We start from the raw sequence: 144,179 nt of genomic DNA on the forward strand, positions 1-144,179 counted from the left end.
TTTGATTGGGCTGATGCCGATGGCAGTTGCCAACCTCTCGGACTTCCCCTGCATCCCGCTCAGGCGGACCTCAGCCTGACTTGGGCTCTGGAGCTGTTTGCACTGGTTGGGGTCAGCCTCGCCACCCTGCAAGTTCCCCCACACCCACATCTTCCAGGCTCGGAGGAAGGGCCAGTCGATCCAGAGAGGATGGTGGCGCAGGGACAGAGGAGGTCAAAATTGGAGCTGATGGGCTCCCCTAGGGACTGTGGGGAGTGGGAGAGGTGGATCTTCCCGTGACTGAAGGCTGGGAGCACGAGGCCATGGGTTTGAATGGGGGCCAAGGTGCCAGCACCTCCTAAGGCCCCCAGGGGAAGGAGCAGAGCAGGGCGAGGTCCAGGGAGGTGGTGCCTACGCCAGGATGTGTCACTCTGCCTACCTACTTACCCACACGGTGACACCTGCGAATCCTGGCCCTGTGCCGCCGGCCCCAGGGTGCTGACGAGACCCCAGGAGAGGTCAGACAAGGACAAGTTTAGGCAGGCGTGGGGCCTAAGATGGCTGTCAGCAGCTGCCAGCGTCAGCCTCCTCTCCAGGTAGCCCTTGGGAGGCTTGCTCCTCCTGGGGCCTCTGATTCCACCCCTGGGTGAAGAGAGCTAAGTGGAGGTGACATCCAGCTGGCTGGGGTCAGCAGTGCAGTTTCCTCCGCAATCTAGCCAGTGTAGAGATGCACGCAGGGACTGGAGCCCTGGACTTGGAGTCCACCAAGGGCAATCTCCTGCCCTCCTTACTGCTCCTTGTCAGCTTTGAGCTGGTCTTGGGGGTAGAAGGGCGAGTCAGCCCGGCTCCACTGCCCTCGGGTGCTGACAGGAGGGAAGGACACACCAGTGTCTGCAGTGAGAACAGAGAGGGCAGTAGATGGAGCAGGGGAACCATAGGAGGGGAAGTGACAGATGGCACATGAGGCATGGGAATCACAGGACAGCCGGCAGAGGACTGATGCACACGTGCTCCTGAGGGCTGGTCACCACTACTGAGATGTGTCCTAAGTTCCCTGTGTGTCCATCCCTAAGGGACCTGAGAGGTTCCTTGTTCTGTGCAGCCTGCAAAGACCTAAGGAGCACGGGCAGGGCAGATGGAGTAAAGCACAGGAGCAAAGGCTTCTGGGGACCAAAGTGTGAGCACACCAAGACCCAAAGTAAGTACAGTTCTGATCAGTTCGGGTCACTTGTAGCTGAGAGGAGAGAGAAGTTTGAGAGGTGATGAAAACAAACCATGGGAGTCCTTGAATGCCATGGGGAGATGCTCAGACTCCAGAGGGGATGGGCAGCCATGGCCAATTGCAAGGTTGGGCAAGGCAGATTCAGAACTAGGTTGCAGACTGATGTATCTGGAAGCTGGGGAAATGATTTACCTAAGGGTGAGCCTAGAGACTGGTTTGGCACCAGCACAAGAGCCCTAGTGGGACATGAGAAGGACCTGAATGAGGTGGTGGAGATGGAAAAGCAGGGGGTCAGTGTGACAGATGCTGTGGAGGCCAGCATCACAAAGACTGATATGGAAGAGATATGGGTTAGGCTTATTTATTTAATCATGTGGACAAGCCCATTCAGGCTGCAAATAGTGGGGAAAGGGATGTCTTCTATAAGGGCAGAAATGAAGCAGAATCAGGCCTCATGGGAACAAGGCTCGGATCTGGGAAGCATTAAGATCAGAGGAGGCTCCTCTTTTTATGTGTGGTCCTTGTCTCTCCTTTCTGAGACTCTACCCTGTTCTCCACGGTTCCAGGTTTCTGTTCCCTGTGACTTCATTCTGCAGTGGTCCAGGGTTACCATGGCACCAATTCTGACCTCTTATCTCTGTGACCTGAAAGTTCCAGTGCTGCACAGTTATGAACAGTTTGGGATCTTGACATGGGAATACTTGTCCAGCATTGAACTACGTGTGTGTTGGGTCATGTATCTACTCTTGGGTGGGGTCACCCAGGGCTGCCCCTTCTTGAGCTTTGGCAAAGCAGATTAGATCAGAAGTTGAATGACATGTCTGGTAGAAATGCTGAAGAGAAGCAATCAAAAGCAATAGCAGGGACAGTCTATTCTTATTGAAATACGTTGCTGCGTCTCACTGAAAGGAAAATATGAGAGGGAGCATTTGATGAAGTTCAACACCAGGTCGTAACTTTAAAAAAGTCTACATCAGAGATTGTTGTTAATGGGAAAATGTTAAAGTTCCTTTAAAACTAGAAATATATAAAGGATGACCACAATCACCACCTCTATTCAATATTCCATTGGTGATCCTAGCCAATGTAGTAAGAGAAGAAAAAGAAAATGTATAAAAAAATGGAAAGGTAGGGCTTCCCTAGTGGCTCAGTGGTTGAGTCCGCCTGCCAATGCAGGGGACGCGGGTTCGTGCCCCGGTCCGGGAAGATCCCACATGCCGCGGAGCAGCTGGGCCCGTGAGCCATGGCCGCTGAGCCTGCGCATCCAGAGCCTGTGCTCCGCAATGGGAGAGGCCACAACAGTGAGAGGCCCGCGTACCGCAAAAAAAAAAAAAAAAAAGGAAAGGTAGAAACAAAATTGTCATTACACAAGTGATATCATTGTCTAATAGAAACCAAAGAAATCTATAGACAAACTATTATGTTAATAAAAACGTATCTAAAAATCAATCACACTTCTATACCTCAACAGTAGTTAGAATAAAATCTTAATAATAACGTATTTTCATTAGGAACAAAAAACCCACAAGATATCCATGGAAAAATCTTACACAAGATGTACAACACCAGTATGAAAAAAATTTGAAGCTTCTTGTAACACATCAAAGACCTAAGTAAATACAGGAGTATACTATGTTCTTAGGAAAACTCAAGATTGAAAGTGGTTAATTTTTCCCAAAATGACTATTCATAGAGTCAATATATTTCTAAACAAAGCCACAATAGGGTCTTACGAGGAGCTTGACAAGCAGATTCTGAAATTTATCTGGAAAAGCAAAGGCCTAAGAAGAGTCAGTTAGCCAAGACATAGGGAGGAGGAGGATGAAGGACCTGCTTTACCAGGATCAATAATTATTATAAAGCAGAATAGAGAGCCTAGAAAGCCTCAGGAGAATATGAAACCTTGATATATGACAAAGGTGATGATGAAGACTATATTAGTTTCCGGTGGCTGCTGCAACAAATTACCAAAGACTGCGTGGCTTAAAGCAGCACAGATTGAATATCACATCATTCTGGAGGTCAGAATTCTAAAATGTGTCCACGGGGCTTTGTTCCTTTTAGAAAGAAGCTCTAGAGAAGAATGTATTGTTATTCCTTTTCCAATTTCTAAAGACGCCTGCATTCCTTGGCTTGTGACCCCTTCCTCTGTCTTCAGAGTACATAACTCCATCTCTGACCTCTGCTTCTGTCCTTGTATTTCTCTAAGTCTACTCCTCCCTCTTATGAAGATCCTTCTGATTACATTGGGTTCGCCCCGCCCACGTAATCCAAGTTAATCTCCCATTCTCAAGATCCTTAACTTAATGAATACCTGCAAATTCCCTTTTGCTATAAAAGGTAACACATTCTCAGGTTCCAAGGATTAGGAAGGTAGACATCTTTGGGGAACCATTATTCACCCTACCACAAAGACCAATAGAGAATGAAGACATATCAAGCTAGGACAATTTGTTATTTATATGGAAAAAATGAAATTGATATTTGTAACACAAAAGTCAATTCCAAATCAAACACTTAAATGTGAAAGCAAAGTTTAATACTTTTAGAAGTTAATACAGGTGAATGTCTTTATCAACTTGGGTAGAGAATAGTTTACTAAATAATATTTAAAAATTCTAGGAGTCCCCTGGTGGTCCAGTGGTTAGGACTGGGCACTTTCACTGCCATAGCCCCAGGTTCAATCCCTGGTCAGGGAACTAAGATCCTGCAAGCCACACGGTGCAGCCAAAAAAAATATTTTTCTAATCATGAAAGAAAAGATTAATAATGCAACTACATTAAAATCAAAAACTTCTCTTTGTTAAAAGACACTATAAAGAAAGTGAAGAGTCAAGCCACAAACTGGGAGAACATATTCACAACATATATAACCAACAAAGGAATAGTATTGAGAATAAATAATTATAACAATCAATAAGGAAATGATAACCTAATAGAAAAATGGATTAAAGACCAGTGGTCCATAAATATGCTCCAGCTTATTAGTAATGAAGAAAGCGGAAGATGACAATGAGATATCATTTTATATCCACCAAATTAGAAAAATTTTTAAATCTGATAGTTCAAAGTGTTGGAGGAAATGTGGAGCAATGGGGACACCTTTAACTGCAGGTGGAAGTATAAATTGGTACAACCACTTTGGAAAACAATTCGACAGTATTTTGCAAAACAGAATATGACCACATTCTATGAGCTGTATATTCCACTCCTTTGTATATACCCTAGAGAAACTCTTGCACAGGTAGGTGCACAAGAAGATATTTGCAAGATGGATCCTAACAGCATTCTTTGAAATAAAAAAAAAAAATACTGAGAACAACATGGATGGGCTAATGCATAAATAAATTGTGGGGGAAAAAATCACGTAGAATGTTATCCAACTGTGAAAATGGATGATCTACAACTACATGCAGAAATAAAGATGAATCTTGGAAACATAAAGTGAGTAGGAGGAAAAAAGAAAGCCTAAGAAGACAACACAGTATAAGAGACTATTTTTATAAATCTCAGAAACAGACAAGTGGAGCAACATGTTGTTTAGGGATACATCCATATTAGGTAACACTATTTTTAAAAGTATGTGAATGATAAATACAAAATTCAAGGCAGGAGTTATCTCTGAGGGAGTAGCAGGGAGGGAGTAGTTGACTTGAAGGGCAAGCTGCTCCAAAGTAGGGGTCATGTTCTAGATCAGAAATTTGGGGTGAGTTTGCAGGTATTCATTTTATTATTATTATAATTTACATATTCATCATATTTTTAAAAAGATAAGTCCTGGTTCATTAAAAGTAAATACTTAGGTTAAGCAAAAGATATCACTAATAGGCAAGCCAGCAACTGGGAGAATAGATTCGCAACACATCTATCTGACAAAAGAACACCTACATATCAATAAGAAAAGGAAAAACAACTCAATTAAAAAATGGGCAAAAGATTTGAACAGACACTTCATAAAGAGGCATCCAAATGGTCAATAAGCATTTGAAAAAGTGCTCAACCTCATCATTCATGTGGAAAATGCAAATTAAAACCTCAGTGAGATACCACTACATACCAGACAGGGTAGCTAAAATATAAAAGTCTGACAGTATTAAGTGCTAACAAGGACATGGAGCACGCTTCATTTTCAGAGGGAGAGTAAATCATTTTATCCACTTCAGAAAACTGTTGGACATTATCTACTAAAGCTAAACATATGCTCAACCCTATGAATCAGCAATTTCACTCCTAGGTATTTACCCAAGAGAAATGAGGGCATATGTCTACAAATATGTAGGAAAATGTTCATCACAGCCTTATTCATAATAGCCCCAGACTGGAAATGACCGTCATGTTCATCAACAAGGTATATAAATGTTGGTATATTTGTACAATAAAAACAAATTACTGATACAACATGGATGAATTTTCGACGTTATGTGGAGCAAAAGGAGTCAAAGACACACATGCTGTGTATTTCCATATGTATGAAGTTCAAGAACAGGTTAATTAATCTGTGATGATAGAAGTCAGAGTAGTGGTTACCTCATGGTACCTAGGAAATGCATGAGGGAACCTCTGGGATGATGGATGTTCTAGATCTGAGTGGTGGTTACATGGTGTATACATATGCACATTTTATAGCATTGTACAATTAAGATTTGTGTAGTGTACTTTATATAGGTCATACCATTAAAAAATTTTTTTTTCTAGTGTCCTCTTTCAACCAGGTTTCTCCTCCCCAGCATGCCCTGTATAAGAATTTTGGAATCTTTGACATTTTGCCTGAGGAAAGCCACTTGAATCACAGTGAGCAAAGACAGCAAAGAAACTGAGTATTATTAGGGGCACAATATGGCTCACAAGATAAACAAGAAACCAGCTGACACAGTTGAGAGGAATGTATTTTGTTGATGGAATGGAGATAAGTAGGACAGGAAAGCTGACTGCCCCATGAATTCATTTGTTTATTCAACAAATACTTTTTGAACTTCTGCCATGTGCAGACATAGTGCGAAGTTCTCCTCTAAGGATCAGGCCATCTTGTTTATCCCTTAGCAATAGAACTAGCTTCATCTTCCCCTTCATAGTTTGTTTCCCTCTGTACCTGCCTCATTCTGTCACCTTTTCACCCTCTTCTCTGTGTACTTTTTATGCTCCCGAGTTTAACTTGCTTGGATTCACCCTTGGGCTATGAATCTTTCCAACTTAGGCTGTTCCTAATAAGGGTCTGTCTCAGTCAGCTATAGCTGTGTCACAAAGTACACTCAAACTTAGTAGCTTAAAACAACAGTCCTTTTGTCAGTTATGATTCTGTGGGTCAGAAATTTGAGCTGGGCTCAGTGGGCATGGCTTCTTCTCCACATGGTGTCATCGGGAACGTCTCAACTAGGGCTTCCCTCTTCTTAAAAATGCCTGCTCATTAGGCATTACTTTAATACATCATCTCCTTTCCCATTGAGGTCTTGTGAAACTTTCACATAATGGCTGCCACAATCCCTAAAACAAACATAAAATCACGCTAAACCAGGGCCTTAGGCTTTGCATCAGCATCAGATGTCCACTGTGTGTCTAAGAAACCTTGGTTAAGGAAACACACAGAGGTATTATCCTTTCTGTAATTAGGAGACTAAGATTCTTTATTTTACTTCTTTCACGAAAGAAAAAAGAAAACGTTACTTTGGGTGAACCCATGAGTGGACAATTAACTCAGTCTCCTCTCTTGACACTGTTCCCCAATACACCCAGCTTCTTCCTGGATATGTCATTCAGGCTACATCTTCAAAAAACCAAAGTATTAGTAAAAAATGTAGATGGAGCAAAACAGAAATAAATGTCAAATACTGCACAGATAAAATACATCAGTCAGTCTTCTAACCCAGCAGATTATTTCAGGAAACATCCATGGAGCTCAGCAGGACATAACTGCCCTTCAGAGCTTGCAGACACAGGGAGCATTGCTGGTACAGGACAGGCTTAGAGAATTGGGTTACAGCACTGAGTTAGCCCTTATCTGCTAACTGTGATCCTGGCCTTCTCCAGGCTGCAGTTCCTGCCAGTGTGACAATTACTGAGGGAGTGCACAGGAAGCCCCTAGCACCATACATAGCACCTTGTAGATATGCAGTAGATGTTGGCTTTTACTGGGACTACTGGAGCAGCCCAGCCCTGCAAACAGCTGGCCATGTCCAACCACTTTATCGAGTGTCATGGAACCAGGCCCTGGTAGGCTCTCCCCACTCGGCACTGCCTCTTCCAAAGGAGTTGTTCATTTTCCTACCACATGAGGCTATATACAGCTGTGGCTCACCCCTAGTGGGTCCAGCACTGGCAGGTCATTTTACCATGTAGAAGATTTGATTCAAACGTCATTGTATTAATTTGGTGTAGCATGTAAGGGAGCTACACACTGCATGATAAATAACTCATTAACTTCCAAGCAAGCCCTAAAGTTAATTTTCATTGCTTTTTACCGTCATACTGCCTTGAAAATTAAGAGTTAGCTTGTTCACACTTTATAAAGTCTTCAAGCATAGACTTAGAACCCCATAACTGAAACATCAGCTCTTCTGGAAGTATCTAAATATTGAAGGCTATGCCAGGCATATCCTAGGTGCTCAGTAAAGGTTAGCAGTTTATATTAAAACGTCCCTCAAAATGTCATCCTAGGTTGGAGAGGCAAGGTGAGGTAGTCATTGGAAAATTAACAGGTGCTTTAAAAAGATGGTTTACTTTATTCCATTTTAGTTTCTCTTGAATGTGGTTTTGCTCTGTCACTCCTAAAACCCTAAAAATAAATGCTGTATTTAATATTAGCCCACTTAAGCTATTTCTGGCTGGCCACGGTAGATCGTGCAGTAATTCATGCTTACCATCTCAGAAACTCTTCAGTGATGCAGAGGTTAAAGGCAGGAAGTGGTTTATTCAGCGTCTGGCATAGATACAGCGAATGTTCAGTGTAGGTGAATTATTTTTATGAAAACTGTGCTTACATTTTCACCTTGAATGACAGCAACAGAAAACAGAAAAAGCTGGAGTAGCAGTATGTGCTTAAGTAATGTTTGATTTGTACTGTTTTATTTTCCATGATGTGCTGTATGGCTAGAGTACTGACAGCTACAGTACTAAAACCCTGAACGTTTATTTTTGTTTCAGTTTAGTCACCAAAAATTATTTGATGCTCCACATGGCTAATCATGCAAGAATTCACACTCAGGTACTTCAGAAACAGTTCCATGGTCTAAAGGTTCAACTCAGGATGTGGGTTCCACCCTGAAGACAGTCCCAGCTACCACTCACTTTACTTTATAATTTAAGTTTTATCTCTGTCAAAGTAATAGATGTATGTACCTTAAAAAGTCAGAAGTTTTACAGTGAAGATGCTTACAATGAAATATAACAGTTCCCTTGGCTTTCCTCCAACGCACCCTCATCCCCGTTCCCCAGAAGTACCCACATCCTGCTCTTTCAGCTGTTTCTTATGCCTGTTACTTCCTTATTTCTTTAAGGTTTTTTTTAAATATTTATTTATTTATTTGGCTGTGCCAGGTCTTAGTTGCAGCATGCGAACTCTTAGTTGTGGCATGCATGCGGGTTCTATTTTCCCGACCAGGGATCGAACCCGGGCCCCCTGTATTGGGAGAGCAGAGTCTTAGCCACTGGACCACCAGGGAAGTCACACCTCCTTATTTCTAAACAATATGCTTGTACTGCTATTTCTTGGTATTTTCATCAACTAGCCACCCTGGAAGACTCAGATTCCCTCTCCTATGGCCCCCGCCCCATATTTACCCTTCCAACATATCTATATCACAAGTTTTGGTGAAATCAATATTCAATATTCATAATAACAATTGTGTAAATATTACTCCCAGATGAGCTATATATAATATACCTCGATTACATTTCTTTTCTTGTGTAACTTTGGTTACCTCTAAGTTAATAATTTGCTTAGTTTTCTAAGTACCTGTCTTTAATTCATCCCAAATTGCCAACTGACATATAAATTGCTTCTCAGCACATTCAAACTAATGAGGTATCCAGCAGCCTAATTTTTTTTTCTTAACTATGTCCCTCCTGGAGTCCTACTGCTTCTAATTACTCTCTTCCTTAGAACTTTAAATGGTTTCTTCTTTGCTGTAAGAAATCAGAATTTATTTTAGAAATTGGATGAGAGAAAAATAAAAAGTTATTTTAAGCTAGTTTCATCAGGACCCTGAGCATTCAAACATGAATAAGCCATGCTTCCTGCCCTCAATAAACTCAGTGTGGATGGGGAAACCCATGAAACAGAAAGATGCAGAGACCCTTGCAGGGGATACAATGAGAGGTCACCCCAGGTGGGACAGCGTGGGTGCTTACCTTTGGAATCAGGCAGTTGTGGGTTTGAATCCTGATTCTGCCCCCTGTGGGACCTCAGGTAACCAACCTGACCTCCCAGAGCCTCAATTTATTTCTCAGTGAAATACAGATACCACTCACCCTTCCAGGATGTCGGAGAGATTATATCAGAGAGGAGACATGTGAAAGCACCGAGTACCACGTTGGACCCGTAGCAGTCACAAAAAAACTCTCTAAATAAAATCCAAGCTTCACATACCTTAGGATTTGTGCCAACGTTGATTTCATATTGCAGTCATCCTCCCCAAAACCACCATACAAACTCCGGGCTTTTACAGTTTTGTAACTAGGGGAGTAAAAAGCTCAACTTTACTGGAAGGTAAAACCTTTGTTTCAGTTCATCCCCATTTCAGAGCTCGACTCAAGTTTTGTGTGTCAGACATTCTGGCGGTGGTTGTGAGAAAAATCGCCCCAGTAAAAATTCTGATGTTTCATATTCTAAGAGAATTATAAGGTTTCAAATCAGCCATCAGGGAGTATTACTTGAAAGCTGAAAAGTGCGACTGCCCTATGGTGTCATCCTCAACTTGGCCCTTCGTCGGAGGGTCAGGTTTCTGCTGCTCACAGGCCTGCTTTCCCTCCCAAAGTCTTGATCGTTTATCAGCAAATAGTGGTCCCGTTCTCATCACATCCTTGAACAGAGTTGTTTTGAGTTGCTTCTGCTCTTGATGTTTTAAAACACTTTAAATGCCTTAAACAGACTGTTATTTGGAAATCGACTCTGTTTTCAATAGTATTTGCTTTTTTCCAGGGATCAAGACATTCATTAAAAAGATCTAAAAATCATTCCCAGTTTTGCATTAAGCTATTCATATGATGCTGGTTGAAATATACAGTACCTGTTAACCTCTCAAGGACTCTTAGTTGCACGTAACATGTTTATTATATTTACTGCCTACGTCTGGCACTAAATAATGATAACTTGCCCCCACAAAGCTCAAGTTTCCACTGAGCTATTAGGACTATTTGAACTAAGTTGAGGGTGGTTTGCTGGGATGCTCTTGAATGTAACCAGATCACCATTTAGGCTCAATATTTAGAATCCTCTGTAGATAGCTACTAGGTAGCAGTGGCAAAAATACCAGCTTTATGTCTGTTCATTTGATTTTCTGGCCTTTCAAATTTATTTTTAATACATATGAAATGAATAAATATGTTCTTATTTAAAAGAAATCCAAATCGATTCCGATTAAACAAAGTTCACCCTGACATCTCCCCTCACCTCATCTTCCAACATAAAAATCATTGTTATCAGTTTGATAAGTAGCCTTCCAGAATTTTTCTGTCTATGCACTCATAAGCATATCTAGATATCATATAAATATGTACTTTAACTGATTATGATGCACTGTACATATTACTGTGCAACTTAAATATCCCCCTAACAATACGACTTTGAGATCGTGTCAGTAGAAGAATGATCTCTTTCTTTGCACAGATGTATGGTATTTCAGAGATTTGCCTATGTAATGTTTATGACGCATAATCCTTTTTAAAGTTTCACTGTTGGGGCTTCCCTAGTGGTGCAGTGGTTAAGAATCCACCAGCCAATGCAGGGGACACAGGTCGGAGCCCTGGTCCGGGAAGATCCCACATGCTGTGGAGCAGCTAAGCCCGTGTGCCGCAACTACTGAGCCTGCGTGCTAGAGCCAGTGAGCCACAGCTACTGAAGCCCACGAGCCTAGAGCCTGTGCTCCGCAACAAGAAAAGCCACCCTGGGCTTCCCTGGTGGCGCAGTGGTTGAGAGTCCGCCTGCCAATGCAGGGGACACGGGTTCATGCCGCGGTCCGGGAAGATCCCACATGCCGCGGAGCGGCTGGGCCCGTGAGTCATGGCCCCTGAGCCTGCGCGTCCGGAGCTTGTGCTCGGCAACGGGAGAGGCCACAGCAGTGAGAGGCCTGCGTACCGCAAAAAAAAAAAAGGAAAAGCCACCCTGATGAGAAGACCGTGCACCACAATGAAGAGTAGCCCCCGCTTGCCGCAACTAGAGAAACCCCACGTGCAGCAATGAAGACCCAATGCAGCCAAGAATAAAATAAATTTTTAAAAAAAGTTTCACTATTATTACCTGGGGACAAGGAAATCCCTCAGGGCAAAAGTGATTGTGAGTGCTGGGTTCTTCCTTCTCACCTCTTTGTTAAGCCAAGTAATGATTCACTAGCCTGTTAGTTCTTCAGTGCTTTTCTTAAAAGGTTTAAAAGAATTTTTTTTGCCAGCATTTTAATTTGTCTTCAGCAGGATGGTTTGAACTCTTCTGTTGGCTGTTCAGTTTTTTTAAATTCTTATCTACTATATTGCTAAACTATCTTTTTATTTCTAACAAATTCTCTATGGATTTATTTGGATTTTGTATTAGACAATCATATCTGCAAGTGGTTTCAGGTTTTCTTTATTTTCAACTTCTATGTCTGTAATTACTTGTCATCACACTGGCTAGAACCTCTAAATAATGTTAAATAGAAGTACTGACATTGGAAATCCTTATTTTGTTACAGACTTTAAAGAAAATGCTTCTAGGATTTTACTATTAAGATACATTTCTGGGGCTTCCCTGGTGGCGCAGTGGTTGAGAGTCTGCCTGCCGACGCAGGGGACACGGATTCGTGCCCCGGTCCGCGGAGATCCCACATGCCGCGGAGCGGCTGGGCCCGTGAGTCATGGCCACTGAGCCTGCGCGTCTGGAGCCTGTGCTCCGCAACAGGAGAGGCCACAACAGTGAGAGGCTCGCGAACCACAAAAAAAAAAAGAGATACATTTCTGTAGATTTATACTAGATACCTTTGATTGTTTCAAGGAAATTCCCTTCTATTCCTACCTTGCTAAAAGATCTTTTTTTCTTTGAATATTTTTGAATTTGTTTTGTTAATACTGAATCTTCAAATAAAATAATTCTTTCAGCTAGGCTTTCGATTTATTTTGAATATTATTTGAATTTAATTAAATGCTTTTTGTGCATCCACTGAGAAGATCCCACGGTTTTTGTCATTTATTAATGTGAAGAGTTACAGATACTGATTTCCCTAATGTTAATTTACCATTGCTTTCCTGTGATAGATCCAACTTGGACATGTTCTGTATTTTTTTAATAAATTGCTGGACTGAATTTGCTAACATGTTTTAAAGGAATTTAGTGTCTATGGTTTTCAGTGGGAGAAGCCTGCAATTTCCTTTTCCTTGTTGTCCTTGTCTTATTTTGTTATTAGTGTTATATGGACTTCATCGAGTATTTAGGCAAGTTTCCTCTTTTTCAATGCTCTAGAAGAATTTGTGTAAAATTGGAACTGTTTATTGCTTGGAAATTTAGTGGAAATAACTTTCTTTCTTTCTTTTTTTTTTTTTTTTTTTGTGGTACGCGGGCCTCTCACTGTTGTGGCCTCTCCCGTTGCGGAGCACAGGCTCCGGACGCACAGGCTCAGTGGCCATGGCTCACGAGCCCAGCCACTCCGCGGCATGTGGGATCCTCCCGGACTGGGGTACGAACCCATGTCCCCTGCATCGGCAGGCGGACTCTCAACCACTGCACCACCAGGGAAGCCCAAAAATAACTTTCAAAACCATGAACTTTCTGTTATATATGTTATGGAATTTTTTTCTTAATGTTGATTTCTTTAGAAGTTATAAAACTCTTCTGCTTTTCATTTCTTTTTGTGTGTTTTGTTCACTTAATTTTTCTGATTTGATAATGTCTCTTATCTATTTCATTAGCATATATCTATTCAGAGTATTCAGTTAATGTCTTTTAAATCACTATCTCTGTACTTTTGTATTTTTATAGTTAATTTTTAAATGTGTACTTTATGTCTTCCTTCTTGGTCAGTATCCCCAAAGTTAGGTTACCCTCTTCAAAGAATCTATTTTTGGCCAATTAAAAAATTTTTTTCTATTAACTTCTTTTTTTTTTTTAACTTCTTTTTTTTTTCACTTTAAAATGGTTAAACTGATACTTTTATTTTATGCATGTTTTCCTAAAATTAAAAAAGAAGCTATCAAGAAAGTAAAAAGACAGCCCACAAAACGGAAAAAAAAATTTGCAAATCATATATCCGATTAGGGTCTAGTATCCAGAATATAGAGAGAACTGTTACAACACAACAAAAAAAAAGAACAAATAACCCAGTTTCAAAAATAGGCAAAGCAATTCAATAGACAGTTCTCCAATGAAGATATGTAAATGGCCAACAATCACATGAAAAGATTCATGTAAAAGATTCTTGTATATGAATGCAAGAGATTTTGTGCATTAATTTTGTATCCTGCTACTTTACCAAATTCATGGACTAGCGCTAGTAGTTTTCTGGTAGCATCTTTAGGATTCTCTATGTATAGTATCATGTCATCTGCAAACAGTGACAGCTTTACTTCTTTTCCGATTTGGATTCCTTTTATTTCTTTTTCTACTCTGATTGGTGTGGCTAAAACTTCTAAAACTATGTTGAATAATAGTGGTGAGAGTGGACAACCTTGTCTTGGTCCTGATCTTAGTGGAAATGGTTTCAGATTTTCACCATTGAGAACGATGTTGGCTGTGGGTTTCTCATATATGGCCTTTATTATGTTGAGGAAAGTTCCCTCAATGCCCACTTTCTGGAGGGTTTTTATCATAAATGGGTGTTGAATTATGTCAAAAGCTTTCTCTGCATCTATTGAGATGATCATATGGTTTATCTCCTTCAATTTGTTAATATGGTTTATCACATTGATTGATTTGCATATATTGAGGAATCCTTGCATTCCTGAGATAAACCCCACTTGATCATGGTGTATGATCCTTTTAATGTGCTGTTGGATTCTGTTTGCTAGTATTTTATTGAGGATTTTTGCATCTATGTTCATCAGTGATATTGCCCTGTAGTTTTCTTTTTTTGTGACATCTTTGGTTTTGGTATCAGGGTGATGGTGGCCTCATAGAATGAGTTTGGGAGTGTTCCTCCCTCTGCTATATTTTGGAAGAGTTTGAGAGGGATAGGTGTTAGCTCTTCTCTAAATGTTTGATAGAATTTGCCTGTGAAGCCATCTGGTCCTGGGCTTTTGTTTGTTGGAAGATTTTTAATCAGTCTCAATTTCAGTGCTTGTAATTGGTCTGTTTATATTTTCTATTTTTTCCTGGTTCAATCTTGGAAGGTTGTGCTTTTCTAAGAATTTGTCCATTACTTCCAGGTTGTCCATCTTATTGGCATATAGTTGCTTGTAGTAATCTCTCATGATCCTTTGTATTTCTGCAGTGTCAGTTGTTACTTCTCCTTTTCATTTCTAATTCTATTGATTTGCATCCTCTGCCTTTTTTTCCTGATGAGTCTGGCTAATGGTTTATCAATTTTGTTTATCTTCTCAAAGAAGCAGCTTTTAGTTTTATTGATCTTTGCTATTGTTCCCTTCATTTCTTTTTCATTTATTTCTGATCTGATCTCTATGATATCTTTCCTTCTGCTAAATTTGAGGGTTTTTTGTTCTTTCTCTAATTGCTTTAGGTGTAAGGTTAGGTTGTTTATTTGAGTTGTTTCTCGTTCCTTGAGTTAGGATTCTATTGCTATAAACTTCCCTCTTAGAACTGCTTTTGCTACATCCCATAGGATTTGGGTTGTTGTGTTTTCATTGTCATTTGTTTCTAGGTATTTTTTTATTTACTCTTTGATTTCTTCAGTGATCTCTTGGTTATTTAGTAGTGTATTGTTTAGCCTCCATGTGTTTGTATTTTTTACAGATTTTGTCCTGTAATTGATATCTAGTCTCACAGTATTGTGGTCAGAAAAGATACTTGATATGATTTCAGTTTTCTTAAATTTACCAAGGCTTGATTTGTGACACAAGATATGATGTATCCTGGAGAATGTTCCATGAACACTTGAGAAGAAAGTGTAATCTGCTGTTTTTGGATGGAATGTCCTATAAATATCAATTAAGTCCATCTTATTTAATGTATCATTTAAAGCTTGTGTTTCCTTATTTATTTTCATTTTGGATGATCTGTCCATTGGTGAAAGTGGGGTGTTAAAGTCCCCTACTATGATTGTGTTACTGTCAATTTCCCTTTCTATAGCTGTTAGCATTTGCCTTATGTATTGAGGTGCTGCTATGTTGGGTGCATAAATAGTTACAATTGTTATATCTTCTTCTTGGATTGATCCCTTGATCATTATGTAGTGTCCTTCTTTGTCTCTTGTAATAGTCTTTATTTTAAAGTCTATGTTGTGTGATATGAGAATTGCTACTCTAGCTTTCTTTTGATTTCCATTTGCACGGAATATATTTTTCTATCCCCTCACTTTCAGTCTGTATGTGTCCCTAGGTCTGAAGTGGGTCTCTTGCAGACAGCATATATACAGGTCTTGTTTTTATATCCATTCAGCCAGTCTATGTCTTTTGGTTGGAGCATTTAATCCATTTACACTTAAGGTAGTTATAGGAACATACCTATAGGAACATAATAGGTATGTTCCTATAGGAACATAATAGGTATGTTCCTATAGGAACATAATAGGAACATAGGAACATAATAGGAACATAATAGGTGTGTTCCTATTACCACTTTCTTAATTGTTTCGGGTTTGTTATTGTGTTTTCCTTCTCTTGTGTTTCCTGCCTAGAGAAGTTCCTGCCTAGAGAAGTTCCTTTAGCATTTGTTGTAGAGCTGGTTTGGTGGTGCTGAATTCTCTTAGCTTTTGTTTGTCTGTAAAGGTTTTAATTTCTCTGTCGAATCTGAATGAGATCCTTGCTGGGTAGAGTAATCTTGGTTGTAGATATTTCCCTTTCATCACTTTAAATATGTCTTGCCACTCCCTTCTGACTTGTAGAGTTTCTTCTGAAAGATCAGCTGTTAACCTTATGAGGATTCCATTAAATGTTGCTTTTCCCTTGCTGCTTTTAATATTTTTCCATTGTATTTAATTTTTGATAGTTTGATTAATATGTGTCTTGGCATATTTCTCCTTGGATTTATCCTGTATGGGACTCTCTGCGCTTCCTGGACTTGATTGACTATTTCCTTTCCCATATTAGGGAAGTTTTCAACTATAGTCTCTTCAAATATTTTCTCAGTCCCTTTCTTTCTCTCTTCTTCTTCTGGGACCCCTGTAATTCGAATGTTGGTGAATTTAATGTTGTCCTAGAGGTCTCTAAGACTGTCCTCAATTCTTTTCATTCTTTAATCTTTATTCTGCTCTGCAGTAGTTATTTCCACTATTTTATCTTCCAGGTCACTTATCCGTTCTTCTGCCTCAGTTATTCTGCTATTGATTTCTTCTAGAGAATTTTTAATTTCATTTATTGTGGTGTTCAGCATTGTTTGTTTGCTCTTTTGTTCTTCTAGGTCCTTGTTAAACATTTCTTGTATTTTTTCCATTCTATTTCCAAGATTTTGGATCATCTTTACTGTCATTACTCTGAATTCCTTTTCAGGTAGACTGCTTATTTCCTCTTCATTTGTTTGGTCTGGTGGGTTTTTACCTTGCTCCTTCATCTGCTGTGTGTTTCTGTGTCTTCTCATTTTTCTTAATTTACTTTGTTTGGGGTCTCCTTTTTGCAGGCTGCAGGTTCATAGTTCCTGCTGTTTTTGGTGTCTGCCCCAGTGGCTAAGGCTGGTTCAGAGGTCTTCTGCCACCGTTCCGTAGGTGTTCTGTAGGAGGTGTTCCACTTGTAGATGTACTTCTGGTATATTTGTGGGGAGGAAGGTGATCTCCACATCTTACTCCTCTGCCATCTTGGAGCGCTTTAGCCCAAGCACAGTCAGGAAGCCAGGCACCTTTAGCCTCAGTTTGTCAGTTGGGGAAAAAAGGGGAGGTGAAGACTCACTATCCTCTTCCTCTAGCTGGAACTGCTTCGCCCCCGGGGGCTGTCTCCAGGGCGCAGCACAGCAGAGCCTAATGCCTGTTAACTTCTACTTATCAAAGGTTTATTCTATTGCTGTTCTATCTTTAAAGTGGAAAGTTTGTCCTTTAGAGTTTTCAGTCATTCTGTTTTTCAAATATAAACACTTAAGGTTAAACGTTTATCCTTAGTATTGTTTTGCTGCTTCTTATGACTTTTGATATTTTATTTTTGTCATCATTTAGTTCTAACTTTTGAAGAATTTCCATCATAATTTCTCTAACCCATAAATTATCAGGAGGTTTGTTTTAAACTTTCTAAAAAAAGATTTTTTCATTTAACTTTCTGTTATTTTTTTCCAGACTAATTGTTGTGAATGTTTTCACCTTAGGCTTGTTTTGCCAATTCTACAAATTTGTATCAATTGATTCATGCTATATGTAAGTTTTTTTTGTTAGGCTTCTTCCACTCAGCATTATAAATATGAGATTTATCTACATTGTTGATTGAAAGAGTAGGTCATTCCTCTTTATTGCTAAATTATGTTGCATAAATAAATCACAATTTGTTTATCCATTGCCTGTTGATGGACATCTATGTTGTTTCCAGTGTTTGGCTATTGTTAATAAAAAATGGCTATGAACATTTTTTCACACATTTTTCTGTTGAATGTTTTCATTTCTCCTGGACAAAATGGAAATACTGAGTTGAAAGAGAAATGTATTTTTAATTTTACAATCACATCCCAAAACTTTTTCAAAGTGGTGTTATGACTTTACATTCCCACCAGCAACATTAACAAAGTTCCAGTTGCTCATTTGTGCCAACATTTAGTGTTATATTTGGTTGAATTTTGGCTGTTCAGTTGAATAGAGTAGTATCTCGTAATTTAAACGTGCATTTTCCATGATTACTAATGATGTTGAGCGCTTTTAAATGTGTTTATTAATTCATACATCATCCTTTGTGAAGTACCTATTCAAGTTCATTTAAAAATTAGACTGTTTGCTTTTTTTTTGAGTTGTAGTTCTTTCTATATTCTGGATACAAGTCCTTCATCAAGCATATGATTTGTGAATATTTTCTCCCAGTCTAAAACTTGCCTTTTCATTTTCTTAATGGTGTACCTTTATGAACAGGCGTTTTTGATTTTAATAAAATTTAACGAATAATTTTTTGGTTATTGATTTCTGTATCTTGTCAAGAAAATCCTTGCCAATCCCCAAATCATGATGATGTTCTTTCATGCTTTCTTCTAAAAGCTTTATAGTTGTTGGGTTTTTTTTATAGGTAGGTGGTACATCTTTATTAAAAAAAAAAAAAAAAACTTCTATTTGATTGACTTAGAAATAATCACTTACAAATTAAATATTTCTAAATATCAAGGTAGCTGGCTAGAATGAACTTTAGGGTCATGTGATCTAGTAAATATTTAATTTTGAGTCAATATCTGGTATTAAAGCTAGCTTAAGCTTGTTGGTTTAATCAATACAGATATATCTTACTTTTTAATTTTTTTTTACATCTTTATTGGAGTATAATTGCTTTACAATGGTGTGTTAGTTTCTGCTTTATAACAAAGTGAATCAGTTATACATATACATATGATCCCATATCTCTTCCCTCTTGCATCTCCCTCCCTCCCACCCTCCCTATCCCACCCCTCTACGTAGTCACAAAGCACTGAGCTGAACTCCCTGTGCTATGCGGCTGCTTCCCACTAGCTATCTATTTTACATATGTCCATGCCACTCTCTCACTTTGTCACAGCTTACCCTTCTCCCTACACATATCCTCAAGTCCATTCTCTAGTTGGTCTGTGTCTTTATTCCTGTCTTACCCCTAGGTTCTTCATGACATTTTTTTTTCTTAAATTCCATATATATGTGTTAGCATACAGTATTTGTTTTTCTCTTTCTGACTTACTTCACTCTGTATGACAGACTCTAGGTCCATCCACCTCATTACAAATAGCTCAATTTCGTTTCTTTTTATGGCTGAGTAATATTCCATTGTATATATGTGCCACATCTTCTTTATCCATTCATCCGATGATGGACACTTAGGTTGTTTCCATCTCCTGGCTATTGTAAATAGAGATGCAGTGAACATTTTGGTACATGACTCTTTTTGAATTATGGTTTTCTCAGGGTATATGCCCAGCAGTGGGATTGCTGAGTCATATGGTAGTTCTATTTGTAGTTTTTTAAGGAACCTCCATACTGTTCTCCATAGTGGCTGTACCAATTCACATTCCCACCAGCAGTGCAAGAGCGTTCCCTTTCCTCCACACGCTCTCCAGCATTTATTGTTTCTAGATTTTTTGATGATGGCCATTCTGACTGGTATGAGATGATATCTCATTGTAGTTTTGATTTGCATTTCTCTAATGATTAATGATGTTGAGCATTCTTTCATGTGTTTGTTGGCAGTCTGTATATCTTCTTTGGAGAAATGTCTATTTAGGTCTTCTGCTCATTTTTGGATTGGGTTTTTGTTTTTTTTGTTATTGAGTTGCATAAGCTGCTTGTAAATTTTGGAGATTAATCCTTTGTCAGTTGCTTCATTTGCAAATATTTTCTCCCATTCTGAGGCCTGTCTTTTGGTCTTGTTTATGGTTTCCTTTGCTGTGTAAAAGCTTTGAAGTCTCATTCTACAGATTCAGTGCAATCCCTATCAAACTACCAATGGCGTTTTTCACAGAACTAGAACAAAAAATTTCACCATTTGTATGGAAACACAAAAGACCCCAAATAGCCAAAGAAATCTTGAGAACGAAAAACGGAGTTGGAGGAATCAGGCTCCCTGACTTCAGACTATACTACAAAGCTACAGTAATCAAGACAGTATGGTACTGGCACAAAAACAGATAGATCAATGGAACAGGATAGAAAGCCCAGAGATAAACCCACGCACATATGGTCACCTTATCTTTGATAAAGGAGGCAGGAATGTACAGTGGAGAAAGGACAGCCTCTTCAATAAGTGGTGCTGGGAAAACTGGACAGGTACATGTAAAAGTATGAGATTAGATCACTCCCTTACACCATACATAAAAATAAGCTCAAAATGGATTAAAGACCTAAATGTAAGGCCAGAAACTATCAAACTCTTAGAGGAAAACATAGGCAGAACACTGACATAAATCACAGCAAGATCCTTTTTGACCCACCTCCTAGAGAAATGGAAATAAAAACAAAAATAAACAAATGGGACCTAATGAAACGTCAAAGCTTTTGCACAGCTTTATAGTTTTAGCTTTTACACTTGGATCTAGGAACCATCTGGAATGAATTTTTTGTTTGGTATGAGGTGGGATCAAGATTTTGTTTTAAATGGATATCTAGTTGTTTCAGAACCATTGTTAAAAAGTAGTTTCTGCATTAAATTGCTTTGCTGCCTCTGCCACAAATCAGTTGGTGATATATATGTGCTTCTGTTTCTAGGCTCTATTTGCTGTACTGATCTATTTGCCCTTATGCTAATATCACAAGGTTTTGACTACTGTAGTTTTATAGTGAAACCTGAAGTTCAGTAGTGTACATCCTTTGTTATTCAAGATTATTTTGACTACTTTAGGTCCTTTGCATTTTCATGTGAATTTTAGGTCCGTGTGCCAAGTCTTCTTAAAAAAAAGTATTGAGATTGGACATCTCTGCCTTTTTCTCAATATTAGGAGTAAAGTATTATACATTACTGTACTTTTCCTATATGCTCTTTTTCTTATTATGGTGGTTCCCATCTATTTCTAGTTTGCCAAGAGTTGGGGGTTTTTAAAATCATGAATGGGGGGGTGCATTTGGTCAAATACTTTTTCTGTATCTAAAGAGCTGATCATATTATTTTAGTCCTTTATTTTGTTAATATGGTTTATTATCTTGATTTTCATGTTAAAACAACCTTGTATTCCTTTGATAAACCCCACTTGTGATGTATTATACTTTTTATATAATAATGGATTTTATTTTCTAGTATTTTGTTAAAGCTTTTGCATCTTTATTCATAAAATTTGGTCTGTAGTGGTATTTTTTCCCTTTGCTGTTTATTTTTTCCATTGTCTGCCTTTAGTATTAGGGATATATGGGTAAGACCATAAAAGTGATTTGAGAAGTATTCCATTCTCTGCTTTCTCAATAAGTCTATTTAAGATTGATACTCTTCCTTAAATGTTTTATGATACACTAGTGTTCTTCTGGGACAGGACTTTTATTTGTAAGAAGATTTTAAAATATAAATTATTTTTATAGATAGAGGGCAAATCAGGTTTCCTATTTCTTGAGTCAGCCTTGGTAAGTTTTGTTTTTCAAGGAATTTGCTCATTTCACTTAAGTTGTAAAACTTACTGGCTTAAGTTGTTCATAAGTCTTTATCATCCTTTCAAAGGTCTGCAGTATCTATAGTGATATTCCATCTTTCATTCCTGGCATTGGTAACTTGTAACTTCCTTTTTCTTGATTAGTCTTGCTAAGTGTTTATCAATTCTATTAACTTTTCAAACAACAAAATTTTGGCTTTGGTAAAATTTCTCCATTGCTTGTCTTTTTTATTTTATTGAGTTCTGCTCTTGTTTTGACTTCTTTCCTTCAACAACTTACTTGGCTTTAATTGCTCATCTTTTTCTAGCTTCTTCCAGTAATTAGCTTCTTCAAGCTAATTTTCCTCTAAGCACTGCTTTATCTGCATCCAACAAATTTTTTTTTGTATTTTGTTATTTAGTTCAATTTTTTTTCTAGTTTTCCTTTCTGATCTGTTATTTAGAAGTGTATTTAATTTTCAAATATTATGTTCTAGATATTGTACTGTATTGCCTTCTGATATAATTCCTTGTGATCAAGGCTTCAGTCATCTGAAATTCACTGAGACCATCTGTGGTCTGTCTTGGTAAAGGTTTCACATGCATTGGAAAAACGGTTCAGTGTAAATGTCCCACAAATGTCAGTTAGGTCAAGGTAGTTGATATTGTCATTCAGTTCTTCTTTTCTTACAGATTTGTAAAATATATCAATTCCTGAGAGGTGTTAAAATATCAAACTGTTACTGTGACTATATCTATTTCTCCTGTGGAAAAAGAATGTTGCCTGCCCTCAGCCACTGCGCACCCCCTCTCCCCACCACCACGAAGGCATACCCTGAGGGGAATTCAGGATGGAAGAAAAAAGTTAAGATTCTGTGATCTGGATACTGGCCCTAGGTAGTTAAGATGCATATCTAAGGAATGATTTGTGAGCCGACTCTTGCATCTTCCCATGCACAGAAAAGCACTAAAACCATTAGCTTGAAGTTTTTGTGATCAGCAGTAATCTTTCAATGTTTGACTACATGTTCTTTTCAGCAAAAACTCCTATGTGTTCTGGCTCCACCCTCACCTCTTTGGAGGAGTTCCTCAGAGCTATATGAGAAGCTCTCGGGCTACAGTCCTCAGTAAGGTCCCCAAATAAAACTTAACTCACAACTTTTAGGCTGTTTTTCTTCAGTAGACACTCCCTTTAATTTCAGTTTTTGCTGTGCATTTTAAAAGTTCTACTGCTAGGTGCATAGCCATAATTGTTATTTCTTACTGATACAGATTTTTCCCTTTCCCTAATCACTATGCAATGCTTTTTAGACTTGTTAATATTCCTTTGTCTTAAAAGTCTACTTTGCCTGATTTTAATCACTCCAATTTTCTTATGATTAATTCTTGCACAATGTATCTTTTCCCATCCATCTTCTTTGAAACTATTTGTATATCCATTTTCTTTGAAATTATTTGTATATTTGTGTTTATTGTGTGACTCTTCATTTTTCAATTTGACAATCTCTGCGATTTAATTGGAGTGTTAAAAATAATTTAAAATAATTACTGGTATCATTAGATTTAGTGAACAACCTTGGCTTGTTCCTGTCTTAGGAGGAAAGCAGTTTTTGCTTTTTACTTACATGTGTTTTCTATTTTTCTCATCAGTTTTTGTTACTGCTACTCTTTCCCTACCTTTGGTTAATCAAATATTTTCCAGTGTTTGACTTCGATTCCTGTAAGGGGCTCCAGCTGTTATCTTTTTGCATTACTTTTTACTGGATGCTTTAGGCATTATAACAGGCATCTTTAATTGACTTCAGTCTACTAAGTATTACACTACTTTACATTAAGATTTCTGAGCCTTGTAACAGTATAGTTCTATTTACCCATAGTCTCCGTTATACAACTGTGGCAGACAGGTCCTTTTAATCTAGGTGGTGTACAGGTATGGTTTTCTATTTTTGCTCCTTGAGCCAGTGCACGGCCTTTGGAGTATTCAAATTGCAAACACAGAAGCTAAGGGAATAGAGGTTTGACCAAAACACTCAACAGTATTTATTCAATTTTTTTCTTCAGTTTAAAAACTTTCTGTATGAAATTATCTATGCATCCAGTATCAGGATACCAATTAACTGACAGTGAATTGTGCAAACTTCTTCTGGTCCTTGCTTCTAATGTAAGGAAAAATCTTATTTGAAACATTTTAATGATTACTTAATTTTATTCCATTTTTCCCCTGCTTTATTAGTCACTACCAAGATATTAATAATATGTTTTGAAACAACAATTTTAGAGATTTGCCTTTAAAGTAACCCAAACCCAGTACCCACAGTGATATGAAAAGGTATTATCCCAGGTGTTTAAAATTGTTCTGCACATTTGTTCTTCCACTTCCTGATGGAGTGAAAACAAAATTGTTTGATAAAAGCTACTGTTTACCAAGACCTGTTTGAAACACTGAATGCTTCACATGTACCATCTTAATTGTCACAACACTGAGGTTAAGTACTATCCCCCATTTCTGGCTGAGTAAACAGAATAAAAGTTCAGGAATTTATTCAAAGTCCATAAACATCACTAATATTCAAAATTTATGCATTTTTTTTACGATCTTTCTATATCCTTAGCCTGCACTCTTAAACAGGTTATATACTATCTCTATGTGGGTAAGAGGGGAAAGTAGATGGGAACTTCCAGGACAGATCCTTTCATCTAGGTTTGTAGTTAAAAGCACTGAGGAGAGGTTGAGGAACCCACTTGAGTAAATACAGGAAACTTAAAGGCTGTCAACTAAGAAGAAAACTGAAAAACTAAAAAGCAGCTCTAAAAACTCAAACGCAAAGAAGTCTTGGGTCATATTCAGAGGAGCAAAAGGATTAAAGCAACTTAATAAACACACCGAGGGCATGACTACTTAACCAGAAAACTACCATCCCTAATATGTGAGCTGCTCAGTTGACATTACATTCAGATGAGTATTATTAAAAACATGGGGAGATATAGTGTTTAACAAAAATTGGTTAAATTTTTATGTGCATATTCAAAGTGTGAAACTCACTTAAGTGACACATCATGTTTCCCATTAGTTGGCTATATCAAGTTCGTGAGACTTCCTCCTCCAAAATAGTTCAATAGATTTATGTTAAAGACAACATGTGTATTGAAAGTAGCAATTTTATTTGAGTTAAAATTATTTACAAAAACCCAAAGACATACTTCATGAAACTGGTACAAACTAGTTTTTTCCTGCCGTTGGCTTTTGCTCCAAAGATCACAGCTGAGAAATACTGTATAAAATAAAAATAGGATTGGATTCAAAAAAGTACTCTACCTTCTAATTTCCGATTGATAGTATTTACAGAAATATTTACAATGGAAAAAAAGGTTACTTTAAAACTTTAATTTGCAAGTCAGCCTCAAGTACCCTAAAATGCAGAGTTCTCTGAGGGTTAAAAACACACAAATGCACTGCGGTTGGTGAGGTGATTTCTCCCCCACCACTCCCCACCAAAATCTGCATCTCTATCAGTGCTTGACAATTAGTTATTATTTAAAAAACAAAACAAAAAAACTGTTAAACACTGAGGTAAATCAATTCTCAAATGATTACCAGTGTAACAGAAAAATGTAGTTCGCCCTGATTGTTCTTATCCAAATGTTTTATAATACCCCTTACCATCTGCCACAAGTCAGTTTGATCAACACTAAAAATCTCTTCCTAAATCCAATGAGTAATAAATATCAGTGTATTTTAAAATAATTTAACGAATTCAATTTTATGGATATCATTTACCAATAAGCTTTTAAAATAGTTTGCTAAGCTAGCTTTTATACTCAGGGCAAATACAACCTCAATCCTTCCCAAGTTACACTGGCATACTATGCTCTTACAAGGTGATGGGTGGGGTTTGGGGTGGGTAGGAGGAAGAAGAAAACAATTTGACTGGAATCAGTTACTTCCTTATAGATTTCCCAACAATCTGCATTATCAAAAATAGGAAGACAATAAAAGGCAGCCACTGCATTAAAAAACATTACAGGTGGCACTGATCCAAGAGCCCCAATTTGTCACTTTATACAAGGAAATAACAAAGTCTAAATGGGTAAAAATTAGACTTTCAGCTATTTTCCCCAATACACACCAAACTAATATTTTTATGGCTTCAAGTTTTACAAATCCAATGAAGAAACATAACTACCTGAAAGGTATTTTAATGTATTAAACGAAATCTCTGGAAAGCCTGTATTCAGGCCTGATCAAGAAAAAAGAAAAAATGTATAAACCAGTGGTCTGAACAATAATTAATATAATAAAAATTTGCAGTGTTGTGAAATTAAATACATAAAATGTGTTTTGTGTGTTCCAAACAACACACTGTTCTATGAACTAAAAGAATCTGAATGAAAAAAAGGATCTTCTCTAAACCAACAATTTAAGGCTTTGCGTTTATGCATTTGATCCTGTCACTCTTATAGAAGAATATACATGTTATCTGGAAACATGAATTCTACATTGGTGTTTTAGCTTACTTATATTTACTGTACTGAACATTAGAAAATATATCTAGAGAGTTCTCCCTCAAAACTTAATCATGTTTCAAGAGCCTCCCCTAACATTAAGGGTAAACTACCCTGGGTTTGTCTATTTTGCTTCATCCTTTTAACAGGGCACATCATCTTATATTCCCTCAAACTGTTATTTGTTTTCTTGCGTCTATAGCTATGACTCATTATGATATGATGATGAATATGGTCATGGTCTCAAAGGTGAAAAACAGTTTTGACAACCCAAACCAAATCAAGAATAAAAAAATATACTATTAATCCCTTGTGTCTTTGGATTCCATCTAATTTTAAATATAGACAGTAGTTCAGGGAACAACAACAAAAAAAATTCACAAAATTATTAAAAGCTTTATTTACGATCGGAATCATTCAACAAAAAAGCAAAAGCAAATGAGCCTGAAAAAGGAACTAAGCTGTTGTCTAGAATGTCCCCAGAACATTCGATACCTCAGTAGCTAAGCTGCCTTTGCACCTGGCTGGCATGACAACAGTGGCTCAACATACACAGCAGTTGCACTAACAGCAGCACAAATTTTCCCCTTAAAACTTGCCCAGAATAAAAGCAAGAAAACAAGGGGAGAGTATAAATTCTGCCAAAGTGTGTTTAAATACTGTGTGGAACTGTTAACAGCCTGAACCTTTTCCCTCATTTTTGATAGTTGCAGATTGATGTAGTAACTGTCATTTAGCAAATGCAGAATGCATGACGAAGAAGAAATCAGGTGGCCTTAAAAATCCACATATGAATGATACTGATGAATGTTCTTGGTATATCTTCAAGGACTTCTTTCGTGACTTTTCTTTGTCTAAGAATAGCTCCAGCATTACCGAGCACCTGAAGCAAAGGTAAAGCAGCTAGCAATGTTCCAAGTATTCAATCACTCTAGAGATAGATTTCTGGCCTGTGGTTCCAACAGCACACTGAAAAGGGGAGGATTTGAGGTCGGGGTGGGGGAGAGAGGAAGTAACAATTAATATTTATCAAATTTTCAAAAGTATTGAATAAGAGCTTAAATTCTTTAGCTTTACTAAACCAAACAAACACTACGAATCAAAACAGATTGTGGCTTTGATAATACAGTATCAATATATTTGGCTATAATAATTCAGTTATCTTAAAGAAACAGAACACAATTATTAAGAGAATCTTTTTTTTTGCTTCTATTCACTATGGCCAAGTATTTGTATTTCTACTGTCATTAATGTATCATAATTAAAACCACAGAAGCTGCAATAGAAGCCACTTACAGTAAGATTCATGAAGCTCAGGAATTTTTTGAGCATCTCTGTCATTATTGAAAAGTCCCCTTCTGGCAGATACTCACGCACAGTGGTCACATTGATCTGAGGAAACATGGAAACATTGGTCAGGTGACACAAACCATAAGCTTGAACCTTGCACTGTGTTGTTGGTTTTGGCACACACACCCTATTTCAAACTTCTACAAGGTCCTTGAACTCCTTGTAGATAGTAGTTCAAGGACCTATGTGATTTCCTTTTCCACACTCCTTAATTCTGTAAGTGTGTGTGTCCATTCCCTACTCTATCCCATTCTCAGAAAGAAAGGAAAAAAGGTAAAGCTGACAAAGGCTACAAAGAAACATGTGCATGTTTACTTTTGTAAATGCACAGAAAGATGCCTGAAATAACAAAATGCACTGTTGAATGTGTGTGTTGGGGGGGTGAAGGGTGGTGGAGATGGAAGGAGATGGAGGGAGAGGGAAGGAGTACAGACTTAGAATGTATCCAAAAAGCTGCTTAGGAATACAAAGAAAAAGATCAAAGAAAATTCTTAGTGTTCCTATGTAGGCTAGGAATTAACTGTATCTTTCCAAAGATAATATAATATTATCTATGAGAAGGAAAATGTAGGCAATGCCAGGAGAGAAGATTAAAATGTTTCCCTCCATTATTACCAAGAAGCAGCCAAACTATATATAAACCAATTTGTTGTAAGAAAAATAGATGGCCTGCTTTAAAAACTGTTTTATTTCAATATATTTTTTAAATGCTTTAAGCATTTTAAGCATAGCTCTTCTAAGGAGGCTCACCTGTAATAAAAAGCACATACAAAAAAATGTTGTCCCGAGTTTTGGGCCACAAGATGGGGAGGAAGTGGGAAGCTTCCGATTTGACTTTTGTTGATGGAGGCAGGGGAGGAAAGAGTACATATTATCTCTTAGGAAATTTGCAACCAATCCCCTCCTTCCAACTTTAACTGCTACTGGGTTAGATCTTGGAGCTAAAATCTTTAAAATACTTATATTTTTTAAATATACTGAAAAGTGGAGAGTATGTTATAAGGGCAATAGCTATGGTAACTAACTGCAGAGGTAAAGGAACGCTGGATTTAATGACATCTTGAACCAGTTTCTAGGAAAGGGACATGATAGCACCGTGGTGGGAAGAACAGTGGCTATGTTGTCTATGAAGAGTGCTCAATAGAAAAGTGTACTTCTATCATTCAGAATAAATGATGAGATCCTAGATTTTGAGTGAAAGCCCTCAACAACCCAAATCAAATCCTTTTCTATCAACACACTACAGAATACAACATAAAAAGTAGCTGAGGCATAGGAAGGAGAGCCTGAGCAATTTTTTTTTTTTGGCCGCGCTGCATGGCATGTGGGATCTTAGTTCCCTGACCAGGGATCGAACCCGTATCCCCTGCATTGAAAGGTGGATTCTTTACCACTGGACCACCAGGGAAGTCCCTGAGCATTTATTTTTAAATAGTGTGCAGCAGGTATAAAAAGAAAAGGTGTGAAATGGCATGGCCTATTTGGGAAATTTAGAAAAAGTACCCACAGGGTATGACAGATTTTAATATTGGATCAACTATACTTCAATAAAATAAAATTTAAAATAAGAAAAATTGGAGAAGCATTTAAGTTTGGAGTCTTACAGTAAACAAAGTCATCACTCCCTAAATGATGGTGAGTCAGGAAAGACTGATGGGAGAGGAGTTACATGATCAGATGTGCTCTTAAGGAAGTCAGCTATGGTGGCAGTGTGCAGGATTTCAGGAATGGAGAGTGTCGAGAGCAGCAAGGACAGAAAGACCAGAGAGAAGACTGACCATTGCAATGCACCAAGATGTATAGTGGGTAATGGAAAATGACACCAGAGTCTCCTGGGCTTCCTAAGCATGTTGTCCTTTACCATAAAGCAGCACTTAACTGCATATAACCACCTGCTTTCTTGTCTCTCCTCCACTTAAACATTGGGCAAACCAGTTTCTTTCAGATTTTGTGGCATCAGCTAGCTCTTTGGGGTTATAATCATAATGATTCCCAAGGCAACAAAGACATCCTGGGCTCTATGAATTCACAATATTGTTTACAACCTAAGGAACTTATCTCTTTAGAGACAGGAGAGAAATAGACAAATAGGAAATTATTAACATGGGAAAAAGATGGCCCTAAATAAATCACACCTGATAATTAATTTTAAGAATGATTATTTAAGAAAGAACATGATTGAAACCAGGTGTATACAAAATACAATACCTAAAAATCTTTAAATTTAAATAGCATACCCATTGTTTTTTTCTTTTGAGGGGGCGAGGGGGGAGTCTTCCTCCTTCCCTTTGCTTGGTATGTGTTTCTCATTTGTCCTTAATCTCCGGATTTTAAGGAAATAAGGAAAAGAGCTGAGCTGAAGGATTCAGGAAAAGGAATAAAGATTTGCAGAGACTCCAGAGCCACAGTAAGAACTCTGGTCTTGATCCTGAAAGCAGCTGTGCCAGCAAAGGCCACAACGAAGTGGGCTACTGTGCATTTAGATCTGAGCTGTCTATAATATAAATATGGAAGAGATGAACAAGAAGGAGTCAGAAAAATGCACAGGACTTAAGACAGATACAGGGCAATGCAGAAAACTCAATGGCAAAAATGAGGAAATAAGGGTAGGCTGATAGAAGCCCTTCATATCATAATTATGTTCTTCTAATCCTCCTATACATCTCCACTCTTTCTTGCGTCCTGAATGCCCTTGCTTGTAAGGGAAAAAAACAACTCCTTTTTTTGTAAAATTTGGCTCTTCTACTGGGCCTTTATGTTAAAAAAAAAAAGAAAAAATCCACATGTCCCCGATTTTAAAGCAGACTGTCTGAACAGCCAGAACCTGTCCACTTTTGTGCTGATCCAGCCCAATTGTGTAGACACTCACATGCTTCTCATAGTTACATAATGATGATCTAAATCTCACATAGTAATCCCATTTTCCCGGCCAGTGAGTAGATCAAACAAAATCATGTGAGCTAATGTTGGCCAAGGTAAAGGGAAGTCTACTTTTTGCAGTGGGTGTGGAGAGGTCCTAGAGAAAAGAAACCATTGCTCTTACAAAGAAACAAAGAGGCCACGTTCTTCTGCTGGACATTATTTAACTAGATGAGACACATAGCCAGAGTCAGCATAGGGCCATGAAGAGAGCTAGCAAAGGATAAGACAATATGCAGAGGACAGCAGAGTTTAAGAATAGAAATTATGAGTCCTTGATGATATCACTGAGGCTAGACTTTTCCACCTTAAGTCAGCTGAGTGCAGGTTTTATATGATGTTCTTTTACTTCAACCAAAGACATGTGAAATCATTCCTCCATCAATCTGGAACTTACTCATCAAACCCAATATACTCTTACTTTGAAATGCACCTTCTAAAGCTCACCAAATATATAAATGTTTTTAGCATGAGGGGAAATAAATAATAATTAGGTAATGATGTGAAGTGATCGCAATGGAATCCTTTTAAGATACATAAAACAACACTGAACTTACTGGACTCTCCTGGCAGAGACACCCGAGAAGTAGTGCTGTGTATGAGGCCACAATGCAGTCCTCCATGTGTTTGCCAGCATGCTGAAGGGCTGAAAGTATTAAAACAAAACCGTAACAGCACATCCAAAAAAAAGCCCACAAGAAAACAAACGCCCCCAGGAAACCAACTGCTGAACATCAATAAATGGTGCTAGGAAGATGGGATATCCACACAAATTAACAAAAAAATAACACAAGTGGAAGAGGGACCTTAATTAAAAGCTAAAACCGTAAAACTTTCAGAAGAAAACACAGGACTAAATCTTTGTGACCTTGGGTTAGGAAATGGTTTCTTAGACACAACACCAAAACCACAAGTGACAACATAAAAAACAGATTAAGTTAGACTTCATCAAATTTAAAGCTTCACCATCAAAAAAGTGAAGACAACTCACCGAATTTACCTGCAAATCATGTACTTGATAAGAGTCAAGTCTCTAAAATACAGAGAATTCTTAAAACTCAACAACAACAAAAAAAGACAACCCAATTTAAAATACGGGCAAAATTTCAAAACTCTAAAACCTTTAGAGGTCATATTATTTGGCTGCTTCTCTTTACAGATGAGTAAAGAACGAACCAGGGAGGAAAAGCAAACCTCCCCCACACTGCACATATACCTTCCTCACTGCTAGGAAGCCAAGGAAGAAGAACTATGAAAAAGCAAAGCTTGTCTGCACTGAACTAGAGAGGCCATAAAATAGCAAGATTATTACAACACACGAATTAAAAGAAAGTCTTGCAGGAAAAAAACCACATTACTTTTTTTAATACACCAGTCAAAATAAATATACCTTTATTGAGGTCAAGTTCTTCATCGTCCTCCTCCTTCTTATGTTTCTCTTCTGTACCATCAGTCTTTTCAGTTGATACCCACTGTATTTCTCCACTTGTTTCTTGCCACTCTCCACTCTTATCATGCTGAGTGGTGGGAGCATCTTTGATCAATTCATCTGTTTTACTTTCTGCCAACTGTGCTGCTCGCTCTCTCTCAAGGAATAGCTGATAAACATCATTTTTGAAGATCATTAAAAGGATCACCAACCAACATGTATGTACCCAAATATAAGGCTCTATTTGCTTTTAAACATCACTAACCCTAAGAAGCATGCTGTTTGGTAAAAAGGGTATCAATAAAAGCCTTCACTCTACATCCAACTGAAGGCCAAAACAAAAATATAAATGCCACTGGGGTTCAATCAAGTGCAATCTACTGATGATGCATACATTGTTTTTATGCATACATTGTTTTTAAAAATGAAAATCTTAACTCCTTCCCTTAATTTAGATAATACTGACAGGAAATTCAAGCAAAAACTACAAATTAAAGGTTAAAATTAAAAGAGTTAAAAATTCTTTAAACCTAAGCAGCCTGGATAAATTAACTGGAAGGAGGGAAGGACGGACACTGAATAAAGCTACATAGTATTGGGGAAAAGCAACATAGCTTCTTTAAAAGAAATTTAAAGAAATAAACAAGAACCAGTGAAAGTAAAAGGCCAGTTTTCAGAGAAAGACTCAGAAGTGAATCTCAACTAGTATTATTAACAATAGAAGTACCGGGTGTGGAGAAAAGGGAACCCTCTTGCACTGTTGGTGGGAATGTAAATTGATACAGCCACTATGAGAGCAGTATGGAGGTTCCTTAAAAAACTAAAAATAGAACTACCATACAACCCAGCAATCCCACTACTGGGCATATACCCTGAGAAAACCATAATTCAGAAAGAGTCATGTATCATTGCAGCTCTATTTACAATAGCCAGGACATGGAAGCAACCTAAGTGCCCATCAACAGATGAATGAATAAAGATGTGGCACATATATACAATGGAATATTACTCAGCCATAAAAAGAAACGAAATTGAGCTATTTGTAATGAGGTGGATGGACCTAGAGTCTGTCATACAGAGTGAAGTAAGTCTTTGAAAGAGAAAAATACTGTATGCTAACACATATATATGGAATCTAAGGGGAAAAAATAATGTCATGAAGAACCTAGGGGCAAGACGGGAATAAAGACAGACCTACTAGAGAATGGACTTGAGGATATGGGGAGGGGGAAGGGTAAGCTGTGATAAAGTGAGAGAGTGGCATGGACATATATACACTACGAAACATAAAACAGATAGCTAGTGGGAAGCATCTGCATAGCACAGGGAGATCAGCTCGGTGCTTTGTGACCACCTAGAGGGGTGGGATAGGGAGGGTGGGAGGGAGGGAGACGCAAAAGGGAAGAGATATGGGAACATTTGTATATGTATAATTGATTCACTTTGTTATGAAGCAGAAACAAACACACCATTGTAAAGCAATTATACTCCAATAAAGATGTTAAAAAAAAAAAGTACAGTGCTCACTTCAGCAGCACATATACTAAAATTGGAACAATAGATTAGCCTGGCGCCTGCACAAGGATGACACACAAATTCGTGAAGTGTTCCATACTTTTTACAACTAGAGATTATCATACTAAGTGAAGTAAGTCACAAAGAAAAAAATACCATATGATACCACTTATATGTGGAATCTAAAATATGACACAAATGAACCTATCTACAAAGCAGAAACAGACCCACAGATACAGCGACAGATTTGTTGCCAAGGGGGAGGGGAGTGGGGGAGGGATGGACTGGGAGTTTACGGTTAGTAGATGCAAACTATTACATATAGAATGGGCGGACAACAGGTCCTACTGTACAGGACAGGGAACTACAGTCAGTGTTCTGGGATAAACCATAATGGAAAAGAATATGAAAAAGAATGTATGAATATGATAATGGAAAAGAATATGAAAAAGAATATGAAAAAGAATGTAACTGAGTCACTCTTCTGTACAGCAGAAATTAACACAACGTTTTAAATCAACTATACTTCAATTAAAAACAAACAATGGAAGTACAATTGTCAATGGAAGTATACACCAAAAAGTCTGAAAGGGAACACACACTAAAATCTTTTGCCTTCACTTACTTCCCTGTGCTGATACAGTGTTGAATGTACAGAAAGCATTTCATATATTTGCTGATACAATTTGGAGAAAATCCCAAGTTACTAATGACAACTACCTGAAAACTAAATGCCAAGTAGATCTCAAAAACTTGCTGAGTATATACAAGAGTGGTATGTAAACTTTAATACCCTTAAGAAAATAAAATTTAAGCTTTATATAAAGCAATATTTCTTAAAATTGGGTTCAAGGATCCCTAGGGGAACGCAAGATCCTTTCAGGGAGTCGGTGAAGTCAAAACTGCATTCATAAGAATATTAAAAGGTCAACTGACTTCTTTCATTCTCTCATGACTGTATGGTGGAGTGTTCCAGAATCTACATGCTATGTGATTATGTTATTGCTCCAGTGGTTAATAGAATGAGTGCCTGTATTTTACACTTTTCTCTGTTTTGATTTCTAATTTAGTAAATATCAATAGATAAAGCACTCATAAACAAAAGTTCTTTGGAGTTCCCAATAATTGTTAAGAGTATAGAGAAGTCCTGAGATCAAAATGTTTGAAAAGAGAATGATGGGCTTCTAGTTATGACTCAGGAAAAGATCCAAGTTGTTGAAGATTACCTCAAGACACAGTTCAAGCACTTCTAGTTTCAAAAAGGCCGAAAGGATTAAAGGTTAGCAAAGGCTTCAGAAAAAAATGAAAAGAATGGTTCTCTATCACTTGTGAACATGTACAAATTGTCATTTAAGAAAATTACAAAGGTAGCTAGGAACTGGCAAAAAGTAAAAACTGTAATGCCCAGCATTGTCAAAAAACAAAAACTCACATACGGTTTGGGGGGGAGTATAAATAGAGGGGAGAGGGAGTGTTCGGTTTTTGGGGTGGAGCGAGTTGGAGACATCAATTTTAAAACACATATTCTGACACAATTCCTAAGCCAGGAAATTATACTTTGAAAAGTACGTCCCAATATTTAGTTGCACAGATCAGACCAGTAAGTAAATGCTGGAGGACTTGAACCAGGATAGCGCTAGAACTTAATTCCTAATTTGTTGTTAATCATCTACCTTGATTCATAAACAAATATGCCTTGTTTCTGCTTTTTGCTAACAATGTCTAACAAGTGATTATAGTAGTTGAAAACAGTCAGCAGAGAAGTAATGGTATACATTCTAACCCAGTGTACCTCTCACAGAACTGGTGAGAGTTAGAGAAAGGGAGAGGGGAGGGAGGGGGGAGAGAGAAGATGCAACTGATCAAGAAATTGGACAAACTCAAAGTGTTAGGTTTTAAATTGTTGCTTACCTGCACTAACGCCTGAACTGCGTGAACTTGTCCAGCTATCCTTAAACTATCATCTCCTTCTCCACTACAGAAGGAAGAATCAAAAGAACACGATGTTTCCATGTTGACAAGACAGTGCCGATTCCGAGCACTATACTCCACTAGATTTATCAGTAGACCTAAACCCTATAAAAATTAAAACATGCATGTTACCACAGGGAAGAATTAAAAGCAAATGAACACAATATACATAACTCTTACTGGCAGCCAGAAAACTAATCAGTGCTCTACCATCTACAAAGTGGTTAAAAACCAGTATATGATCTTCCCAAACAAAGATTTCACCACTTTTAAAAGTCACCACTTTTAGTTCTTATACTTTTTATTTTTACACAGGGCCCTTCATAGCTCTCTTTTGTACAATAAGAGGTATATTCATAAGGAATCAATTGAAACCCACAACATATTAAACAGCTGGTTCTTAAATCCAAAACTAAGATGAAGTTTTTATCTTAATAGATCAAGTACTCATTTCTGAAACAGTCACACTTCAACTCACCAGCACTCGAATATCAAATCTCTGCTCCTGAGGTAGGTACTTTGGAACCTGAAGCACACAGTTCATCGCTGTGCCAATCAAGCCATCCTGTTCTCCTGTTTTGGTGCTGCCCCATTCTAAAATGGAGAATGGGAAGAGTATGAAAATTGTTACTGATTCTTTATGACAACCAATACTTATTAACATGAATATTAAAAGTTAAAAACATGTATCTTGAAAAAAAAGTATAGCTATTCCTTTATTAAAATACATCGTTGATTATAATATTTCTGAGCCAAGCTACCAAGCTGGTTCTAAAAATACCAACTCCTAAAAGCAGTTAAATCTATACATGAATAAGTGAATTACATGATGGCAATTTAAAAATCACTACATCAAGACAAGAAACAAGGGAGAGGCTTCCCTGGTGGCACAGTGGTTGGGAATCCGCCTGCCAATGCAGAGGACACGGGTTCGAGCCCTGGTCCAGGAAGATCCCACATGCCGCAGAGCAACTAAGCCCGTGTGCCACAAGTGCTAAGCCTGTGCTCTAGAGCCCGCAAGCCACAACTGCTGAGCCCACATACCATAGCTACTGAGGCCTGCACACCTGGAGCCCATGCTCCACAACGAGAGAGGCCACCACAATGAGAAGCCCACACACTGCAACCAAGCGTAGCCCGTGCTCACCGCAACTAGAGAGAGCCCATGCACAACAACAAAGACACAACACAGCCAAAATAAACAAACAAAAGAGTAAAAAAAAAAGGGGGGGGGATTAACTTTCTTAAACATGTAATACAATCTATCATTGAGAATATATGTAGAAAATATGACTTACCATTATCATTAGTTAAATTGAGTAACACCCCAATGATGGCTCTCATGCAGTCTTCCACTGCTTTGCCCACGTGATTAGTTACATTCTGGTGAGGCAGAGGCTTACTGTCAGGTAAGCATATACTGTTCTCAGCACGGTTATACTGCTTAATCAATTCTTCACAATGCTGTAATGCTCTTGAAGAGAAGACAAAATACAGACTATTATGCTAAACTAAAATAGTTACACTAAGAATTTCTACCTACTTCGACCTTAATGTTTTAAATCTGTCATAAGGACCACCCTGGTGGTCCAGTGGGTAAGACTCCGTGCTCCCAATGCAGGGGGCCCAGGTTCAATCCCTGGTCGGGGAACTAGATCCCACATGCATGCGGCAACTAAAGATCCTGCGTGCCAGTACTATGACCCGACGCAGCCAATAAATAAGTAAATAAATATTTTTAAAACATACAAAGAAAAAAGATAAATCTGTCATAAATGCTGCCAAATTAATTTTTTTCTACCCCAAAAGTTATATCAACTATCCAGTCATGTACCAAACATGTCTGATATCACACCAGGTGCTCAATTTTATTTTGGGAAAACCTGATAATATAAATTTTTCTAAGCAAAGTTAAAATTATAAAGTCAATGCAGAAGTTTATAACTATACTACCTACAGCTGTCCCCCATTTTACCAATCTCTCCAACATAACAGAACTACCACTACCCCACTCCAAACAAGGTAAAACCTTTAAAAGCTAACACTGGACACTTCTGAATTTGATTTAATGTTTTTCCTTTAGAATGTAAGCTCTTAGCAAGTAAAGTATATTATTTATATTAACATTGCATAATAACCTTATGTAAATGGATGTTAAATACTTCATAAACATCAGAGCAAATCATTTTTTTTAACATGAGGTCATTTAACTGACATGTCTCCTGGCAGACATACAAGGGTACCAGATACATCCAAGGACTCTCAAGATGCTACCCAAAATAACAAGGAAATGTAATTTTTAAGTGGGTCTAGTATTTCTCAAGACTCTCTTTAAATCACTAAGTCCATTAACTTAAAAAAGTCTATGAGAGAATGAGGTAAGCTGACTCTGTCAGTTGATTCTTCATGTATTATATACCACACAAAACCCTTAAAGAAAACTGTACTATATCTAATCCCCCTCTAGCTGCTCCTTAAAACACATCCTCTAGTGAGGAAGGTGTTCGTGTCTAACCTAAAATAATTTGTTTAGATGTTTGAGGATGTTCGCCAGAATTACCATGCCGTTACTGTTAACTGCCTTAAGTAGCACTGAGCTAAATCTGTTGGGAGGTGAGGGGAGAACAGTAAGGGTATACCATTTAATCGTTCAATATGCTATCCCTGCATTTATCAGGGTTCTACTGAAAGTTTCAAAAAGTCTTTCACAAACATCCAATTCTGACGTCTACTGCCACTTCTAAGACTTGTGTCAGCTCTTCTGACACAAGTTCCTAATCGCAAAGGTTCCTAACCTCCTTTTAGAAGTCCATTTGTCAGGGGTCATGAAGTATACAGGAGACGTTTTAAAAATAAGAAATAGATTTAACTTGCAAGAATACTCTTTGGTGAGGGAGGGTAAAACATGGTAACAAAACAACAACACATGCCTTAAGGATACTAACTGTGATACAAAATTTAAAGAGATGGAGGGGAAACCTACAGATTAAAAACAAGTCTATTGGGAACTAGAGACTATTAGAAATTTGAGACTATGGGAAATTTGAATACTGACTGGATTTATGATAATATTAAGCAATTAATAATTTTTAAGAGATGAAAATGGTATTGTGGTTATATTTTTTAGAGTCCTCTTTTAGAGATTATATACTCAAGTATTTATGGATGAAATCTGTAATTTGCTCCAAAATAATGTAGAGGGGGGAATGGATAGGGTTATACATGGAAACAAGACTGGCCAATGTTTGATGATTATTCAAGCTGCATGAAGTGTACACTGGGGTTTATCAAACTATTGTCTACTTTTGTCTCTGTTTGAAATTCTCCAAAATAAGAACTTAAAAAACAGATAAACTTGAGTCAGGCTGTAGTGGACCTTTGATACTCTACGAAGGACTTTGAACATACATCCAAAGACAAGGGATCACAGAGATTAGGAGTTTGGGATTATTTTTACAAGACAGAAATCTGGGGAAAGTTAAACCCCTGTGGTATTATGTTGGAGAGGCTAGAGGCCAGAGTACCAGGGCAGAGGTATCAAAAACTAAAATAGACATATTAGGAAGAAGCTGCTGTAATAAGCTAGAACCAGGACTGGAGACATACTTGGAAATTTTACACACACTGAGTGACAGCATTAGCCTAATGTCAAGAAAGTTGGGTGGAGAGTGTGAAATGGAGGAAGCTACATATAGATCTGGGGAAACAGGTATAAACAAACAGTAGAAAGCAGCTAGTAAACTTCATTTACAATAAAAATAAGGACTAATGCTTAGTGCTTACTATATGCCAAGCATTGTTCTAGACTTTACATATATATATAAAAACTCCTTAATATATATTGTATATAATATATATTATATACAATATACAAAAGATAGTTTAAAAATTTTTAGAATTAAAATATTATTTAAAATATATATCATATATAATTTAAGATACATTAACATATACTAATTCTTTTTATTGCAACAACAACCTTGGGTGGGTAGATACAATTATTACCCCCCTTCTGACGAACCTGTAAGTATTCTTGCCCAAGGTTATAGGGCTGAAGTTCTGAAGCTGGGATCCAAACTCAAAGTTATTCTGGCTTCAGAATCTGTACTCCTCTAACTTTTGTACTATACTGCACCACTTCTGGTTCACAGAACTTGACAGAAAGAAGTACTTTATGGAGGAAGGTGATACAATGGCACTTCCTTTATGGTCAATCCAAATGCTTTAAATAAATAGCATGACATTTCAGAAAAACTTACTTAGCTGATGAAACAATGAGTTGTGAATCTTTATATGCTATCAAGTAGCTTTGATTCTCTGGATTATGCACCGTTACCTAAAAGGGAAAATTTTGAAGTTTTGTGGCAATCCATAACATTCATTCATTCACACACAACACACAGTGCTCTAAAAGACATAAAGATGAGGCATAATTAGCCCTTGTCATCTAAGGGAATAACAACCCACATGTTCTAAATTTAAAATAATAGAGCTATAGCTTTTTTACACAATGTAAACACCACTCTTATAATTGCTTGCTCATAATTAATATATTCTGTACTATACATTCACTGTAATGAACTACCAAGCACTTTAAATGTCAGAAAAGAGCAATCACTAACTTAATAAACTAATATTTTAAAATACTTAAGTAGATTCATTTAGAATTTTAAAAAATTAGATCTGTTTATCAAATGTACCTGACACTCTAGAAAAGGAACAATTTCAATTTCATCTGTGCCAGGAACTTTTCATTCACACTAGATTATTTTCCCATAGATGTTTCATAAAGTACCTAGCTAATCCAATCTGGTCAACACACAGTCTATGCATCCTGAAATTCACCGGCAGAATAAATTCTAATCTACACTGAACTGGGTTAAGTCATTCATAAAAGTTAAAGAACAAATAGACTGCATTACAGTTACAATTTCAATTTGGATTAACAAAAGTGAAACTCTAGGGATATGTAATATAAACTATGACAGTCTCACATACAGAGTCACATTTAAGATTAAATAATTTTCTCCAAATAGTTGTCCATACTTACACTTTCTAAGACTCGTAAACATCTCTCTGCTCCCCATAATGAGGCTACTAGTTTCTCTTCATCTTCATCTTTACTTAAATGATCCACACATTCTTTCACTAGGAGAAAAGAAATGGACATAAATTAGCATGTCTCACCACTTCAATACTTACCCCCTTTACTAACATTAAAAGCCATCTGTACACATGCTATGAATATGCTGGAACCTCTCCGAACACTGTTTATTCTAAGTTTTATAGTGTGAGATGCTGAAATTTACGAAAATCTGATTTATTATAATTATTTTATTTCCATAATTCCCCAATATCAAACTGTTAATGGCCTTTCCTTTAAAAGTTAAGAGATTTTCAAGATGCTACGAAAAGGAACAGACCTTTTCAAACTGATGCAATTATTCTTTGAAGTATGTAAATAGAATATTTTCCGCAGGCTTCAAATAATATATAAAAATGTTATACGTGTGTGTATATCATACCTTTATCTACAATATGATCCAGACCACCCAAAAGCCGTAGTTCTTCTTTAAACCAGTCTCCGGCTCGTTTAGAAGTAAGGGACAGTAATGTCTCCATAGCTAAATGCCCAGTCTGAAAATCAAAAGCACCATTAATGAATACTGACTCTTAGCAATAACTCTGAGGCAACACTTCTAGAGACTGCTTTTTTTAAAATGCATACTGCATGCTACCAGCCCACAGTAATACAGAAAATGCTTTTTTAAATAAAATTAAACATTTAAATTCTTAAGCTGAAGAAATGTTTTTAACCATTGGGTTGTTTTCAGAGAAAATCCATTATTTAAAGTAGTCTATCACTTGCCAGTTCAATAAAATATATACTGGTACCATCATATAAAGACTCAAGGGCAAATTGAAGGGTACATGTATTTTAACTGCAAATCAATATGTTGGATTAATTTACCACAAAGGCTGTAAAAAGTAATACTCTAGGAACAAGGTGTGGGTGTGTCTAAATTTTTGTCTGTTGGTAAAAACTGGTATCTTATTGCTTTACTTTGCATTTTTCTAATTGTAGCAAATGAGCTTGTATTCATATATTTATCAGTTAACTGTATTTCTTCTACTGTTAAGTCTCGTCAAATATTCTTTCCTTATTTTCTTGCAAAGTTGCTTGTCTTTTTCCTGTTGTTCTATACATTTTCTTATCTATTCTGAACAAAAATCCTTTGTTACTTTTAGGGTTTCAGATTCACCAGTTTTAAACTTTATACTACAGGGTTATTAGCAGCTTAGATATACATAACGTGGCCACCATGACAAAATTATATATAAATAATGATTCAGGACTACCACTAGAGGAAGCATAGAACAGTCAGAGCCATATTTATAAACCAGTTTCGGTTTTTCCTTCTCTTTATTTGCCTTTAATTATTAATCTTACTTTTTATTGTATTTCTTTTAAAAAACATAAAACCACCCACCAACAATGGGCAATTTGGTTCCTGTTGCAATAAAGGAACGTTAGTGTAACAAAAGAAATGCTTTAGTTAACAAGGCTGAAAAGACCTGGGTATCTTCCCAAAGCTTTTTCCTTTGAAAGATCCAAGTTTACATTAAGTCTTCCTGGCCTATTTGGAACTGCATATAAAATAGATATTCAGAAATGCAAAAAACAGACCTTATCAGTGAAAATCTTCCTATTACTGATTTAGAAGAGATTTTATTCTGTACCTTATAGATTTTACTCTATACTTTAAAAAGAACAAGGTTGATATCCAAGGTGACAAATATATAACTAGAATTCAACACTACAAAAACAAATTAAATTTTGCTCAATTCTCATTCTAAGTCCCTGAAAGAGTAATGTAATGAGATCGGTACAGGCAGGTTAGCACATGAGTCACAGAAGTGAAACTGAAGACTAATGAGGCTTTCTTTGCTTAGGAAGATTTGATGTTAATATAGCAAAGACTCATAAGATTTTATGCAAAAAAGGGACTTGACTGTTTCTATAGGCATAAAAAGGACTGTTTGATATTTTAGGCTATATTCAGTATATAATAAGCTAGTAATAGCCTACAATTCAAACATTTTATTTGAAACTGGAATAGTCCTCAAAGCATTAAAGCACAACCAAATCACTAATCAGAATGCTATTCAGCAATTGTGAGCTCTCAGTTATTTGAATTATATTTTAATATTATAATATTAATGTTTTAAAGTATCTTTCCATGGCACATCAGGAGAAGCAATGTATTTCAAGGAAGAGGTTGAGCAATTAACGAAACAAACAAAATTAATGTGTAGGAGATAGTCACTGTATGAAACAATTCTACTGTTAAATTTAAAACAAACACAATATCCAAGAATAGCTGAAGTTGGGGTGGGGGGAGGCAGGCATCCTAATATTAGCAACTGTGTGTTCTGGTTTTAATCATGTGAGTTAACTACTTAACACAGTATAACAAAGTTATTATCTGGTGTTTACCATCCTAATAAATTCCACAAAAGATGGAGAAAATTCAATGAACAAGTTTCCCATCATGTTATTTAAGAGCGAATGCCTGGAAAGAATCTAAATGTTCAATAATATGGGAGATGAACTAATAATAATAATTTTTAAAAGCTGTAATTATTCCATTATGCAAATAAAAATTATAGGCTCAAATTTATTTTATAGCATTAAAAATTAGTATATGTTGTAAAATTGTTAAAAGTAAATAAAAATTATGAATATATTTTAAAAGCAGTATACAAATAGTTTGGTGAGGTAGAAAGATTGTTTAGCCACACTTTGAACATAACAGCTATTTTCTAATTTTAATAAGTGAAAGTACTGAATACGTGTCAATTTTGTATCCTGCTTTTTAATGTTAACTTGCTTTACCCCTCAACCCTCCACTCTACCTGAATCTATTCCCTACTCTACCTTAACTAAACAGAGCAATAACCCTAAGTTCATATGTGGGTAGCACAAAGCATTCTGTAATTTTCTGAGGCAAATGTCTTCAGTTGTCAGTTTAGTGGGCAGTCGAAAAATCAATGTTTATATAGTTCAGATGTTGGAAATATCTGAAAGTCAGGTATATATAAATAATCTTATTTTTTCAAAACGACAAGGCCAATTCATCTTCTACTGGCCTACTAGTCTTTGGGGATTCTACAAGTTAAAAAAAGCCAGAGGAAAGTAGAACTAAAATCAACCAAAGGCAACATAGTCATCTTGAACTTAGGGAGTTGTATTGAGCATAAGGGTAGCCATGGCCATGACCCTGAGTATGAAGGACACTGCTTGACAGAAGGGCAGGTGCCTAGGAATCTTCCGAGTCTTGGTGCCTTGCAGCAGTTAATCAGACATCGTAAGATACTATGGAATAAATGAATGCTCATTGAAACTGGTTCTTTCTGAAGATCCTTTAAATCTTTATTCCTGAAACCCACAGAGGGTTAAAAACTGAAGTTCCTAATAGCCTAAATGTAGTTTCTACGCTGGAAAAAAATTTTTTTCAAAAGGGAAGGATTAGGCAAAACACAATAAAAAATTTACTGGGAAAAGAAATCTAAATACCAATGGGCCAAGTTTAGGAATTTCAGGCAGGGAACAGAATTATGCTCAGAGCTAAACCTTAGAAGAATTTGCCAAATTGTAAACCAAGAGGTTAAATGATTTGTCCAAAGTCATACAGCTGCTGTGACAAATTAAAAACTTTCTGAAAGTAATTTTCATTTTACAATAGAAGGAAGGAACCCACCGTTATATTTTCTAGATCAAGGTGCTTGTTGTGTACAGTTTCACAGAGCCTTCGAATTTTTTCTTTTATTTTGTTCATGTCTTTTTCATTCAGCAGCTTAGCTGAAGAAGCATCTTGTTCCAGTTCTAGAAGTCGAATCATTAGATCTAGGCTAGCTCTATCAAGATCCATGTTCAAACGATCTCTACTCAGTATGTACATGAGGGCAGCTGTACAAAGGGACAGATTCTTCAACGGACCCCCCGCAAAAAAAAAAAAAAAAAAAAAAAGTTAATGTAAGCAATTAGTGACAATTTCAGGAAACAAGACTATTTTGACATTTGTTCATATGTTGGAAACCTTGAAAATGTTTTATTCAGTGAAAACCTCACTCTTAAAATATTCTAGGGAAATGTGAATTAAATAAATACATAAATAAAGCACCACTGCTTAAGATTTTCCTTTCTACAGACCTTCCCTATATGAACGCGCCACAGCTAGAAGCATTTAAGTGGAATTACATGTTTTTGGCCATTCTGTGCTAAATGAAGAGTTTACAAAACCTTTTTTCAGATATATAATCCTATTTTACAATACACTTCACTCTTTGTCCTTTATGATACAGTAAAGTCAAATTTCCATTTAAAATCAATAATGAAGGGACTTCACTAGTGGCGCAGTGGTTAAGAATCCGCCTGCCAGTGTAGGGCACACGGGTTCGAGCCCTGGTCTGGGAAGATCCCACATGCCGCAGAGCAACTAAGTCTGTGTGCCACAACTACTGAGCCTGTGCATAACTACTGAAGCCCACGCGCCTACAGCCCATGCTCCACAACAAGAGAAGCCACCGCAAATGAGAAGCCCACGCGCCGCAAAGAAGAGAAGCCCCCGCTCGCCGCAATTACAGAAAGCCCAAGCGCAGCAACGAAGACCCAACACATCCAAAAAATAAAAAAAACAAAAACAAAATCAATAATGTAAATGTGTTTTAAAATCTGTATCAGAAACTTATTTTTTTCTTGTAAAAATAAACACAGCTGGGTTTGTGTCAATACATAAAACTAGGATGCTCAAATAAACATATTTAGACTCATTTCTTTAAAATAAACCTATCAGGTCTGGTTGAACCAAGTAATTTTTTTAAAATCATTAATATAATGTGCTCTCAAAATCATTCAGATCTGGTAGTTAGCACACTCTGCTTATAATAAAATCTACAAGTACTGAAGGTGATATAGGTAAGCATTAATATAACAAAGAGGTCTATGTTTGAATATTCCAACATTTGAGATATTACTTTTTTTCCCTCCTACATATGTATTTATTTTTATTGAAGTATAGTTGATCTTACACTTATTTCAATGCACAGAAACACAATTAACTATCTAAAGATTTAAACTTTGAATCCCCAAAATTCAGACTAGGTGACTAATTAAATGCTTACACAGCAAAATATATTTGGAAATAAGGATGCCACAGTACAGGACTTAGGAGATCCACTGCCCCTAAGAACACATATTAGTGCCTTGGTCCTCTCATAACTGCATAAGAAAGCAAATTAATTCTTAGTTCTCTTCTCCCTCATTGTTTTGTACCTGCTACAACTTGGTAATGGAGTTATCCTCACTCGGGGTTAAGTATACTGATTTCAGTTTCAGAAGACTCAATATTAGATTATGTCACCTAATCTGCACTTGGAACATAATTTCCCTGAACAAAAATATAATAAAGCCATCTCAAAATATCACTATTGATGATTAATAATGATTTTTTCTGACTTTGAAAATGTTAAACCCGATTTTTATATGTAAATACGCTTTATTTTTAAGTGTCAAAGTCATAATGAAAATGAGGATATGATTCCATTTCACAGTGGGATTCAACATCCAGACAGAATGCTAAAAAAAAATTAGTATCAAAACTTTTTTTTCATGCTGTTATCATCAAAAACTAGTAAAAGATTTTTTTTCCAGTACTTTCTGATTTGAGGAAATCAGTACTTACAGAATTAAATATCCAGTATGGCATGGTATGTTAGCTACAGTATCCAGTATGGTATGGTATGGTATGTTATATAATGGTTAATAGGATATACTGACAAGTTAAGGAGGAAAAATGTCATGAGAAGATAATCTTAAATGATTTATTAAGCAAGAATTCTGGCATTAAGCTCTAAATATTTAGCACATAAAACTAACTCAACCCATAATGAGAAATATTTACAGATGAATATCCAATGAAGGTTGGTTTTTTTTCCTATTTTGGTCATGCCACACAGCTTGTGGGATCTTAGTTCCCTGACCAGGGATCGAACCCAGGCCCCTGGCATTGGAAGCTCAGCGTCCTAAGCACTGGACCACCAGGGAACTCCTGAAGGTATTTCTCAGTAGCCAAATAAACTAGAATTCTAAAATAATGCTTCTCAATCCCAGAAACTTAAATACCTGATGATGCTGGGAATCATCCAAGGTTTTAAAGACCATTGCTACCATTCCATGTGCTCTCAGGTGCATTCGAAAACTGGGCATGGCACATTTAGTAGCCAAGCTAATAACACTAGAAGAAAATAGACTAGGTTAAGGGGGCTGAAGTTTTTTTATTTGCGTAATACCAAAATAAGCAAAAGGGTGCTCAGGGGTGGGGGTGTATGTGTGTCAAAGCATTGCCCATGCAGATCACAATATTAAAAACACGGGCAAAATAAGTTATTAAAAATTTACTGATGTGATTAGGTATGCTATATAAAAAATATGAATAACCCATGATCATCTTCAGTGTTTTCCTTACATTACTACTACCATTAAATGAAAAGCAAAAAATCTCAGCTACCTTTCAAAATGCTTCTGATCCATAAAGATTATAAATATCTAATTGGACATATTCCAAATGACTGGATAACTCAATCAAACCAAAATATTCAATCCATTACAGTATGTAAAAGATGATCCAAATCAAAACATGCTTAAATTAAATCAAATCTATCACTTGCATGTGTAAAATCTGGGGCTAAAAGTACTTAAAAGATTCTTTGGCATAACACTCTTTTAAGCATCTGGAAACTGAAGCCTATGCTGTGCTAAAATGCTGTATCATCCAACTTTCCTTTGTGCATGTAGAATCAAGTCCCTTAAAAGAAATCAATCACATTTTAACATCACTGGCTATAACCTACACCTATGATAAGAAAAATCACAAATGTTTGGCTCTAATGAGCTAGAAAATTTTAATGAGAAAGCATGCACACAATTTTCAAATATAAAAATAAGATCTTACCTAAGGCAACGTGTGTTTAGAGGCTGAGTGCTCTTTAAGCCACTTAACAAGTACTCAATGTCATCAGTGAACTCTTGATTTTCACCAAATTCCACCACATCATTGAAGTGCTTCACGTGCTGAACAACAGTATACAACTGCCAAGAAAAAAATATGTCCACCTCTTTTGTAACTATGAAGTAGCATATTTAAATATTTAAAGCACTTGCTATGCTTTATTTAAAAGTGTATAAAATAGTTTATTAGATGGCAACCAAAAGAAATGTTTTAAAAACATGGGTAGTAGTAGGACAAGATAAGTTTGTGGTTCAAAACTGAGTATCAGTATACTGATATGTGTTCAAGATATTAAAAGGCTAAATTACATACGAAATTCTATCCACGTGCAGTAAAACTGTATATGGCTGCTTACTTCTTTGTCTTCTTTTCTGCATTTCAGTGCAGTAACTATATCTTGGTAGGGCTGAGTAGGTATTGTCACAGTTTTTATCACTTTGGGTGGTGGTGCAGGAGCCTTAAAAACTCCATCATCTTTTTGATTTTGCTCCTTTGAAGACAGCCTCACCTATTAATAAAGGTATTAAATTAGTTGCTCTAAATAAATATATAAAAATAGTAACATCTCATCTACTGGCAAATTTAGCTTAAGAGTAATAAAACCCCTATTCTCCCCCTCAAAGGTAGGAGGAGGCCTCTGAAAGGTCACAAGGGATACTTTAAAATTCCATGCACTACAAGATAAGACTCATATGTATTTTATTCACAAAAGAACCACTCAGGAAGTTATTCTGGTCTTTTTAACTTTACATTTCATACAATTTGTTATCATCTCCAGGACCATTACAAGGAATAAAGAACCACCATTACATACATAAATAGCATTGATAAGCAGCTCAGGACAGACAGGAAAACTACAATAGATAGACAAAAGAATTTTTTAAGTACAGGAGTCCATAGTTTGGGGTAGGGGGAAAAAGCCATAATAAGAGCATGGTATATAATTACTAATATACACAATAATGGTTTAATACTAGTGAAAGAAGTTTAATATGTCAAGAAGACATGGAACTGTACATTACATTTTAGAATGATCTCTATCCCTATTTTTTGTTGTTGTCTATAAAGAACCCATTCCTTGATAGCTCCAGATGACTGAGGTGTCACCATTAATCTGTAAGTATTAATGCATGGTCCTACCAGTTATTCTGAAAAAAGTAATTTGATAAGAATCTTTTTCAAATGTGTTTTGAATTGAAAGGTATTACTGGAATGCAGGAAAAAGTTCTGCTCTGAAAAACAAATTAATCACCCAAAGACACTTTAAGATCAATGTAGGATATAATTTATAATATAGCTTTTAATCATTAATACAAACTTGAAATATGTAATTTATAATATAGCTCTTAACAGTTAATAAAAACTTCAAATAATTTACCCTTAAACACTAAATACTATAATTCCATAAAATGTCAGGAGTGAAAAAGTAGTCCAATATTTTTTAAGGCTTTCATTTATAACCGAGCAACACCAGAATTTCTGTTATCCTGTCCACAATCCTTACTTTTCCAATGAGTTAAACTAAAGCCACTAAATTTTAGTGAGGAAGTTGAAAATAAACTGTTAAACAGAAAAGCCAGAGACTTTCAAATTATGAATGAAGATAGCAACTGTTTAATTTAAAATTCATTACACAAACATGAAATTAAAAAGTACAGTTCACTTACTGTGACACTCTGAGGTTTTACTGCTGGTGGCCCAGGTAGTTCTTCTGAATCTGGATGATTCCAATGCCTGGCATTATATACAGCTTTTGTAGGAGACTAGAGAAATGAGAAAAAGATCAACTGTTTCCATCTTACTTTGCATCCTTATAAAATTACCTCATTTTAAAACTAAAACTAAAAATCATAGAGAGTAATTTAAATACATAAATATATATCCTAGACAGAGCAGGATAAACAATATCTGGCTTATACTCCCACCACGCTCCCATGCCGATGGCAGACATGGAGTCACAGTGCTATTCTGACACAAAATCAACAATCAGTGTTCCGGACAGTCATTACCAACCAAGAAAAGCAATTAAACCTCTTGCCAGGCTTATATTAACTTATAATTATATTAACTAATCAATATAGTTAAATTCAACCTGTTCTTTATTCCTCGTAACTGCTGATTCATGCCCCACGTTCTTCTAACACGGAAAATAAGGCAGGTTATGACAAGGGATAAAAGTCCTTATTCATTTAAGTGAAACTGGTGAGGCCAGATGAGTGCCGTTATTCAAGTTTTCAGGTTTTATAAAGGTAACTATGGTATGTATAACATATTACATAACACACTGGAATCTAAAGCAGTACTATATACTAAAATACATGCAAATGTATAAAAATTCACACCGGGTGGGATAAAGATGTAAATTGCCCCACCCCAGTTCAGATTAGTTTGCTGCCAAATCAATATACTATAAGCTTAATGAAAAAAAACTTTCAGTTTTAACACGTTGAATTTCAGAATTGAGGATAAATAACTGTGAGCCTGCATGATCAAATCCATAGGATTAAATCTGTATAAAAGGAACAAATCCTCACTTTCAAAAGGGGACTAATTAAACAGACTGACATTTTCTCCATCCTTTACAAAAGTGATATTAAATTATGTCCTTTAAACTTCAAATAAATAATCTCATTAGAAATTTTTTGTTTTTAATACTGTAATTAATGATCTTCATACTTTCAGTACTACATTAAAAAAAAGAGTACAAGAGAAACATACTTCAAGACTGGCCAAAAATCTGCATTAAAAAATTAACCATCTTCCCTTATTAGCTGCAGTGAAGTGACATAATTGGAATTAAGCATCATACAAAGCTATCTTTTTATACAAATATTATCTTCAAAATAACCATGCTGTGACAAAGACAACAGTGTAAGCTCCAAAAGAACTGGTTTTTCAAAAGATAAAGTTTAAACTGACTCACATATTAAATTTGTCAGAAAATCTTAATGCTAAAAGGAATCTACTGTGAAACTTACATAAAGCAGTCTCATTTGTATTGTGTATATGAACGTATTATTCTTATATATCAGGTTAGCATAAAGTAATGCAGCATTAGTAATCTAAAGCAATTTATGCACTCATGCAATGACTTGATCAGGCCCCCTAAGGCACAACCATACAGAGCAGACTGAACATAAATTTTTAAACCTAGCTCTATTCCTTACTATTTTCCTCTCAAACATTATCTATATAATCTACATGCCTGCTAACTGTTAGATCCCTCATTTAAGCAACCTCTAATCCCCAAAGCACAGCCATAAGCTCAGGAAGATAACAGACTTTTGAAAGGAATAGGTGCCTCAAGGCTTAAGCACTTTACTTATTTTTAAAAAGCACTGATTTCAGGTAACAAACCATCTTTTGGATAACAAAAAGATTATCTGGTTCCACAGATAACAATATAGCACAGTCAGGTCAACGTTCTAAATTAAACAGACCCTGGAGATTGGGACTGACATATACACACTACTATATATAAAACAGATAACTAATAAGGATCTACTAGATAGCACAGGGAACTCTACTCAGTACTCTGTAATGGCCTATATGGGAAAAGAATCTGAAAAAGAGTGGATATATGTATATGAATAACTGATTCACTTTGCTGTACATCTGAAACTAACACTGTAAATCAACTATACTCCAATAAAAATTTTAGAAAGATTAATACCAAAAATTATATATAAATTAAACAGACCCCCTTCCAGTTAATTGTGAGTGGCAATATATACCTAACAGTTATAAAGGAGACACAGGAACCAGATGGTCCAGATAAATAGTAAGCTCTACTACTGCCTGTTACTAAACATCTTTCTCATCTGTAAAATGGGGTTAATAACAGTACCGACTGTAAAGGGTTGTTGTGAGGATTAAATGAATATATGTAAAACACATATTAGAGTGCCTGAAACAATATGTGCTATACAAGTTTTATTGCTGATAATTCAAGTTATAATAATTATGTGATGATGTGCAATTCTGAGTTCAGCATCTTCATAAAAAGAATTGGAGTATATGGTCTACCCACATAACAGAGGACTGCAATAAAAGGGATAACTGACATGAACACACTCTGTTAACAAATACTATTATTACAAAAAGTAGACTGGGATATACTGTTCTAATTCATCTCAAAAGTAATTGAATGATATGCCTGATAAATACAGAGGCAAAAATCCTCAACAAAACACTAGAAAACTAAATTCAACAGCACATTAAAAGGATCATACACCATAACCATGTAGGATGTATCCCTGGGATGTAAGGATGGTTCAACATATGAAAACCAACCAATGTGATACACCACCTTAACAGAATGAAGGACAAAAATCACATAATCATCTCAATTGGTGCAGAAAAAGTATTTAACAAAATTCAACTCTCTTTCATGAAAAAATCACTCAACAACAGGAACAGAAGGAAATTGCCACAACATAGAGGTCATATTTTAAAACATCATACTCAACAATGAAAAACTGAAAGCTTTTCCTCTAAGATCAGGAACAAGGCAGGGATGCCGATGCTCACTGATTCTACATACTAGCAGAAGTAATTAGGCAAGAAAAAGAAATAAAAGGCATCCAAATCAGAAAGAAAGAAGTAAAATTTTCTCTATTCACATATATAATCTTGTATATAGAAAACCATAAAGATTCCATCAAAAAAAAAAACCCTGTGAGAACAAATAAATGTATTTAATAAAGCTGTATGATACAAAACTCATCTGCATTTCTATACACTAACAAAAAACAATCAAAAGAGGAAATGAAGAAAATTCCATTCACAGTAACATCAAAAAGAATAAAATACTTAAGAATAAACTTAACCAAGGAGGCAAAAGATTTGTACACTGACAACTACAAAATGTTGAAAATAAAGGCACAAAGAAATGGAAAGACATCCTTTGTTCATGGATTAGATGACTTAATACTCTTAAAATGGTCATACTACCCAAAGTGATCTACAAATTCAATGCAGTTCCTGTCAAAATCCCAGTAATAATTTTTACAGAAATAGACAGAATGAACCTAAACTTCATATGGAATCCCAAAGGACCCTGAATAGCCAAAACAATCTTGAGAAAGAACAAAAAAACCAAAGGCCCCACACTTGCTGATTTCAAAACATTACAAAGCTACAGTAATCAAAACAGTAGGGTACTGACATAAAGCCAAATATATAGACCAACAGTAAAGAATAGAACGCCTATGAATAAATCCATATATAGTCAAATGATCTTCACCAATGGAGACAGTCTCTTCAATAAATGGTGCTCGGAAAACTGGATATCCACATGCAAAAGAATGAAACTGGACCCGTATCTTATACCATACACAAAAATCAACTAAAATGTATTAAAGACTTAAACATAAGACCTGAGCTACAAACTCCTAGAAGAAAACATGGGAGAAAAAAATACGTAACACTGGTCTTGGCAATGACTTCTTGCCAAGAAGCACAAGCAACAAAAGCAAGCATAGACAGGTAGGACTACATCATAAAAAGCTTCTGCACAGCAAAGAAAACAATCAAGAGAGAAAAATGCAACCTACGGAATGGAAGAAAATATTTGCAAACCATATATCTGATAAGGGATTATTATCCAAAATATATAAGGAACTCCTATAAGTCAACAGCAAAAACAAACAAAACAAAAAACCCTGACTAAAAAATGGGCAAAGGACTTGAACAGAAATTTCCCCAAAGAAGAAATGGCCAATAGGTATACAAAAAGATGATCAACATCACTAATCATAAGAGAGATGCAAATCAAAATCACAATGAAATATTACCTCGCACCCATTAGGATGGCCACTAGCAAAAGAACAGAAAATAACAAGTGTTGGCAAGGATGCAGAGAAATTGGAACCCTCATGCAGTGTTGGTGTGAATTTAAATAATGAAGCCATTATGGAAAACAGCATGAAGGTTCCTCAGAGAATTAAAAGTAGAACTACCACATGATCCTGCAATCCCACTTTCAGGTATTTATTCAAAAGAATTAAGAGCAGGATCTCATAAAAATATTTGCACTCCCATGTTCAATGCAGTATTTTTCACAACAGCCAAGAGGTAGAAACAACCTAACTATCCATCAACAGATGAACAGAGAAAATGTTACATATCCATACAACAGAATATTATTCAGCCATAAAAGAGGAAAAAGGAAATCCTATCATATGCTACAACATGAACCTTCAGGATGTTACCCTAAATGAAATAAGCCAGTCACAGAAAGACTTTAAAACTGTATGATTCCACTTATGAGATATCTAGTCAAACTCATAAAAACAGAAATGGTGGTTGCCAGGGGCTGGAGGGAGACTGAAGTAAGAAGTTACTATTCAATGGGTATAGAGTTCCGATCATGCAAGATGAAAAAATTCTAGAAATCTGTGGCACAATACTGTGCGTACAGTTAACAATACTGTACACTTAAAATGTTCCTAAGAGGGTAGACTTCATGTTGTGTTTTCTACCACAATAAAAAAAAACTTTGAAAAGGCTTTGAAGCTTAGAAGTATACAGAATAACTGCATAAGTTATATTCAAAAGACACATTCAATGAACATTTTGTTTACTCTGTTGAACTAGGCAGCTTAGTAAATACTATTATTTTAAAAGTTTTGACAAGGTTTTGCCATTTTAATGCTAATGATTAATCTAGAAGAAAGTGAATCCAATGAGAACTGTTCCTCGACTATTAATTATTTCAAAGTTTTACAAGGTTAATATAGAGCTTACCATCGGCAGCAGGAGATGAAGATACACCCTACTATCTAAAAATTAAAATAAAAAATAACATCTGGATGTGGCTAATACATACACATGGGGTGGGGGGGTGGCAGAGGTTAAGTTATGACAACACTGACCGACTCTGAGCTCTTCACATCATTCCAAATGGTATAACAGTTCCACATGCACCTAAGTGAATTGTATATGGAAACAATACAACACTACTATGTCACATCATAATGTCACTCAGTGAAAGTGACTGTGTACAGTATCTGCAAATACACCAGATAGCAATCAACTTTTCATGGAAAATGAAAATCACTCCTATCATTTAGCAACCTAGCTAAGTTTTAACTGGGTCATTCTGATTACACCACCAGGCTTATCTGTAATTCTTGTTAATTTTTTTCTGGTTTAAAAAGCAGATGCACATATTAACCAGATTCCTTAACTTTTCTGTGTTAAAAGATTTGTGGATTCTGTTTCCTCTGAAATGTAATGGGAAGAATACTTAGAACAAAAAAAGCAGAAAGCTCTTAAGACTACTCTAACATTCTAAAGATTTGCAATCATTGTAGCACATTTCAGTCCTAGTAATCTTAAACATACTATTCTCTTCTTTCAGTTCTCCAGGGGCATGACAAACAAGAACCTCAAATGTAACACTGTATTACAGCTAAGGAAAAAATATGCCAGTGACAGACCCACAGAGCATTTATCCATGAGAGAGAATCCAGCATCTACAAAAACAATGGATAAAAACTGGTTTTTACATTAATGCCAAGGCTGTGGTTAACAGATTGGCTTATTAAATCACAATTATAAAGCAGAGGTAAGAAGAGTTCCTTCATGAAAAGCTAAGAAGAAATTACAGTATTATGTTATCCTTTATTGAGCTGGCTCTCAAAAGGGAAAAAAATTGGAATAACCGCTCTTAAGCCATATGAATTTTTTAGCAGTACCAAACGTATTTCTGAGTTTTAAAGAGTACTGTGTATACTGTGTACTAAAGGAGAACAAATATAGTAAGCCTATTAGAATTCATCCAGCCTTACGCACACAAGGATGTCATAACTGAATTGCACTCACACCAGTAATTCAATCAGCACGTTCTAAAACTAGAAGAGTTCTGAAAAAGCAAAGTGCCACAACGCACCACTGTGCGTGCGTTTGTGCACACGTGCAGTACTTTAGTGGCAATTCAAAAAGGGAAAATTAATCTGGATTTGGCTTTTTAAAAAAATTGTTAAGTTTTTTTTTTTTTTCCCCTAAAGATGGGCAGTAGAAGCAGAGGGAATTTGAGGAAGAAAGTTTTACAAAGATTAGGGTACCTTTTAGCTCTTTAGAACTTTCTTTTAAGCATAATCATATAATCCCAAATTGTCTTAAACTATGACCAAAAAAGCCTTAAAGTAAATTTTCATAATTTGTTACATATTCAGGGCATTAAATTATTTGAGGAAAAACTGCAGCTATCCCTAAACTAAAACCAAGAATGTCTGTACTGCTAAGAACTAGACATTTAGAATATGTTAAGATAGAGCACTATGCAAAGAATATAATCCAAAGGTATACGGGAGAAGTAGAGCTGAAAATCTTTCTTTTCTGCCTGATTCAATTAAGTGCTACAGATAAACCTTTCAAAGATACAGCTGCTATTTTTATGAAGAAACTGTCAATTCCTATCCACAAGAAGAACAATACACCTACTACTCAGTTGTTTTAACTTCAAAAGTATTTATATCAATATTATAAAACTTTATAAAAGCGAGCATTGCCACATCAGAATATCACCTTGAAATAGCATAACCTGAACATAAGCTCTAAAAAAGTCCAGGTAACAAAGCATAAAATCCAATACTTGGCCCTTTGTGAAAACTAATACAACTAAGCCTACAATTCAACAATTGTTAAATAAAAAGATACTAGAATGAGCCATGATGAAAAATCGGCTGAAATAAGCATCAGTTTTACAACTAAAAATATCACTAAATATAGAATGGACCAGTCGTATTAGGGAGATGATTTATCAAATTTAGAAACACGAAAAGAGAAGCTGAAAATATCTTGAGACACCTATGGGTAGACAGAGAATGTTCATTCTCCCCTTCGTTTTCCTCTTATTTAGCTGGACGTATGCTTGCCCTGATTTTCCAACATCTCTTGCTACTTGTGTGGGCACATGACCAGGTTCTAGTCAATGAATGAACAAAAAAGTAGGGTACACCTTCTGGGTCCTGGCCTTCTAGGGATGGTTCTTTGCCTCCCCTTCCCGTTCTTACTATTTGTACTCTTCAATACTCTAGAGATGGCAGGACACCACCCACAGAGGAAGGGGTCTCTGACAATACAGCAACTTGAAAATAGTCCAGAGATAAACAGCCAAGGTCTGATACGCCACAGAAAAATAAGCTACCTATTAAAAACTAACTTGAGATTTCTTTCACAGTAGTTGAGGCAAATGCTACAACTGAAATTAGGACTAAATAATGATAGGGGTGTGCTGAATATATAAGATTTTGCCAACACTGGATTTGTATATATATAACCTACACACGTATAACCTTAAAAGAAACAATTTGAAGGATATAAAGAACATTTAAGAGAAGAAGGAAAAAACCAAGGAAAAATACAATCTAAAGCCAACTTTTTTTAAAAAAACTGTAAACATATATATTCTGAGGAAGATCTATGAACTCACAGGGTACAATTTCCGAGTTATTACTAAATAAAAATTTAAATAGAAAGAAAAGTGCACATACAGATGCTACCTTTTATATAAGAGGGAAGATAAGAAAATTTGTGCTTATCTTTATAAAAAGAAATACAGAAAGGATAAAGCAGAGAAGTCCCTACCAGGGTGAGTGATGGGCCAGAACATCACTCAATGAAGTAACCGTTCATTGAACTTACCTTTTTGTATAGTGCTGACTTTTGGAAGCATGCTAATGTTGTACATATTCAACCAAATAAATTAAATAAATGAGAATGAAAGGGGAAAAAAAACCTAAAAGTGAAAGCAAACCAGAACACATAAACCTACTCATAATTCAAATGAATAGCAAATACAATGAAGGGAAGATAGGAAGAAAAGACAGGCAGACAGAACTCATCTAAATTACTTATGAACACAGTATTTGACTTTATACCTTGGGTCAGTGGCAGTGTAGGGTAGGGCAAGTGCAGGATTACAAATAAATCCTAAACACAGTAGTAGAGTTATTTATTGTAGTGGAATGGACAAAGCAATTCTCAAACTATTTTAGATGTATTATAGATTTGAGTAAAAGTGTTGATATTGCTGGGAGTCAGGGTTAAGACAGAAGGCAAGAAAGAACCCTGTAGGGATGGACTAATATTGAAGTTAGTGTGAACTCATGATTTCTAGAACAGGTATGTGCATATGCAGGAATCTATATGCATATACATGAATGTTTCCTATCTCCATCTATTACTAAAAGGGCCAAGAAGTGATGACCACATCTACTGCCCAGATCTTGGTCTCTAGTACCATTCCCCACTAAAGGTAATGGAGACTTCTCAGAGAATGGGCTTAATTCCAGGGCTGGAGGAGAGCAGGTACAATATGAATCTGGAAAACTGTGTTATGTCAATAAGTAAGAAAATGCCCATAGAATGATGGGGGTATGTCACAGCGACAGAAGAGCCAGACTAGCCAAATCAGGACAACTGTACCTCCAAAATAAATAATGAATTTTGAACCATTAAAGAGGCAGGGATTCATGAGTCCATACTGATAAAAGAAAAATAAAACAACCAAACAAATAAAATAAATAAATAAATGGGGAAAATCGACTGAATATTTTGCAAGCGGCACAGCAAACACTGAATCAGGAAAGCATCATCATGTATATTAAATCTAAGAGTATGAAGAACAAGGTATTTGAATAGTCTCTTCAAAGACTGCTTTTTAGTTGCATGGGGAAGAAAATAATTATACAGCAGAGGAATAGACAACCCCTTAACTGGGTGATCATAATCAACATTCTCCAGAGGTGGCACGCTGAAAAAAATACATCATCACTTACACAGTATCCCAGCCTAGAATGAATAACCTGAATACAATCATGAAGAAACTTCGATTAAACCAAAGTGAGAAGCTTTTTTTTTAAAGGGGGATCAGGGGATGTCAATGTCATAAAAGACAAAGAAAGACTACAGAAATGTTCCTGGTTAAAAGAGACTAAAGACACAGCTAAACAGCTAAATGAATGACAGCTAAATGAAATACCTCACCCTAGACTGGATCCTGTAGCAGAGACGAGAAAATGCTACAAAGGACATTACTGTGTCAACTGACAAAACTGACACAACAGATTAGGTAAAAATACTGGAACAATGTTAAATTTACTAAAGATGATTACTGTGATGTGGATATGTAATTGATTAGGAAGTACACACTGTATTTAGGGTAAAGGGCTAATTATATATATAAAATATATATATGAACTTACCCTTAAATATTCAGAAAAAATACATATGTATGAATATACACACAAAGAGAAAGAACAAATGAAAAAGCGAATATTAAGATAATATTCATAAGGAATGTTTGTTGTACTATTTTATTTTTGTAACTCTTCCGTAATTTTGAAATTATTTCCAAGTACAAACTATTTTTTAATTATTCCCAGATAAAAAATATTAAAAATCTTTAAAAATTCTCTCAGAAAACTTTTAAAATAGAAAAAGTATAAATCATCATTCTATCAGTTAATATTTTAATTTCCATGAAACAACTAAATCAAATTCAGACAACAGTTAAATTAAGAAATCAAAGAGTAATAAAAAGATGAATTCAAGTTTAATACAGGCAATCCTACAAAATGGGAAGGGATAAAGATATTCTTCTTTTATGTTCTTTAATCAAATGTTAATTAAATAGCCCATCAATAATAAATGAAATAGCAATACTTCTTAGCTGAGGCACAGAAAAAGATGAAAACATAACCCATACCTGGTGCAACGGTAGTAAGAGTTTTCTGTTTTTAATCTCCCCTCCTAAAAAGCAAACGGGCCACTGATAATCTTCTTTGCCCTGGCTTCTAAGAAGCTCAAAGTTGTATTTGTGGTAGATCCCCAGGAAATCCATCAAGACAAAAAGGCTTGACAAAAAGGAACTCATCTATTCCTTACTTTTTCTTAACAGTTTCCTCATTTATTTTCAATCTGGTTCTACCAAATTTGTCTCTGTTCACTGTAAGAACAGACCCAGAAACAAGGCAGATGACAGAATTAGGAGACAAAGACACTGAAAATAACTGTAACTATATTCCACATATGTAAGAAAGTAGGGAAAACAACTGAGTACGTTAAGTAGACAAGAAAGATATAAAATAGACCCAAACTAAACTTTCAGAGATGGGATTAATAGCTGCTTAGACGCTGTAGAAGAACCTGAAAATGGGCAACAGAAACTATCTAAACTATCTCCAAATGAAACCAAGACTGAAAAAATTAAAAAGATGGAAAGAATGTCAGCACACACTGGGACAAGTTCACCCAGCCCAATAACTGTATGAGAAAGTAAAAATTAACTCCCTTCACAGATAGTACTTTGCCCTGAACCTCTCAAACACTGTTTCATTTAAATTTTACCCAAACTCCCCAGTTCCCCCAAAATCCTACAAAAACTTTTCTTTGGTAAGATGCCCCTTGGTTTCTCTGCTGTGCAGTATCCTTTATTGCAATAAGTCAATAAGCCTTATTCTGTCAGACTACAGGTTATACGTGTTGATTTTAGGCTGATACAAGCAAGACAAGTATAATAAGAGTCCCCAGAAGGGGACAGAGAGCCAAAAACTATTTGAAGAATATTGGGTAAAATTTTCCCAAATTTGATGTTTACCAATTTTCAAACATAAAAAAGCCAAACATTTAGTACTATATGAAGATTATTTGCTGAAAGATACTTTCAAAAATCCTAGAAATAAACATTTATGAACACCTTCTGTATCTCAGACACTAAGAATTTAAAGGTGAAAAAATATATGGTCACCATCCCCCCCAAAACTCCCAATATTTTACATCTAATGTTAATTTATGGTCATCATTAGCATAAAGTCGTAAGACTATCAATAAAAGAAAGTTCAGCAAAGAGTTTTCTGGATGTCAGAATCCCAATGAACTCTAAATAAAATGTACTACAAACTAGAAAACCAAATTCCAAACTATAAACAACCTAACACACACACACATTCTCTCTCTCTCTCCCTCTGTCAAATGTTTGTTCGAGTTCCCATGTTCTTGATTAACCCATGGCTACATTTTCTCATTTCAAACTTCACTTTCTGGGAAATAAGTTATAGTGAAATATTTTGAACTTTCAAACTTTAAAGGAACCTGAACTACAGAAAATAAAAAGATTAATGGTGCTTTTATTCCTTATTAAAATCCTTCCAGAATAAAATATTACAGGAAAGAAAACCACCCGAATTAGATCTCATAAAGAAAATAACTTACACTTTCCTACATCTTTATAGAATACAGATCAATGACTTAAGTACCTGGTTCAATGTTTAAGTTAAATACTACCTATATAAAAGGAAGACAGATACTCCTGCTTTGGAACAAACATAATGAGTATGAAATACTAAGACTACTCAAAAGTTTCCGTGGGGAAAAAACATTCTACCTCACTTTCTAAGACACTTACTTATTTTTCTCCTTTTTATATCCCCAGTACCTAGTACTGTGAAATGCAGGTATTATGTAAAAACAATGACAACGAAAAGTCAACTAAAACTGACCCTCTTCCATACCCAGGCTCAGCCAGAACACGCTCAGCTTCAACAACTCTTTGACTCACCAACCTGCTTTTTACTTTTACACTTTGGCCAGCATCCCTCATCAGCAGACCAGTGGCTTACAGTCTCTCTTTTTTTCAGCTTCACGTTTATCTATGTCTCAGGTTTCTAGTCCATGAGACTATAGTGAATCTCATACTGCTATCTCGATGACTGGATCCCAGGATGGTCAATGAATCCCCAGACACAGAACAAAGGTAACCATGGGTAAAACAATTTGACAGAAAAATAAGCTGCTTCATCAGAGTGAGTTCTAATTGCTGGAGAAGGATACTATAAAGGAACATCTGTTCTTGGGTGAGAGGTGGAACTACCTGTCCTTTAAAATCTCTTTAATTGTAAGATTCTGTTTTTAAGTTGACAACCTATATATATAAACTCATTTTATAAAACAAAAAAAAATGAGTTTACAAAACTATAAAAACTATACTGAACTTTAAAACTGCAGCTTTATACAATTTTAACTTTTGAATACAGTTAAATATATAACCATGATTTATACTGATAATCAAGTTTTAATTCAACTGCCCATAAACCCACTATCCTATGTCATATTGAATGACAGGAGGGAAGAGGAAAAAAAAGTCCAGAATGTTCTTTTGAGAGTCAAACAAAAGACAGTACCACATGGGCCCAGCATTAAACCACAGGGAAATGATGAAAGTGAAGCTATAAATATTTGAGAACTGAAACTGAGATTGACATTATGGTTAGTTTCATCAATGACCCAGCAAATAGTCTTAACCGGCAAAATAAGATGGCCAAAGCCCAAGGTAAAATATAACCCTCCAAGCACAGAAGGTTAGTTGGGATGATTATACAGATAATCCCTTAGGAAGAGAGCAAACTGGCAGCAGCTGAATGGAAAGCTAGAAATCAAACAAAAAGCAGGGCAGGCAGAAAAAATGATCTAAACTTATCAGCACATACGGGGTTGGCCAAAAAGCTCCTTCAGTTTTTAAGTAAAAATAAAAGACACATTTTTCATTTTCCCCAACAACTTTATTGAACAACGTATTCACTGTTTTGTTCCACTACCTTCTGCCATTCTTCAGGCAATTTCATAATTCCATCTTCCCAAAACTTTTCATCTTTCTGAGCAAAGAACTGTTCCAGGTGCCTTTTACAGTCTTCCAAGGAATTGAAAATTTTTTCCATTAAGAGAATTTTGTAAAGACCAAAAAAAATGGAAATCCGAAGGTGCAATCAATGTCTGGTGAATATGGCGGATGAATCAGAACTTCCCAGCCAAGCTGTAACAGTTTTTGCCTGGTCATCAAAGAAACATGCGGTCTTGTGATGGAAGATTATGCGTTTTCTGTTGACTAATTCCGGATGCTTTTCATCCAGTGCTGCTTTCAGTTGGTCTAACTGGGAGCAGTACTTGTTGGAATTAATCGTTTGGTTTTCCAGAAGGAGCTCATAATAGAGGACTCCCTTCCAATCCCACTGTATACACAACATCACCTTCTTTGGATGAAGACCAGCCTTTGGTGTGGTTGGTGGTGATTCGCTTGCCCCACAATCTCTTCCATTCCACATTATTGTACAGTATTCACTTTTCATCACCCATCAGTTTGTTTTACAAACGGAACATTTTCATTACAATAAGTAGAGAATCGCATGTGGAAATATGGTCAAGAAGGCTTTTTTTGCTTAACTTATGTGGAACCCAAACATCAAAGCAATTACATAACCAAGCTAGTGAAAATTATTTTCAGCGCTTGATTTGGATATTTTGATTATGTCGGCTATCTCCCACGTGGTATAACGTTGATTGTTCTCAATTACTGTCTCAATTTGATCACGATCAACTTCAACTGGTCTACCCAACTGTGGAGCATCGTCCAGCGAGAAATCTCCAGCACAAAACTTTGCAAACCACGTTTGACACCTTCGATCAGTCACAGCACCTTCTCCATACACTGCACAAATCTTTTTGTGCGCTTCAGTTGCGTTTTTACCTTTCTTGAAATAATAAAGCATAATATGCCGAAAATGTTGCTTTTTTCTTCCATCTTCAATATTAAAATGGCTACACAAAAATTCACCAATTTTGATTTTTTTTTTTTTTTTTTGCGGTACGCGGGCCTCTCACTACTGTGGCCTCTCCCGTTGCGGAGCACAGGCTCCGGACGCGCAGGCTCAGCAGCCATGGCTCACGAGCCGAGCCACTCCGCGGCATGTGGGATCCTCCCAGACTGGGGCATGAACCCGTGTCCCCTGCATCGGCAGGCGGACTCTCAACCACTGTGCCACCAGGGAAGCCCCTGCTGTTTTTTTTTAAATGCACGCTGATATGACAGTCACATACAATCTAACAAAATTGTTTCAAATGAAGTTAGTGACAACTAAGCACTACTAGAGCCATATTATGGAAAAAAACTGAACGTACATTTTAGCCAACCCAATATATGGCAACTACAAATAATGGGATTCAGGGAAACTGTAGCCAGTGATCAGAAATAAGATGGCACTGAAAGAAAAAAAAAAACATTAAAATTATCAAATGATCAGGACTTCACTGGTGGCGCAGTGGTTAAGAATCCGCCTGCCAATGCAGGGGACACGGGTTCGAGCCCTGGTCCAGGAAGATCCCACATGCTGCGGAGCAACAAAGCCTGTGCACCACAACTACTGAGCCTACGCTGTAGAGCCCACGAGCCACAACTACTGTGCCCGCGCACCACAACTACTAAAGCCTGTGTGCCTAGAGCCTGTGCTCTGCAACAAGTGAAGCCACCACAATGAGAAACCTGCGCACCACAACGAAGAGTAGCCCCCGGGCTTCCCTGGTGGCGTAGTGGTTGAGAGTCTGCCTGCCGATGCACGGGACACGGGTTCGTGCCCCAGTCCAGGAAGATCCCACATGCCGTGGAGCAGCTGGGCCCGTGAGCCATGGCCGCTGAGCCTGTGTGTCTGGAGCCTGTGCTCCGCAACGGGAGAGGCCACAACAGTGAGAGGCCCACGTACCACAAAAAAAAAAAAAGAGTAGCCCCCGCTAGCCACAACTAGAGAAAGCCCGCGTGCAGCAACGAAGACCCGACACAGCCAAACATAAATAAATAAATAAATAAATATTTTTAAAAAAATTATCAAATGATAAAACCACATACAGAAACAACAGGTACTCAGGCTCAGGTACTTAAAACCAGGTATGTTTCAAGCTAATGCCTCAAACTCTATATTTACTTTTCTCCCTTGTAAGTGACAACTTTTCTGAGTAATCATTTCAAATATGTTCTTACCAGAAGTTTACTTTACCTCCTCATCTTCTTTCTGCCACATGTGTTTACCCAGCCAGCCCTCAATTCTGTTACGAACAGAATTCTTTATATACCTGGTGAGGTGTTGGGGAAAATTCTCACAGCCAGCAAGCTTAAAAAGTTAGTTTTTTGTTTTTTTGGCTGCACCACACAGCTTGTGAGATCTTAGTTCCCTGACCAGGGATCGAACCTGGGACCCCAGCCATGGAAGTGCAGAGTCCTAACCACTGGACCACCAGGGAATTCCCAAGTTAATGTTTTCTAACATGGGAAGATAGAGAGAGGGAAGAGGGACCTCTTGGCTGGTGGCACTAAAGCTGAGGAGATGGCCTGTGTGGTCAGGAAATTGGCTATATACAAGAGGACTGAGCAAATACGTAAATGTATTGAGGATACTGGGAAGCAGATTCCTCACTGTCGGCAAAGAGAAGTAAAATGTGCAAAGTGGGAAGGCTAGAATAAAACATGTGGTGTTGAACTAGAATTGGAGGTATCAGTGTGAACTCATGGTTCTAAATATACATAGATATGAAATAAGTATGTGTCTGTGTGGTGGCGGGGGGTGGCGAAGGAGAGAGGAAGAAAATGCATATATTCACGTGTTTCCTTGCTCTGTTAACTCAAAGAAGGCCTAGAAGCAATGACACCCCAGAAGAAATGACCATACTTTGCGACCAAATTTTAAAGATCATTCTCCACTAAAAGAAAACAGGGGTCCTTGGAGGAATGGTTGATTCCACAACTGGGAATGTGCATCATGAGCCTTGAACATCTTTGTGTGTCATTAGTAAGGAAATGCAAAGTGGTGGGCCATGTTAAAAGCCAGTTTGAAAAACCATGAACAGGCCAAGTCTAAGAAATTCTGAGTATCGAAATAATAACAGTACTATCATTTAAATAAATAACAGTAACAAATGACTGAATAAAACAGAAATCCATGTTCATACTGATATAAAGAAATTTATAAATAAATGAATATATAATGTATATACTACATAATGAATATATAAATACATATATTCTTTTATATACATGAAGGAGAGGAAAAAAATCTACCTTACCAGTAGAAGGCCAACTACTAACAACTAGAGAAGGCAGGATGTAATTAGAAAAAAAAAATTCAACAACCATCATAGTAAAGATTGATTCAGGCAAAAATCAATGCTAAAACTAGTGGGTAAAAGTTTGATGAGGAGTTGAGGAACCTGACAGGCCTCAAGGGATAGTTAATATCAATAGCAATGGTACAAAGTGACATTGTGCACCACCTGGTATGATGCAGTAAGAACAGAGCACCTCTTCTGAGGTATTTCCACCAAATACACAAAACCTAAATCTAATCGGGAGAAAACATCAGACAAGCACAAACTGAGGGACATTCAACAAATAACTGATTTTAACTCTTCAAAGATGTCAAAGCCATGGAAAAACTAGGAAAGACACAGATGTTCCAGACAGAAGGAGGGTGGAGACTTGTGACAACTAAATACAACATGTGATTCTGGATTGGATCATGGGTTCTTTCTCTGGGAGACGTGGGGGAGGGGGGAGTAATGTGTGATTTGTTCTGCTATAAAGGCCATTAATGAGACAATTGGTAAAACTGAATGGGATCTGTGGATTAGACTGAATTATTATATCAATGTTATTATTAGCTTCCTGGTTTTGATGGGTATACTATAGCTATAGAGTAGAGTACTCTTGTTTTCAGAAAGTAAAGACTAAGGTATTTGGGAGTAATCTGCATTAAGTCTACAACTTACTCTCAAATTATACATACACACACATACCCCCAATGAGAGGGGAGCCCATTTTGACCCCCATAGGACATTTAGTAATGTCCAAGACATTTTTGGTTGAAATGGAGGCGCACAGAGCAGGGGAAAAGAGGACTAGCATCTGGTGGGTAGAGGCCAGCGATGTTGTTAAATATCCTCCAATGTACAGGGCTACCCTCCACAACAGCTTTATTCAATCCAAAACATGAGCTAAGAAAGCCTGATAGGTAAGGAGGAAAATTTGCCACTACAATACGTGGGCCACCTCTCTACCACTCAGAAATGAGGTCATTAGTGCCTTTAATCAGAATGCAGAAGACCCAGATACTCCCACTGACCTATCAGCTACAGGAGGGTATTTCTATTATAATGGAGAAATGGAACAACTGCTGAGTACATTTCCTATGCCCACCTACCTAGTGACCCCTGCCTTTCCTTTTTCTCTGGAGATTTGGGGGATAACCTACATAAAACTCCTTGGAGAACTGAGCTTATCCTTTTTTACATCGAAATCATGAATCCTGATTTCTCACATATGAAACAAATCTATTCTTTCCACTCTGTTAATCTATAAATGCTTAAAACTTTGATCCCATTTATTTCCTGTATTCCTTTATACTCATCAAAACTCAGTAAGGTTAAATTTCCACTATTTCTGTTTCTCAATGGTTCTCTCCTTTTAAACAACTCTTAAGTAGTCTTTTAGCTGTCCTGAAGACAAATGGATGACCTATTTATTTTAAGAGCTAGGGATTTTATACTGCTTAACTTCTTGCTGCTCTCTTCCTGAAGGAGGCTTCTAAATTCTTTACCTAGATATTTTCATAAGGATACATAACTTCCATGGGATCTAAAGCATTTTTTATTACTTTTTACTAAAGTACTATAACACTCTGGATCAAAGTCTCATTTTTGAATCTTACTGACCCACCTAAATAGTAGTAGTATCTAAGTGAAAAAATTCGGACACAATTCCACTTAAAGAGGGTTTTGGGCAAATCTTTCAACAGGAGGTTTAAAAGGAAATTAAAACATTTACTGAAGCCTCTTTGGGGATTAAATCAGGACTATTGTTTTAAGGCAGGCTTTACTTATATTACATCTTTTAAATGAGTTCAATCTCATAGCTCTTTTGGTTTCATAAATTAATAATGATTTTCTTAATTTTCCTCTGACACTATCCATCAACAGTAAATAGGTCTTCTGCCTACTTGGTTGCATGACCTGATTTACTTTAGGCCGGAGAGATTCCTTCGTAATCGGGTCAAGTACATGTACACTGCTGCCTCCTAAGTTGTGTTAGTAGGAAAGAAATATATCCAATATTAAGTTTAAAACTAAGTTTAAAAAAATGAACATAAATAAGTACATATGAACTTGAATACTGAATTAACATACACAAGATAAAAATTATTTCAAAACTTTTGAACACATTACTATGACTTCATCATTAGTGAAATAATCTAAAGACAAAAAGAACTGGAAAGAAATTTTAACTTCACTTAGTGTATTTACTGTTCATAATAATATTGGTGTTATAATTTAAAAAGTAATGTGTGCTGTACAATAAAGAAAGCTAAGTACCAAATTTTGAAATGTTAGATTTGAAATGAAACTATCAGTATGAACTCAGTTTATTTTTCAATGTATTTCATAGCTCTGTCCAGTGAAAGAGCCTAGAAGCAATGAACACACCCAGCACTTAGTTCTGGGTTTCTAAGTACTAATCCCCACAAAAAGAACCAAGGATCCTTGGATGGGTCCATGATTGAAAGCACAAGATAAGTCCGGGTCATCTTTCGTGCAGAAAGCAAAAGAAAAGCTCAAAGATGATGGGTCTATATCAAAAGGACACAAGAAATGGCTTGAAATGGTTTACTCTGGCCAAATCTATTATAAATACATTTAATAAGTAAAAATTATTGAGTCTATAGTGATAGAAGTTCGGGGTTGGGATGGGGAGAAAGAAAACTCCTTTTTACAAAATTCCAGTTATTAAATGTAGAAGAAATCGCAATTAGAAAACTCACCATTCTGTAACTGTCAGTGTAATAACTGATGCAGGCAAAGATCAACAATGGATGCTAAAATTATGAGGTAAAACAATAATGGGGAACAGAATATTCACGTGCTGCCAGAGTCACACCCAGAAGCTTACTAATTAAATTATAAAAGGAAAAACATACTTTTATTTTGGGGAGATCCAGTGGTCACAACCTTCAATAGGTGGTCAAACAATTTTGAGTGGAACAACCAGATATTACATACCTTCCGATGTGATGCAACATACACAATATGACTTTGAGGCATTCTTGCCAAAATATGTTTAAACCTCAGCCTAATCAAACGTAGAGACTTACTTCCAGTGTTCTATGACACCATACTACTTTAATATAGTGGAGTAACAACTTACATCATCAGGAAACAATCAGATAAATTCTGAATGTGAAACATTCTACAAGACAGATATCCTGGGCTCTTAAAAGCAAAAAAAAAAAAAAACCAAAAAACTAGTGCCATAGGGAATTTTAAAAAGATGAGGGGACTACTCAAGATTAAAGAGACATAACAAGTAAATGATTATAGTTTGGGGAGAAAAACAGCACTAAAAGACATTTTGGAGACAGCTGAGGAAAACTGAATATGGCCTGGACATAGGATTATATCAAAGAATTACTAATTTTCTTAAGTATTACAATCATATAACCACAGTTAGGTATGAGACTGTCTTTTTTCTTAAGAAATGCATGCTATCTCAACAACTTTCAAATACGACAGGAAAAATGTTATATAATACACACACACACACACACACACACACACACATATGAAGAGAAGAGAAAAAGGGGAAGGGGAAGGGGACTGTGTGTAATTATGACGATTTGGTGGGGGGGTGGGGATCAATCTAGATAGAGGAATATAGTTATTCATCACATTTTTTTACACTTTCTGTATATTTTAACTTTTTATAATAAAAAGTTGAGGTGGGAGAAATAAAGTAGAATGCTTTAAAGGACTCAGGAAACTCTTCCAGGGTGTCTACAAAGACAAAACCATTTTCACAATAATAATATGTTGTTTGCCTTTTTCACTTCGTTGATATTTGCAGGGATGGTATTTGCAAAAGCAATGCTGGGTAAAGCTGTTGGTGTCTTAGCATGAATCAAGGCAGGGGCTCTGAACTGTATATAAGCAGTCATATTCTTCACTGCTACACACTTCATACTTAAAAAATAAAATGCCAGTTTCACATAAGAAAAAAGCCCTTGATAAAGGAGTGAAAATTAGTGATTAAATCGTAACCCTAAGTGCACTAATGGTCTATGTGACAAAACCAGTGTGCCTAAAACACTTCTGTTGCATATAAAGTGTGGTTGTATCAAAAAAAACCACTACTGGCTCAAGTTTCAAGCTGAACCAGCCACTTTTTTCCTGAACACCATTCTTTACTTAAAAAACTGACAAACTATGCTTATACAGACTTGGGTATTATGCAGACATTTTCTCAAAAATGAACAAAGTAGGCCTGTCATTGCCAGTCATTTTCCCTGAAGTATTTTCTGCCAATGAAAAAATTTCAACTTTTAAGCAAAAACTAAAATTCTGGAGAACTGTGAACTTGATAGCTTCCCAATACTTAAAAGACTTTTCTAATGAGTTTGACAGTGATATTAATGATATTTTTGATACTGTATAATGAAGTGTGTCACCACTGAAAGATTTAGATAAATCAGTCTAACCAGTATTTTCCAAATGACCAATGTATAATGTTACAAAGCATGCATGTGTAAAAGATCCATTCAAAGGCAAGACAGACCAACAGATTTTAATGCAACATTATGAAAGGTTCACTGGCACGGTTTTACACTCCAAGTTACAACTAATCTTTAAGAAGCTCCTGGGGTAGGTACTTTCCTCGTGGTCCAGTGGGTGAGACTCTGCGCTCCCAATGCAGGGGGTGCCTGGGTTCGATCCCTGGTTGGGGAACTAAATCCCACATGCCAACAACTAAGACCCAGCACAGCCAAATAAATAAATAAATGGATGGATAGATAGATAGATAGATAAATAAATAAATAAATATTAGAAAGAAAAGAAAAACTCCTGGGGCTTCCCTGGTGGTGCAGTGGTTAAGAATCCGCCTGCCAATGCAGGGGATATGGGTTCGAGCCCTGGTCCGGGAAGATGTGACATGCCGCGGAGGAACTAAGCCCATGCGTCACAACTACTGAGCCTGCACTCTAGAGCCCACAAGCCACAACTACTGAAGCATGCATGCCTAGAGACCATGCTCTGCAACAAGAGAAGCCATCGCAGTAAGGAGCCCACGCACCGCAAGGAAGAGTAGCCCCCACTCACCTCAACTAGAGAAAGCCTGTGCGCAGCAACGAAGACCCAACACAGGCATGCATAAATAAATAAATAAATAAAATTATTTATTTATTTATTTATAAAAGAAACTCCCATTTTTTTTCAATTTTGGTGTAATGTCAACGAAGAATGTCTATAATTATCTGAAAAAGCTACTTAAAATACAACTACTTATCTATGTGAGGCTGGATTTTCTTCATTATTTTTCAACTAAAACAACAATGAAAAATACTGAATATAGAGGATATAAGAACCTAGCTCTTTTAAAAAAAATTTATTGAAATATAGTTGATTTACAATGTTAGGTTAATTTCTGCTGTACAGCGAAGTGACTGTTATATATATTCTTTGTCATATTCTTTTCCATTATGGTTTATCACAGGATACTGAATAGAGTTCCCTGTGCTATACGGTAGGATACTGTTGTTTATCCATTCTAAACATACTAGTTTGCATCTGCTAATCCCAAAGAATCTACCTGTCTTTTACTAAGCCAAACTTTATAAAGAGATTTGCAAAAAATGTACAATGCTACTCTTCTCACCACATTTTTAAGAAAATAATTCTCGCTAAAATGTTATATTAACATGTAATGGGTTACTGTTAAGTGAATTATTAATAAGTATCTTTGAAATATGTTTTCACTTCCAATTTGATAAATATAACATATATAATCAAAAGCTTTCTGGGATTCTTAATAAAATTTTAAGAATGTGAAGTAATCCTGAGACCAAAAAATGTATAACTTTTACACTAGAAATCAACACATGCCATACACAATTTTATAAACCAAAACCTCACCTAAGCATTAAGGGCTATAGCCATTATACCACACTACCCTGGCCCCTGGCTCCAGAGCAAGTTAGCTCTGTTGAAATGAGCATTAAGCATTTTTTTTTTCTGGTGGGGGGTGAGCACCTGGGGCTGCAAAAGTATAACACAATCACTCTGAAAAGATTCCTAACTGGCTGTTTACAGAGGTAAAAGAATAAAAATAAAACGAGGCCAGATAATATGGACACACTCATTCTTTGGTTGCTTAAAAGTAGTTCAATCTACAAAAAATGTCAACAACTTCTAACTGCAATTTTCAATAATAAAACTGTTTAACACTATACAAGCTATTTAAGTAAAGGAATTTTTTTTTAAAAAAGGTAAAGTCAAGCAAATTATTCTCAATATCTATGCTGGACCATATTAAAATGACTTATATAATGCATAAGAATGAAGTTGGACCCTTAACTTACACTATATACAGAAATTAACTCAAAATGGATCAATGACCTAAATGTAAAACCTAAAACTATAAAACCTAGAAGAAAACATAGGGAAAAGGTACATGACATCCAATTTGACAATGATTTCTTAGATATGACACCAAAAGCACAGGTAACAAAAGAAAAAAATAGATAAGCTGGACTTCACTGATATTAAAGCACACTACCAAGAAAGTAAAGAGACAATTCACAGTATAGGAACATCTATGTGCAAATTATGTTATCTAATAAGACATTCATATATAAAGAACTCCTATAACTCAACAATAAAAAACGAAACAACTTGATTCAAAAATGGGCACTGGCGATGAAGAGTGGCCCCCGCTTGCCGCAACTAGAGAAAGCCCTCGCATAGAAACGAACACCCAACACAGCCAAAAATAAATAAAATGTAAAAAAAAAAAAAAAAAAAATGGGCACTGAATAGACATTTCTCCAAAAAAGATATACAAATGTCCAGCAAGTACATGAAAAGATGCTCAACATCAATAATTAGGAAAATGTAAATCAAACCACAATGAGATACCATTTCCCACACATTAGGATAGCTATTATCAAAAAAAAAAACTCAGAAAATAAATGTTGGTGAGGATGTGGAAACATTGGAAACCTTGTGCATTGCTAATATGAATATAAAAATGGTGCAGTCAAGGTGGAAAACACTTTGGCAGTTAAACGAAGACCTACCATATGTCCCCAAAATTCCACTCTTAAGTATCCAAATCAATTGAAAGCAGGGACTCAAATAGCCAAAAAGTGAGAACCACCCAACTGTCCATCTACAGATGAATGGATAAACAAAATTTGGTATTCAGCCATAAAAAAGAAACATTCTGATATATGTTACAACAGGGATGGACCCTGACAACATAATGCTTAGTGAAATAAGCCAAGTACAGATAGACAAACATTGCGTGACTCCACTTATATTAGGCACCTAGAATAGGCAAATTTATAGAGACAGAAAGTAAAACTGTGTTTACCAGAGGCTGGGAAGGTCAAGGTGGAGTTATTGTTTAATGTGTACAGTGTTTTTGTTAGAGACGATGAAAAAGTTTTGGTTATAGGTAACAGTGACGGTTATACAACACTATGAATGTATTTAATGTCACTGAATTGTACACTTGCATATAATAAAGACTATGTTATATATGTTTTACCACACTTCAAAAAATGGTTACAATGCTTTGAAAAAATAATTTACATATATCCTCTGAAAGACAAAATTTAATTGCCATGATGTTTGTTAGTAATTTTTAAATAAAAAAAGAGCTGAGCCCTCCAACAATAATACAAATCACCGATAGTGCTTTACTTACCCGTTTGGGGCCACTAAAAATCTTTCTGGTATTTTCCTTTGATTTATCTCCTTGTTTATTTGGGGGCTTCTTCACATTTTCAGGCACACCAGGCAAATCCTCTGTAAAATCCAAGTTTTCTGAAATGGTAATCAAAACTAGCTAGCTTTCTATTATTTCAAATTATCTACCAGACAACCTATGAACATTTTGAGGAGAAAGAAGCATATTGTGGGGAGAAAAAAAAAGGAATAAAAGCACCACAGAGTTGACAAAATACTCCAATGATATTAAGTCTCATTCTCCCGTGCTCACTCCCTGCTTGTCCCCTACTCTAAAAGAAAATCAGAAACCTAGTTGCTGTGTATGTGCTCCAGTTTCACTGGCAAAATCAATTCTTTTCCAGAATAATTTGTTCTTCGAAGTTCATATAACTGCTAGTTATCTATCAACATTAACACTGGCATGGTCTAGTTTAAACACACACACACACACACACAAACACACACACACACATCATCAGGTGATATGCACCTGTAACATTTTTCTAGAATTTAAGTACACTTAATCATGTTGGCCTTCAAAGAATGCCTGCTTACATCTGAAGAGGCCACATTTTTAAAAAACCCCAAAAAAGGATATAGCTATCCTTGGCAAGATACAGAATGACCCAGTACAATGTAGTTCAGTGGTCTGTGGTACTACCACAAAACTAACCAAAGGATTACACTAATTTCCAAATGGCTATATTTTTTTCTAGCCTAAACAAAAACAAAAAAGAAAAAAATAGTAAGGGGACTTCCCTGGTGGTCCAGTGGCTAAGACTCCACGCTCCCAGTGCAAGGGGCCCAGGTTCGATCCCTGGTCAGGGAACTAGTTCCCATGTGCATGCCACAACTAAGAGTTCGCATGCCACAGCTAAAGATTCTGCACGCCGCAGCTAAAGATCCCACATGCCGCAACTAAAGAGCCTGCACGCGGCAACGAGGATCCTGTGTACGGCAACTAAGACCCGGCACAGCCTAAATAAATAAATAAGTATTTTTTTAAAAATAGGAAGACTTGGGCTTCCCTGGTGGTGCAGTGGTTGAGAATCTGCCTGCCAATGCAGAGGACCTGGGTTCGAGCCCTGTTCTGGGAAGATCCCACATGCCACAGAGCAACTGGGCCCGTGAGCCACAACTACTGAGCCTGCGTGTCTGGAGCCTGTGCTCCGCAACAAGAGAGGCCACGACAGTGAGTGGCCCGCGCACCGCAATGAAGAGTAGCCCCCGCTCGCCGCAACTAGAGAAAGCCCTCGCACAGAAATGAAGACCCAACACAGCCAAAAATGTAAATAAATAAATAAAAATGAACTATCAATTCCCCCCTCAAAAAAAAAATAGGAAGACTTTTCTCTGTCCCAACCCTTAAAAATGTTTGCTGTTTCATACAGTGTATGAAGACTCAGATTCCAACTTTGGATATATCAATCAAACAGTCTCTCATTTTTAAACATTATTTGTTATCAACATGATGTTTTTCAAAGGGAGCCTAATGACTTACGATAACTTGCTATCAAGGTTAGGATAAGAGCTAAGAAGGCTGTAGCAGAACTGGAGCTCAGGTTTCAGTACATAATTACTAACCATCTTCCTGAGAAAGCAAATGTAAAGCTGTCTACCCAGTCATATCTCAAGTGACTAGCAAGGCTGCAGCAAACTTCAGTTCTTCAGAAGCAATTCAACACAACATTGAATTCTGAAAATACTCTTATTTTTTTGCAGTGGGGAGTAAGGCGGGCTCCTAGGGGCTACTCCTGTGTAATTCTAGCTTTAGCGATTCTAATCTAGCAAACCTATTTTTAGGCCAAATGAAGCAAAATGGTAGGTAGCCTCAAGTATGATACACTCTATAAGAAAATCTGTATGTAAGAATACTATGGGATCTTTAGTTGCAGCCTGTGGGCTCTTAGTTGTGGCATGAGGGATCTAGTTCCCTGACCAGGGATCAGAAGCCAGGTCCCCTGCATTGGGAGCATGGAGTCTTTTTTTTTTTAATTAATTAATTTATTTATTTATTTTTGGCTGCACTGGGTCTTTGTTGCTGTGCACGGGCTTTCTCTAGTTGCAGCGAGCAGGGGCTACTCTTAACTGCTGTGCGTGGGCTTCTCATTGCGGTAGTTTCTATTCTTGCGGAGCATAGGCTCTACATGTGCGGACTTCAGTAGTTATGGCTCACAGGCTCTAGAGCACAGGCTCAGTAGTTGTGGCGCACAGGCTTAGTTGCTCCGCAGCATGTGGGATCTTCCTGGACCAGGGCTCGAACCCGTGTCCCCTGCATCAGCAGGTGGATTTAACCAACTGCGCCACCAGGAAAGTCCTAGGAGCGTGGTGTCTTAAACACTGGACCACCAGGGGAAGTCCCTACTATGATAGTTCTAATTCACCATAATGACTCTTGTTCTATGACCCTAAAAGGACAAAAGCTCTATTTAACAAGTAAACTGATATAGGAAAACTGTATTTGGTTAAATACAAATAAATATAACCCCTGTATCCCAGAGGCTTTCACATACTCTTCGTCGCTCAACAGTCAATCCACTTCACAAAGCCCTTGTCAAGTAGTGACTTACTCATAGCAAAACTAACCTATTTCTTTTGTTTGTCTCTCAGTGGAGACTATCAACTCAAGGACTTCAAGTCATTACTGGTCCTACTATCTTAAGGGACAAATTAATTTTTCACTGGTAAGAGTGTATAAATACTTAACTAGCACTTTTTAATTTTATTAAGTCAACTTACGAGGATGATTCTTAAGATTTAATCTTAACTTCATAAATTTAAGATTTCTTTAGAATGTTTTTTAACATTTATTGATTAGGCTTTTTTATTTTAATTTTCTAATACTTCCCTCATTACAACCACCTAGTATCAATATAGTTCTAAATGACCAAAATCTATCCTTATGTTTCCATTGCATTTAGTTTTTCAAAGCTGAAATATCAAGATGTTCATTATCCCTACACACACACACACACACACACACACACACACACACACACACACACACACGGACACACACTAAAATTCTCAAGTGCTAATGGTAGAATTAAAATACAAATATGAAAAGACTCCCCAATTTACAAACTGGTTCCTTACAAGGTGGGACTTTATTAACATTTAAATGCTGTTATCTTTGGATAAGGTAATCTTTGGCACTAAATAGGTACTCCTATTAAAATTAAATGTAGTAACAAGCTAAAACTAAGTATCCAGGAGGAAACTAAGTAGCTGTTACTTAAGCCTGAAAAACACGTTTACTTGTAGTTTTTTTTTTAAGTCTTACCTGCATTATTAGTACTAGACTGACTGTCCTGGGAATTATCACTGCTTTCTGGAGGAGGCTGCAAGGAGGGTGATGGAGCCGTTTTAGATCTTTTTTTGTTTGTCTTTCTTTCCACTTGACAGTCATCATCTTCATCATCTTCACTTTCACTGAGATCATCAAAGCCAAAATACTTAATTTTGTAATTAGAACTCCCAGAACCTCCTTCATCACCTCCTGTCTCATCATGATCTTCAAAACCAAAAAATTCAAGTTTAACATCTTTTTTAGACTTAGTATTACTAGGTCGAAATCTAGTAGTGGTCTTAGACGTTGCAATATCTGCTTTTTTTCTTAGCCGGCCAGCTTCTCCCAAATCTGCAGGAGTTGATGCAGTGAACTCATCCATGCTGCGTTCCATAGTATCCTGTATGGTAACATTACAAACTGACAAGCAAGATGGATGTAAAACAGTATAATCTCTAGTCCGTCCAACCGTCCCTCTAAAACTGGTCCCACAACTTACACTGCCTTTTTTTGCCTGATTCAGGCCATCTTTACTTGATTCACTGTTTGCTTTGGCTAAGCCCTGACTGGTGCCGTCCATTAGCTTATCAAAATTTGATGCTCCTTGTGAGGATTTTGCTTTATTGGCCCTACAATACGTCCTACAGTTGCTTGGCCTAAGAACCCTTTGCATGATGTCTTCCTCAATGGCTTCATTTAGATTTTCCAACCGATTTTTAAAATCCTCATCCTTCATCTCCAAAAGAGGATCACTATCCAAACTTAAAATACAATCTTCTGATCTGCTATCTTCAAAGTCATTATCCCATTCATACAAACCAGTTCTTACAGATCCCTTGATTGAAGATGTTTCTGATGGAGATTCTGACCTTCTTCCAAGCTGGGAGTTCCAAGTATCATTTGTTTCTTTGATTTCATCAGCTTTGTATCCAGAAGCCACTGTTGTTTCTGCATTGGGTTTCTTAGTACTGTCTTCAGCATTTTTGTAAATATGGTGACTATTTTTTTCATGTTCTTCACTAAAGTTCTCCACTTTATCTATAAAAATGAAAAATAAGTCAAAGGATAAAAATATGAGTGACAGCAATATAAAAGTTAACAAATAAAAGGGACATTTGGTTAATTAATAGTACAATTATGAAAAAATTGCAAAAATTTTAAATTGTGAAAAAAATAAATGTTTATATATCTGATAATTCCCCTTCCAGTATACAGCTCTCATGTCTTCCAGTGACCTCTCCCTAGGCATCCAAGTCCCTTAAAATTGTTACCCTAAACTCAAGAGATTTCAGCAGTGTTAAAAAACAGGATCAATTCAGAATGACATATAAATAACTCAGCCAAACCTTCTAAGACATACTATGGATTTTTCAAATAAAAATGTTTAATCACTGTAAAGCAATTATACTCCAATAAAGATGTTTAAAAATTATTTAATAGAACCTTAACAATGTAACACAATTAATGAAAACATTCTGGCAGTGTCTATTCCTCTGGGGTAGGGTTGCCCATATGGCATGCCAGCTCTGTCTAGAAACCTGTTCCAGGGTCAGGTTTCTTTATTTCTGCTTTCCATTCTTTTTTCTAATGCTAAAAGCCATACAACTTCAAGGCTCTTTTTTTTTTTTTTTTTTTTAAACAGTGGCTCTGATGCCTAAGTTACATGGCTACAGTGGTTATTTATCCATATCAGCCAGTGGTAAATCTTAAACTGCCTACTCATTTTGTACTTGGGAAATTCATTTCTGTTGTCTTTAATTTTATCATCAGAAATATTTTTTAAATTTTTCTAAATGAGATGGAAATGTGATTCAAACTGGTACTACAATTAATTCTCCAAGCACTTGTTAGTAGGAAAAGTCGGGTTAAATGTTTATGCCAGGGGCTTCCCTGGTGGCGCAGTGGTTGAGAGTCCGCCTGCCGATGCAGGGGACACGGGTTAGTGCCCCGGTCTGGGAGGATCCCACATGCCACGGAATGGCTGGGCCCGTGAGCCATGGCCGCTGGGCCTGCGTGTCCGGAGCCTGTGCTCCGCAACGGGAGAGGCCAGAACAGTGAGAGGCCCGCGTACCGCAAAAAAAAAAAAAAAAAGTTTATGCCAAATAATAAAATTACCAAAAAACAAAACAAAACAAAAAAAACCTACATTTAAGAAAAGTCATTTACAAATCTCAATTAACAAACCATCAAATAAAAGCAAAGGGATGCTTTACATGAATTCACTGTACAATTTTTAATGCTACCCAATGGGTGTAAATGTAATTTATATTTACCTACCTCTACAAGGCAACTAATTTATAGGTATACCTGTTTTATTCTTGGATATTTTCCAACCAAAGGCAAGGAACTATAGTTTTCATAATCTCAGAAGTACCAAATCAGTAAGTATACAATACTGAAAAGCGAAGAATTAAAAGCTGACTCTGGCATCTGATACTTTCTTAAAGGGGCAGAAGCAAAGCCAAGTTTAAAACCAAACCTGAAGAAATGATACCACTGCTCTTATAACAAGTGGAAAGAGCACTAGTAGTTGAATTTGGAGACTTGTGTTGCCCTAACCAACTAGCCCTACAGAGCTCAGGCAAGACCCTTAACTTTGGGCGTTTTCCTGAGGGCTTCAATTTCCTCCTGTGCTCAAAAGGGAATCCACTGACCCATACTACTTTACAGCATTATTAAAGGAATTATTTGCTAAAAAATGCCTATGGGAATGCTTTGCATGCCTAGCTATACAGACGTCTATGAGATGTCACTAAATGTTATACCACACCACTTTTATAGTTACATAGCATTCTACTGTCTTAATGTCACAAAATTTATTTAAGCTGTTTCTAATTGTTTTATGTAATAAACATCCTTCTGACTTAAAAAAAAGGTTATGTTACAGTAAACTTTATTATCCATGTTTTTAAAAATTACTACTTCAAGTTTTACTTACCACTCCCATTTCCCCTAAAGTCAGAGAATATGTGTTGTGTTTTAACAGTTACTATTCTCATGGGCTGCCTTTCATATGTAAATCTAACTGTTGTGAGTATACCTTATAAATTTAAGTGCAAAGAATAATAAAGAGCCTTAGAGAAAGAAGTATTATCACTAAAAGTTATGTCACTAGTAAATACAATTTATTCATGTATTCAATTATATAGCATAAACAATCCTACAGATTAATTATTAAAGTATATTATATAATTTTTAAACTTCAGAAATACACTGCACAGATAAAAACTAATTTAATCAACAAAGAGTTCTGCACAAGAAAAGCTATCTAAGTTTTCCACAACAGTATTCTGATATGTAAAATAAATACTTTCTACAGTCCTTCATCATTTAGGTCTTCAAGAAATATTCTTAACTATACCTTCAGAAGAGAAAGCAAGGTTATCTTGTCCTAAAATGCAAAATAGCAATTACTTTCAACTGCCCTCCTTCCTCAAACATCCCAGCTTCCTTGTCAGATAAACTCACTTTATATCTCAAAACATCAAGGGTGGGGAGGGGAAATAAAAATGAGTTGGTTTTTTTTTCTTTTAAAATGGCTTTTATTGAGACACTTTTAGGGCCTCTGCAACATTTCTACTCTTCTTTATTTCCAGTTCTTAGGTGGCTAAACTCTTTTCTGTATGCCAACAAGGCTCACTCACACCACCTTAACAAGGAAGCATACTCATCTATCTTTGCTCAAATGTCCAACCTGGTATGCCCCCACACCTCTTTTTTTTTGTAAACAGAGAAGATAAATATCAGTGTTTACTCTGTTTTAATCTAAACCAGCTATATAAACAGTAATGTATTTCTAGCAAAGGTAACAGTTTAGGAGTTAAATGGATGAGTGTCAGCTCTGCCACTTAGTGGCTAAAATGACCTTAGGCAAGTCACCTTAACTTGGGACAGGGACTTCCCTGGTGGTCCAGTGGTTAAGAATCCACCTTCCAATGCAGGGGACTCGGGTTCAATCCCTGGTCAGGGAACTAAGATCCCACATGCTGTTGGGCAACTAAGCCTGCACACCACAACTACTGAGCACGCAGGCCAAAACTAGAGAGCCCACGCACCACAACTACAGAGCCCATGCACTCTGGAGCCCACACACCACAACAAGGAGCCCACAGGCCAGAACGGAGGATCCCACGAGCCGCAACTAAGACCTGACGCAGCCAAAAATAAAATAAAATAAACATTAAAAAAAAAAAAAAGAAGTTGGGACAATTTCTTCATCTGAAAAAACGAGCTAATAAAATCTGTCTCAAGGACAAGTTGAACAGATAAAAGAAGATAATGTATCTAAGGATATATGCAGGTTACAGAACATCACACAAATGCAAATTATTGTAGCTGTTACAACTCTGCCACATATAAAATATATTTTTAATAATCTTTTAGTGAGACATTTCTTAGTGGAATTTAACCTGTATGTTCATCAATATTCCCTTAGGTTCTGTGTCTATCAGCTTCAAGCAAGGAATCCAAAACTACACTCTAACGCCTACTGTTCTTCCTCAGCCTAAAGGGTGAAGATTGGATAAGTAGAAAGTTTTTAGGAGAAGACTTAGCCTAGCGCCATCTGCAAAGATACTTAATAAATGCTTTTTAATATCACTAGATTTTAGTATCACTGGATAGGTACTCAATCTTTTGCATATTCGGTATTACACAAGGGAGGGAATTTAGCATAATAAAGGCTATGTGGAATTTGAGAAACATGGTATTGAACCACACAGCTAAAACTATAACTAGATGTGTAAAAATTTGGCAAGTCAAATTTCCTCTCTGAGCCTCATTCTGCTTATCTAAAAAACAGTAAGCAACCTCACATTAAAGATTAATTAAATGCCTATTATTCCCTTAAGATTCTTAATTTTGAAAGGAAATAGATGATTCCCTTAAAAATAAAAACACATCAGTACTTGCAATAATATGAGTATATATGGGTTTATGCAGGATAATAATCAGGTGGGATAATTTAAGGCTTCCATGCGTAAAGTGAACTCTGAAGTATTTAAAAAGTGGGAAGGGAGGTTTGATCAGAGATTTATGAAATGATTTCATGGGTTCTGCAAACCTTGTGACACTGTGTGAAAAAAATGCCTGTGCACACATTTTTCAGGGAGAGTATCTATAATTTTAGCCGGTTTTCAAACATTCCAAAATACATTTTTTAATTGGTAAATGACAAGAGAAGGAGCAAAATATCTGTGGGAAATCAGTATATGTTAATTGCAGAATTTCAAATCTCTATGGGAAGGATTATTCAATAATGTGTACTGGAACATCTTGTATCTTTAACCATAAAGCAAAAGAAATTTCATCAAAATTAAATGTCCATATATACACTACCAAACATTAAGGTAGATAGCTAGTGGGAAGCAGCTGTATAGCACAGGGAGATCAGCTCGGTGCTTTGTGACCACCTAGAGTGGTGGGATAGGGAGGGTGGGAGGGAGGGAGACACAAGAGGGAAGAGATAGGGGAACATATGTATATGTATAACTGATTCACTTTGTTATAAAGCAGAAACTAACACACCATTGTAAAGCAATTATACTCAAATAAAGATGTTAAAAAGAAAATTAAATGTCCATTAGAAAACCACTATTTAGGGAATTCCCTGGCAGTCCAGTGGTTAAGACTCCACACTTCCACTGCAGGGGACACAGGTTCGATCCCTGGTCAGGGAACTAAGATCTCACATGCTTCAGCGCAGCCAAGAAAAGATTAAAACACACACACACACACACACCAAAAAACGCTATTTAAGAGAACTACCATACCAGAGAGAGAGAGAAAGAGAGTGAGTGAGAGAGAGAGTGTGTGTGTGTGTTTGTGGGTGTGTGTGTGTCTGTGTGTGGGTGTGGGTGGGTGGGTGTGGGTGGGGGTGGCCGGGGCAGGGTGGGGGGTTGATTACAACTATGTAAAGAATGCCCCAACTCAATAAGACACCCAATAAAAAGTTAAAATAGAAAAATGATCAAGAGACTTGGACTTGACCAGTCACTTGATAAAAAAGGATATTCAATAAACATATAAAATATAAATATATTAAAAGGCACTGACATTCATTGGTTATTAGAAAGATGCCACTGAAACCATAATGAGATGCTACTAAACAACCAACGAAAGAGTTAAAATTCACAGTGCCAAGTATTGCGGAGGAGGTAAAGCAACTTCAACTGCTCAGAATGGAAATGGGAACAACCACTCTCGAATTATCTACAAAAGCTAAACATAACAGTTATCCTATGACCCAGAAATTCCACTTCAAAGTACTTACCTAAAAGAAATGTATGCATATGTGCACTAAACGACTTATTAAACTTAACCATATGAAACTTCCACTTTTAAAATAATCAAGTATTCGCCATTCCACGTGGTTCAACATAAGGGAAGTACACTTATGACGTCATTCCAAAACAAAGAAATATAAATATCCATTAACAGTACAATCAATAGTGGTCTATTAATACAAAGAAATACTGCAGAGCAATAAAAATAAATAAAACTACATTTCTGTAGGAGTATATCTTAGTACAATCACTACAGAGAGCAATTTGGTAATACTTTTTAAAATTAAAAATGTACATATGAAAGAAATAGACTGACCCTGAAGCAAGCTGTTTTATTTACTCTACAAATAACTCTCCATGAGTATGAATAACATAAGCAACAAGGAACATTGTTTCCTGATTTCTGCTTTCATAAACAATACAAATACCTATCAATAAAGAACTAACTAAATTATCATACAACCACATGTCTGAATACTATATAGCTGTTAAAAAGAATGAGGCAGGTCTACAGATATGGTTGCCCTTAGGGAAAGGGATGACAGAAGGATAAAGGGAAAGTCTTCCATACCTCTTGAATTTTATATTGTCTATAGTCTATTCAAAAGTCTTAAAAGTAAAAATTAACCAAAAAAACAAAAAAAAAAGTAAAAATTAACAAAGGTACATATTAAGTACCTTAAACTGTAACAGTGATCCTACAGTTATCTTTTTTTTGGAGTGCTGAGCTGTTAAAGAATTATATTTATTATAGGCTTCCCTGGTGGTGCAGTGGTTGAGAGTCCGCCTGCGGATGCAGGGGACACGGGTTCGTGCCCCGGTCTGCGAAGATCCCACATGCCGCGGAGCGGCTGGGCCGGTGAGCCATGGCCGCTGAGCCTGCGCGTCCAGAGCCTGTGCTCCGCAACGAGAGAGGCCACAACAGTGAGAGGCCCGCGTACCGCAAAAAAAAAAAAAAAAAAAGAATTATATTTATGTATGAAATACAGTGTCTGGAATTTGCTTCAAAATAATCCACTGTTGAAAGGGAGTAGGTGGTAATAAAAATAAGACTGACTATGAATTGATATTTATTGAAGATGGATATACACACACACCTGTGTAACTGTATGCTAGTCTGTATATACAAACAGCATATATACTACCTTCACCCTTCTTAGAAGAAAGTGAAGATATTTCCTTTCACTTTTCACCAAACCCATCATTATATAGATAAAGAAAAGGCAGCCCAGAGAGGCCAATGACGACAAAGGCTGCCAATTAAACCAATGACCAAGAGATCTCATAAAAAGAACCATACCAAATTCTAATACACATTACACTACCTCTAGTGGTGGCTGCTGAAAATTGAAATACTAAAGCAGATAAACCATCTTAACCCACATTAATATAAGAGGTCTAGATGAGATGAAGAGGTTAAAATCTAATGTGTTGGGCAAATTGCAGTGCGTATCACCTGATGTGCTAAATACTAAATTTAAACAAAAACCTCTGACTTCTAAGGCGACTGTACAGATGATAGAGAAGTGGCTTTGGAGACCATGACCCATGAAATACAGTTGAGGTACCGAGAAAAGTTTAATTTGTGTGTGTGGGGGGGTGTGTGCCACCATTACATGGCAAGCTGCCTCTAATTTGAGTGGCTGTCATGCAGAGAGAACAAACTTATTCAATGTGTAGAAATCATTCAAATTCATAGAAACTAAAAGGACTGATGAGCATTAAAGGTCAATTAGAGGAACTTCCCTGGTGGTCCAGTGGTTAAGACTCTGTGCTTCCAACGCAGGAGGACCGGGTTCAATCCTTAGTCAGGGAACTAGATCCCGCATGCCTCAACTAAGAGCCCACAGGCTGCCTAAAAGATCCTGCATGCCGCAACTAAAAGATACTGCATGCCGCAAGTAAAGATCCCACACGATGTAATGTAGATCTTGTGTGCCACAACTAAGACCCGGCACAGCTAAATAAATAAATATGTAAATATAAATAAATAAATATTTTCTTTAACAAATCAATTAGCGCTGTCCAATGAAGGGGATGCCTAGGGAGGAGAGTGTACTCCCTTGTCATAAAAGAAGTATTTGATAAAATGGGACTACATCAAAACCAGTAACTTCTGCTCTACAAAAAACACTGTTAAGAGAATGCAAAGACAAGCCACAGAGTCAGAGAAAATGTCTGCAATAAATATGTCTGATATAATACTTGTACCCAGAATAAAGAACTCTCAAAATTCAGTGAGAAAATAAACAACCCGATTAAAACTGAGCAAAAAAATGTGAGCGGATGTCACCAAAGAAACTATACTGTTACCAAATAAGTACATGAAAAATGATCATTAGTCATGAAGGAAACGCAAAAGGCTGATTTCCTTAATATACTAAGAATTCAGGGCTCCCCTGGTGGCGCAGTGATTAAGACTCTGCCTGCCAGTGCAGGGGACAAGGGTTCGAGCCCTGGTCTGGGAAGATCCCACATGTCGCAGGGCAGCTAATCCCGTGCACCACAACTACTGAGCCTGCACTCTAGAGCCCGCGAGCCACACTACTGAGCCTGCATGCCACAACTACTGAAGCCTGCGTGCCTAGAGCCTGTGCTCCGCAACGAGAAGTCACCGCAATGAGAAGCCCACGCACCGCAATGAAGAGTAGCCCCCTCTCGCCGCAACTAGAGAAAGCCCAGGCGCAGCAATGATGACCCAGCGCAGACAGAAATAAACTAATTAATTTAAAAGATTTCTATGAAAAATATATATATACTAAGAATTCTTACACATCGATAAGTCCAATGAATGTCCCAGCAGAAAAAGCAGGTAGAGACACAAAAAAGCAATCAATAGAAAAAGAAATAGAATGAATTAATAACTTATGAAAAGGCACTCAATTTCATTCACAATTAAAAATCAGAGTACACAATGTTATATAATAATTATACTTCAATAAAGCTGGAAAAAGTAAAACAATTGAACTATATACTTACTAAGGCCTCAGTATGTGCCCAGTACTGTCCTAAATACTTTCCATCTATTAATTCATTTGATCTCTTAGCAACCATCTGATGTAGGTACTATTACAAGTTCACAAGCCTTTATCCACAATTCTAACATCTAAAAAGCTCTGAAAACAAAGTTTTCTCATAATGCATTTTGAAGCAAAACCTGACCTCACCTAAGTGAGGCTACTGATAGTGTTTTTTCCTGAAGAAACAGCTGTCTTGATTAGACTGCTGCCTAGCCCCTGACGGGTGTTAATGTAAAATACATACACTTTCTAAATTCCAAAATAATCCTAATTTCAAGACAAATCTGGCCCCAAAGGTTTCAGATAAGGAAATGTGAAGCTGTATCCCATTCTGCAGATGAGGGACGGTAGATTTCAGTTAGTAGACAGTTGACAGCCACATAGTTAAGTGGTGTTTATTGTCTGAAAAATAAAAGCAACTTTTTAAAGAAAACAAAAACACTGGAAGCAACCCAAAGGTCTGACAACTACAAGGAACTGGTTAAGAAATTACAAAACATAGGGAAATTGACACACCATGCAGCAGTATTTTTAAATAAAAAAGGGAGGGAGGCCAGAAAGAAAACTTTCATATACTGACATAGACTTATTCCCAAGATATATTAAGTGAAAAAGCAAGGTACAAAACAGCACGTTATCATTTTGTAGATCTAAATACACACACATATATGCAACTGTTTGTATTGCTTGTAGGTGCACAGCATATGTCAGAAAGGGTAACAAAATTATGAATGGTCGATCACTCCAAGAAGAGCTGGGACAACCGGAGAAAGGGGCTGGGAAGCTTTTAACCACTATCATTTTGTACCATGTGCAGATAGATTTTTAAAATTTTTAAAACATAAAGATATATATATTCTAAAGCAGAAAAAATTAAACCCCCAAAATAAACATTTTTTTTCTACTTTCAGCTAGACAAAGTCCAAAGTTAGAATGATATGCTAGGAAAAAAAAAGCCACACTGTTAAGTGGGAAATTTGGCAATATCAATTGAATATTTAAATGTATATGCTCTTTCAATTCTAGATGTTTCAACTTCTAGAAACATCTTCTGCCACTATACTGACAACATGACTCTCAAAAACATAAGTAGAATGATTTTCCAAGTAGCATTTATTTGTAATAGCAAATGACTATAAACAGCCAAACTACCCCTAAGAGACTAAAGTATGGTACATCCATATAATGGAAAACCATGAAGCTGCTAAAAGAGAACAAGATAGATTTATAAATACTGATGTGTACATCTTAAAGATTTTTCTGTGTTTTTTTTTTGTGTGGTTTTTTTTTTTTTTGCTTTACGCGGGCCTCTCCCGTTGCAGAGCACAGGCTCCGGATGCACAGGCTCAGCGGCCATGGCTCACGGGCCCAGCCGCTCTGCGGCATGTGGGATCTTCCCGGACCGGGTCATGAACCCGTGTCCCCTGCATCGGCAGGCGGACTCTCAACCACTGCGCCACCAGGGAAGCCCTTTCTGTGTTTTTTAAGGCACAATACACTATACACACACAGTATACACAGATATACATCATGCTCCCATTTATGTGTTTGTTTTTAAGGATACACAGATTTATATGCTGTGCATATTAAAGATTATGAAAGTCTATGTAAGAAATTGTTAACAGCACTTGCTTCTGTGAAAGGGAACTGATTTTTCACTGTCAATGAAGGTATGTGGCTATCTATCAAGGACACTTAAAAAACTCACAGGAAAAACATGGCACATCATCCTCAGTGGATCAGTTTTACTCAAAGATGTGGAAGGTAAAAAGTACTTAAAAAGTTAAGCATTTCAAGTGGTAATTTAAAATGTTTTTACATTTTATAAATCATACCTATCAAACACACAGCCCACATGTAATTTTAAAGATAAAACAGTAAATATAAAACAACTTCAGGGACTTCCCTGGTGGTCCAGTGGTTAAGAATCTGCACTTCCACTACAGGAGGCACGGGTTCGATCCCTAGTCAGGGAACTTAACATCCTGCATGATGCACAGCATGGCCAAAAAAACTTCAAAAGCAGCATTCAGCTGGGTCCACTACACAGAGCAGTCCAAGTCAACTCAACTTCCCCTCAGTTCCCATCAACAACAGCCCATGGAGAGCCTTACTGCCCACTGCCATTGCCCACCCACACACCAAGAAGCTTGTCTGCTCCTGTGGCCTCCTGCTCAAGCTGCCTAACTCTGCCCACCCTTGCAGAAGAACAGGGAACCACACCCACATACCCAAGCCAATCCTCAAACTGTAGGCCACCCTGACAATTAACTCTTCAAACTAGATACACAGACCCCTGGAGTTACACAAAGACCTTCCAAAACATATACAGGCACAATTAAGTTTTAGGGACGTTGGTTTCTAAATCCCCATCTTCCTCATGTACTCTGGTCCAAAAACTGATCTACCAACCCACCTGGGATTAATCATTCTTCTCCCACGTTACAAATAATGGCATATCCCTCACCTACCCGTAATCTATGATACACTGCTCCTACTCTGGCATGACCTATAAAGAAATAATGTGATACATTATTAGCTTCTGTGCTTAATAACTGAGTAACTCTAATGTCTTGGTAACAAATCCTTTGCATGTCAGGTGGTTCCAATTATTGCTTTCCAAATAGAAACTACCATAGCAAAACTCTCTCCATTCTTATTTTTGTCAATATGGTATCTCAACATTTACATGTATTAAAAAATAGGAATAGATTGATGCCAAAGACTTCGTAATTCTAGCAATAATATTCATCCACATATACATGAGCTAATTGAAAAAAGGTGCCACGCATATCATTAAGAGGTGTATTTCCAATAAACTTTGCCTTTAAGACTCACAGCAATCACATTTGATCAATTATACACTAATAATTGTGGTCATAACTTAATCTAGAAGAATTTTTAAATACTTAAAGCATCAGAATCACAGAAAATTCTTAAAAGTTTAAATTTATAAACATATTTTTGTACAAAGAATTATGAAAAGATGACCGTTAAAAGACATATTCAGGGGCTTCCCGCAGTGGTTGAGAGTCCGCATGCCGATGCAGGGGACACGGGTTCGTGCCCCGCTCCAGGAAGATCCCCACATGCCGCGTAGCGGCTGGGCCCGTGAGCCATGACCGCTGAGCCTGCGCGTCCGGAGCCTGTGCTCCGCAACGGGAGAGGCCACAACAGTGAGAGGCCCGCGTACCAGGGGAAAAAAAAAAAAGACATATTCAGGGGGCTTCCCTGGTGGCGCAGTGGTTGAGAGTCCGCCTGCCCATGTAGGGGACACGGGTTCGAGCCCTGGTCCGGGAAGATCCCACATGCCACAGAGCAACTAAGCCCGTGCGCCACAACTACTGAGCCTGCACTCTAGAGCCCACAAGCCACAACTACTGAGCCCACATGCCACAACTACTTAAGTCTGTGCACCCTAGGGCCCGCGAGCCACAACAAGAGAAGCCACCGCAATGAGAAGCCTGTGCACCGCAACGAAGAGTAGCCCCCGCTCGCCGCAACTAGAGAAAGCCCACGTGCAGCAACAAAGACCCAAAGCAGCCAAAAAAAAAAAGACATATTCATTAGGATCAAATTCTAAAGGGCAAGTGGGATAGAAATACAATTTCAAAAAGGATAAAGGGTGCTGTAAATCTTCTGGCTGTTAAAGAAAAACTTGTTTTTTTTTAATGTATGAAAGTGAACAGCAAATACTTATGTATCTGTAAGCAAGAGGTGATTACAATAAAAAACAGGATAGCAATTACTTTGAGGTGAAGGAGGGGACACAAGGAAGAGCTTCTGGAGTGGCTGGCACTCTTCTGTTCCTTGATGTGGGTGGTGGTTACAACAGTGTTGCTCTTATAATAATTCACTAAGCAAAACATGTATTTCTAGATATTTTATTATATTGTGTGATTTTCTGTATCTGTGTTTTATTTTACAATAAAAAAGTTAAAGAAATCACTATGATACCTATTGCATGTCAGTTTTATTTTAAAATGCCAATATTTACAGGAAATTATATTATTTATTATTTTACAGAAAATGTATATCCTTTGCAAGCATTTCAGTATTTTCGTGACCAGCAATCCACACCTAGGCTAGGTACTTGCCCCAAGAGGAATATGGACATATCTCTACACAAAAACCTAAATGGAATTGTAAGCAGCTTCATTCATAATCGCCAAAAACTGAAAACCCAAATGTCCTTCAACTAGTGAATGGATTGTGGTACGTACAATGGAATACTAGTCAACAATAAAAATACTGATACAGTGCTCGCTTCGGCAGCACATATACTAAAATTGGAACGATACACAGAAGATTAGCATGGCCCCTGCGCAAGGATGACACGCAAATTCGTGAAGCGTTCCATATTTTTGGCATGGACATATATACACTACCAAACGCAAAATAGATAGCTAGTGGGAAGCAGCCGCATAGCACAGGGAGATCAGCTCGGTGCTTTGTGACCACCTAGAGGGGTGGGATAGGGAGGGTGGGAGGGAGGAAGATGCAACAGGGAAGAGATCTGGGGACATACGTATATGTATAACTGATTCACTTTGTTATAAAGCAGAAACTAACACACCATTGTAAAGCAATTATACTCCAATAAAGATGTTAAAAAAAACCTGAAACATGCAACAACGTGGAATACTCTTAAAAGCATTATGCTAAATGAAAAAAGCCAGACTGAAACTGCTACATACTCTATGACCTCAGGTATATGAAATTTTGGAAAAAACAAGGCTGCAGGAACAGAAAACAGATCAGTAGATGCCAGGGTTGGTGGTGGGAGAAGGGACCCACCACAAAGGAGCATGAAAGAGCTTTTGACAAGAGGGAAGTAGTCTCTATCTTGATAATGATTACCTAATTGTGTACATTTCCACTTTTTTTTTTTTTTTTTTTTTTAGATATTGCACCAGTTATCTTCTACTTGCCCTTCCAGATGTACTCTCCACCCTGATCTCAGCCCCGGGAGGCTGACCTGTAACAAAGTTTCCTTACCCTCAGGCTTCCCTCGGGTTCCATCTATGAGGAGCCTCAGGACAGAGGAGGGAAGGAGCAGAGTTAGGTTCAAATACTTTATCCTCAAGCACCCTCCTTATGAGGCCCCTTCAAAAGAAGGATACTGCTCTTCTTAAGGTGGCCTCTAAATGGCCCAATTAATCCCTTACCCCTGTGAAACTGGGTGATAACAGCTTCACTGCAGCTAACCCAGGCTAGGCTTTCCCTAACATTCCTCCCACACCTTTGTAAATAGCCTAAAACCCTCCCGGTTTGAGCCTAACTGGGGCATGCCATGTTTCCAAGTGCGACCTTGACTGATAAATCAAGATGAAAACTTTAAAAATATATGAGAAGGCAAATACATCTTGTCATCTACCTCCTCCTGTACTCTAACACTCAAAATGTACCTGCACTTCTTTCCCATCTCCTAATCCAACAACCCACTACCCCCACCCCCCGTACCTTTTAAGTCCAGAGTATTCAGGCCTCAGTGAAGAGCAAACTCACACACACCTGGGGGTCATGCCCTCTATCACCTCCTTGTCCTAACTGAAACCTAAGGATGCTACTTCTCCTGCAGTGCCCTCTAGTATCTCAGAGAAGGATGGCTTGCCCTTTATAAAACTATTACTACTCCCCACTCTTATAAAAGCCCATTCCTTTGAGGCTTGTGCCACCTAGTTACCCTCTAATATTCCTCATATCTGTCATCTAACAACCTTATTCTTCATTAAAGGATTTTACACAAAGATTTATAATCTACCCCTGCATGCCACTTTCGCTATCATCCTGAATTCCACCAAATTCCAAACCCCTAACCTCCCAGTTTCTTAATCTTCTCCCATCAACAGTCTTCTACATTCCATCTGTGCCACCAGTTCACAGTTTCATCCAGGAACTTGTCATGTCCTAAAATGCTTCAACTTTCAAATATTAAAAAATCAGATAACCCATATTTTAATCACTACCAACTATCCAACTTGCTTGTTCCAGTAATCCTATTCTTGGCTTTTATTTAATAAGACTCTCAGTATACTGACCTCTCTTCTCTCCTTTCTCCTACCCACCCACCCTGTCCAGTTAGTAAACTTTAAACTGCACAGTCCATCATTTCAGTCACTCTCTGGTTGCTAACCTAAATTCTTTCTTCTCTATCTGTTCATTCCATATCTACTCAGACAAAATGCCAGTCCAGGGTAATTCTCATTATTCTATCCAATTCTGTATTTTGTGCAGGTTCTGGCTAATAGGGCCTACTAAAGAAGAGGGGGAAACACACATACTCAATGGGGAGATCAGCAACCATGAGTTTTCAGTGATACAAACTTCAACTAAGGCATCAATAATGTCCAGAAATTCTTTCTCCCTAGACAGCTCCCTCCTTTTCCACTTTCTGCAACATCTATTTGAACCCTTTGCTCCTCCCCTCCAGCCACCACATACCCATCCTTTTTTCTATCTCCCTTTCAGAGATGACTTCTTTTGCCACTTTATGGAAAGAAAGAAAAAAAAAGAAGCTTTTGTTCATAAACCACCTCATCTTCCATCTTCCCATTAAACTCACATTTTCACCCACCTTTCCTCCTAGCCAAGAAATGCAGCATCCCTTCTCCTAAGACCACTCTCCCCCTGGGTTTTGGATCCTACGCTTCAAGGCTCCCTTGTGTAATCAAACTTTCCAGAACCCCTCATTTATCTCTAGCTGCCCCTTTTCTTCTCTCCTTCAAACATCTTTAACAAGTTGTGTACACTTGCCAACCCCATTTCCTAGCTGTGTACTCACTGCTCAGACCACTTCTATCCAAGCTGTAAAATCCAATGCCTGCTTTGTAGTCCTCATTTTCATTGATTTTACAGCAGGAATTCCAATTCAGTAGATCCTTCATGAAACACTTTTCTGTTGGGTTCTATAAAATATCACTCACATGATTTTCCTTCAGGTACTCTAGTTTCTCCTACTCAATTTCCTTATCTAGTTTTTCTTCCTCTTTTCTCCATCCATTAAGTATTGCAAGTTCTTCACAGTTCAGTACTTCTCCTTACATTCTCTGTAATGACTTCTAATCCTGTACTTTCAAATAACATTTATATGCTGATTCACAAATTTATCATCGCTAACCAAGACTTCTTATCTAAGAAGTTCCATACCAGCAGATCCTGCTGCCTCTTGAACATATCTCACAAATATCTTAAACTCAATGTATCCAAAACTGAACTCACGAACTTCCCCTCATAAATGTCCCCTTATCTCAATGAATGACACTACAACATACTCAGTTGCTCACATCAGATACCTGGGATTCATTCTTGATGTCTCCTTCCTTATAGCCCACATCACCAAGCAGGTTCACTTTTATCCTTTCCCAGTCACCAGCAGGTCTCAAGTCAAATGTCAGTCTTGCCCCCAGGCCTCACTCAGACCAGGTAAATTAGCCTATATTTCACAGCATCCTATATTTTTCTGTCATTTTCTGCAGAAAATGTTTGTCTTTATTCAATCTGTCTTATTCTTTATTCAATCCATCTTGCCCACTAGAATGTGAAAAAGCAAGATCTTTTTCATGGACATACACCCAACACCCGGCATACAGAAGACACTGAAATTATAGTTGGATGGTTGGAAGGAAGGCATCCCCACAACTACTTATGAAAAATTCATCCTCCTCTACCACCAGAGGTCTGGAAAAGTTGAGGACTATTTCCTAAAGAGTCAGGGGCTGAACCATAAAAATATACAGTGCATCATCTTGTTCTAAATTCTAAGAATATGGAATACATGTTGAAAATGCTCTGAAAAACAACAAACATTACAAAAATGTGTTGCCATTGTTTTAGAAATACTTATTTATCATAGCCAGCAGAAGTCAACAGTTCCATCCCTAGAGGACAGAGACTATGCTTACGGTTTTCTTGTACCAGCTCATGGCTGGTATTCAACCTGGATCTGAGAAGAAACTTATTAGTGATTACCTGCGCTTGTGTTACTGCTCAAACGCTAAGAATGAACCTCCTTTCACAAAGAAACTCCTTTACAAGAAACTAAAGCTCTACTTTAAAACAAAATGTATTTACTTGAAATTACAGTGTCTCAGAATTTGCATATTGTTAAATTTCCATACAGAACAAAAAATTAACAAACAGAAGATACCTATTAACTATAAAAATAAGGTCAGCTTTCTTCAGCAAGTATTATAGGTAGTTTGGCCTCTATTCTTATTAAAAAGAAAATTACTTAAACAGAGGCAAAAGATAATCCATAATTTGTTGTCAAAGTTATTTCCAACATCAAGAGAAAACTCATTGTATAGTGACAGTCTGTTAAATATAAAGCTTTAAATATGATAAAATTAAGTTCACTCACATCAGAATACAGCAGCACTGTACGAAAAGAACACTTTGGATGTTTCTCAGATCTTCCACTTAATAGTTCAAGTTATTCAACTTCTCTGAACTATGCTTTACCCGCTCTAAAATGGGAATAACACCTGCCTTAAATAGTTGTGATTAAAGAGCAACTGATACATAAAGGGCTTAGAACAAAGTAACAACAGGCATCTTCTCCTCTTCTCTCTTTTTTTTTTTTTTCTTTTTTGGCCAGCTTTGCACCTTGCAGGAGCTTAGTTTCCCGACCAGGGATTGAACCCATGCCCCCTGCAGTGGAGGCACAGAGTCTTAACCACTGGACCACCAGGGAAGTCCCTTATCCTCTTCTCTTAAAAGAAGCTGATTTCAGGTACGACAGGTATATTCTATATGACAAATACATTCAATATCTAAATGAAGGCAGGTAACTCTTGCTGATGCTGTACTTGCAGAATTCTTTAGTAATCCTTATTAATCACCTGTACTTTATCCAATGAGTAGATGACAATCTCCTCTCAGGTCACAAGTTCCTGGCCTACTTTAAGCTTTCAGGACGAGAACAATTCATTTCCCTTTCTAAAAACCTCTTCAGTTCTAAATCAAAGTTGCTAATTTCCTGACAGTAACAGCCCTCTAACTTATACAAATACTCAGTACAGCTTTAAGCAAATGGAAAAAATTTTATTGGCTACAAAGACAGTCATGCAAATTAAGAGCCTATGCCATAGTTATCTCAATATTTGGCAGGAAATGTAGACTGAATCCCAGCTGGCTAGCAAGGAAAGTGTGCCAAATAGAAATACAAGTCTTTACACACTTTATTCTGGAGCCCAGATTAAAAACCTGTAGCAGAAAGCACAAAGATGGAAAATAGAAGTAGCTGCATATAAAAGGCAAGAGAAGCTTTCTTTTACCCCTAATGCACATAGCCCTGGATTCCAAACTTTATAAGAGTACTCCAAGATCTCTCAAAAGGTCAAAGTTTTAGGCCCTGCTAAAAGTCATTTTTAAGTGTCGCACTTGTTTGAGGATTCACTGGCTTTAATGATAACTGCAACTGAAGTATCTACAGATAAAATAACAAATCCTGAAGCTGCTTTAAAATAATCCAGGAGAGGGACTTCCCTAATGGCACAGTGGGTAAGAATCCGCCTGCCAATGCAGGGTACACAGGTTCGAGCCCTTGTCTGGGAAGATCCCACATGCCGCGGAGCAAATAAGCCCGTGCGCCACAACTACTGAGCCCTCGCACCTTAGAGCCCGTGCTCCACAGGAGAAGCCACCACAACGAGAAGCCTGCGCACCGCAATGAAGAGTAGCCCCCGCTCACCCAACTAGAGAAAGCCTGTGCTCAGCAACAAAAACACAACGTAGCCAAAAATAAATAAATAAAATAAAATAAATTTTTAAAAAAATCCAGGAGGCAGAGAGAGTAGTGTCTACAATAGATGGAACAAGATTTGCCATATACTGACAACTGTTGAAGCTAGAAAACAGGTACATGACGTTCTTTTTAACATTCTATTTTTGTGTGTCTGAAAGTTCCACACTAAAAAGTTTTTTTTCTTAAATCAAGGTTAGGATGTTTTAGCAACTCAGTCCTTCCCTGTAGTTCTCATTCAGTTTGTAATCTTGCTTCTGGTTCCCTTACCCACCAAGCACCTATTTGGAAAATAGCAACCATCATATTTTATCATGACCTCATTCTGGGTTTCCTCTTCAAGTAAGCCATAATCTTAAAAAGCACTATCTGGTATGAAATATTTAAAACAAAGAATTTTAATAGTACCTAAAAATTAACTACATACTACGCCATAAAGAGATCTACTTTAAAACTTAATGCCAGGAGATATGATATAGTAAGTCTGAGCTTGGATAAGTCCTTTTCACTGATGTGATATAATTCTGCAGCAAAAATGGTATGAATGAGCAGGAACATTCCACTGGAAGGATACCAAAGAAACTGACTTGTGCACTTTGAACAGAATAATCATAAAATTTCCTGTACATGACCTGCAAAGAATTTCTGAGACCAAAATAGGTGTACAGCACTTTTATCTGAAGTCCAAAATTTTATCATTCTCAAAAGATCTCTAATTCAAAAAAGGTTTAGGAACCACTCTAGATTTACAGAGACTCCTTTTATCAAAACCTTAGGTTTGAATTTCTAAACTTCAGCGAAAATGAGGTTTTCTGAATGATAGCAAAGGCAATGACAATCTGACAGACATAATGCAAGAAGAGAGTCTAGGCACAGAGAAATGCCCAAATTTTAGAGAAGACGGGCAAAAAAGGAAGCTCATCATGTATAGAAGTATTCTCAGAACTATAACCAACTTATAAACATGAACTTATACAGGGTTTATAAGAACAATAACTTTTACATCTTAGGGATAGGATAAGACCATGAGAATTAAATGCACTCCTTCAAAGTTCCCTTCTTATCCTACAGCAAGCTACCAGGGTTGCTGCAGCTCTGGATGGGTGAGGGAGAGGAGAAAGTAAGAAATATTTATACTGCTACACCATTCCCTTTCTACTAAGGGTGCCTTGCGAAGAAAGAAGGAAGAGGAACAAGATGTTCTTGAACATCTATTTTCTCTATTTTAGTATATATTTTCCCCTCACAAACCCATTACAATGGAGTTTGGATTTCCAGTCAGTCCACAGTATCAGCACCAGAACTACAATTTAGCTACATTATACTGGGAAGCTAATACCTCATTTCTACAGAAAATTATGTTTCCAGTTCCCAGTGAACAACTTCAAATGGCACTCTGGATATATATAGATGTAACATGAGCAAAACTATATAAGCAATTGCTGCCTATGAATATTTCACTTCCAAGTTCCTGTTCTCCCTGTACCTAAACATTTATCCTATTGATGATACCCTCTGCCTGCCAGTAATGCCCCCCTCTCCTCCAAAGACAGCACTTGGGAAAGCTTGTGTCTGCGCACCTTGACCAGTTTCACCACTTCCCCAGCCTCATCTTCCCTCCTCCAGCCTATCTGTCCCATACTGAGGACTAGAACACTGGATAACTGACTGGAACAGCATTCCCAGAGCCTGGCACAGTGAAGGACACAAAGTAGGTGTGCGTTTTGAAAAAAATCAATAAATGAATCTCATTCCAATTCTGCCACTACCCAAACTTGGACTGTTACTTAATCTTTTTGAGTCTCATCTATAAAACAAGGAAAGCTGAATTAAAGTTCATTTTGGCTCAATGGTTCTATGATTAGAATACACTTTTAGGAGCTTATCTGGAAAACAGCTTTTATGCTCTGTTTTCTAATGAAAATTTAACCTAACCTTAATTTATGAACAATGTTTCAGGAGAAATGTAGGAAAAGGATAAGAAGAGCCAAATCAGAATTAACCAGGAGGACCAAGGGAATGACAGTAACAGCTGGCTCATCCTCTCATCCAAGGGTGAGAAAAAGAGTGAAAAATGTTCAGGATTTTTTGTAAAACTATGCAAGGCAAAGTATTTGAGGTGCCTTATAGTAAGCCCCCAAAGGACAAATTCCTCTACAGAATTCCGAAATAGGAAAGTTTTGTCTTTACCTCCTTTTAAAATATGAGCTCTCTGTAACTTTTTTTTTAAAGGCTGCGCAGCATGCGGGATCTTAGTTCCCTCACCAGTGATCGAACCCGACCGAGCCCCTTGCAATGGAAGCGCCAAGTCTTAACCACTGGACTGCCAGGGAAGTCCCTATGTAACCTTTTATTATCACTAAATTTTGTCAGGAAGTCAAGAACTAAGGTTTGTTTTAGACCACAGTGCAATCCTTATCCTATTGCTGATAAGGCACGCAGGCTGTCTCCCTTGCCATCTCCAATCTAAGCTCTTCAGTCTTTTAGTTAATTGCACTTTTTATCATTTATTATTGTAAGTCTTAAATCCTTTACATAAACGAGTTAGGGGCTTCCCTGGTGGCGCAGTGGTTGAGAGTCCACCTGCCGATGCAGGGGACATGGGTTCGTGCCGGGAGAGGCCACAACAGTGAGAGGCCCAAGTACCGCAAAAAAAAAAAAAAAAAACGAGTTGGGGTACAACTGATAAAATACATTGTTTTAAGAACAAACACTAGATGCCAGGTTTACAAATTAACATTTTAAAAATACAACTGGTTTTGTGGATGAAAATCTATTAATACAAGTTGCTACTGGCACCAGACTCCAAACTAATTTCAATTTGCTCAATTCTTTGTTTCCACTCCATACTTCCTTAATCTTCCTAGTTTTGGAAGAAAGTGTTAACTCCTAAACTTAATCCTCATTGTAAACGCTCATCTCAGTTTCATTATCAGTAACCATCCAAATCCTCCACAGTAATAGAAATGAGATACTGTGCAATCCCAACACAACAGAAAGATGTTTCTTACTTCAACTGGAGTTAAGGATTAATGAAAGATCACTCCCAAAATGTACTGTGGGTACAGTCTGGAAACATTAATTTCCAAGTTGCTTAAGTAAAATTTCAACTCCTAATTGGTTCCTTTAATTTCTTAAATCTCTTGTACAAAATTATCTTTGGTCCCCATTAATTATTAATGCAGAAAAAAAACCCCAAGAGGTATAATATTTCAGAATCTAAATCAAAATCATTTAACTAAATATTAGCTTACACAAAGCTCTCCTGGCTCAGAATAAAGAAAATCAAAACTTACCTGAAGTAATTAATTTAGCACAGCTACTTCTGCTTGCATCATCATCTAAGACACGGTTTGTGCTCTTTTCTTTCCCAAGCAAAGTATCCTCCAAACGTAAGCATTTATCAGATACAACAATGTCTTCACCCATCACATGACTAATTTTGCTATTAGTTTCAAGTACAGAAGTGACGTCTTCCAGCTGAGCAGCTTCACTAGATTCTGAATAAGAGGAACCTTTACCCTGGGCTAAATTCTTTGAAGAAACTGGTAGAGACTCGTCATCACTGTCAAATCCAAAAGGATCTCCAGTGTCTTCTTCTTCCATCTTAGGTTTCTTCGGAATTTCTTGGATATCCGGTTTGAAATTGGGCCTCTTCTGTCCTAATTTAGCCATAAATGTGGTCTCTCCCCACTTTGTGCTAAGGGTGGTCCGTTTGTTGGAAAAGACTTCATCAAACTTTGAACTGCCATTTCCTCCTTTCCTACTGTATGTTTTCCCAAATCTGGATGTCATTTTGACACCTGTTTCATATTCTCTGTGAAAAAAAAAGTAAGAAAATATATAATCACCAAATATTTAACAAGTAAATATGGCTTTTCTCCCCATATGGCTTTTCCACATTCAAGGTACAAATCTTTAAAAACGGTTAAATAAGGGGAGGGAGTATACAGAGAGGGGCTCATTTTTTACTCTACATACTTCTGTTAATCTTTTTTACGAGTACATATTCATTTGCTACTTTCAGAATAAGAAAGCCTAACAACTAACCAACTTATAAGCCAGCATTCACAAAACCAACTTATACTGGAACACTGATTTCTTTAAAAGTTTCAAATTCATCTACTTATTATTCTCATATCACTTTTACCATAAAAAATAATCTGAATAGGCTAATTACCCTTAATATAAAATCTTAAGCACAAAATGTTAATTTTTTTCAGGATTTTAGAGATGTCAAATAATTGACTAAATATAGTTCCTTGAAATTTCAGAGCACTTACTCATATAAGGGGGAAAAAGTCAGAAAAATGGTGCTATTTTCCCACATATTAGAACCTGCAGCTTTTAACCCATCCTTAAAAACCTGATTTTTGGCCTAATGTAATATGAATTATGACTTGAAAAATATTCCTTACTTGGTCATCTCCCTTAGTGCAAGAAACCGTATTTCTTCTACCTTCCTTGTCTCCATAGTGCTGTGCTCATTTGCTGGAGCTAGTGAACTCCAGCATATTACAATGACTGGTCCATGGATTATTAAAAGAAGCAATAGAAACATGTAACTTTATTTTCCTCTTTGCTTGAAGATAGGATAAATTGATTCATCTGATTTATCTACATACTAAGTACTAGGACAAAAATTTCAGGACAGTAAATCAAGAGTCAAACATTTTTAAAACAAGTTAAAGTACTTCTTAAACACTATCAATCCTTATCCATTTCTTACACAATACAACCATCAGAATGATATTTTGACCTATACTTTTCAATGTTTTAATCTGTAGTTTATGTTTCCCTTTATCAACTTAAATTCTCCCAATTTATAGGGAATCCCTATAAACTCAGTTTGATATATGTATGTGTGCATATATATATTTAGTAAAGCAATTTCCCCTCTAATATTTTGGTTAGAAGCCAATTCTAATTGGACAAAATAATACTTAATTTAGTCATCATACACATCTGCTTTAAGAGAAAATAATTTGTAATTGTTCGAAAATCTTTTAACATCTCACAAAACTTTCTCCTTTGGGAAATCTATTTCCCCTTCTACTGTAGATTTACACTAAAAAATCTTGTCTTTCTTGTTAAGAATAGCTAAAAAAACTAAGTATATTTAGCAGGTACAAGAAACACAAAATAAGTCATTTCTTTTCATTCCTCCTGGGATGTAAAGCCCTGATCTACAGATCTATATTTACACATACACCAACAAAGCTGGAATGTTTTGGATACACTAACACGGTAATTACCTAAAAATGCTGACTAAAGGCCAAACCAAAAATCTAGACTTGGGCTACTTTAGGCCCATACCAGAAAAACTCATGGCAAAAGTGGTCCGAGAACCATAAAGCATTAACTGTTACAACTTGAAAGTCTGCAGATGAATATTTGATATTAAGGAGTGAATTATTTCAAGTTACAAGAAAATCATGCTTATGTTTTTTTTAAAAAACCCATGTCTTTAACAAATATATACTGAAATACTGATGCAATAATGTCAGTGATTCTCTAACTTGAAGGGGTGTGGAATGGAAAGTGCATAGATGAGAAAAATTTGGTTTAGAGTTAATAACTGTTGAATCTGAAAGATGAATACATGGGAGTTCATTACACAATATCCCCTACCTCTGACTGTCTTTACAGTTTTCCACGTCTTTTTTTTTTTAAAGTCACTAGACAAACTATTGTGATGGCATTATCCAAGCCTCGAGTGTAAAGCACACAGAAATTCAAAAACAAGTGTGTAGACGTATGTGACATTGTACTTTCAGTATACTTCAAGAACACAGGCTATCTTGCTCAGGCTTCAAACGCCAAAGATTACCCTAACCAAAAAGGAAAGAATGATTCACAAGTAAGTCTTTTCTGTCGGTGGGCCTTTGCCCCAGCCCAAAGCCAGGTCGAATTTTCTGGGAAGTGCGCTAGGATAAAAGGTCCTCACACTTAACCCCCAACCAAATCCATAGTCTTTCAGATCTCCAAGGGCTTAGGGGCTTCCACGACGGAATGAAAGCCGGAAAAGCCAAACCTCATCACCCAGAAATCCTCACCTGGGGGCGGCGGTGCGCGAGGAGGTGGCGGGGAGAGGCGGCCCCCCTCCCGGGGAAGCTCACGCAACTTTTCTCCTCCCCACCCCCACCTCCCAGGAAAGGGATGTTGCTTCCGACGCCCCGGAAGCCTCTGCCACCGAATCCCCAGGGCAGTGGAAGGCCTCCGCGGAGGCCAGGGGCGGAGGTAAGACGGCAAAAAATTCCGGCCTGAAGCCAACGCACTTGACCGTGCCTGGGGAGGGAACTAAATCAGCCGTAGCCCAGAAAGAACTCAGAATAAAAGGGAAAAGAGTTCTTCAGATCGTTCCCCTGCCCAACTTCCTCAGAGGCCGGGTGGGTGAGGTACAGAGACTTCCATCACCCCCTCCCGGACCCCTGCCTCCCCCACCCTCGGCAAGCTCCGGGCCTAGGCAGCCACCCGAGACCTCACTTACCCTCGGCGCCTGGCGAGTGCTTTAGCCTCGGGCCGCCTCCGCCTCTCCCGCTCCCAACGGCCCACGGGCGGGCGCCGGAGCCCCGCGCGGGAGAACGGGGCCGGCTGGTGAGCGAAGAGAGGCAAAGGGCTCCGCCACCGTCAGAACCCGCGACTCCGCTCTCGGTAAATAGGAAACCCGGTGGAGGGGGGGGAGGAGAGGCGGCACCGCAACTTCCCTCCCCGCCTCGAGCGCCGCCGGCCGGGCCCGGGCCTAGGCCTCCCTGGCTACCGCCGCCGCCGCCGCCGCCGGAGCTGGTACCAGAGCCCGCTACGTGCCCCCAGTGGGCCGCCGCCGCCTCCTGCGCCGCCGCTTCCGTCGGTGAATGGTCAGCGCTAGAGTTTGAACAGGGCCCTGAACCATCTCAACGCCATTTGCGCTCCCGGCCCCCACCTCCTTCCTCCAACAGCGGCTCGCTCCGTCACTCCGCTTCCCACAGGCCCCGCGCGGCCGCCCGACCCCGCAGCCAATCGCGCAGCTGCTTACTCAAACCGCCGCGCAGGCGCCGCGCCCCGCATGCTCCGGCGCCCGCCATTGGGCCGACCGCGGGGCCCGACGGGAGTTGTAGTCCGGGTCCGCGAGGTCGCGGCGCTGAGAGCTCGGCGCGGGAGCTGGCAGCGGGAGGAGAGGTGGCGGCGGACCCGGACGGCCCGGGCTCCGGAGCAAGTTCCAGCTGCTGGCCCTGCCGGGAGACGCAGGTGCCACGGGGGAGGGCCGGGGGCGCAGTGCAGGCAGCTGTGTCAATCGTTTCCCCTCCAGGGACTCGCCGGTGTCAGGGGACGGTGGGTTGTACAGCTGCGCCGGGCCTGCTAGGGTCGCCGCCTGGGAGCCGGGAGGCTGGGAGCTCGCGGCTCCGTGCGGCCCTCGACCCGTCCTGGCCGGTGCTGTACCTGCGCAGTTAATGACAGCGGGAACTGGGAGGCCCGGGGAGCTGGGCAACCGATCCACGGTCGCGGCCTGGAGCGATGTCAGCTCGGCTCTTTATTGTGCCACCTGTATCCCCTCGGTCCTTACCTTCGTAGTTCTTTCTCCCTCTGTCCATCCCGAACCCGTTAAAAGTGACCCCTGAGAATATTGGATGGTATTAAGGAATTATCGTTAACCTTGTTGGGTGTGATGACGGTAATGTGGTTATGTGAAGGAGAGAAAGGAAAAAAAAAAGACGAAATACTAAAAGTTTTGACAGATAAAATGATCCAGTGTCTGGGATTTATTTTAAAATAACTCCTACAAAAACTGATGGAAGGAGGATAAAACAAGCCAGTGGGGTGTTTTCCATTGCTGATGCTGTGTTATACACGGGCTCATTCCAATATCTCTACCTATATATCTGAAATTTTCCATAATAAAAAATTTAACCAGTGATTGCCTCTGGGGAGGACAGGGAGGTGGCGGATGATGGGAGATCATTTATTTTTCTTTATACACCATTTTGTGCTGTTCGAAGTTTTTTCCGTGTCAATGTATTACCTCTTCAGAAACTCGGAAAGTTTTAGTTTTTCTTTTTTGTTTTTAAGGCTGCGGAAGGAAAACCACGTTAAGAGTAGCACAATTGGTTCCTCCTAAGAGATGTACATGATTCTTTGGGCTCGGATGGCACTGCTGTTAGGTAGGCGGTGAATGGAGATCCACTTGGGAAATTAGAAAACTACTAATTGCTTTATTTGAAAAGCCCGCCTCTTCCTCCACAAAAGGTAATTTGCTTTTGAATGCACCAGAAGTTACCAAACTCCTCCAATATATTCGGGCAACTACAAACAGAAAAAATAGTTCAGACATCCTGTAGCCCTTCCCAAAAGGAATTTAAAGTGGATTTTAGTATGGCTGAATTGTTTTACTTTTGCACAACTGCTTGCAAAATTTACATTCCGACATTTACAATTTCCCAAATATATCAATACTTGATTGTATCAAAACCAACTTTTTTCTTTTTTTTTTTTTTTTGGCTTAAACAGTAGAAATTTATTTCTCACATTCTGAAGGCTAGGAAGTCCAAGATCAAGGTGCAAGTTGATTCTCTTCCTGGTGAGGACTCTCTTCCTGGCTTGCAGATGGCTGCCTTCTTGCTGTTTCTTCACATGGTAGAGAGAGATGATTTTTGTCTCTTCATATAGTGGTTCTACCCTCATAAACTAATAACATCCCAAAGGCCCTTCCTCCAAATGCCCTCACATGGGGGTTAGGGCTTCACTATATAATTTTTTTTTTTTCAAAACCAACTCAAGTAGCTTATTCTAATGGAAGTTGTAATGAGTCTGCGTGTTCCACGGCATGTGACTTTTATTTGGGTCAGTTTTGTCTTTTTAAAAATTGGCATAGGGGCTTCCCTGGTGGCACAGTGGTTGAGAGTCCGCCTGCCGATGCAGGGGACACGGGTTCGTGTCCCGGTCTGGGAAGATCCCACATGCCGCGGAGTGGCTGGGCCCGTGAGCCATGGCCGCTGTACCTGCGCGTCCGGAGCCTGTGCTCCGCAACGGGAGAGGCCACAACAGTGAGAGGCCCGCGTACCGCAAAAAGAAAAAAAAAATTGGCATAGGATCTTGTTTTATCAGTTTGTTTGAAGACTGCCAGCAGAGGTGCAAGCTGCACTTACTATAATTATTTAGATGACATGGTGGTGGGTGCTAATTAAGGGGTAATTATCATCAGAGGCAAAGGCTAAGATCAAAAAGCTGAAAGTGGTGGGGAGACAGTTGCAGGATCTTTCTGTAAAAGGGTGCTGTGAACCCTCCGGGACCAAATGATGCCCTCACAAAGCTCATTATGCCCTGGCCTGGCTGGTGCTGGGCACTTAGCTGGGTCAGTGACTTTGCATGAAGCTGAAGTGGAAAAGTAAAATTTTTAAAGAAATAGCTAGTCCGTGGAGCTCCTTTTGAGGGCTTTTTGTGTGGTCGTTGTGTTAAGTAATGGAACTTAATGTTCATTCTTGCTACTCCAAGAGTGACCCCCCAGCATAGTCAGAACCTGGAAGCCTTTTGGGTAATGCAAGAATCCTTGTCCCCTCCCCAACTCCCCTGAATCAGAATCTGTACTTTAACAGGATTCCCCCAGGTGATTGGTCCACATGTTAAAGGTTAACAAGTACTGTTTTAAAGTATACCCATAGCATTTGACAGTAATCTAATTCTTTTTGTTAGGATGGGGGAGAACATTAAGAACCTACTATGCATCAGATATGATATCAGGCTCTTGAGGAAGTCTTCATTTGCATCTCTACCTGTTATCTTTATTTTACAAGTGAGGTAATGGAAACGTTGGCATTTGCTCCAGGTGTTGTAACTAATGAGGAAATCAAACTTTTTCTTAAGCATTTAGGACCCATTATTACTTTCAGATCTTGAATCCAGTACATGATTTGAAAAATAAATTGTGTGTGTGTGTTAAGTCTGTGGAAGCTTGGTGTATGAATACCGAAAAGAGCTGTGCTAGGGCTCTCCACCCTCATGTGTCCCACACTAAAGACAGGAGAGCCTGCCCATTCCAGGGCCCCTCCTAGAGGAGGTTCAGACTGTGGATTTGCAAGCTGTACCACCACTTTACCCTTTACCTCCCTGGTTCCACTGAGGCTAACAAATGCTCTGAAGGCTCCACCCCATTCCCTTGCCATGGCCCTGAGTTCCCTACCAGAGTGAGTGAACTGGATTCCAGTGTGGATAACACATCGGCAAGCAGCTTTTTGGGTTTTTTTTATATTTTATTGCTTTTGTTTTCTTAGTTCCCTCAACTTACACTCCTGCCCATTCCCCATTCCCACCCCCTAGGTTGGTTCTCTTCACTTCATTTGAATCTGTGCACATACATACCCAGTAGGTGCTTTTTTCTTTGCTAGTATGCCTCTATGCAAAGCTCTCAGATGTCTGATTTTTTTTCCATTAAATTTCCTATGTATTTCAGAAACTGAAAAGGATCTAAGGCAAGCGTGTACCCTTTGATGCTGCAGGCTGTCCCTGTATGCTGCCTAGAGGAGCACAGCATCCCCACTACCTTGAGTTCCACTCAGATGGACTCTAGCTGAAAAAAGAAAATCCCACAAAGAAAACTAATAGAATAATCTATTCTGCCATTGTTGTGCCTTTGTTTTAGCCCAGTCATGGGAACTGTCAGAACTGGAGTTGCTAAATAGAGCTATGCAGTCTTTCTCTGATAATGTGTAGTAAAATGTACTACAACTTATATAATTCAGTTCCAAGAACTAGAGGTCAGAAATTACCACATCGGCTAGAGGAAATTTTTCCTTTTCATGGAATGTGGAATAAAATTATAAATCATACCCTTAACATTGTAGCGGTTGTATTACAAGATGTGGGCCCCGCCCTGCCTTTATCTCTCTGACACTCTGCAACCCTTCTCTCTGTTCCGAGGAATATTGGGCTGATAGGACTTTTTTAACTAATGTCCCCCTGACTAGCCTATTTTAAATTGTAACACACCCACTCTCAAATGTTCACTATTCCCCCCCTTATTTTTCTTCAGGGCATTTATCTCCTCATCCAACATATCACATATTTTGCGTGTTTATCTTCCGTATGAGGTTAGAGATCTTTGCCGGTCTTGTTTTCTGCTGTATCCCTTGCACCTGGAAGAGTGTGGCACATAGTAGGTGCTCAGTAAATATTTGTTGAATAAATGGCCCCATTTCTTTCTTTTTTTAATGTAAGATTATATCATAAAAAGAAAGTGACTTGAAACTAACAACAGTTTCACATAAATTGTGGCTCCATAAGTTGATGACTGGGTTTTCCCAAGTGGGAGGGAGTGCTTTCTGGAGCTACCTTTTGTTCTTGCTTTGGATAGGTTTTCATTCTGAGAATTGAGGCGATGAATATTACTACAATCCCAATTACCTTGTTTTCTGGGATAATTGGAACATGTTCTCTGTAGATAGTGACATCCTTTGGGGAATAAACTGCTGTCTAGGTAACTGAAAGACAAAGCAAGGGAAATTCCCTGGGGACAGGCTGCCTGACAAGGATTGGTACCCAGTCATCTCTAAAGGTCTGGCTACCTGACTCTTGTCTGGAAACAGCCCTCTTCTCCCCAAGGTCCTCACCCCTAATGCTCTATGATACCCCTCTCCCTCAACAAAAACCCTCCTGGGACTTCCCATCACGAAAACTAAAATCCAAAATCCTTACAATGGCCTATAAGGCCCTGCATGATCTGGCCCCTGACAACTCCTATCCCTTCCCACTTTGCCAAGCCTGCCTCTGTCTACTACTAGAACCTCCCAGCTACTGCCTCAGGGTCTTTGTACTGCTGTTCCCTCCACTGGTCCTAGAGATAAGCACAGGACTCAAGCCCTCACCACTCAGGTCTTCGCTCCAGTGTCTCCTCAGTAGCGTCTACACTGACCATGCTATTTAAGTTAAACCCCTCACCCTGCTATCCCCACACTCCATATCCTTTCCCTCTGGTCTTTCACCATAGTAATCATGTTTGTTTTACATGTTAACTTGTCTGTTTGTTTCCTTCCACTAGAATATAAACTCTATGAGGACAGGGATTGTTGACTTTTCACCCATATATGCCCAGCACACCTAGAATAGTGCCTCACACACAGAAAGCATGCTGAAAATATTTGTGAACTAAATACCTCGTAAATTATGTTGAACTCTTCCATATCTTTACTTATTGTTTGTGTGCTTGAACTACCAATAATTGCAAAAGGTATCTTGAAACCTCCCACTGTAAGAGGAATTTTGTCAGTTTCTCCCTACAATTCTATTTCTGTTTTTATGTTTTTAGGATATTTTTTTGGGCACATAGAGTTTAGCATTGTTATAACTTCCTGATGGTGTTGAAAGCTTTTTAAGTAATATGGGAGATGAATTGCCAAAATTGCCTGAATTTTCCACCCCTCCCTGTACACACACCTCTTGCAATGTGTCTTTCCAATTCCTCCCAGAATCTGGGCTGGCCTTGTAACTTGCTTCTGCCAAAAGAATGTGGCAGAAGTGATAAATAGTTCTGAGCCTGAGCCTTCATAAACCTTGAATGCTTCCACATTCTCTCTTGGATCCCTGCCTCCACCATGAGAACAGGCCTGGGCTAGCCTGCTGGAGGATGAGAAGCTATATGGAAAAGAGCTGAGGACATCCTATACCAGTCAACAGCCAGCAGACCCCAAACAGGCAAGCCCAGCCAGGATCAGCATAGCCACCCACCTGACCTGCAGCTGCTCACAGATGCATGTGTGAGCCCACCTGGGCCCAGAAGAACTGCCCAGCTGACTTGTAGACTCATGAGCAATAATAACTAGCTATTATAGTAAGCCTGTGAGTTTTGAAGTGGCTTGTTATACAGCATTATTGTGGCAATAGATAATTGATGGTTAATGCCTCCTCATTTGGGTCGCAGCCTCAGAAAGGCTTTTCCGACTACCCAGGCAATCTAAATCTGCCTCCCAGTCTCTGTATAATACGGGTGTATTATTTTCTCAATAACGCCTATCACTCTCCAAAATGATTTGTTGACTACTATCTGTCTCCCACACTAGACTGTCAGCGGTATGATGTCAGAGACCTTGTCCACCTGCTCATCCTCAGCATCCAGCACGGTACTGCACTGTCCAGCTGTGTGTGTCCACCAAGCACTGGAAATGTGGCTAGTCCAACCTGAGATGTTCTGGAAATACAAAGCACTGGGTTTCCAAGGCTTAGTACAAAAATTGTGTATATAAAGTATCTCAATTGTTATACTGATAAAAGGTTGAAATAATAATATTTTGAATATATTGTGTTAAGTAGAATATGTTATTAAAGTTAATTTCATCTCCTTTTTACCTTTTTTAATGTGGCTACTAGAAAAAGTAAATTTGTGACCTTGCATTATATCTTTATTAGATAGACAGAATCTATAGAAGTTGCTATAGAAGGTCAGTAAATATTTATTGAAGGAAAATGTAAAAAAACAGACTTATGGGGCTTCCCTGGTGGCACAGTGGTTGAGAGTCCGCCTGCCGATGCAGGGGACGCGGGTTCGTGCGCCGGTCCGGGAAGATCCCACATGCCGCGGAGCGGCTGGGCCCGTGAGCCACGGCCGCTGAGCCTGCGCATCTGGAGCCTGTGCTCCGCAATGCGAGAGGCCACAACAGTGACAGGCCCGCATACCGCAAAAAAAATAGACTTACCATGAATCATATACCCTCTCACATAAGTCAATTATCCTCTATTCCGTGTTTCCATAGTTCTCAAAAGTAGATACAGAAAACCAGGCATGTGGAGTTTTGGTCATATTAGAGTTTTGTACCTCTTTCTAGTAAGTCTGGAAAATGGCTATGATGAGTGTATGTATTGGAAGTGTTGAAAAAGAATTCTGATAGCCGTAGTCAGGCTAGAGATTAATATCCTTGAGATGGAAACAGTGGCAGAACAAGGCTATTGAATGTCAGTGGAGATCTGCTTGGGCTCTCCTCCTAGGCAGGAGGCAGTGGGATATGCTGCTGGGAGAAAGATCCATCCCAACAGTGAGGTGGTGTTAGCTGACTGCCTAGCTACGGTGACAGGAGGCAGGCCTCTGGGTTGTCACCTGCTCTGAAAGCCAATCTCCCTCTGACTGCTGCTCACCCAAGCCAGGATGCCAGGGTGATTCAGTTTCAAGTATTTCACTTGCAGGGCAAACGCTAGTGTGGTAGTGACATTACTGTCTCTACTGTCATGTAGTAGAGCCTCAGGAGAGCATGTGAGAAAACAGGTGAGCAGGCTTCCAGGTGCTGAGTTTACGATGCAGATTTCCCTACATCTCCTTTTCAGGGATTTTGGTTCTATTATCCAGCCACTCTGCTGATGGGAAACTTAAGGAACACTGTCAAAGATAAATGATTTGCCAAAGATCACCCAGCTACTTAGGTGTCTGTCTTTCTCCAAAGGTCACAGGCATGAAGCATGTACTATCCTGGGCCCTTAATATCAGGCCATGTAGAGGAACCCTATAGTTTTGCTGTCCTTTTAAGCCAGAGGTTCAGGCCTGCCTGGAAAAGTAAGAATCTGGTTGAGACTTTGGGGGTATTTAGAGGAAGAGGCCAGGTTGGAGTCAGGAATGGACTAGTCCTTGCAAGATAAAACAAATCTAGGAGACCCTAGGAGATATGTAATCTGTGAACACCAAGGGTAGAGGGGCAGACAGGTGTCTACAAGACCAGGCTTATTCAACAGTTTGGGGCCACAGTGCCTAGTCTTACCCAGGTGATATACAATCTCTTCCCACCTTGTCCATTGGGTCCTCTGACAGCACCCAGATGCTATTACTGGGATAGAGAGCGGGCTCCTCTACTCTAAGCTGTTCCTCCTCCCTTCCCTGTGTCCCTCAGCTGGCCCAGGGGATCCACAACTTGGGACAGAGGAAACACAGGAATTGGGATTTCAAAGAAATTCTTATGAATAACCTGGGCAGGGATTTCTTCCAGTGACAAACTCCAGCTCTTGGGTGAGAGCCCTCCTAATCTGTACATACCCCAGCCTGGCCCATAGTTTGGGCAGCTCAATATTCTCTGCGCTGAGGGACCTCTCCCAGGAAAGTGGGAAGGAATTCTTTCTTTTATGTGACTTGCTTCATCATGTATGAGTGTTGTTGGCTCTCATAGTTGAAAAATGATCATTTCTCTGTTGGGTTTTCCCAGCTTGAGGAAAAAGCTTTTGGAAGGCCAGGCAGCGCCTGCTTGGAGGGTTTAATGGATTAAAGAATGTTGAAGTTGGGCTTCCCTGGTGGCGCAGTGGTTGAGAGTCCGCCTGCCGATGCAGGGGACACAGGTTTGTGCCCCGGTCTGGGAGAATCTCACATGCCGCGGAGCGGCTGGGCCGGTGAGCCTGCGCATCCGGAGCCTGTGCTCCGCAACGGGAGAGGCCACAACAGAGAGAGGCCCGCGTACCGCAAAAAAAAAAAAAAAAAAAAAAAGAATGTTGAAGTTGGGGAATTGTGGGGGCCTGGCAGCGTTCCAGGACCACAATGGCGCCCTGGCGACCTCCACAGCCTCTCTCCAGCACATATGAACCCCGAGCCCTTGAAGTCATACCTGCACAACTGGAACCCCATATCCTATGCGCGCATCCCGATTTGCTCTCATCCCGAGAGGACGGGCGGAGAGTAAGTGATGTACCTGTTCTAGAAAGAAACGTTGATGACTTGAATCATCTCATCAAAAATTAATCCATGTGAAGGGATTCGAACAGTGACTGGCAGAGTGTCAGCGCTGCCAAAGTGTTCGCGGGTACTATTATCATCGCTAGCAGCTGGGCTGAGCAAAGAATCCGACAGGATGCTATTTTGGCAATAACCCGACAACTATGGAATGTGAGCAGGGAAACACAGGTCAAGTCTTTTAAAAACACCAGTTGTGACAACCCTCTGTGTCCTCCCGCTAAGGAGGCCGGGCGCGTTAGGCTCAGGCCTACGGGCCAGAGACACAGAACCTCGCGGTGGTCGGGACTTACCCCAAGACATCCGGAATTCTAGCGGCCACTTGGCGGTGGAGCTGCGGGCGGGGATCTGGCCTGATAGCACCTGGGCGGGGCCTGGGCTTGGCTCCGCCCGGGCGCGGCGCCGCCCCGCCCTCTACCTGTGGCCCGGATTCCACCGTGCGGGTCGGGGGGCAGAAGTCAGCGGAGCTGGGGCCGTCAGCCCGGAGGGTGCAAATAAGGGCCTGTAGATTGGGAAAACTTCTCTCTCTTGGAATCTGTGCACAAAGGAGTCTTTTTAAAGCGAGTGGAGGGACTGTGTAATGATTTACCCGCGTTTGTCCTAGTACACCTGCCTCTCTTTGAGACCAACAAATGTTTACCCGGCTCCCACCCAAGCCAAATGCTGGTTTGTTTATTAATCCCAGAGGCTGCAGCCTGCTTTCAAGGAGACAGATCCAGGCCTAAGGGAAGCTTCAAAACATTAACATTTCAAATGAATGCGCTCCGTAATTGTGGGGGAAGGGTGCGGAGTGGGGGCGGGATTCCTCCGGCTGCTTCTCTCCCGGGGCTCCACTGTGCCGGGGGACCCGGCCCGGTATTTACAAGACAGAAGGCGCCGCTTGGGGCCGCCTTTGTTGTACCGACGACCTCGCGGGCACTTCCCGGACTGACCGATGGCCCGGCGGCTTACGCGGGGCTACTCGGCAGTGGCCCGGGGAGCGGATGGGGGATGATGAACGAAGGCGGGTCCTTGGGCTCCCGCCGGCGGAAGAACGCGGGGCAGCAGCCTTCGCCCGAGCACACCGGCTCTACTGACCCGCACAGTGGTCAGGAGCCGCTGGGGACCGGCTAGCAGCGGCAGGATTCTCCCGTCCACCCCCAGCTGGGCTTTGACCTCCTTATCTGAGGCTTTTGAGTCCAAAAGGGCTTAGCAACGACTGGCACTGAGCCAGCCCGGTTGAAGTGGACACCCACACCTCCGTGCCTCCCGCCCACAGCGGGTTTGGCCTGTGCAGCTCAGGAGGGAAGTGTGGGAGTGAACCCGCGGTCTGCAGCGGGTCCTGGGCGCCGGAGGCCACGCACAGTGCCCATCGGGCCACGCACCATGCTACCGGGGTCTCTGCTGCCGGATGCACGGTTCCTGCACGTTTTGCCGCTGTCCCCTTTCCCCGGCGCCCACACCTGCCTTGCTTCCTCTGTCCTCCCGAAGCTGATCAACACAGCAAATCTGAGGCCTCCGAGCCCGTGGCCTCTTATCTGCCCCCAAATCCCTGGGCGACCCCGAAGGTATTCCACAAAGTTGTAGTCGCAGTCATAATTAGTTGTGTGCGCCCTGGACTTTCTCAGGCCTTGGCTTCGCTCTGTCTCCCCTGCAGAATGAATGTTTGCACACACAGTCTCACGTACTCACCCCAGGCTGTGCACCCTTTTCTCTGGAATCACGGAGATATCTCCAAGAGGACCCCTGGGATTATAGAAAAGGAATGAGTTGTCAGTTTCGGTGAAATGAAAACAATAATACCAGTCCCCCTTCCCCCTACAGAAAGGGTTTTAGGAGGCCCCATTGAGTTAAGGCCACTGTACTTCAGACAGGGTTGATAAACTGTAAGTTCTGATCCTAGGCAGCTTCCGAGTTTTATCTCACTCTGCCCAGAAGCAACAGTGGCTCTCAACCTTTGAGAAAAATGCTATGAGCTCTGTTAACCCTGTGCCCTGAAAAACGCATGTGATCTCTCAGCTTTGCACCCAGTTTCAGTCTCCAGGCCATGAAATTTGTCTGGGCCCAGGTATATGAATCCTATTCTAAAACCTTCCCAGCCTCCACTTCCCTGCTTATTCCCTTACCCCTGTCAAGATGGCTTACTTGTTATTCCCTAGTAGGTACCTGGGCTGGCCAGCTTCAGTGTCTGTTAGCAGTGAGTTGCCTACAGGAATGCCACCCCTTGCAACTCTCCTACCCCTCCCACCCTCCACTGCAGCCACGGGTCATCACCTCAGAACTTCCACAGCAACTGACTGAACCTTCTGACCTGGAGCCAGCTGCCTCCTAGCCTTTGTCTTCATTGGGTTTGTCTCAGTTCCCATGACTGGCACACTCCTGGGACAGGGCCTTTACTTCGCTCTTCTCTGTTCCCTCTCCACCCACCTTAGTCCAGAGCTGACTGGAGGACCCCTTTGATAACTTCACCTCAGAGGTAACCTCCCAGATGCTGCTTTCAGTGGAGATGTCACCAAGGATGGTTCAGAAATCCCCAAACGGCACACAGAATAAATTCAGAAACCTGGCAGGATTCTTCTGCCTAGGACAAGCAGTAGGGCTGGAGAACTACTTTGGGGCTTCCCACATTGAGGGCTCTGCTAATATTCTGTGGGCAACTCTGAGCTCAGTGGGGTGGGACCATCAGCAGGATGCTGATGGAGGACTGCTGTGGGCCAGGCAGCAGGTCAGGTTAGGGGTACCAAGAGCACGGGATCTAAAAGATGACAGCTACTGTGTCTGTACTCAAGGGCACACCCTGAGCTACTCTCAAGGCTTGAAATTTCTTCCAGCTCCACCCCACTGCATTAGTTTCTCCCTCTCTTTGAGTACTTACTACGCTATCATTCGTTAGTTTTATCAATGCCCACCAGAGCCAGGCTGGTGCCCACCTGAAGGAAGGTCACCAAACAGATGATGGTCAGGACGACCTCCAACCCCAACTCTCAAAGGAAGCCAGGAAAGGGATTCCAAGGTTGGCCCTGGGAACTCAGGGGTTTTTTTGTTTGTTTAATTTGTGGTTTTTGTTTGTTTTAGTGTAGCAGGATATAAAAATTACACAGAGCGCTCAGCTCTTGGTTTCAAATACCATTCTCCAATAAAAGGAACCAGGGTCCCTTGGAGATATGACTCATTCTAGGACTGGGGTAACAAATGTGCAAGAAAAACCTGGAGCATCTTGTAGTGCCAGAAAGTAAGGGAGTGCTGAAAAACAAAGCCTCACAATTCTGGGAGTGTTAAGGGGACACAGACGTCAATTGAAAGAGCTCCCAATGGCTAAAGCTGGAGCAATTTGATCAATAAAAGTAGTATCGGTGATAACCCAAAATATAAAATAAATATCCATGAGTCCATGCTGATATAAATGATTGAATAAATAAATAAATGGGAAAGAAAAGACAAATCTCCCATTCACAAGAATTTCAAATAATGCATGCTGCTGACGTGAGTTAGTTAAATCTTGAAATTTTTTTTCATAAAAGGCTGCTCCTGTGTTTTATGTTGCAATCTGACCTCGGGACAAGCTGGGTGTGATCTCTATAGTCCAGTAGTACTCAGTCTTGGCTGCAAGTTAGAAGGTCTGTGAGCTGCTAAAACCCAAATTAAATTGGACCCCAGAAAAATTAAATCAAAATTTCTAGGCATGAAAGCCAGAGACAGTGTTTTCTAAGACTCTCCAGGTGATTCCGATGTGTAGCCAAGGTTGAGAACCATAGTTCTCGTAGTAGGTCTAGATACAGCACCAGGAGGGATTGGCCTTCTCTTGCAGGTTACTCGCTCCAGAGTCTCTAACGAGTCTTCAAGCAAGGTGACTCTTCAGACAAACGAGGCTGAGTATGGTTAGAAGTGTGAACCTCATTGCACTTTTGAGAATCCTCATCACTGCCTTGACTTTCAGCTAAAAAACAGTGAGGCTGGGGCTTCCCTGGTGGCACAGTGGTTAAGAACCTGCCTGCCAATGCAGGGGACACACGTTCGAGCCCTGGTCTGGGATGATCCCACATGCCGTGGAGCAACTAAGCCCATGCACCACAACTACTGAGCCTGCGCTCTAGAGCCCATGAGCCACAACTACTGAGCCCATGTGCCACAACTATTGAAGCCCATGCTTCTAGAGCCCATGCTCCACAAAGAAGAGTAGCCCCCGCTTGCCACAACTAGAGAAAAGCCCGCACTCAGCAACGAAGACCCAATGCAGCCAAAAATAAATAAATAAATAAAATTAATTAAAACAAAAACAAAACAGTGAGGCTGTGAATTCAACTGATCATGTAATTTATCAGATTACTGCTCAAACTTTGGGTCTGACTTTTGGCTACCTTGTAGCCAGTGGCTACAAGAGGTGAGAGATTCTTTTAGCACAATCCCAGGTTATATGATTTCATTCCTCAAAGAATTCTCAGTCACTTTGAACAAGTGGTTTTCCTACTGTATTCCTGAATGGAGGCAATCTCTTTCTCTGACTTTGTTTTTATTAAATAAATGTCTTCACCATTATGTGAGGTGGGTAGAAGTAAAACCATACAAAATTTGAAATTGCTTTTTTGTTTGTTTTTTTTTTGTTTTTTTTGCGGCACGCGGGCCTCTCACTGTTGTGGCCTCTCCCGTTGCGGAGCGCAGGCTCCAGACGTGCAGGCTCGGCGGCCATGGCTCACGGGCCCAGCCGCTCCGTGGCATGTGGGATCCTCCCAGACCAGGGCACGAACCCATATTCCCTGCATCGGTAGGCGGGCTCTCAACCACTGTACCACCAGGGAAGGCCCCCCCAGAGGTTTTTGATTGTCGTGTTTTCATTGTCATTTGTCTCTAGGTATTTTTTGATTTCCTCTCTGATTTCTTCAGTGATGTCTTGGTTATTTAGTAATGTATTGTTTAGTCTCCATGTGTTTGTTTTTTACATTTTTATCCCTATAATTCATTTCTAATCTCATAGCACTGTGGTCAGAAAAGATGCTTGATATGATTTCAATTTTCTTAAATTTACTGAGGCTTGATTTGTGACCCAAGATGTGATCTATCCTGGAGAATGTTCTGTGCGTACTTGAGCAGAAAGTGTAATCTGCTGTTTTTGGATGGAATGTCCTATAAATATCAATTAAATCTATCTGGTCTATTGTGTCATTTAAAGCTGTCTTTCCTTATTTATTTTCATTTTGGATGATTGGCCCATTGGTATAAGTGAGGTGTTAAAGTCCCCCACTATTATCGTGTTAGTGTCAATTTCCTCTTTTATAGCTTTTAGCTGTTGCCTTATGTATTGAGGTGCTCCTATGTTGGGTGCATATATATTTATAATTGTTATATCTTCTTCTTGGATTGATCCCCTGATCATTTTGTAGTGTCCTTCCTTGTCTCTTGTAACATTCTTTATTTTAAAGTCTATTTTATCTGATATGAGTATTGCTACTCCAGCTTTCTTTTGATTTCCATTTGCATGGAATATCTTTTTCCATCCCCTCACTTTCAGTCTGAATGTGTCCCTAGGTCTGAAGTGGGTCTCTTGTAGCCGGCATATATATGGGTCTTGTTTTTGTATCCATTCAGCAAGCCTGTGTCTTTTGGTTGGAGCATTTAATCCATTCACGTTTAGGGTAATTATTAATATGTATGTTCCTATGACCATTTTCTTAATTGTTTGGGGTTTGTTTTTGTAGGTCCTTTTCTTCTCTTGTGTTTCCCACTTAGAGAAGTTCCTTTAGAATTTGTTGTAGATCTGGTTTGGTGTTGCTGAGTTCTCTTAGCTTTTGCTCATCTGTAGAACTTTTGATTTCTCCATTGAATCTGAATGAGATCCTTGCCGGGTAGAGTAATCTTTTTTTTTTTTTTTTTTTTAAGGCTTCCTAAAGTATATTTTGGTGTTTTTTTTTTTATCTTTATTGGAGTATAATTGCTTTACAATGGTGTGTTAGTTCCTGCTTTATAACAAAGTGAATCAGTTATATATATACATATGTTCCCATATCTCTTCCCTCTTGCGTCTCCCACCCTCCCACCGTCCCTATCCCACCCCTCCAGGCGGTCACAAAGCACCGAACTGATCTCCCTGTGCTATGCGGCTGCTTCCCACTAGCTATTTACCTTACGTTTGTCCATGCCTCTCTCTTGCTTTGTCACAGCTTACCCTTCCCCCTCCCCATATCCTCAAGTCCATTCTCTAGTAGGTCTGTGTCTTTATTCCTGTCTTACCCCTAGGTTCTTCATGACATTTTTTTTCTTAAATTCCATATATATGTGTTAGCATACGGTATTTGTCTTTCTCTTTCTGACCTACCTCACTCTGTATGACAGACTCTAGGTCCATCCACCTCATTACAAATAGCTCAATTTCGTTTCTTTTTATGGCTGAGTAATATTCCATTGTATATATGTGCCACATCTTCTTTATCCATTCATCCGATGATGGACACCTAGGTTGCTTCCATCTCCGGGCTATTGTAAATAGAGCTGCAATGAACATTTTGGTACATGACTCTTTTTGAATTATGGTTTTCTCAGGGTGTATGCCCAGTAGTGGGATCGCTGGGTCATATGGCAGTTCTATTTGTAGCCTTCTAAGGAACCTCCACACTGCTCTCCACAGTGGCTGCATCAATCCACACTCCCACCAACAGTGCAAGAGTCTTCCCCTCTCTCCACACCCTCTCCAGCATTTATTGTTTCTAGATTTTTTGATGATGGCCATTGTGACTGGTGTGAGATGATATCTCATTGTAGTTTTGATTTGCATTTCTCTAATGATTAGTGATGTTGAGCATTCTTTCATGTGTTTGTTGGCAATCTGTATATTTTCTTTGGAGAAACGTCTATTCAGGTCTTCTGCCCATTTTTGGATTGGGTTGTTTGTTTTTTTTATTGAGCTGCATGAGCTGCTTATAAATTTTGGACATTAATCCTTTGTCAGTTGCTTCATTTGCAAATATTTTCTCCCATTCTGAGGGTTGTCTTTTGGTCTTGTCCATGGTTTCCTTTGCTGTGCAAAAACTTTGAAGTTTCATTAGGTCCCATTTGTTTATTTTTGTTTTTATTTCCATTTCTCTAGGAGGTGGATCAAAAACCGGGTACAGTAATCTTGATTGTAGATTCTTCCCTTTCATCACTTTAAGTATATCATGCCACTCCCTTCTGCCTTGTAGAGTTTCTGCTGAGAAATTAGCTGTTATCCTTATGGGAGTTCCCTAGTATTTGTCATTTTTCCCTTGCTGCTTTTAATAATTTTTCTTTGTCTTTAATTTTTGCCAATTTGATTACTATGTGTCTCAGCATGTTTCTCCTTGGGTTTATCCTGCCTGGCACTCTCTGTGCTTCCTGGACTTGGGTGGCTATTTCGTTTCCCACGTTAGGGAAGTTTTCGACTATAATCTCTTCAAATATTTTCTCTGGTCCTTTCTCTCTCTCTTCTCCTTCTGGGACCCCTATAATGTGAATGTTGTTACATTTAATGTTGTCCCAGAGGTCTCTTAGGCCATCTTCATTTCTTTTCATTCTTTTTTCTTTATTCTGTTCCACAGCAGTGAATTCCACCATTGTGTCTTCCAGGTCACTTATCCATTCTTCTGCCTCAGTTATTCTGCTATTGATTCCTTCTAGTGTAGTTTTCATTTCAGTTATTTTATTGTTCATCTCTGTTTGTTTGTTCTTTAATTCTTCTAGGTCTTTGTTAAACATTTCTTGCATCTTTTCGATCTTTGCCTCCATTCTTTTTCTGAGGTCCTGGATCATCTTCACTATCATTATTCTGAATTCTTTTTCTGGAAGGTTGCCTATCTCCACTTCATTTAGTTGTTTTTCTGGGGTTTTATCTTGTTCCTTCATCTGGTACATAGCCCTCTGCCTTTTCATCTTGTCTGTCTTTCTGTGAATGTGGTTTTTGTTCCACAGGCTGCTGGATTGTAGTTCTTCTTGCTTCTGCTGTCTGCCTTCTGGTACATTGCTTTTAGTTTTCATGTCCTTTTAATCTCCTTCACTCTGGAACAATTCTTCAGTCTTTCCCTAACCTTTGTATCCTTGATATTTTGGGAGATTACAGTTCAGTTATTTTTTTTTAGCTCCCAATTTAGATTTGTCTGCTATTTCCTCATGATTAGATTTGGGTTATCACTGACGTGATATTGTTTCCTTCTATTTTCATCCAAACAGATGGTGCATGATTTTGATTTGTCACATTGCTGGTGATGTCCACTTTTTTTTTTAATAGGTTTTTTTTTTGGTCTCACCACATGGCACATGGTATCTTAGTTCTCCAGCCAGGGTTCAAACCCGTGCCCCCTGCAGTGGAAGCTCAGAGCCCTAAGCGCTGGACCGCCATTTTGACCACTTAAGTAAGAAAGTGTCTGCCGGGCCTTGCCACTGTAAAGTCACCGTTTTCTCCTTGAAATTAACAAGTATTTTGTGGATATTTTGAAACTCTGTAAATATCCCATTCGTAATTAATTAATTTGTTTATTAATTTATATAGACTCATGCTTTCCTGTTTTATTTTAATGAGTTGTACTTTCTTAATGTCATTTCTTTTGACTGGCTCAAATTGTCCCAGATTTGGCCAGCAGGAACCCCTTCATGCTGGCTCACAGGTCCTTTTGACGCGTCTCCAACATTCTTTGAGCAATCCTTGCCTTCTGGTACAAAAAGATGTTTTGAGCTCATCTTGTATATTTCCTGCTCTAAGCCTGGAATCTGCCATTTCTCTAAGGAACACTGGTTCTTTTTTAGGAAAAATGGTATTTCTGGTTGCTAGGTATGATCATTGCTATTAGGATTATCCTCTTCCAGGCCCCCTAGACAGCAATAGGAAACACACACACACACACACACATCTATCTATCTATCTTATCTAGAAAACCATGAGTTAACATTCATACCTCTGACACCACAGGATTTATGTTATTTTTCTCCCTTTCTATATTTGTAACTCAGTCTTCTGACAGTGAGAAACTCCAGTTATCCTTAATACACTTACTCACGTGCTCAATCCCCTGTATGCAAACTATCTTCCACCACTGCTCCCACCCCCACACAGACACAGATGACTTCCTCAAACACAGTTGGGCTCTAACTCCCCACACCAGTCTGTCTCTCCACATGGATGTCTTCTTTACCCTGCTTGGGCTCTGGAAACCCAGGCCAGCTTCCCCTTTGTGTGTACGCCCTTCTCACCCTGCTCAGACTGTGAGACCCCATACCAGGCTGTCCCTCCATGGCTTCTACAGTGGTTTTAAAATATGTCTGTGAATTCTCTGATACTCCTGCCTAAAAAAGGTGGAACCTAATTCGTTGGCCGTGGGCTGGATTTAGCGACTCACTTCTAATGAATAAAACATGAAGGAAATGATGCCATATGACTTTTTACACTAGGTCTTAAAAAGGATCACTTCTTCCTGACTCACTCTCTGGGATCACTGGCTCTCCGGGAAGCTAGTTGCCGTGTTGTGAAGACACTCAACAGCCCTGTGGAGGGCGCCACATCTGGATAGGCCCACATGGAGAGAAACCAACTCTTTAGCACTGGCTTTCCAAGTCTGAAGTGAGCCACCTTAGAAGCAGATCCCCCTCAGCTGAGACTTCAGATGATTTCAGCTCTCCACCTGTCAAGTCTGTCAGCCAGGGCTCCAGATGTCATAGAACAGAGACAAGCCATTCCTGCTGTGCCCTGTCTCAGTGCTTGACCCACAGAAACTGTGAGACAGTAAAAGTTTATTGTTCTCATATACTAAATGTGGGGGTAATTTCCTATGCAGCAAGAGGTAATTAATATACTTTCAGTGTCATGCTCAGGCTATGACGCCTTCACTGAGCATCTCCTTTGCAGGGCTGTCCTACTCACCTTTCTTGGGCTCTAACACCTATGCTAGGCCACCCTCCTGTGCCCTCCACAGCCAACTCAAGTTCTGACTCTCTATGCCAGGCCGCCCTCCTATATAAATGCTCTCCTTACCCAATTCAGACACCAATACCCGCTCTGTGCCTCCACAGTTCCTTCCACTCCAGGCACAAATGCCTTCCTTGTTCTGTCCTACCTAATGCCTTTAGGATTGAATTTTTCAGCAAGGTAAGGGAAAAGAAGAAAAGGGAAAAGTAAAAGTAAAACGAAGTAGAAGAGGAACAAGAATTTATGAACTTGTGCTTACCAATCTCTTTCCTTAAATTGTGCAGCAGAGTTCAAAGCAATGGCATCACCCATAGCCCTTAAATTCCTTGTTTCCTATACGCTGGTTTTTGGTGTCAGCCATCTGGTCCCCCAGAGCCTTGCCTCAATGGATACTTCATTGTAGGCAACCCTAAGCAATAGTTAAATTACTTATTTCATCACCACATGCCATAACTTGCAAGTTCCCATCCCTAAATAATTACTGTTAGTTACCTTTGGTACGTAACAAATTACTCTGCAATTTAGGGGCTTAAAATAACACACGCTTATTATTTCACGGTGTCTGTGGGTCAGGAATCTGGGCACAGTCTATATGCATCATCTATGTCAAGGTCTCTCACAGGGTGGCAATCAACGTATCAGTTGAGGCTGTGATCTCATCTTGATGGAGAAGGATCCATATTCAAGCGCTCTCACATGGTAGTTGAGAAGATTCAGTTCCTCATGAACTATTGGTCAGAAATCCCCATCAGTTCCTTATCATTTGGACCTCTCCAACATGTCAGTTTGCTTCACTAAAGAGTGCAGACATATGGTAGGAATGTAAATTGGTGCAGCTACTATGAAGAACAGTATGTAGGCTCCTTAAAAAACTAAAAATAGAGTTATCATATGATCCAGCAATCCCACTCCTGGGCATATATCTGGAAAAGATGAAAACACTTAATTCAAAAAGGTACATGCACCCCAATGTTCATAGCAGCACTATTTACAATAGGTAAGATATGGAAGCAACCTAAATGTCCACTGACGGATGAATGGAAAAAGAAAATGTGGTATATATATATATATATATATACACACACACACATATATATATACATATATATACATATATATAAATATATATATATATACATACATACAATGGAACATTACTCAGCCATAAAAAGAATAAAATAATGCCATTTGCAGCAACATGGGTGGACCTAGAGACTATCATACTAAGTGAAGTAAGTCAGAAAGAGAAAGACAAATATCATATGATATCACTTATATGTGGAATCTTAAAAAATGATACAAATGAACTAATTTACAAAACAGAAAAAAACTCACACAGAAAACAAACTTACAGTTATAACCCAAAGGGGATAGCAAGGCAGGGATGAAGATATAAATTTTGAGTTTGGGATTAACATACATACACTACTATACGTAAAATAAATGAGGATTTACTGTATAGCACAGGGAACTATATTCAATATCTTAAGCTATAATGGAAAATAATCTGGAAAAGATTATATGTATATGTATAACTGAATCACTTTGCTGTACACCTGAAACACTGTAAATCAACTATACTTCAATTAAAAAAAAAAAGAATGTAAACATAGAAGGGAATAGAGCAAGATGGAAATCATGGTCTTTTGTAACCTGATCTCGGAAGTGATATCCCATTATTTTGCCACACTCTATTTGTTAGAAGCGAGTCACTAGGTCCAGATTACAAAATAGCATGACTAGCAGGAGGCAGGGATCTTTGGGAGCCATCTTAAAGACTGCCTACCACAATTATCTTAACCCCAATAAGGGAAGATACCAGACTCAGATTCTCTCCATTTCCCTGAGAGTCTATTGCTTATACCTCACACCTCATATGAATTGCTGTTATATTCAGGGTTCTTCATGGCAAAATAAAAAACCAATTCTGGTTAGCTTAAGCAAAAATGGTCTCTATAGGCCTTCCCTGGTGGCGCAGTGGTTGGGAGTCCGCCTGCCAGTGCAGGGGATGTGGGTTCGAGCCCTGGTCCGGGAGGATCCCACGTGCGGCTGAGCAGCCAGGCCCGTGCGCCACAGCTACTGAGCCTGCGCTCTAGAGGCCAGGAGCCACAGCTGCTGAAGCCCACGCACCTGGAGCCCGTGCTCCACAACGGGGGAGAGGCCACCGCCATGAGAAGCCTGCGCACCACAGGGAAGAGTGGCCCCCGCTGGCTGCAACTAGAGAAAAGCCCTCACGCAGCAACGAAGACCCAACGCAGCCATAAATAAATAAATAAAAGTTAAAAAAAAAAAAAAGTTCTCTATAAAATTAGGGTTAGTGTTCTAAAAAGTTCTTGATATTCTCAAAACTACCATTAGGTATATAGCGAACACTTTGTGGTTTTTTGAATAAGCTAGTGAGAGAATGAATGTCTAAATGAATGAATTAATAAATTCTCCAGTAGTAGGTGGATGTTATCTGGTGGCATATTTAGCTTGGGAAAACTCTTTAAAAACTAAGCTTATTACTGTGAAGCTACTTTCTAAAAAGCATGATATCTATAATTACTCACTTGGGAAGTTGTCTACAATATATTTCTTGATGAAAAAAGCAAGCCCTAGAACATGAACTTGTTCTGAACAAAATTCAGCTACATTTAATCCCAAGAAGTTATCCAAGACAATCATGGTGAAACTAAAAATCAGAGATTTGGAGATTTCTTTAAAAGGATTAGAGAAGAGTAGTCTTCCAGAATACATTGGACACTCCAATCAATATTGGTGACTCCACCACACCGATGCAGAAAGGAGTTTGTAAATTTTTTATTGCCATGTCACACATCATCCCAAAGCTTAGTGACTTAAAACAATGGCAATCATTTTATTTTATTTTATTTTTCTCGGTCACCACCTAGCTCAGCTCAGCAGTTCTCGATGGTATCTCTCCTGTAGCAGTCAAACCACGGCTGGGACCTGAAGGCTTTCTCATGGTTAGAACCTCAGCTGGGGTTTCAGCTGGATCACCTGCCTGTGGCCTTTCCCTGTGACCTAGGTCTCATCACAGCTAGATTCCATGAAGGAGTGTCCCAAGAGGACACAGGCAGATAGAAGCTGATCTACTTTTATGATCTAGCCTCGGAAGTCACACCATATCACTTCTTCTGTATTCTATTTGTTAGAAGCAAATTACTAGGGACAAGGCATGTGCAAGGGAAGGGGAATTAGACTCCACTCCCAATGGTGAGAATCTCCAAGAATTTGTGGCCATGTATTAAAAACCACCACAGGAATCATTAGGGAAATTGCTCTGGGCTCTGCAAGCAAAGGCTTCCTGGGCAAATGCAGTGTTTGAATCATGTTTGCAGTGTTTGAATCATGAGGGCACACACCAACTTCAGGAAATACAGAGGGGGAAAGGGCTCAGGACGTGCAGCAGCCTAGGGCATGGAGGAGGAGAAGAGGCCATTCCCCGTGCCCAGTGCTGGACCTCATCCCTGGTGCCGAACTTGCCCACTCCTCAAGTCAGCTCCTTCCTGGGCAGTGTAGTCCGGCCTGGCAAAGGATGCAGACTAACCTGTTTCCCAGTGTGGTTCTGCCACCTACGAACCCTTAAACTTGGGTGAGTTACTCCTTATCTCTTTAGGGATTATATCGGTCAGGGTCCTGGCAGAAAACAGATGACACACTCTATGGGGTAATTTGAGGAGAGTTTACTAAAGGGACTATTTACAAAGGTGTGAATAAGGTGTAGAATAACCACCAGGGATAGTGTGGTCCTCTGGGAGCAGAGACTAGGGACTAGGAACAATAGGGCTGTCATCTCCCGTGGGCCTCAAGGACAAACACTGGAGACAGAGAGGCTGTGCGGAGGGCTACCCTATGGGTGGTGGGGCCCTTAGTGGCTGGACGTAGCCAGCCAGTAGGGGTTCTTCAGTGGAAACTGGGGAACAAACACCTCAGGTGCTCTGTCCTCTGTGTGCCACCTCCTGCGGGTGCTCCCCATTGGCCAAACCCAAGGGGAAGCCAGAGCAGGAAGGAGCTGGCTGATGCTGTCTCAACAGCTCAGCCTCTGGGGGGCACAGGGTGGCTGGAGAGGGCTGGGGAGCGGATGGGGGGTGTTGCGGTGCAGATATTAAATGGAACATGAATGAAGACTGCCTGCCCAGCCCAGAGAAGACACTCAATAGTCCTTAGTTCCAACTCACTGCTCAAAAGATGTAGAAAAAGTTATGCTTCCAATTTGCAGATCTTTACTTGGCATAAAAATGCATACAGGTGTGTCCTAACACAAAACATTTTTAAATGCATGTTTGTCATTTCCCCACAGGAAGGAGGAAAGGCAAACACTGCCTGTCTGGGAAGCATATCACAGCCTATAGCAGCATCTAGTGGTTGTTTAATACATGGGGAAATGTGAGGATCAGGATATTCCTGTCAAACCAACTGCCATAAACCTTAGTGATGGTTTGCATCCAAATGTGACAAATTTGTCTAGGACTCCTAGAATTTGGACACCATGTTTTTAATCACACCTTTCTTGGAACCCATCTAAGGATGTAACTAGGCAAAAAATGCCAGCAGATGATTCAGAATAAATTTCAAAATCATAGTGAGATGGGCTGCCTGACAAAAATGAAAACTGATGTTGAAGAGATATCTACACTCCCCCGTTCACTGCAGCATTATTCACAACAGCCAAGATACAGAAACCACCTAAGTGTCTGTCAGCGGATGAACGGATAAAGAAGATAACATACATATATATAACAATACATAATAAAAAATAATAACAATACATAATTCTATTATATATAGACTACTAATCCATTTTATTCTATAATATTCTAATATATGTAAATATATACATGTATATGTGTATTAGTATTATTAGAATACTATTGTGCCATGAGAAAAAAGGAAATCCTGCCATTTTCTACAACATGGATGGACCTTGAGGATATTATGCTAAGTCAGTCAGAGAAAGACAAATATGGTGTGATATCTCTTACATGTGGAATCTAAAAAACCAGATTTGAAGAAAGAGTGGAATGGTGATTACCAGGGGCTGGGGGGTAGAGGAATTGGAAGAGATATTATATAAGGGTTCATACTTACAACTAGTAGATAAGTAAGTCCTGGAGATGTACTTGTACAGGGATTATAGACCACAATGTCATAGCGTAAACGTGTACAGAGTACAGTGATTATAGACAACAATACCATTTTATAAACATCAAACTTGCTGATACTAAAGTTTTAATTGTTCCCATCACTTTGAAAAATGGTACTTATGTGACATGATGAACAGTTAGCTAATGCTACAATGGCAATTGTATTGCAATATAAATGTATCAAATCAACACACTGTACACCTTAAACTTACACAAAGTTTTATGTCAATTGCATCTCAGTTTTAGAAAGTGAGACCTGATATTCGGTTGTCACTCAACAGCCAACTCAGTGAAGTGTCTGGTTCACTTTGTCCTTCCCTTTTCTTACTGGAAATGCAATAAAAGACGTGAGTGATGTTTTTAAAAAAGAAAATCACCTATAATCCCACACCCGAACATAGCAACTTTTTTTTGGAGTGTGTTTTCTGGTCTTTGTTCATTTAACTTCATATTATTTTACTACAGCTATAGACCATTTTCTCCACTTAAGTGTTTTTCAGTGGTGCAATGGTTCAACAAAGACTTCATAATTATCATCCTTTAATCACTCCATAATATTCATTGAAAAGATACACTGTAATTTATTTGACCTGTTGTACATTTATATTATTCTAGTTTTTTTTTTACTTTTATAAGAGAATAATGTCATGGACACTTTTATACATCAAAGTTAGTTCTTGAGGCTCATCTTCCCACAGTTCCTGAAACAGGATTCCAGGGTATGGGGCTAAAGATGAGATACATGGTATCAGCACCAAACACTGCATGTCTAAGCTAAGTCCTGCAATGTTGGGAAACCTTCTGCTTTGTTAAAACAAACATGTTTGTGCCTCAGAAGGGCCAGGGTTTGTAATGGAAAGATCAGTCAAGCACGCTTGGGTGTACATCCCTGGCTTTGTGAGGCTATGCATTAAAAACCAATATACCACACCGAGATACCATTTGGAGATGGCTGTTAGTTTTAAAAAATGAAAAATAAGTGTGGGTAAGGATGTGAAGAACTTGGAACCCTCATATATTGCTGATAGAAATATAAAACAATGCAGTCACTGTGGAAAACAGCATGGCAGTTCCTCAAAAAGTGAAATGTAGAATTACCATATGATCCAGACATCCCACTTCTGGGCATATACCCAAAAGAACTTAGAGCAGGAGCTTGAACACATATCTGTACACTAACGTTCACAGCAGCATTATTCACAGCAGCCAAAAGGTGGAAACACCCAAGTGTCCATCAACAGATGAATGAGTAAACGAAAGGTGGTACATCTATACAATGGAATATTATTTGGCCTTACAAAGGAAGGAGATTCTGACACACGCTACAACATGGTTGAACCTTGAAAACATTATGGTAAGTTAAATGAGCCAGACACAAAAGGTCAAACATTGTACGATGCCATTTTATAGGTACATAGAATAGGCAAATTCATAGAGACCAAAAACAGAACAGAGACACCAGGGTTGGAGGGAGGAAGGAACGTGGAGTTACTGTGTAATGGGTGTGGAGTTTCTGTTTCGAATGATGAAATGGATAGTGTTGATGGTTGAACAACATTAGGAATGTATTTAACGCCACTGAATTGTATGTGTAAAAATGGTTAAAATGATAAAATTTATATTATGTGTGTTTTACCACAATAAAAAAGATAGATCCAAATGAAGAAAAAAGTAATTATAAATTCCTTTGTTGTCATTTTATCGGGGTTTCCAGAGTCGTAAAATTAGACACACATGTTTAATTCACTTTTTTATCTGCTCAGTGAATATGTATTAAATGAATAAATGAATCAGATCTAATGGAAGTGTTGTTGGACATATACAGAGGAGCAAACACACAAACCTTCACGGCTGAATCCCTTTTTCCCATCTGTCTTTTAAATTTCAAGAGCAGTATATGAATTCGTGGTTGTTATTAAAAATTATACACCCTCAAACAGTAACTATGTGACGGTTCACTTTCACAGATTCTCTATCCTACCCCCACTCTCAAGCTTTTACTTCCAATGATAATTGGCTGAAATTAACACCCATGTGTACCTGTCAAAGCTTGCCTTCCAGCTTAAGCCAGGACCCTGGTCCAGCAGCCTCTTCTCAGGAAAGCCTCTTGTGTTCTCATGTCTGACTCCTACCCCCACTGCTGTCCTATGAGACACACACACACACACACAATTTTAAGATTAAGGGGACTTCTGTAGCCTCTTTTACTTTTCCACCAGCAGTGCATACCTGGAGATCCCTGCTAGGTTGTGGGTTCACTTATTTACTCCGATTTCTATCTAGAGAAACTCTGACAAAATCCAGATGCCTGAATCAGGGTTACTAGTTGCAAACAACAGAAGCCAACTCTGACAGATTTAAGGAAAATGGAATGTATAGCATGAATATGGGGAGACTTGGAGACCCAGGCCTGGAAAATGAACAGGTCCAAGGGAAGCTATGTAGCCAGAGCCACAGCAAATATTATGCTGTAAAACGAAACCAGTGATATAAAATGAGGCCGCTGCGGCATCTACTGGGTCTGTTAACGTGGAATCTGGGACATCACCACTGGACCCACTGTCAGCCCTAGACTCTCTACTACCATTGTTTCTGGCCTACACTGTCCCAGCACCTGGGTGGTACCCTTGTTGCAGCTGATGACCCTAGAAAGGATTCTTCACACCACTGGCTCTCACTTCAGGCTCTAGGGAGGGTGCAGCTGATTGACTAAGCCTGTGTCGTACGTGCCCATGCCCTGTTTGTAAAGGAAGCTGGAAAAGTGGGTATCTGGCCCTTATGGCTTCCATAGTGGAAAATGATCTCTGCCTCCCACCAAGAGACATAGATACGTTCATGCTTGGCAGCTTTAAAAGAAAGTCAAAGCTCCATTCTTCCCATCTTCAGCTAGATTTTTCCAAGCCTCCTGTGTCACTGTGCTAATCACTGCCCAGACATCACATTACTCTGTAGTGCAGAGCAGAGTTACTGAAGATTTAAAGAAAAACCAGGGAATTCCCTGGCAGTCCAGTGGTTAAGACTCTGCGCCTTCACTGCCGAGGGCCCGGTTGGATCCCTGGTCTGGGAACTAAGATCCCACAAGCTGTGCGGTGCGGCCAAAAAAAAAAATCAACTGAAAAATGATCTTTGATGCTGGCAATGAATGATGCTTGCCTGGATGCAGATGGAGCTTGTGTGTGTGCATATGTGTACATGTGTAAAATAATTTTATTACATTCTTCCTAGATTTGATGATATCATTCTTGGTGGGTTTTTCTTAAATTTTTAAAAATATTGGTAATACATTTACCTGGTTCAAATACAAAAACAGTATATAAACGTTCATGCTCAGAAGTGTTGCTTGCACTCACATCCCCATCACCCCATTACCTCCCTATCTGCTCTCTGCAGAGAACCACATTTTTTCATTTATTGTGAATACTTAGTGTTTATTTATGCAAATAAAAGAAAATACAGGTAAGTGTATATTACTCATCAAGTTGTATCATTAAATATATAGAGTTTTTTGTAGGTCAATCAGACCTCAATAAAGTAGTTTATTTATACACATTTTTTCTCTCTTTCTTACAAAAACAGATAGTACGTTATTTACACTGTTTTGTGCCCTGCTTTTTCATTTAATACTATTTTCTAGAGAAATTTCCATATCAGTATACAAAGAACTTATTCTTTTTTTTTTTTTTTTTTTTTTGCGGTACACGGGCCTCTCACCGCTGTGGCCTCTCCCGTCGCGGAGCACAGGCTCCGGACGCGCAGGCTCAGCGGCCATGGCTCACGGGCCCAGCCGGTCCGCGGCACGTGGGATCCTCCCGGACCGGGGCACGAACCCGTGTCCCCTGCATCGGCAGGCAGACTCTCAACCACTGCGCCACCAGGGAAGCCCCAGAATTTATTCTTTTTTAAAACTACCTGCCACTATATGGATGAAACATGGTTTATTTAATCAAAAACCCACAGAGGGACACTTGAGTTTCCAATATTTACTATTAAAAACTATCTTATAAGTAAGTAAACTTGCATACACATCTTTTTGTCCATATGTAGGAATATCTGTCAGATACATTCTCAAAAGTGAGATTGCTGGGTCAAAATGTATGTGCATTTGTAATTTGGTGGTTATTGCCAAATTTCCTTCTTTGGGGAAGCTGCCATTCTGCATCTGGACCAGCTATGCATGAGCTGCATACATATGTGACTGTCTCATGCATGACTGCTTTCCCACAGTCTCAGCGGGTGTGTTGTCAGTCTTTTGAATTTTGCCAATCTGATAGGTGAGAATGCAACCCCATCGTGGTATATGTTTGCATTCTCTTTTTATAAGTGAAGCTAAACATCTTTTTCATATTTGTATTGCTTTTTCTGAAAACTATATTCATGCCTTTCTACATTTTTCTGCATAAATGTTCTGCATAAATTGTTGGTCCTTGACTTCTTGATTTTTAGAAGTTCTTTATTATTAGAGAGATTGGCCTTTGTGATCTGAATTGCATATATATATATATATATATATATATATATAACCACACTGTGAGGCTTGCAGGATCTTAGTTCCCCAACCAGGGATCAAACCCTGGGCCCCCAGCAGTGAAAGCATGAGTCCTAACCACTGGATTGCCAGGGAACTCCCTGAATTGCATATATACACACACACACACACACACACACACACACACACACACACACACATATTTTCACTGCATTGGGTCTTTGTTGCTGCGTGCGAGCTTCCTCTAGTTGCAGTGAGCAGGGGCTACTCTTTGTTGAAGTGTGCAGGCTTCTCAATGCGGTGGCTTCTCTTGTTGCGCAGCATGGGCTCTAGGCACGCGAGCTTCAGTAGTTGCAGCATGCAGGCCCTAGAGCACGCAGGCTCAGTAGTTGTGGCACATGGGCTTAGTTGCTTCATGGCATGTGGGATCTTCCCGGACCACGGATCAAACCTGTGTCCCCTGCATTGGCAGGCGGATTCTTAACCACTGTACCACCAGGGAAGTCCCTGAATTGCATATATTTTAAAAACCAATTTGAAATTTAAAAAATCAGCTCAATTGAAGCATAATTTACATATAATAAAATGTTCCCATTTTGAGTACAATTTGATGAGTTTAGAAAAACATACACACAACCTGTAACCAGTACCACAATCAAGATACAGAATATTTTTATCATCCCTAAATGTTCCCTGTGCCCATCCCCAGGTGATCTACATGCACCACTCTCAGATCCAAAAAATCACGTATCTTCTTTCTCTAACTATAGATTTGTTTTTCTTATATTTTGTATAAATGGAATGTACAGTATGTACCCTTCTCTGTCTGGCTGCTTTTGCTCAGCAGATTGTTTCTGAGACTTAACCATGTTGTTGTGTGTATCAACAGTTCATTCTTTTTTTTTTTTCTTCCTTTTCCTGCATAATATACCACTGTATGGATATACAATCATTTATGTATCCATTTACCTGTTGATGGACATTTATACTGTTTCCAGATTCTAGCTATTATGGATAAGGCTACTATGAATATTCATGTACAAGTCTTTATTTAAATATATATTTCCTTTCTCTAGGGAGTACAATTGCTGTCTCTTATGGTAAGAATATATTTCATTTCATTTTTTAAAAAAACTACCAAACTGTTTTCCTAATTGGTTTTAACATTTCATACTCCTACCAGAAATATATGAGAGTTCTAGTTTATCTTTATAATCATAAATACTTGCCAGTCTTTTTAGCTTTAGTTGATCTAGTGGGTGTGTAGTGGTATCTGATCATGGTTTTACTATGAATTTCTCTGATGATTACAGATGATAAGCATCTTTTTCTGTTTTTTGGCCACTCATGTGGTGAGGTTTTTGTTCCTATTTCACCAGGCTTTTCTCTTTTTCCTTAATTGAAAGAGTTCTTTATATATATTGGCAACAAGTCCTTTTTCAGTTTTGTGTATTGTAGATATTTCCCCAGTCTGTGGTTTGCTTTGTCATTTTCTTCATGATGTTTTTCAAGCAGCAGTTTTACATTTTTGAAATTTAATCATTTTTCCTTTTATGATTTGTGCTCTTTGTGTCCTATCTAAAATGTATTTGTTTACTCCAAGGTTGCAAAGGTTTTCTCTTATGTTTTCCTCCAAATGTTTCATAATGTTAGCTTTTTACATTTAGTCTACGACCCATTTTTTAATTATAGCTTTATCAAGATATAATTCACATACCATAAATGTCACCCTTTAAGTGTGCAATTCAGTAATTTTAGTATATTCAAAGAATATACTATAAAATTTTTGAACATTTTTATCATCCTTCAAAATAAACTCCATATGCAGTTGCTACCAATAAATACCAGTTACTCCCAATTCCCCCTCCCCAGGTCCTGCCATCACTAACCTACTTTCTCTATTTTGGATTTTCCTATTCCAGGAAAGTCATATAAATGGAATCATACAATATGTGGCTTTTTGTGGCTGGCTTTTAAAATCTAGCATCATGTTTTTGATGTTTAGCCATGTTGTAACATGTATCAGTACTTCACTCCTTTTTATTCCTGAATAACAGTCCGTTGTAGGAGGAGTTCCCTGGTGGCCTAGTGTTTAGGATTCCAGGCTTTCACTGCTGGGGCTGGGGTTCAGTCTCTGGCTGGGGAACTGAGATCCTGTAAGTTGCTCGGTGTTGCAAAAAAAAAAAAAAAAAAAATGGCCATTGTAGGTATATACGACACCTTGTTTATCCATTCATCAGTTGATGGACATTTGAGTTGTTTCTACCTTTGACAATTATGAATAATGCTATGAAACAGTCATGTTCAAGTTTTTGTATGAACATGTTTTCAGTTCTTTTGAGTATATACTTAGGAGTAGAATCGCTACGTCACATGGTAACACTGTGTTTACCTTTTTGAGGAACTGCCAAACTTTTCCACAGTGGCTGCACCATTTACATTCCCATCAGTGATGTATGAGGGTTCTCTACATTCTTTTCAACACTTGTCATTTTCCATTTAAAAAAATTAAACCCATCATAGTAGATACAAAGTGGTAGCTCATTGTAGTTTTGATTTGCATTTCCCTGCTGGCTAACGATGTTGAGCATCTTTTCATGTGCTTATTGGCCATTTGTATATCTTTTTTTTTTTTCTTGGAAAAATGTATTGTGCTCAAGTTTAAAATGGATTTTTTAAATTGTTAAGTTGTAAGAGTTCTTTATATATTCTGGATATAATCAGTCCTTTATCAGACATATAATTTGCAATTATCTTCTCCCACTCTATGGTTGTCTTTTCACATTCTTGATGGTGTCCTTTGAGTCCCCAAAGTGTTTAATTTTGATGATGTCTAATTTATTCTCCCCCACTTTGTTTTCTTGTGCTTCTGGGGTCATACCTAGCTTAAGGTCATGAAGATTTCATTCTACGTTTTCTTCTAAATGTTTATAGTTTTAGCTCCAACAGTTAGGTATACGATCCATTCTGAGTTAGTTCTTTTCCATATGATGTGAGCTAGTTCACTATGGCATGTGGATATCCAGTTGTCCCGGCACCATTTGTTGAAACACTATTCTTTCCCTTTGAATTGTCTTGGCATCTTGTCTCTCAATTGACCATAAATGTAAGGGCTTACTCTTGGACTCTCAGTTCTACTTTATCTCTCTAGCTATTCTTATGCCAGTACTACACTCTCCTGATTCCTGTAGCTGCACAGTGAGTTTTAAAATTGAGAAGTGGGACTTCCCTGGTGACACAGTGGTTAAGAATCCGCCTGCCAATGCAGGGGACACAGGTTCAAGCCCTGGTCCAGGAAGATCCCACATGCTGCGGAGCAACTAAGCCCGTGTGCCACAGCTACTGAGCCTGTGTGCCACAACTACTGAAGCCCGCGTGCCTAGAGCCACAATAAGAGAAGCCATTGCAAAGAGAAGTCTGTGCACCACAACGAAGAGTAGCCCCACTCACTGCGACTAGAGAAAGCCTGTGTGCAACAACAAAGACCCAACTCAGCCATAAATAAATAAATTTATTTTTTAAAAAATAAATAAATAAAATTGAGAAGTGTAAGTCTTCCAACTTTGTTCATCTTTTTCAGGACTTTTCGGCTATTCTGAGTCTCATTCATTTCCATATGAGTTTTAGAATCATCTTCTAAATTACTGCAAAAAAGTGGGGGCACCTGAGACTTTGATAGAGATTGTTTTGAATCTCTAGAACAATTTGGAGAGTACTGCCATCGTAATATTGTCTTCCAATCCATGAGAGTGCAATGTCTTTCCATTGATTTAGATCTTCATTAATTACCTTAAGCTACTGTTCTGTAGTTCTCCATGTACAAACCACGCACTTCTGTGAAATTTATTCCTGATATTTCATTCTTATTGCTGGTACTGTAAATGGGATTATTTTTTCTTTCTTTCTTTCTTTTTTTATAAATTTATATATATTTATTTATTTATGGCTGCATTGGGTCTTCGTTGCAGTGCCCGGGCTTCTCATTGCGGTGGCTTCTCTTGTTGCAGAGCATGGGCTCTAGGCATGCAGGCTTCAGTAGTTGTGGCACACAGGTTTAGTTGCTCTGTGGCATGTGAGATGTTCCCGGACCAGGACTCGAACCCGTGTCCCCTGCATTGGCACGCAGATTCTTAACCACTGGGCCACATGGGAAGTCCCGTGATTATTTTCTTAATTTCACTTTCAGATTATTCATTAGGAGTGTATAGAAATACAATTGATTTTTGTATATTGACCTTACATCCTGCAAATTTGCTTAACTTGTTTATTATTTACCAGTTTTTTAGTGCAATTTTTAGGATTTTCTATGTAAAAGATCATGTCATCTACACATAAATATAGTTTAATTTCTTCCTTTCCAATCTGAATGACTCATTTCTTTATGTTACCTAATTACCCTGACTAGAACCTCCAATACAATGTTGAATATAAGTGGGGAGAGAGAACATTCTTGTTTCTGATCTTAGGGAAAAATAGTCTTCCACTATTAAGTATGTTTGCTACCTGTGGGGTTTTCATAAATGCCCTTTATAGCTTGAGGAAATCTCCTTCCATTCCTAATTTGTTGAGTGCTTTTGTCACAAAAGGGTGTTCAATTTTGTCAACTGCTTTTCTGCATCTATTCATGTGAGTGTGTGGTTTTGTCCTTTATTCTATTAAACATGTATTAGGGAATTCACTGGCAGTCCTGTGGTTAGGACTCTGTGCTTTCAGTGCCAAGGGCCTGGGTTCAATCCCTGGTCAGGGAACTAAGATCCTGCAAGCTGCGTGGCAAGGCCAGAAAAAAAAAGATAAAAGGTGTATTAGTGTTTATAGTATTCCCTTAAAATACTTTTTATTTTTGTAAGGTTAGTAGTGATGTCTCTTCCTTCATTCTTGATCTTAGTAATTTTAGTCTTCTCTATTTCTTGTTCATTTTACCTAAAGATTTGTCAATTTTGATAATATTTTCAAAGAACCAATTTTTGGTTTTGTTGAGCCTCTCCATTTTTAAAAAAAATTCTCTATCTCATTAGTTTCTGCTTTGATCTGTATTATTTCCTTCCTTCTGCTTGCCTTGGGATCAGTTTCCTCTTCTTTTCCTATTTTCTTTTTCCCAGCTGTATTATGATATAATTGACATAGAACATTGTGTAAGTTTAAGATGTACAGGTGTTGATTTGATACACTTATCTATTGCAAAACGATTAACACTACAGCTTCAGTTAACACCTCCATCATGTCACATAATGACCATTTCTTTTTTGTGGTGAGAACGCTTAAGATTTACTCTCTTAGCAACTTTCAAGTACATAACAGAGTATTATTAACTATAATCCCGAGACATGCTGTGTATTAGGTCCCCAGAACTTATTTATCTTTCACTGTAACTGAAAGTTTGTACCCTTTGACAACATCTCCACATTTCTTCCACCTCTGAGCCCCTGGTAACCACCATTCTACTCTTTGTTTCTATGAGTTCAGCTTTTTAAGATCCTACATATAAATGATATCACACACTATCTGTCTTTTACTGTCTGATTTATTTCACTTAGCACAATGCCCTCAGGTTCTATCCACATTGTTGCAAATGGCATTACTTTCTTCTTTCTCATTGCTGAATAATATTCCATTGTGTGTGTGTACATACATATATATACAAACATATATATATATGTACACCGCATCTTTTATTTTTAACATCTTTGTTGGAGTATAATTGCTTTACAATGTTGTGTTAGTTTCTGCTGTATAACAAAGTGAATATACGTATACATATATCCCCATATCCCCTCCCTCTCGCATCTCCCTCCCACCCTCCCTATCCCACCCCTCTAGGTGGTCACAAAGCACCGAGTTGATCTCCCTGTGCTATGCGGTTGCTTCCCACTAGCTATCTATTTTATGTTTGGTAGTGTATATGTTTCAAGGCCACTCTCTCACTTTGTTCCAGCTTACCCTTCCCCCTCCCCACGTCCTCAAGTCCATTCTCTACGTCTGCGTCTTTATTCCTGTCCTGCCCCGAGGTTCTTCAGAACCTTTTTTTTTTTTAGATTCCACATATATGTGTTAGCATACAGTATTTGTTTTTCTCTTTCTGACTTACTTCACTCTGTATGACAGACTCTAGGTCCATCCACCTCACTACAAATAACTCAATGTCGTTCCTTTTTATGGGTGAGTAATATTCCATTGTACATATGTGCCACATTTTCTTTATCCATTCATCCATTGACAGACACTTAGGTTGTTTCTGTATCTTGGCTATTGTGAATAATGCTGCAATAAGTATGGGAATGCAGATATCTCTTCAAGAGTCTGTTTTCGTTTCCTTTAGATATATACCCAGTAGTAGAATTGCTGAATCATATGGTAGTCCTATATTTAATTTTTTGAGAAACCAGCATACTGTTTGGATGTACCAATTTATATTCCCATCAATAGTGCACAAGAGTTTCCTTTACTCCACATCCTCCAACACTTGCTATCTCTTGTGTTTTTGATGACAGCCATTCTACCAAGTGTGAAGTAATATCTCATTGTGTTTTTTTATTTTTTTATTTTTGGCCACACCATGTGGCATGTGGGATCTTAGTTCCCTGACCAGGGATTGAACCTACGCCCCCTGAAATGGAAGCGCAGAGTCTTAACCACTGGACCACCAGGGGAGTCCCTCTCATTGTGGTTTTGATTTGCATTTCCCTGATGGTTGCTGATGTCAAGCACTTTTTCATATACCTGTTGGCCATTTGCATGTCTTCTTTGGAAACATATCTGTTCTGTTCTTCTATTTTGTAATTGGATTGTTTGAATCTTTTTTTTTTTTTTTTGCTGTTGAGTTGTATGAGTTCTTTATACATTTTGGATATTAGCCGCTTATCTTTATTTTTTCCTTTCATGTACTTATTTTAGATTTAATTTGTTGTTTTCCTAGCTTCTTAATGTACTAAATTGGATTTTCGATGTTAGACCTTTCTTATTTATTTATTTTTTGGCTGTGTTGGGTCTTTGTTGCTGTGCACAGGCTTTCTCTAGTTGTGACAAGTGGGGGCTACTTTTTGTTGTGGTGCATGGGCTTCTCATTGTGGTGGCTTCTCTTGTTGCGGAGCAAGGGCTCTAGGCACACGGGCTTCAGTAGTTGTGGCACACAGGCTCAGTAGTTGTGGCTCACCAGCTCTAGAGTACAGGCTCAGTAGTTGTGGTGCATGGGCTTAGTTGCTCTGTGGCATGTGGAATCTTCCTAGACCAGGGCTCGAACCCATGTCTCCTGCATTGGCAGGCGGATTCCTTCCCTGTGCCACCAGGGAAGCCCCTTTCTTCTTTTTAAATATAAACATTTGAAGTTATAATATTCCCTTAAGCACTGCTTTAGCTTCATCCCACAAATTTTGAAACGTTGTGTCTTCATTTTCAATCAGTTGAATGTATTTTCTGATTTTCCTTGTGATTTTCTCTTTGATTAATGGTTATTTAGAAGTGGTGTTTAACCTCCAAATATTTGGAGGTTTTTCTAGATTCATTTCTAATATTGATTTCTCTTTTAATTCAATTCAACTACTATTTCTTAATTTAATCTCATTCATACAAATGTTAGACTACTTGATATTGTCACATAGTTCATTGAGTGCTATTCACTTTTTTCAGTCTTTCTTTTGCTCATTTTGCTTCATTTTGTATTTATGTAATTTCAATCCTTTTAATATTATTGAGGCTTGTTTTATGGCATTTGGTATATTTTAATAAATGTGCACATGAAAATTATATATTGAGTAGAGTGTTCTATGAATTTAAATTAAACTGTTGATAATGTTTTTAGGTTTTCTACATTCTTACTGATTTTCTTCCTATTTATTGAATCAATGACCGAAAGAGGCATGTTTGTATTTCCAAATATAATTGTCGATTTATTCATTTATTTTAGCTTTTCTGTTTATTTTTTCATGTATTTTGAAGCTTTGTTATTGGGTATGTATGTATTTAGTATTTTTATGTCTTTGTAATGTCCCTCTTTATTCCTCGTAATATTCTTTGTGTGATATTAGTTTAGCCATTCTAGCTTTCTTATGATTGGTGTCTCCATAGTATATCTTTCTACATTCTTTTACTTTATTTTGTCTGTGTCTTTATGTTTAAAGTGGGTTTCTTGTATACAGCACATTGTAAAGTATTGCTTTTCTATCCAGTCTGATACTTCTGCCTTTTAACTGGAATGTTTAGGCCATGTACATTTATTGTACTTATTGTTATGATTGGGTTTAAGTCTACTATCTTCTGTTTGTTTTCTACTTGTTCCAACTGTTCTTTCTTTTCTTACTGCTTATTTTGGATTTTCTTTTTCTTTTGCCATGCACGTGGCTTGCAGGATCTTAGTTCCCAAACCAGGGATTGAACCCGGGCCCTTGGCAGTGAAAGTGCAGAGTCCTAACCACTGGACTGCCAGGGAATTCCCTTGATTAATTTTTTATGCTTCCATTTTACATCTTCTATTGGCTTACTAGCTCTACCTCTTTGTTTTATTAGTTTTAGTGGTTGCCGTAGCACATACAATATACACCTTTAACTTTTCACAGTCTACCTTCAAATAATACTATATAACCTAATGTAAATTGTAAGAATCTTACAACAGCACACTTCCATTTTCCTTGTTCCACCCACTTTCACACATTTTACTTCTGCATTTGTCATGACCCCGAACCATTTATGGTGCCATTCCTTCCTGTCTATAGATCAAGGTTTCCATGTGTTTCATTTTCCTTACATCCAAAGAACTTCCTTTAATATTTCTTGTGGTACAGGCCAACTGGTGACAAATTTACTCAGCTTTTGTTATTGTTGTCTGAAAAGATTTTTATTTTATCTTCTTTTGTAAACAATATTCGATACATATGTATTCCAGGTTGATCATTTTTTTTAGCACATTAAAAATGTACCATGGCCTTATGACTTACATAGTTTCTGAAAAGTTTTCATTAATTTTTATCTTTATTCCTTTGTTTCTTTTTTCCTCTGGCTAATTTCAAGATTCTCTGTTAATAATATTTTGGCTTTCAGCTATTTGATTATAACATGTCTTGATTCTGGTGCTGGTGCTGGTGGTGATGTGCGTGTGTGTAGTCATCCTGTTTCGTGTTTGTTGATGTTTTTGGATAGTATTTATCACCAATGGAAAAAATTTTGACCACTATTTCTTCAAATATTCTTTTCTGTATTATTATCACTCCTTTCTTTCTGGGTTTCCAATTAGAACTATGTTAGACCATTGGATACTGTCCCACAAGTCACTAGACTCTGTTCACTTTTTTTTTTTTTTTTTTTGCGGTACACGGGCCTCTCACTGTTGTGGCCTCTCCCGTTGCGGAGCACAGGCTCCGGACGCGCAGGCTCAGCGGCCATGGCTCACGGGCCCAGCCGCTCCGCGGCATGTGGGATCTTCCCGGACCAGGGCACGAACCCGTGTCCCCTGCATCAGCAGGTGGACTCTCAACCGCTGCGCCACCAGGGAAGCCCTGTTCACTTTTTTAAGTCTTTCTTTTTCTCTCATTGTTTCATTCTGAATAGAATCTATTCCTGTATCTTCAGGTTTACTGATTGTCTTCTTCATTGTTTAACATGCTTTTAATCCTATCCAGTGATTTTTTTTTCATCATAGGTATTGTTTTTCACCTCTAGGAGTTTCATTTTGTTCTTTTTTTCCTATCTTTCATCTCTTTCTTTATTGTGTTCATGCTTCCTCTCCTTATTATGTTCATGTTTTCTTTTAAATACATGAAATAGCTATAATCGCTGTTTTAATATTCTTATTTGCTAGTTCTATCAAATCTATCATTGAGTCTATTTGTATTGACTGATTTTTCTCCTAGTTATAGATCACATTTTCTGGCTTCTTCCATGTCTAGTAAATTTGGATGTTAACAATTGTTTTACATTGTTGTGTGTCTTATTTTTGTTTTCTACCTCTATGGGATGTTGGGCTTTGTTCTCATAGTCAATGAGAACAGCTTGATCCTTTTGAGGCTCCTCTACAGTGTAATTAAAGTGTGTTTAGAGAGGCCTATATTCTAGGGGTAGTTGAGCCTTTTTACTAAGGCATGGCCCACTTAGGGCCCCAAGTAATCAATTAGATCTCTCTATTCTGGCTGGTCAGAACTCAAATGTGTTCCAGTTTTTTGTGCGTTTGGGGAACCATTCAGCTCATAGCTTCCCGGTTGGTCTCCATCCAGCCTCACGAAGTTTTATCCCATACATTCACATGTTAGTATTCAGCAAAGATTCATGGAGGTATCTATGGAGATTTCTGGAATTCTTTTTCTGCATAATCAACTCCTCTCTGAACTCTGCCCTGCAATTTCCAGCCACCTCAGATAATCCTGAACTCTGGCTCTTCATCTAAGCAAGACTGTTGGACTATGTTTGGACTCCTCTTCCTTACTCTATAGTTTGAAATACGCCTCCAGGCAGAAAGCTGTGGAGATCATAGGGCTCAACTCATTTGCTTCCTTTCTCTCAAGTATCACAGTTGTGGGACTTCTCTGGTGGCGCAGTGGTTAAGAATCTGCTTGCCAATGCAGGGGACACAGGTTCGAGCCCTGGTCCAGAAAGATCTCACATGCCACAGAGCAACTAAGCCATGCGCCACAATTACTGAGGCTGTGCTCTAGAGCCTGCGAGCCACAGCTACTGAGCCCATGTGCCACAACTACTGAAGCCTGCGCACCTAGAGCCTGTGCTCCACAACAAGAGAAGCCACCACAATGAGAAACCCACACACTGCAACAAAAGTAGCCGCCACTCGCCGCAACTAGAGAAAGCCAGCGCACAGCAACGAAGACCCAATGCAGCCAAAAATAAGTAAATAAAATAGATAAATAAAAAAAAAAGTATCACAGTGTGTGTTGCCTGTTATTTGATGTCTGAGATCAATTTCACATATTCTGCCCAGTTTTTTGTTTAATTTGTCTTTTGGCAGAATGCTAAATCTGGTCCTTTTTATTCCATTACAGCCTGAAGTGAAAACCTGCCATTTTTTTGGATAATTTGTTTCTAGAGTTTTCGTTTTGTTATTAATTTTTTTCCATGCAGAAATGTCTAGATTTTATGTAATCAAATTGACTGAACTTTAGTCTATGACTTCTGAATTTTGAAGAACTTTGAAATTAAAAAGGATGTCCCCACTCCAAGTTTAGGAAGGCATTCTAGGCCATTTCTTCACGCTGATTCTAACCTTGTTTTCCATGCAATTCATGTTGAATGTCAATTCACTTGAACACTTCTAATCTCTTTGCCAGGTCATATTTGTCCTGCCTGTCCCCAGGGAAGTGGAAATTTTATCTCAAATGTGTGAAGTGGGGTTAATTTGGCATTTTACCTACAGTTCCTCAAAACAGTTATTTATGGCATAAGTTAGATGCCCTGAGTTCTTTTGGGCTTTATTTTTGACATCCAAGGCAATGGAAAGCTTTGGGAATTCTAAAACCCTTTCTATCAAAGTGGTGTCTTTGTCACAAATTCTAAAAGCCTATTTTAGAACTCAAAGAGTTCTTTGATACCTATGCCCATTTGAAGTAATTGACCTCTATTGAGACAGAATTGGAAGACGTGCCTGGCTGATTGGTCTGGGGAGGGCCACAAGGCACTAGGAATTGAAAAGGGAAAAGCACAAAGATTAATATATCAAAATATGTTTCTACCACACCCTCTGTCTTCTGCACTTTCTGACACACCAGCAGAGTAACACCATCAAAAGAGCAAATGAAGTTAGCCTGATACTGTCTCTTCTTCATTCTGGGGTTCACTGCCTTTTAGGTCAGCTCACAAACCAACCTCTCCAAAAACTCAGTCTACAATATGACCTTGGGTCTGCAGGAAGTTCACTATGGAGAATTCTTTTTTGGAAACTGGAAATGGTAACCAACTAGTTTTGTTAGCTTATTTGCAAGTTTTCCAGAATGTAATTCGTCAGAGCAGGAGACCTGTATTATTTAGAACAGTTTTCTTATTAATGCTGTCACCCATCTTTGGATCAACTCCCTTTTGGTGAACTTGGTTCTGTACTTTTCAGTACCATAAACAAGGCCTTTCTCACAGTCATCTATCAATATTATGTCTTTAGCTTCCAACAGAAGACTCCATTTCTTGCTCCGTAAATTATTTGCAACCAAGTTTTGTATTCCCTGTCTTATTTGAAACATCAGTTGAATTTACCATTTTATACGCCTTTTAAAATATTAAGCTGCTTTTCCTTCTGGTGCGGGGGCTGGATTTTTTTTTCTAGTGGGCAGGACTCTTCCCATTAGGAAAAGTGACCTATTAGCATAAAAGTGAAGCAGAAAGCTTATCCTGAGCTTGGAAAGTAAGACACTGAGCGCCCCACTGTCGACAGAGCTGTAGGAGTATTTCCTGACTTGGCAGCATAGCCATGGGACTCTCAGGCAGAGAGCCCTGCTGCTGGATTCATAGAGTCCAAGGCAGGAACAGGTCTCACCTCCCACCTAGCGCCCCATTCTGGCCAGCTGATAGCCCAGCCTCTCTTTGTTGTCCTGGAGCAAGGGTCAGGAAACTCAGCCTGTGGGCCAGATCTGGCCTGCTGCCTTTTTGCAAATAAAGTGTTATTGGAACACAGCCGTACCCGTTTCTTGCCGTATTGTTTATGACTGCTTTCATACCACAGTGGCAGGGCTGGGCAACTGCAACATAGACCATATAGTCCACAAAGACTAAAATATTTCATTACTGGCCCTTTACAGAAAAAGCTGGCCAAACCCTGTCCTAGCACACTGGAACTGTGAGGGAATTTTGGTATTCTCCTTTTTCTAGGTTATTCCAGAGCCCTAACTGGGCATCCGGGAGTGATTATTGCCCTCAAACCCCTTGGCTCCTCCATCCTGGCTGATTCCCATTTCCTACTTGCTAACGAAGCAGAGCCTCTTAGTTTGAGTAGACCCAGGAGCAGATTCTGACATAAGGATTTAAATGAAAGTAATTTATTTGGGAAGGGCTCCCTGGAAACCCCATTAAGGGTGTGGGAAAGTAAGTTAGGGAAGGAAGTCAATATACTGTGTCATCAAGCAAATTACGGTTGTGGGCAACAGGAAGTCAGTCTGGTATGGAACTCTGGAAGTCAGTGTAGAACAGCTGGCTCAGTGTTCTGCCAGCTGAGGAGTGAGGGAGCTGGGGTGTTTATACACCAGCTCCTGCCTATGATTAAGTAGAGGGCTGCCACCAGGAAGGATGAACTCTCTGTCACTTCTGGACTGTTTTTGAAGGCACAGTGGGCTCTAGAGAATGGTCTCAGGCACTTAGGTGCACATGCCAGCATTCAGAAGTCAGGCCAGCATACAATGAAGTGATAAAGTTAAGAGGGTGCAGGTAAGGTAGCATCTGCTACAGGAAAATACAGAATACCAAGGTGACTGCCGGAAGATCCTCAGGGCAAAGGGGCTGGCTCTCAGAAAAAGAAAAACAAAACGTTCCTTGTGAAACATCTAGTTGAAGAGAAGTGAGCACTCAGTTCTGACTGTGTGATCCTGGCCAAGCTCCCTACACTCCTGGGGGTTCAAGGGGCCCGCCTGTAAGACCGAGGTGAACTGACTGACCTCCTCCCTGACCTGGTGAGGGGCAGTGTTTTGTTTGGCAAAATTTGTGC

General features: G+C 38.7%; 1 protein-coding gene and 1 long non-coding RNA gene across 5 annotated transcripts; one reads left to right on the plus strand and one right to left on the minus strand.

Annotated features, from left to right (window-relative positions):
* Window positions 1-26,559: 26,559 nt before the first annotated feature.
* Window positions 26,560-102,256, minus strand: WAPL (WAPL cohesin release factor). Of its 3 annotated transcripts, none has more exons than XM_082673938.1 (19): window positions 102,166-102,256; window positions 98,672-99,192; window positions 76,321-77,364; window positions 73,015-73,133; window positions 49,106-49,201; window positions 47,794-47,946; window positions 47,382-47,518; window positions 46,553-46,664; window positions 44,130-44,357; window positions 40,893-41,004; window positions 40,418-40,515; window positions 39,627-39,703; window positions 36,666-36,841; window positions 35,846-35,961; window positions 35,308-35,472; window positions 31,843-32,050; window positions 31,010-31,098; window positions 27,480-27,575; window positions 26,560-27,152 (listed from the first exon to the last, which is right to left on the minus strand). In XM_082673938.1, the coding sequence occupies exons 2-19, from the start codon at window positions 99,168-99,170 to the stop codon at window positions 27,087-27,089; spliced, it is 3,591 nt and encodes a 1,196-aa protein (XP_082530064.1). In that variant the 5' UTR covers window positions 99,171-99,192; window positions 102,166-102,256; the 3' UTR covers window positions 26,560-27,086. The 3 variants fall into 3 exon arrangements, with proteins under 3 accessions (XP_082530064.1, XP_082530065.1, XP_082530063.1); XM_082673939.1 differs by having other exon boundaries at window positions 73,015-73,115; window positions 101,866-102,219; XM_082673937.1 differs by having other exon boundaries at window positions 101,866-102,218.
* Window positions 102,257-102,486: 230 nt separating this feature from the next.
* On the plus strand, window positions 102,487-108,605 carry LOC309834732. Of its 2 annotated transcripts, none has more exons than XR_014297883.1 (3): window positions 102,487-102,602; window positions 103,422-103,598; window positions 108,401-108,605. It is a non-coding gene; the product is annotated as an uncharacterized lncRNA (long non-coding RNA). The 2 variants fall into 2 exon arrangements; XR_014297884.1 differs by having other exon boundaries at window positions 103,422-103,513.
* The last annotated feature ends 35,574 nt before the right edge of the window (window positions 108,606-144,179 follow it).

Source organism: Grampus griseus (assembly GCF_964374135.1).
Source record: "Grampus griseus genome assembly, chromosome: 16".
NCBI lineage: Eukaryota > Metazoa > Chordata > Mammalia > Artiodactyla > Delphinidae > Grampus > Grampus griseus.

Coding starts and splice junctions, on each gene's coding strand:
- WAPL (XM_082673938.1), bottom strand. CDS start 99,170: ATGACATCCAGATTTGGGAAAACATACAGTAGGAAAGGAGGAAATGGC. Junction 40,516..40,892: donor GGATCATATTGTAGATAAAG/GTATGATATACA, acceptor CTTTTCTCCTAG/TGAAAGAATGTGTGGATCAT. Junction 36,842..39,626: donor CTCATTGTTTCATCAGCTAA/GTAAGTTTTTCT, acceptor CTTCTCTTCAAG/AGCATTACAGCATTGTGAAG.